Source organism: Mytilus californianus, unplaced genomic scaffold (assembly GCF_021869535.1).
Source record: "Mytilus californianus isolate M0D057914Y unplaced genomic scaffold, xbMytCali1.0.p SCAF_7, whole genome shotgun sequence".
Taxonomy (NCBI): domain Eukaryota; kingdom Metazoa; phylum Mollusca; class Bivalvia; order Mytilida; family Mytilidae; genus Mytilus; species Mytilus californianus.
The window spans coordinates 79119786-79245801 of record NW_026262723.1 but is presented as its reverse complement, the minus strand read 5'-3'; the positions used below and the strand labels follow the sequence as shown (position 1 = coordinate 79245801).

The following is a 126016-nucleotide window of genomic DNA, read 5'->3' as shown; positions in this document are numbered from 1 at the left end:
CATGTGCTAATTTTCTGGAAATCAGATATAGTATCATGCTACTATTTGATTGACATGTTGAAAAGTACAATAAAGTTTTATTGGTCAGCATTTACCTTTGACATGTGTCATAGTCCATTACTGTTACAAATCATATATAGCCACGCCTTACTCATTAACATATTCGTGAATTAAATACGTTAATTCGTAAAAGGCGTGCTATATATATAACATGTAGGACTCTGAACTTCGATGGTCACGCTGAAGTGCTATTGTTTGGCGCTGAAATGCGATGGTGGAATTGTGACGCTATCTTAATGATAGCTAAGCCGAAGTGCGATGGATTACATACATTATATTTTCAATTTGTTCATATTCACAAGTCGATATAGACATCAATTTGTTTGTTATAGCAAATTTCAGGTTTTTAAGTACTAGTAAACCATCAAGAGATGGCAGCAAAATTGAATAGGACAATCATCATTTAGTATAAAATCAAGGACATACACAATATAAAATATACTCTTTTATTTCAAATGTTGCAAACACCGTTTGAAACGATGTACATTAAAAGTATAGAAGGTATAGATGAAACTATAACATTAGCAGGGTACCTACAGATGATATCCAATCGATATACTATTATCACACAATCCTGAATTGGCTTACTAGTATTGCAGAAGGATATTTTTTTTTACTGATTCTTTTCTTTCAACCATACACAAAGTTTCCATCGATACCGAAATGCCATAAATGTTTAATGGATAGTAATGAATGCCTAGTAATGAATAACTAGTAATCACTCATCATATAAACCATCTCACATCAGCGAAAGGACCATCACACTTCGGCAAAGACCATCGCACGTCAGGGTAACCATCGCACTTCAGCGTCCCCATCGCACCTCCGAGTCCTACATATATAGTTACGTTTATATCCTGAATCAATTTATTTTGTACACAGCATGGACTATAACCATTTAACAAATATAAATAACGCCAAAAATTATGGCTGATTCATATATAAACTCAAATAGACACTGATGTATAATGTAAATGTACAATGTAAGTGTAAAACATGCATGCACTAAAATTATGTAAGGTGACGACCATCTGATTTCGGGGTAGGATGGGGCTCGTGGTCAAATATTCATTATATCCTTTTGCTATGTAGGCTTATTCATTCGTGCGACTAATCATTCATTCATAAAACGGGAAATAAGCATACAATTTGAATCATTGAAATAAGGGAGTATTGGTAGAAAAAAAATTCGCTGAAACCAGTCCATTTCGACTCCATTTATATCTTTAAACAAAATGCTGATTGTCGATTGATAGTTGGCAAAATGGTCGAGAACACTAAAACAAAATTTTTTTAAAGTCAAAAAGTAGGTTTTACGAAGTTGGTTGACCCAAATGAAGGAAAGGACACTGAAGAAGATAGTATTTGAATAGGGTAGAAATCTTACCTTATACTAGTATTCATTATGAGACTGAAATTAACTTCTATCATGTCAGTTGATACGATTGAAAAAATCATAATTGATGGGACAATACAAAAAGTAATATTTTACCATCACGAAAGAAAAGATACAACTCAGCAATCTGTAGCATTGTCATCTGTTCATATGCCCTAATTAATTTCATAAAAAATAGTTTGATTGATCGGTATGAACACAGACAGCGTTTCTTACAACACTTTGCGTCAAGTTATCTTTAAATTTATGGAAATGGAATTTTATATGACAATGCAGACACACTATTCCGGTACCTACAACGAACATGCATAAGAGAAGATTGATATAGCAAAGGTAACAGGAGTGATTCAATAGTGCACAAAGGATAGCACTGAACAACGATGAAAGAGAATAAAGACTACAGCAAACTTAACTTAGAATAACCAGCTCATTGGGAATAACTTAAGGCATATGGTGATATCTTTTTTTTTTAGGGGGGGGGGGGGGGGGGGGGGGCGGAGATTTCGCACTTGATTCGCACAACATGCACTATCACTTGTTTTCTTACTTATATGAGCTTTTAACTTATCTATCTCGTTGAAAATCTGTCATTTCAATTGATGGTTAACTTATTGTATTATTTTATAGTGATAATGTTGTATAGAACGTACTAATTTATCACGGCTTCTTCATTCGTGCATCTTATAATTGAGGTTAATGTGCTTTGGTATTTAAGATCTAGTGTGACGATAGCTACGTTTACTTGTTCATCCCTTCATATCCATCTGGTATGGTTTATGCTCCTAATTTATTCAAAATATTGAAAAACAGAGTAGCTTTTAATAAAATTGTGGCCTGTCTTGGCCCAAGTTGTAATTTCATTGATTTTTTATGGTTTGAGGTCCGTTTTGACTCAATTCAAACAACGTCAAGGCTTCTTTTTCTACTTATCTTGTGTTAAAAAATCACTTTATACTGACATTATTAAATGTACCTTCCAATCCCGAAAAAAAAACCCAACTTTGTATCTCAAGTTTACTATAACCAATAACAAATTTCTGTAAATATCCTTATCTTTCTACCAACGTTCTTCCTCTCACCCTCTTTATCGTTACGGTCTATCAATTTGAAAACAATTTCAAAGGCAAGATACATAGCTTGCCCTTTTTGCATGTTTTAGGATAAAAAATTGCAAGAATTAGATGATATTGCAGTGTGTGAACATGAATTTGAATTGTTTATATTTCTAACATTCGATACTGTTTAGTAAGTCCTACCACTGACTCCAATTCCCAGTTAACTTTAAGTCCATTTATGACAAAAAGTTCCTGGATCATAATGAAAATCTTGTCAAATTGTTCTTGATTGGGTCCATATTTAAAATGAAAGTATTCAAATGAAGACATTTCTGGATAACATATTTCAAATCTCCGATCGGATCGAACGTGACTGAGTATTTATACATCCCGCAATATGTAATAGTTTCACTGAAAGTTATGAATAATTTGCATTATGACTTCCGTCACTTTTCAGCTATAAGCATGATAATTTGCAGAAGAGATGCTTGGAAATGTATTGTGAAACAATTGAAATAATAGATACCCTTATATATTTTCTTCTCAGTATACTTTTTATATTTTTTTCCTCATGATATAATTCAATTATCCAACAATTATATCTATTTAAAATTCATTATAGGGCAAAATGATACAAAACATGATGTTGCCGAACATCAATTTGTTATAGTTATAAGACGAATGATTAACAGACAGTTAAGTTGAGAGTGGTTTGTCAATACGACTAGAATTCCTTTCTGTTATGGTTTCTTTTTGTATCTAACCATATTTACGATGTTTTATACTTTGATGGGTATTCCAATTCACTATAATTTTGCTTTTAGCTCTAAATATGTTGTATTTTCCGACTTATTAGTCATCGTGATAGTTTTAATGCCTGTAGCATTATTTAATGAAACGGTCTATATTATCCACAAAGTTTTTATTTAATGGAATTACTGTGCCATCTTGTTTGGAAAGCAAAAGGTAGATTCAATTTACTGATGAAGTAAATGCTAGATTAAACGCCAATGTTGTGTTCAATTTGACGGGTTTGCTTGCTTTACCAGAAAATGTTTTACAGATGGAATTATAGCCCACAAATTTGCCAGTAATCATACATCAGATGCACGGCACATTGAACACATTTCGTCTATTGATCACGGTGCCGTTCTTTCTACATTATGATTAGTATTGGCTACCGTAAATAATGGTTTAAATGTAGAAAGGTGCATTCTAGAGCAATCATTCATCGCGTCTGTTTGATAGATGCAAGCTGGATTAACTAAAACATTTGTCATCTTTGCAAATTAAATTCATATTGCATACGTCTTTACTTAACGAACATTTTCTTAATCAATACTGTTCATTAAAAAATAAGGAAATTTTTTTCCGGCGTTATCTATAAACTTCATGTTTGGGCATTCTAAACGCGCTAATGAAGATGACCGACAAGCAAATTGAATGATTCAATCCCGACCTTATGGTCTAGCATGCGGTAAAATAGAGTGGATATAGCCAATTCAATATTTATCTTCCCGAGCTTTCTATGAGAATCTTTCAAATTGCTGATGGGAGTTTTGACTATTACACAATCAAATTAAATGAATGTGTAATTGCTTTGAAAAATTCATATGGTTATCATTAATCAAAATCTGCTAGAAACATTATTACATGTAACCTTTATGTAGAGTAAGAAGCTTTCTTTGGTGCGCTATTGATGGAGGAACAGGATGATGCTTAGCTCTTGCATAATGAAAAGACAAGTATGTTCATTTATTACATGAAGAAGGGTCAAAGATGTTTCGCATTAATCGTTATATTTCTTAACGAGAACATTTCAAGATATTAAAGAAAATATGATTAATTTATTAATTTTCAGATGTAAATGTCAATTCGATAAATAAGAGTAATTTATTACTTTGAGACCGCTAACCGCAAATCAGGATCATATCATATTGAACAAAAAAATTACCCAGCGCATAGCTGTTACATTGAAATCTTTCTAGACTGTGAAACCAGTCAAAACTTTATATATTCTACGTGTAGGCGTCTATCATAATCTACCTTTTAAACGACAATAGATTTTCTTTTGATGCAAAACGACTGATACAATTCTTTGTACCATAACACCATTAGATGCCCACAGACCAAACATATCTTCATGCTGAAAAGCTAAGTTTTTATGGCATCGCAAATTTTCCAAATGTCATTTTTGCTGTAGATGGTACCCATGTGCGTATCAAAAGTCCAACTGTTGATGATATCTTGTGCGTAAACAGAAAAAAACACAATTCGCTCAATGCAATGGGAGTTTGTGACTCAAATTTGAGGTTTTTAAACATAGTTGCAAAGTGGCCTGGTTTCAGAAAAAAATGGACTTCTTTTCTTACTCATGCTGATTCAATAATGAAATCGAATGGAATCAAGGACAAGACGAGTTTATATAGCTTAAATTGCAGCAATAAATAACAGCCTCCAAAAAAGTTTTTTTGACAATTTAGTTCAGCTGTTGTATGAAATGTATTTATCATTCTCAAAAGTATATGATAATGTATCTATTAGTATTAAGTTAAAACTTTATTTTGCGTTAATTTTTTTTTTCATAAAAGATGCGACCTCCCCTCCCCCTTTTACAAAATACATTAAAATAGATTTCATTGAATTCTCTTGATATTTTTATCAATAAAATAAATGTGTTAGGATGGTCTTATAGGATGGTCCTAGGAAAATCGTAGTTAGAACTGTCCTAAGACCATCCTAAATAATGTCACAAGACATAATCTTAGGAAAAATCCTATGATACTTTCATTGACTTGGCCCCAGATGCTTTTGAAGGAGGTGCTGAAGTTTTCCATTTATTAATGCTTATACAAAGGCGGTTGATTTATTAACGTAGAAGGAACGCGTGTTGCGCGCATACAATATGTATAGTACTGTATCTATATTGTGCATTACCTGTAAAATGAATCCGCGGAAATGTAAACAATATTGCTGACACATCGTGAACAAATGTTATATATCTATATACAATTGCACGCAAATGTTATGCTCTCTTTTATAAGAATCTTGTCTATAATTCTTCTTTTACTTTACATGTTTGCGTTATATATTATATAACACTCTGTCTTAAAATATCTGGAACTACCAGAAAACGAAAAAAAGCTGAAAACGTACGAGGTATTTTATGACAAACTATCTGCAAAATTGAAAATAGATAGCTAAAAATTTAGTACAAAAAGTAATCCTTAAAGGGAACATGCGTGAATTGAAAGATATTGTAAAGTCTATTTTAAGTATTTTTTCTTTAGTCCATTACATGTATTGTAACTCGCGATCTTTGCACAATCTATCACATGGGGTTTAACATGGATGTCAACTTTTGCTTATACAAGACATTTTCATTTATTGTCAGTTCGAAATTGAGACATTGTTTGTGCATCTCAATGATATTTCTTGAAAATAGTGAAAGCACACCTTTTTATCTTTAATTTAGTCTATTTTATTGAAAGAAAGGTTTTGACGATGAAATATGTGAATTCTATGCGACTGTCATACAAGCGAGAAGTTTAGCTAAAACCAGGTTCAGTAGTTGTCGTTTGTTGATGTGGTTCATTAGTGTTTCTCGTTTTTTATATAGATTAGACCGTTGGTTTTCCCGTTTGAATGGTTTTACACTAGTAATTTTTTGGGGCCCTTTATAGCTTACTGTTCGGGGTGAGCCAAGGTTCCGTGTTGAAGACCGTACTGTGACCTATAATGGTTTACTTTTATAAATTTTGACTTGGATGGAGAGTTGTCTCATTGGCACTCATACCACATCTTCTTATATCTATAATCAACCATTTTCTACATAAGGAAATGCCTGTACCAACTCAGGAATATGACAGTTGTTTTCCATTCGTTAGATGTGTTTGAGCTTTTAATTTTGCCATTTTATAAAGAACTTCCCGTTTTGAATTTCCCTTGGAGTTCGGTATTTTTGTTATTTTACTTTTTAAAGTTTTATTTTTAATTGGACATTGTATTTGCACTTTAAGCAAGCAACAACAAATCAATAGATATTTATTATTATTAAATTGTAGACAATTTTATAATAGATAGGATTAAAAAAAAACTTCTTGTTAAAGATAAAACTAATCAAGTTTTTATAGACAATAATAATAATAATGATAATTGTTGTTTTATTTAATTAAATTTAAGAAGAAGTAAGTACCATACTCGCTTACAAATAATGCAAAAGTCTATTCGTATTCTTGTAATTCCTATTTTATTAACCCAATACTGACAACAATCAATGTTTGTTACAGCCAATATTTCCAAAGTAAATTAAGTAAAAAATAAGGTCTTGGCCTTACCCATATTCTATAACGTCATTCCCCTATGTTTCTTATAAGAGTAGTCATTCGCAAACGTAATTTGCACTTTGGAGATTAAAAGTGTTTTTAATATGAATAGAGAATGAAATGAAACTCGACGTACAATGTCCGACTCTATCATGGGATGCCAACTAATGCATGATGTTTATAAAAAACACTGAATAGGCTGGAGACGTAATTTGATAAGCTTCATCCCTGAGAAATTTAGCAAATATTTTAAATGTTTCTCCAATGCTAATGTCTGTGTGATTATTGTGCGTTTAAATGGCCAGAATTTCATGGTTATTGGTTTCTGCATCTGACTTCTTTCAAATTTGGCAGACTGGGTGTCAGTTTCAATAACGGAATCTACACATATCATCCAAATGGTTGCATTCAATAAAGTTCAGCAATGAATTACATCGTTTTTATTGCTATGTAAATATTTTGGACGTAATGAAAAAGATTTACACTGAATATTAGTTTTAGTGATTATACATAAAATGCCTCAGTTAATAAAATAAATCATTTGCATTCCTACGAACTGATTAACTAAATGATACCAAAATTTACATAAACCATAGAAAATGTTGAAACTTTATTTTGAACACTAAACTTTATAGCGTGTTTAGTCGATTGAAATATGTACATAAAAGGCGGACCAGGAAAATTGTAAAGCGTATTGCCGTTTGGGAATTGATTCGTCCAAAATCATATTTCACCTCCCCAATTGAACAGCGATGCATCATTTTCTACTGTGGTATTTCATATGTCTATCCTTTTCTGTTCGCTGTTGTTATATTTGTATATATGTTTGGCCGAGTGGTAACGTTCGACACAATTAATTCAGATATTGCCACCTTTGTCTAACAGCTAGGTGTTGCCTGGGCTATACAATTATAAAAATATATCGTCGAATTGTTAAAAGTGCACTATAGTATTGATAACTTCTTTGGGTTGTCGTGTTTTTGTCTATAGAAAAGTATTTTATATTGGGTTATCAATTGATGTATATAAATGTTGCACAAGTCAGTTTTATAATAAAATGCATGTAAAGATTTTGAAACATACTTTTCTTTTGTTATATAAGTGGTTTGCTTGTTTTGTGCTTACGGTGCTGCTTTTAAATATATTTTGCATGCAATTGTGTTTGTGTTTTGTCAAACATATGCATGTTTTGCTTGATATCTTGTTTCATCTGATTGATTATTTTGCTTTAGTCGCATAGATTTCAAAGCTCGTTTTTCATTTAATTATACTGTATAGTATTGATATGTTTTAGTGAATTGTAAAATCAGGGATTTTGTAAGATTCTTGAAATTTCAGGAGTTTTTTAAAACCACTGATTTTGACTAGGGATTGTAGAAAATCCCTGAAATAATTAAGATTTGTTTTACAGATTTAATTCAAGGAATTTGTAAGTTTGAGGTTAATTTGTCTTATCGAATTAAAACAAGGTGAATAGTTTTCAAATTACTGAGGGAAAAGTAAAATATAAAATATGGAATCGGGAAAAATATGAAGAAAATTGCTAAAGACCATAAAAAAAGACAAAAGAAGTCCACATTACTCCCTTTTTCGAAAGTGACTTAATGTTTAGGGCTTCAGTCTTTAATTAAAGAAAAATACCTTTTTTTTTAAATCAAAATATAAAAAGTTGAACATTGAATTGATTACCTTCGTAAAAAGAGAAGAAAAAAACATGAAAGGTTTTAGAAATTGATTGGTTTAGGGCATGTCTTCCATTGGAGAGGAGTAAAAGCATATTAGGATGAGACTATATTAATGTGATGTGAATATGAGATCTGTTTTGTGCTAGACTGACACGCTGAGCCGGAACATTAACTTGCTAGTTAACATAGTAAAAGTCTACAGAAAGACATGTCACCCTACACGATCACATTATTCTGACTCAAACTCTAGTAAAAATTAAGTAAAATATTATCATGATCTTTGATTTTTCATGTTTGATCAGTAGAAAAGAAACTAAAAATAGAAATAAAATGATTGTCGACTTATGGATATGGTACACATAAAAGGTGATATCCATTCCCCAATATAGTAAAGACAACAAACAGTATGTAATAAACATACTTCGTATTAGACCTGTATTTCAATTGAAATATTCTAAACAAAAAAAGGCAAAAGTAGGTATCTTTAGTAGGTAAATTCTGATATTATGAATTATGTAGGTATGTGGAGATGTGAAAAATTTACTTACAACCTGATCAAAAGAACACTTGAATTTTCTGTGGAAAGTTAATATTGATGTATCTAAGAGCTATTCATAAACAAAGAACATACAAATCTCAACCAGAGGTGGGCAAGCGTATCAATGGAATTCAAAACAACAAAGACGCAGAAGTTATTTGTTATTTCAGATTTGATAACCTAGGTCAACCAGAAAAGTACAATGATTACGAATAGGTTGAGCTAAATTGTGGTCTCTTTTAATCGATTTACGAGATTTGAACGTTGTTAAAATACTGTCGCCTTAATTTACAACTAAACACTTGTCCCTTTTAAGCAATGACAGCAATTTTGATTTGTTTCAGAACATTTGAACCGTTAACCTTCTATGAATGATGTTCTTACGGACGACTCAAGGCACACATTGGTACACAAAAATTTATTTTGAGTGGGGAAATTGACGCATGCAAGTTGTGGGATGCCTTACCTGTCTGAAACCATATATTGAATACAGTGAAAAACTGCGTTAAAAGTACTAAGGTTTTATGATTCTTATGCAAGGGGCTTATAAAGCCAGTCATCACATTATTTAGTGGCTAAAGACAATGCAATTTTGACCACGACATGATAGTTTTCAATCTTCTCATAGGTATACAGGGAAGTTCAAAATAATATTCATGTTTCAATATCGCTAAGTAAGGAAGACACACGTTGATTGCGTCATGCTTCTGCTATTTTTAGCTACCAAAAATAATTTACAATAATGTATAGACCATTTTGTAATTTTGTGTGTATGGATGATAAGCACAACTTAAAAAGTTGGAAGGCTTAGATATCCAGTCTTAACTATGGAAAGAGGGAAGCAGGTTATTGTTGGAATGGGGAAGAAATCTGAAGTGCCGATCATGCCCTACAATCTTTACAATAAGTGGGAATTTATTTTCATACATTCCAGGTGTGCTTGAAACATCATTTTAATCTTCTTTCCCATGGCGGCGTGCAACGGAGATGTCTTTTTAATTTACAAAAAAATCATTTGTAGAAAATGAAATGATCAATTTCATTTTAATTGTTTACAGTAATGGGTGTCCTGACCACAGATTTATATATGTTTCTGTTCAAAAGTCCCGTAAGTGTCTGATTGTTATATTTGATCTTGACATGATTTGTAGTTAGAACTGTTCCACACCCAGCTGAAAGAATCGTGTCTATCTTGGGGTTTCCAGTCATTAGGTCTGATGCGTGAAAAATAGAGCACTAAGAAAGCAATAAGAGCCTGTGAATTCATAAGGAGAAATAAAAAATTAGCAAAAAATATCCTACTATTGAAGAAGAGATTTTAGACACAGTAGAGTCTGTTCGTATTTTATTATCAAATGTTATAACAAGGTTCAAATGGAAAGATTCAAACTTAAAACTTTAAGGTTTTGATCCTGCAACAGGGGGTGAATTATATGACTGCAGATGTGAAATACTGAAAATAGATCAGACGATTAAAGTTGCAGGTAGTCCTCAGCTCGATATTTAAAGAAAATTGTTTATGAATGTTCTAACCATTATATCTTTAATGTAACAACATGTAACCTCGCCTCATGTTTGCATAAAACCTCTTATGTGAAAGCCTCCAACATCTTCCAGACCTCGAGCCGCTCAGTTGTGACAAATATAGATCATCTGAACAGTTATATGGAATGCCAATATAAGAAAAGTTTCGATCATCACTGGTAGTAAGGGGAGTCAGAAGGACACAATTGGTAAACTGTTTAACAGATGTTCCGTACACTTGCGGCTTCTCATTTGATGAGTTAGATTTGAAGAAGAAATCCATGTTTTGAGAACTGTGTGTTTGTGAGAAAGAGTATTACTTGTAACTGTTCTGTAGAGTTAAGTTATTACTCTGCTGGGTTGGAAGTTTGTTTCTTTTGGGGAACTGATGTGCTTGGACTTGCTGAAACAGAAGATGAAGATGAAGCAAATAAATATTTTTCAGTATGTAGTGGTTGCAAAAAGAATGGTAAAACATTTAGAGGCAAAGGATACCTAAGGGACATTCAAACTCATAAGTCGAATGATAAACTGACAACGCCATGGCAAAAAAAAAAGAAAAAAAACAAACAAACAACAGTGCACAAAATAAAACATAGAAAACCAAAGACTGAGCAACACGAAAAAAGTAAAATTACAAAAATACCGAACTCCGAGGAAAATTCTAAACGGAAAGTCCATAAGTAAATTTAATCATAAATGACATTGTTAAAAACAACCAAGGTTATTTAGTCACGCAATAATACAAAAATGTATGAACTGTTTGTGATGATATATTCAGTTTGTTTATGTCAAATGTTGTGTTGTATTTTGTTATTAACATAATACAAGAAATTTAAGATTAATTTATACTTTTAGTATAATTCACTTTGATGTGATCAACTGTTTGCTAAATTTTCTATTTCATTATTTGTCTGAGAAAAACAATTTTAATCGTATGGTTATGTTTCTTAAATAAAAACACCATATCACTTTCTGTGAAAAAGAAAAACGCTTAATCTCTGCAAAAAAAGTTGACCAAAATAGACATCTAAAGGTAACAAAATTAGTCTTCAATATTGGAAATTGGTCATTCCATCCCATGTAATACATGTAATAAGATTAAAATTGCTTTACAACATGTCATCAGCTACGGCTTTAAGCAGATGCAACAATGAAAGTGGATTGATTTCTGATTTTAAAAAGACCTGTTGAAGTTCTTGGTGTTAATAGATATGGTACATGTATATCGCAAGTTCTGACGAAATCATTGGTATAAACATTATAACTCACATTGCAAAACAGATTCGTTAAATGATATATCATCTTCAAATCTTGCATAATACACGATATGCGCATTTCATATTAAGACTAGTTAGTATTGAAGCCAAATTATGCTGATATATCAAATATAAACTTTATGGAATTGAGAATTTCAAGTCATTAATAGTTCCATTACAAGAGCCCCCTATAAAAGACCAGAAAAAAAAATCCCCATAAATAACAGAAAATCAAAATAAAACGTAGCAGATGATTGCTTTCCATTGTTATTGGGTTATTACGAAGGCATGTACCATATCGTTCTATGATTTTTGTTCTAGTTGTTCCTCTCACACCAAAACATTAAATGCACAACGAATTTTCATGCATACTTTAATAGGCTGTTCAATAAGCATTTTGCAAGGCAAACATGGAATTAAATTATGGACTGAAAGTTGAGGAAGTACACATGACTCTACAGGTTTAAAGAGTAGTGATCTTTTTTCCCAGAATTATGGAATTAAAGGGTTATAAAAGTGTACTCTCTAGAGGATTAAGCTTTTCCAATTATGAGATGGCTCATACACAACATTTAGAGTTCACGGTATTCTAAATTTTAGTGATTTCAATTTTGGAAGCCTGTATGTTACACAATAATTGTATTTTCTCGAATGAAGACCGTGACTTCCCAAATGAAAAAAAAATATTCTGATCCCCAATTTGATGAAAAAAAATATTCTGGTTAAGAAGATGGCAAAACAAAAATATTCTGAATACAGATTTTCCCCATACCTTATAGTGTTAAATATAAAAAAAAAAATTGATTGATAGCGTTGAAAAACTAAATAAAAGTTTTCTGACTCAGAAAAAAAACATAACTCCCCTTGAAGTGAATGGTTGCTCCCTTACGACAATTAGAAAATATCCGTCGTCATCTGTGAAACAGATATTCCACAACAGTCAACCAACTCATGATGGCGTCCGTACCATTTTAAAGGGATGATTTCAACTTCACCACTTGGAACTCTTGGTTTAATAGCTTACTTGTGAGCAGCAACACTATGTACTAACATGAGCAACACGACGGTTGCTATATGTGAAGGAGGATCTGCTTACCCTTCCGGAGCACCTGAGATCACCCCCAGATTTTGGTGGCGTTCGTTTTGCTCAGTCTTCAGTTTTCCATTTTATGTTTTGTGTACTGTTGTTTGTCTGTTGGTCTTTTCTTTTTTAGCCGTGGTGTTGTCAGTTTATGTTCGACTGGTAATTTTGAATGTCCCTTTGGTATCTTTTGACTTTCTGTCATTAGCAACATGTTTTCGCAGTCATAGATCTTTAGATCACCGAAAAATAGTCTTATTTGTATTTCTAACGATCGTGTCCTATTGACGATTGTGACATTTTGACTGAGTGTGAATTCGCATTGCAGGCGATGCATGCAGTAATAGTTATCCCATGAGGACGCGGTGTGTCAGTGTAAGATCAATCCGACGGCCGTAGGCCGGAGGGTGATCTTACACTGACACACCAAGTCCGAGTGGGATAACTATTTTACATCCCAGCTCTTCTAGACTATATGAAAAAACATTTACGCTTAAAAACATCTAGTTCAGAATGCCATACAATAATTGTAATATACTTTATATATTACTATTTAGTATATACCCTTTATGATCCCCAGATACAATGTTTAAATATGTTAAATCAACAGTGAGTTAGTATCCAGTCGTCCTGGTGTAGGGGTATGAATCGTGGCTTCATATGCTTAATGTCTTGAGTTCGATTCCCCGCATAGACACTGGAAATTTAGTGGTTTTTTTCTACATAAATTTTGAAAGTTATTCTTTATTCCTCATAAATATTTCTAAGTTTTATTGTGTGTTCGACAATCCCGCCAAAATGTAACAGAACAAAAGAAAGCATGCAGAACAAAAAACTCAAGGTAGGGTGATCTGGTAGAGGTGATCCGACTCAGATCATCCCTGTTAGAACAAAGGAGTTGGGATGTAATAGCAGGAAACTCTTACCTTGTCGACGTACCCGGTTTTCGTTCCTTCATTATTTCCCTCAGCTATTGTGTGTTTCTTTAGTTTTCTTCTTAATCGATTTATGTAATTTGGATATCAGTAAAATAATGTTGCCTTAGTTATTTTCTAAGTGACTAATTATAAAAAAAAAAATGTTGTATCCCTCTTTCATTTTATCAAATTAAACTGATATAATAAAATTGAAAATTGAAAATAAAGTAAAAAGTAATTGATCCGAAGTTTACCTGAGTATGAGTTCAAGTAATGCGTTTTCAAGTTATCCCAATTTTTCAAGAGTATTTACCATCAATCTGTTTTGATTCTCTTGTATGTCATTCTACTTGTAAATGAATATAAGTCTTAAACGGCCATTTTGATCTTAACATCATCACAAAAGTCTTGTTTGTAGTTAAAATAACTTTTGAGCTCTTTTCATGTCGTAAATTCAGAACTGTTAAGTGACTTTCAGAAAATTCACTGTGGTGTTGTTTAGTTCAGGTAAGTAACTACTACTGAAAATAGACTTGAAAAATCTATACTGACTGTAAGCGAATTGGTTAAAACAGTACTAAATTTACCGCATGGGATAAGTCTAAAAATGGACTGAAAGACTGAATATGACTTTCTTTATTGTTCAGTCATAAATAGCCCTTCAGTTAATAATGCCCGTTACAGTTCAAAATTGGTTTACTAATTCATAGATATGTTAAGGTTCACAACTTTTTGTTTAGACTATTTAATCAATCCCTCATTTGGGCGAAGTCTTTTTGGTGACTATTTTTGCAGAATGTATGTAATGTGAAATGGATGTTTCGGCCGCATAATTATTTACATCAGTTCCAAGAGTCTTAAGGGGGAGGGATTATTGCAAGATCATCGTGTAAAGGAACATATTTGTTTTTATTTTGAATAAAAGGCTTCGGCGTTTTGTTGACAAATATTCCTATATGCCTTTGGTTTTTTCCTCGTCTTATCATGCCAACGATTTATTTTTCCTTTTTTCTTTTGTTATCTCGTCACAAATTCCAGTCCATAAATAATAATTAATGGAAATTGTTCAGCCTCTTGTTTTTTACCTAATACGATCAATATCAGTACTGGTGGCATGTTCATTTCAATTGTTTATGGTTGTTGTGTTAATGTCTTCTTCCTTATCATTGTACGAGATATCAACTGCGCCATCTTTTAAAATTGCTTCAGTGACTATTCTCATATTACCTTTTCAGATTCCTTTAAAATAACATCCGATATTGATAAGATCTTCTTTATAAAATCAATATTTACAGGGTCATCGGGTACCTTGTCTGGAAACACATTCGATAATTTAATTCTGACAGTTGTTATATCTAAAAGAAAGAAAAAAAAAACATATTAACTTGAACAGAAAAATGAGTGAATCATATTATTTTTATGACTTGTTCCGGTTAGATCTCTTTTAGTAATATAGATTTTCCCATATTCAGGTATTTATACATCTTTGTTTTTTTTTTGTTTGAGCGTGTCTGATGAAGGTAAATCAAGAAAACGCTTTGGAACCAAGTAATTTTTAACGTCTTAATTTCATTTTCTAGCACTGAACCTCTTTTGGTGGACTGTACGTCCCGGAGGGTATCATCAGCTCAAAAGCTTTGGTAGTAATATAATTTTGAAATACATGATAAATTCAGACATTTTTAAGAAACCATGGTATAACTCTCTCAGGCAAAGATGACCTTATATATATTTGATTTGGTTGGGTTTTTTCCCTTTTGGTCATATACCTCTTCGTGTATATATTCAAATGTTTCGGTTTGGCCATTTCTGACGAAGGTACTTCAGAAGAGCGCTTTGGACTAAATAAATCGAAATATCAGTGATAGTACATACAATCTAAGTCTTATTCATCTTGCAATAGAATAAAAGAAAAATGACTTATCTAACCTTTGCAAATGCTGAGCCGATTTTGTTTAACATGTTAGTTCGTTCACAAGGTAGCAGTTAGTAGTACTTCATGTCAGTTCCGAAGTATCAGGAAAGAACGATAAATCCAGGGACACGACAAAAATGGGCAAAGGATATAGGAGGAATACAAAGGACAACATTGAATGAAAACTCAAAATATGAAAGAAGCAAAAAACCTAACCAAAAACTTTGGATAGACTCAGGTGCGGCAAACGGCTAGTGAGTGCAGTATTATCCGATGACTATAAGTCTGTTTGTTATAAGACATTTCATACGAAACGCGCGTCTGGCGCAAATACAAAATTTCAATCCTGGTATCTATGATGAGTTTATTCATATGGTGAAATAAATAAAGCATCCTCCTTCAATCTGAAAATTTCAAAGACTATATCATCAAATGACTTGTATTAATTAAAGTTCAATGACTGTGTACATACTATTTGTGAACTCATTCATGCACCTATTGCATACAGTTTTGGATTTTTTACGCTTGTTCAGAGTCGAACATACGACACAGTCTTTCTATCGTTTTCCGGGTATCCTCTTTCAAGTAATTCATGCCTGTCTTGCATTTCATATCTTTCTTAATCCACACGATAAGGATATTTATTGTCTGTGTTAACTTGCTAGGGTTTCAATAAAAACTACTTTTACTCTATACCGTGAAATGTGTTGATTCTCGTCAGTAGTATGATTATTTAATATGTATATTTTGAGAAGCATACAGTGGAAGATGTATATATTTATATATCGGGCGTACAAAATTTTATATCTGGTAGCCTGGTATCTATGATGTGTTTATTAATAATTACTCTATTCCGCATTGTTCTCACTTCATCTACGTGAATGCTTCGCATCTTGTTGTTAGATCTACTTCATCCATTGTATGGTGTTTAATGAAAGCAATCTTTTAATTCTGGTTGTATATATATATATATCATTATAAAATATAATGAAGAAGAGTACAACCTGTCTTTTTGGTTCTCTCGGAAGACACACTCCAACAGAAGACCTCTTTTGGCAAATACATGCCGATTAGCATTAAAAGAGAGGCGAAAGATAGCAAAGGGACATTAAAGTTTTCTTGTTCAATGATCCGGCTAAAATTATATATTTGAGACTTACCAGTGAATTAGGTATTTGTACTATACAAACCAATAGTAAGTGGCAACGAAGTAACACACAAATGTCTTAAAAATAAAGAACTCTAGACTACTATCCTTTAAAGACAATATGACCTCCTTTCATTTCATTTTTAGAAACATTTTTTTCCCTGTAAGAAATTAGATAACATATTCCATGGCATAATCTACCAACATCCATGACTTAGTGCCTATACTGATCTTAGAAGGAGTCATAACAGTTATGTCCTTTACATGTCGTCCGAATGTCAGCTTCTTAGCAACACATGCTTAGCTTTCTCGCAATTATTAAAAAAACGTGATGCCCTCAGAGACGAAACTTAAAACTACTGATACCGATCCTATAAGTTTCAAATATCTGCTAAGCAATGCAAACATTAAAACAAAAGAGTGCTAAATACAGTTGTATGACAGCGGTTGTTCAGCATTGTTAAAATCTTTTTCTCTCTATTCCGAATACTTGTTCAATGACTGCATACCATAAACGACCAAGACGTTATACCTTTCGACATTAACGGTGCCTCATTTTAAAAACTAGCATCTAATTGAACAATCTATCGGATTTTTATGAATTAGTGTACGCAACTAGAATATGGGAAACTGCATCTGGCTATTGAAGAAACAGATATATTTAATGTGTATGCTACCGAGAATTAGCAAAATATCTATTACACATTACTAGAATGAACGTAAATATTGCCAAAATTTTTCAATAACTAACAGAAGCACAAATTTGTAGATAAAAGTGTCCAAAAAACGTCCATGATTTAAACTTTAGGTTACATAAATCATTTCATATTTAATGAAATCCTGTTCAATTTTTTTCTTTAAAGAATATAATATTGTCTATCTTATTGACATTGGAATTTTTGTATAATTTGTGCAAAATTGATAGCGATGACCAGATTCGTTCTGTTTTCCTTTCTTTTTTGTAAATTAACGATATGCGTAAGCAATGTGGGAAAACAAGGTCAGAAAGACCAAAAGAATAGTAATGTTGAGACGTCATCATGCATCGAAAATCTTATTTTCAATGTTTATAAAAATGACACACATACTTCAATGATTTATATATAAAAATGACACACATATTTTTAATGATTTATACAACAAAACGAGTTCGGTAGCCCCGTATAATTCCATACACATATAAAAAATATTCGTGATCAATATGATATTATTTTTACAGAAAATTGGTACTGCAGATTTTGATTTAGATATTTTGATGTAAATAAACTCATCATAGATACCAGGATGAAATTTTGTATTTGCGCCAGACGCGTGTTTGGTCCACAAAAGACTCATCAGTGATGCTCGAATCAAAAAAAAGTTAAAAAGGCCAAACAAAATACGAAGTTAAAGAGCATTTAGGACCAAAAATTCCTAAAAGTTTTGCCAAAAAAAGTGTTATTGTTTATGCTTTCTTGATATTTTAGTACAATTCGCACCTCTACTCGATTGGTTTTCAACCAAACACTTGTATATCTCAGAATAAAGTTAAATATATAAACAGTAAACGGTGCCAATTTTAGTGCATCAGATGCGTATTTTGATAAATAATAACTTCAGTAATGAACGGTGAAAAAAAACAAAATATGAAATACACGCGTCGAATAGCTTATATAATCTAATATTTTAAAAATAGCCTAACCAGGAATGGGAATCAGAGCTATGCATGATTAGGATGCATACCGTAGATCCGGAAATTTTCGATATTAAGATGCGCTTTAAAAATGCTCTTTCATATTGAATAAACTTCATAAATATATAAGATTGCTCTTTACGTACCTGTTACCTTAACATAAACTTCATAAAAATATGAGAGATTGCTCATAACGTACCTGTTACCTTAACATAAACGTGTATGCTGCCATATTATTTTTATCTTCCTTTTAGATATGGTGATTATTTAGTTACATTAAAACAAATATTGATTTAAGTTGAATTCTAAAAAAATAATTTTAAAAAAATGACTCTTTATAACTGAAAACAGAAAATGCAATCAAGTTTAGTCTTCTTCTTTACACATGCACATTAGGTAGTCGTTATATTTTTATTTTTACATTAGAAGCCTCTGGCCACTTGAACCTATAAGTGAAGACATCTAGGGGTGTTTAAAGTATCCTAATTAAATATTAAACAACGCAAATCGCATCGTGGATGCATTTTACGAATGATTTCATTAGCTTTTGCGGGTGCTTCATTTTGCGGTGGATGCGCCTGCCTATAGATAAGGAGCTATCGAAACTATTAGAGTGTTTAAGAGTAGACACCGTCCCACTGTTTGATATTATTGTAACAGCAGATGGCGACGTCGACTGCTAAACACAGGCTATTCAAATTAACAAAGTTATTCTCCCTAGGTTGACAATGCACCTTTTGTGTTTAAATCCCAGTTTTATGATTTTTAAAGAAAGACGATCTGTCCGCGATCACTATGATCTAAAAGTCAATTGTTCGAGACATATGCTCTTTAAAAAACTAGTCATTAGTTAAAATGGTAGAAAAAAGTCTTGTTACATTGATATAAAAATTCTGAACAGGTGAAAATCTGCATTTAATTGAAATTTTAAACATTTAATTAAATATTGAATGATGTGAAATTACCTGTGCACAATAGTCGTAGGTAAAGTTAAGGCTATTGCAAAACATAAAATTGTAATACTTGAATGTTGTTGTCTCTTTATTGGTCTGTAAAAAATCAATAGAGGTGTATAAATAATTCCAGTGAATAGCTGAAGAAAAGGAAAACAGTCATTATGATTATGACCAATTACAATGCGCATGTGTAAAGGATGCACTAACCATACAAAAGATGTTTCCTTTTAAGCCTATGACATATTCACTATGTTTAGACCGTATGTAACAGATTAAGAGTCAATCTCCAAATCTTTTGCAAAGGTAAGTCAATTCATAGTATTATAGTAAGGCAGGTATAGTTTTTCGAGTTTAATACCGGTTTTGTCGAATTCAATACTGAAGATTCAACAACTTAACTTACTTTGAAAGTTTTAGACGTTTTAACATTACCATGAACTTATTATTTTGGGATAAATGGAAAGCATTTACGATATGAATTGTCCATATGATTTATTTTAACAAATCAATGAACTACCAAAACGTTAAAAGTATGTTTCATAAAAAAAGTAAGACCTTTTTGATATTCCGAAAGATCTTTTTATGCATTTTATATCAATGCATAATGTTATGCCTTCAAAAATGTTCTAGACATTCGAGAAAAATTTTCTTACTAGGCTCTAGTATTTTTCTCGTTTAGATATACTTTTGACGAACACTTTACGAAATGTTTATGCACAATAACAGGCATCTGAAAATACGAGTATACTTAACAGTACATTTATTATATTTTGTTGTATCATTGTATCTTTTTTTTTAAAAGAAGTTCTAGTTTAAACAATATTTTATTTTTCAAAAGTTCACAAATAACAAATATACAACAGAAACATAGGGATTCTGAAACCAGACAAACTTATATAAATCCGTATTTATTTATGAAGTGTTATATTGAGTCTTGTGCGATTTTTATTTTCTGACTTGGCGATATGTTTCAACTTGTGTTATAACTCAACTACCATCACATCATTCAGTTTAAAGTATATATTGTACACAGATAAAGATTTAAACAGGATTAAAGCTAAATTCTAAGAAGAAGAGTCCTTTTATAATTAGAAATTGGAAGAAGTATTCAATGTTGTGTGAAAATAATTAGTTTTATATATCTGAATACAGCAAAGGTCGGAATGTTAAAATAACAAACTATGCATCAAATTTATTAGGCAGGTTATAACAAAGAAGTACCGTTTATATATGAAGTTCTTGACATGTATAAACTGCATATATAGATAAAATTACTATGTATAACAATCCGTAAAAAATAAATAAAAGATAATAACCACGGAGTACAGAGTCAAGAACGTAAAGATGTACAAGAAGCAGCATATTGGAGATTTACATGGACGTATTTATATATCAGACCTAATACTCATGCACTAGGGTTAAAGATACCCATGGAATCGACTAATCGACTTAGAAATTTAAACGTTTTAGAATAATGTTATACGAGGGGTATCCAAACGTTGTAGAAGTTGTTTAGACATTTTTATAAAAGATATTTTTCGTTGACCAATAACTTATTTTGTCCTGAAAATTAATCTTACAAATATGTTGTGCAAAGTTTAACTTCTTATCATACATACTTATTGCATATGTTAAGAACGTTTTACTGTAAGTAACTTTTATATGTTATTCCTTGATATTTATTACAAAACATTCTAGCAAATTCCACAGTATTAAAACTGAAGATACCTGATATCTGTTTTACAATTTTTTAAAGTAAAACAATACATCAATAAGAAAGTCCAAAATTGATATTTATTTACGTCGTCATACTATGTTAAGTTACCACATTATATAATTTTAAAATGAAGCATTATTTTCCATAGGATGCCATTAGCATGTAGGATGGTAAACAATAACGATAAGACAACTGATATGCAGATATTTTTATATTTTGTATAGTAAAATTCGTCTTTTTCTAAGTCAACTTGTATTATGCATTTGCACATAAGATATGCGTACTAGTAAGTACCTATACAATTTCAATAGTAAAATTATTCACAACCTCAATTCTGGGGTGGTGTTTTCGAAGCTATCTTAAGATTAGGACGTGTCCTAAGACCATCTTATGACAAGTCTTTGTCCTAAGTCGTGTTCTCGAAGCTCTCTTAACTTAGGATATATCACTTTTTTCGTCCTAACTTTGGGACACCTAATTAGGTGTCTTAAGATCATCATATCTTCATCCTAACTTTGTGCATGCTTTTTTCTCAATTTTTTACGTGAAGATGAACATGAAATGAAACGCACCATCGGTTATTAACTCGTTTAAAGAATTTGTGCATGATTTTAAACTTTGAACTTCGTGTTTTACGATACGATGACACTACGAATTCAATATTTTCATTTCAAAACAAATTGTTTTCCAGTTTAAATCACAATCCTTTTTGATGTTATTTTATAATTACATTTGAAATCATGCATTTAATTAAATACATGTAATTTTAAAATTTCGTAAACAATTTTATTAATTGGTTTCGTCTTTAATAAATGTTTTATCAAACAATTACTTTAACTATTTAAAATTTCGCACATAGGATATGTTTAGGACGTCCTAACATAAGATGCGTCTGAGATAGCTTCGAGACACAACTTAAGAGTGTCCTAAGATGATCCTAAGTCCATCCTAAAATTGGTCTTATCTATGACTTAGGACGAATCTCAGGATACTTTCGAGAACACCACCCCTGATCCTTAACCGTTTATACTACCCTAAAGTGTGTTTGAATTTGGAAAGATGAACGTACTTTAGTTATCCCTAATATTATAGTTCTTGTATACAAAATTTAAGATAGGTTCAGTTTTTTTCCAATCCCTACCCCAAAAGTGTCCACTAGAGTCACTATGAAAATATAATTTAGAATAGATTGAAATCATATTATAGAAAAGTAAGCCTCGACTCTTTGGTCAAATCCAATTATTCCTTTTTTAATTAGAAACTTCTCTTTCGAAACAAATTGGATAACATCCGTCTTTTTAGCAGACCTTTTCTGTCACAATGATGATTCCTGTTTGATTAAGAATACATTTGTATTTTCATCCCAATCAATCCGAATTTTTAAATGTCACATTATCCAAGCAAAATTGCTATAGAAATCGTTGGATTTCATTTCTGAAATAACAGGTTTTAATCATGTTAGTCTGAACGGCGAGGCTATCTTTAATGTACAAGTTATCAAATAACCTGACTAACTATGTTTATAACAGGTTTGACTACAAGGTTGCCCAAAACTTTTATACAAGTTCACATTCATAGAAAGTTCGTTTGAAAACTAAAAATATCACAATAAGCTTTCAAAGGTTTATCGGAAATCTGACCTGTTTGATTGTTTTATATGTGTAATGTTTCACACTGTGAAAATTTGTTACCGTATATGAACAAAATAAATCTTAATGTTTACAGTTAATATTAAGGGCACCTCTTTTTTGTAGTAAGACATAAGGTCTGCTTTCTGTTTAATCCTCGACGATCAAGCTATAACTATAATTTGACACAGCTATTTGGAAAAAGAATCTCTTTCATTCTCTTCTATCATAACTGTCAATATGCAAATTCTTTAATACGCTTTAAACCCTCGTTTATTTCTATTTTACAGTTTTTCATTGAAGGCTTTCACAATAAACTCTACGTTGAACATCTCCATGTTATTAAATTCTTTGTACAACAAAATGAATTGCCTTAGAAAATATGCTTCAGACACTTTACACTCCATCCGATAAAACTAGGTAAAATCAAGTTAAAACTTTATCGAAAAAGAATAAATCATGTGAGATGCATTCTAAAATAATTATAAATGAAAAATCGAATGACTGTTTTGTATGAAAACTAAGTCTACTTTGAATAAGTTGTTTTGTTTTTCTGTCCTTTTTCTTTCTTTTCTAAACTAATCTTTTTCTAAAACGTTTTGACTTTATTTTGAGTAAATCAATTTGTAGATGTTATTTTTTCAGTATGAAAAATACGAGAAGAATTAATTAAACCAATTAACATAAAAAACATTTGGCATTATGAGATTATTCGAGTCATGAGAACATACTTGTTCATGTTCATAATGTATTTTTGTACTAATAAGGAAATGTATTTTTTGCATAACGAGTGAAATATCGATATTTTTTATTCAATTTTTGTCGTAAAATGTAGTTTTTTTATAACCTTCTATTTCTTTAATGAAACATATGAAGCCAATGAATTTTTACTCAATGTATTCTAAGAAATTTCAAAGACACGTTCTAAATCCTAATTTGAAATAAATCGCTGCTCTGTTATACTGTTCACTTGAAAGTGCATTGACAATCGCACCAGAATCCTACTTCAACACAGCAGCATATGGTTTGACTATCTGAGTGTTTGGATGCCGTAAAATCATATTAATTTCTCATCGTTTAAGGCAGTTATTGAATCCCAGTTAATCTCTCGTGAATAAAACAATATTCAGTAAAAACATTGACCACCTGATCCTAAATAACTCGTTTGATATCATTTTATTCAGTGACAATGATTACAGTCAGATTCAATCCTATCGGCCAATTTAAATGAACATAGCGCTTTTTTATTACCGAAATTATTGTTCACGGCAAAATGATTAAATATGTTTATTACAATTTAAATCTTTTTTTTTTCAATTGCGTTTTGTTACAAAATCTGTTTATTATCAAACGAAAACAGAAAAACAAAGCGTAAAGACTGTTGTAATTAAAAAATATCTCCCGAAATCATTGGACTTGGGGGAATGACTTATTGATCATTTATTTTAGACTGGAGAAATTTCCGAAATAATTGAACTTGTGGGAATAACTTTTATTTATAATTAATTAAAGACAGAAGAAATGAAATATCGAAATAAATGAATTTTAAAATCTGGTTTTTATAATCTTTTCGGTGTTAGGTTTATTTACTCTGTTGTGATAATCATTGAATCACACAGCTTTTATTGTTATTTCATTTACCATGCCTTTCATAAAAAAATGTGAAGTTTATTTATATTTTTGTTACAGACAAAATTCCAAATGGGTGTGATAACAGTGGTAGATATTGATTATGGACATATTTTTGGTCCGTTTCCTATATCAAGCACGGCTATGGATCCAACGTATGCTATTGGAATGCTGACGCAAGACACACAACACCAGGGACCAATGTTAGAGGTATCTTTACCTTAAATTCTGTCAGCCGCAAATATTTCAGGTTTATATTGAATTTTGAATGTCACTGTGCATATATATTTTGCTTAACTTCAACAAGTCCGTGACGGTGACTGCATGTAGACATCAGCAACGGTACATTTAGGGTTTTGGGGATTTGAATTGGTATCTCAATTAATATGGTGGACGTGGGAGCGGGGCTATGCATATGCAAATATTGTCCTTTTTCAAAGTTTACTGATTCATATTCTACATTATTTGTTGAGACCTAGCAGTAAACAATAAACAAGATTCCGGGGTTATCTGGGGTTCGTGTTGCTCAGTCTTTGGTATTGTTGTTTGTTTGTTTGTTTATCTGTCTGTCTGTTTGGTTTTTTTTCTTTTTTAGCCATGGCGTTGTCAGTTTTATTTTCGACTTAAGAGTGTGAATGTAAATTTGGTATCCTTTGCATCTCTTATCTGAGTTTTATAAATAATATTTAACATATATCACTGTTAAGAAAAAAGAAATTTAAGTTACATATAGAGAGTAGCAAACACGGAAACGTGGGTTATAATAACATTAACGGTACCAATTTTGTTTCACCAGATACGCATTTCGACAATTGATTTCTCTTCAGGGATGCTCGAGGCCAAAACATTTTGAAAGTCCAAAATCTAATACATGTACATTATGTTGAAGAGCGAATACATACCGTATATATGTCGGGTTTTGTTTTTTTCCTTCGGTGTTTGTTCACGGTTTGGCGTTTTAGATAGGTCAGTTAAATCTTATCTGATAATCATTGTTCTCGTCTCATGAATTGGGCAATGCATTTAAAAGAAAAGTTAACTGTTCGCCTCTAGTAAATTTCGCAATAAAAGGTCTTCTGCGAAAATGTCAAATGTTACTGAATGAAAGTTTATGTTCATTGTGAAACGTATTATTACTGTTTGAAATAGATTACAAAAATTTCAACTAATTCAAAATTAACAATTTGTGGCAATGCAAACAAATAAAATAAACTTTTTAAAAATATTTTTATCTATTTTTTTCTGATGTTTCATTAATAAACATTTTAAGCTATTTCGAGATTCTTTCTCTTTTTAGCTGCATCGGTTTTAAAAGGATTCTTTATATGAAAATGCTGCAGTTGATAAGCATATAAAATATAACAAAAATACATTGGCTGTGTAATTAGAAATTAATATAACAGAAATACATGGCTGTGTAATCAGAAACTAAGTTGCCTCAAAGGAAGTATCAGACTGAGTGATAAATAAACTCCCAGGACATACTGAAAGTATGGGTACTCATCAGCCGATGCAGAGTGTCATGACTTAAAATTAAGCTTCCAATTATGAAATGGATTTAGTTTCTGCCAAATATAAGAGTTAGTTAACGTTACTATTTCATAAACATTTAATTACAAGGTCAGGCAAATGGACTAATTTTAATATAATAAATAAATCCAATATCCTCACCAACTATATGACACTTAAATGATAAAAAATTATCGTTAGTCTTTTTTTTATTTTTCCAAAACGCATGGTTCTAACTTCATCTTGAAAAGTTTACCTTGGATTGTGTCGTCCAAAGATTTTGTTCAGAACATTCCTATTGTAGATTTATCCAGACCTCAGCAAATTTTAAATATTTGACTTTGATTAACTACCATTTACTCAATACTACTGCTTGTGCTCTGATATAATCAGCATAGTTTCCTGGGCTTCACGACAGGTCATATTGTATTACTTACATTGTGTTTAAATAATTTGTTAACAAATTTATATCGTTCAAATATCAAATATAAGATTCCAAATCCCTTAAGAACAGTTGATGTGCGATTTTAAATATTCTATTAAGGTTCGTATGGTCTATATCCTTTTTCCAAGTGTCTTAAAATACACTTTGTAAATATTTTGGTCTAAGGATTTATTGATTTAGTGGTGAAGGTTAACTATGAGAACCGCTTGCTTAATACGCAACATCAAATACAAGTACAAGTTGTCTCTGTATAAACAGTTGTCTTCCTCAAAACAGTAAGCAGTATGTTGTAAGTTCTGAGTATTCTTTACAATATCTCAAGTTTTACCGTCGTTCGTTGGTCATAAGTCATTCATCATTCAGACAGAATGCATCTGTCAATAGTGACATTAAATTTCCAATCCGACCGCTTCAGCCATTAAAGATGGCGTCGTCTCCGCCCTTTAGAAATTAAAATCTCAATGTCATCTATCTAATAGCCATTTAAATAGTTTAAATGATTGTCAACATTTGTCGTTTACAGATTGACCCTTCAATAAATAATGGGTTGGCACGTGGAATGGAATGGCTGGCTTACATCAACCCAGCCAGAAATGAAGATGAACAAAATATGGAGGCGTACGTGAAGAATAAAGAAGTGTTTTATAGGGCGTTACGTATAATAAAATCGAGAGAAGAACTCTTAGTGTGGTACAGTAAAGACTTCTGTCAGTTGATTGATGTACCAGAAGTTAAAAGAATACCACTTGCAGGTAATATACTTAAATATAACCTGTCATATGAATGAATACTTTTAGAGCAACCAGCTATAAATTTTGTTTTAGTTTTCAATATTAGTCATGATTTTAAAGTTAAACAGATATATCTAAAGCACGTGTTAGTTTTATTAAGAATAAGAATTTTATTAGTTTAATATCCAAACAATAGGATTGTTACTAAAGAAAAAAAAACGCGTAAATAACAAAACGATAGACAGAAAACAATACAAACATGTAGCATTGAACAAATAAAAAGTGTTAATATTTATTACAATACTATTTTTGACAACATGCCTCCTCTATAAAGTTATCTTTTCAAATATCTTGATTATATATTATATTATAATATTAGTCATGAATCATACGCAGTTAAAATATTGACATTATAGTTGTTTCTCTCATTATATATTTCACTTATACTGTTAACAATGATAATTAATATATCACATTCTTCACAAGAAAATATAAAATCAAATTTAGTTTCATTACTCATTGAATTAAAACAGGGGACAAAATTAGAAATTTCATTAAACATTTTGATCCTAGGTTTATAAAGCTCTGTGCATGTTATGATAAAATGGAATTCATCTTCCACCTCTTTATGGCATAAGGGACATATTCTATTTTCTAAGGCTGTTTTATTGTATCGACCACGTTCAATAGCTAGCATTCTATTATTTATTCTTATTTTTGCATATTTTTGTGTAACATTTTTATCTAAATTCAATAAAAGGTACAAGTTTAAGTTCACACTTTACTTTAAATTTTCTGTAGGTTCTTTGTAATGAAGTTAAGAACAAAGTATACGGAAACCAGAAAAAGAAGAAAACTAAAAAATCGAAGCCTTGTAGTGTTTCGCTATGCCTGAAGCTAATTTACCTCTTATTTAGGAAATCATGTTTTTAATATTTATCATGGAAATCTGTAAATACGGGAAAACTCAGAATATATTATAACTTGAAACAAACACTCCAGCACATATATCTATAACATTTCAGTCTGCATGTCGCGTTTTTCTGTACACCCATGTCAAACACTTATAGTTTTGAAACAAAAGAATGTACATGTCAACTGCTAGCCATACGACAGTAAAAAGACAGCGTAAAATAAAGTTACGACATTAAATAGAACATACGAAATGGGTCCCTTTAAAACATTTGATTTTTTTTTTGCTGTCATAACACAGGTTGTCTTTGTCACTCGCGGCTTGTCTGAATGAACGCTATATTTTGGTAATGAAAACACATGCCCTGTTAAAACGGCAGAAATTGAAAATGATTATACCAACCAGTGATTTTTTTCTTTCGGAGTTTGAAATATAAAACATCACAATTAGTTTATTGCGTTTGGTACAGAAAACCAACCAAAAATATCATTCAACTACTAAATATGTTTTAGTGTTTGAGTATAGTTTAATTAAAAATATTATAATTGATAGATTAACATATTATTTTAAAAAAAATACCCTATTATTTCTTATTTGTAGAAAATGAAAAATATATTTGTTCAAGATGTGGAGAAACATTCGAATATATATTCTCACTTAAAGCACACATGAAGTTTAAATGTGAAGTTGGATCACATAAAATGCGGTTAAATAAGCAAAGTTTATCTGTGTCAACTGAATTGGAGAGTAACCATTGTCGGAAAAGAAGTTTAGAACATTCAGAGGACATCGCAAATAAAAAGTTTCTGAAAGAAAATGTCCATGGTATTGATAAAATAATGTTATCGAAAGACTATAGAGATGTAAATTCTAATGTACCAAATCATGCTCACGAAAAGTCCGATCTCTGCTCGAGTGCGTTTAGAAAAGTTGAAAAAGAAGCCATTTCTAGTCCAAAAGATGAAAATAAAGTTGATGTTTCTCAGAAAGACAAAACAAACATGAAATATGAAAATGACCGACTCTGTGTTCCTCCATATGTGTCTCTACCAGTATCAACTAAGGAGTGTTTTGTTCCTCCAGATATGTTATCCACACTCATGATACCACGTGGTATGATGAACGCTAGCATTAACACAGACATACATAATAAAGTGATGGACACTTATGGTATAGGAATGGCATATCCATTTTCTGTGCAAAATTCAATTATGGGAAACATGGAAAGTTTATCGCCGAATTCTAGAAAACAGTATTTAATGAATATGAATAGTAGTTTGACTGCTTCAATACCATTTTCCAAAAGTGCAAATCCTATGGTTGAGAAGATTCTCCAAACAAGTAATATGGCAATGTTGCATAAACCACTGCCCGCTTTGACACAATCTACAAACTGGTGCGCAAAGTGTAATACGTCATTCCGAATGACCAGTGACCTAGTTTATCACATGCGGTCCCATCATTCAAAAGAAAGTCCAACCGTTATTAAAAAAAGAGACGATAAACTTAAATGTAATATTTGTCAAGAAACATTTAAGGAACGCCATCATTTGACTCGTCATATGACATCACATCAATAAATTTTATAACTACTGCCTACCTGTACTATTTTAAGCGGCTCGACATATAGTCTCCGTTTTTGTATGTCGATCTGCTCGAAACTTATGGTTTCAGAATAGCGTACTTCAATATAGGCAACACAAGGGCAAACAACACAAATATTGGCAACACAAGGGCGTACAACACCAATATTGGCAACACAAGTGCAAACAACACCAATATTGGCAACACAATGGCAAACAGCACCACCTGCAGGATAAATAGGTGGAAGAAACAATAGTTTACAAAACACCATACAAAAAACAATAATGGCATTCCGATCCACGCCAATAAATTGGAGTTAAAGCAAGGGTTCCACAAGGTAATAAGGTTTGAATTACTTCATGGATATCTTTAGAAATGGTCATAAGTCATATTAAATTTTCAACAAATTTTATGGTTTTCAGAAAATAGTTTTAGCTCTCTGACAGAACGTGTTCATTTAATAAAATGATCGTAAACCATTAAACTTGGTTAAGTATAATTTTCAACATGGTTGATCCAACTATTCAGATGTTAATATTAGACCTTGAAAAATTAAATCATAAAAAGCAAAACAGATTTTATACTGTCGACTTTTTTAATTATCCTATCGACGCACTCGGTCTTGATGCCTTATTTCATGCGATTCTCTCAGTTTTTGTTTGTTACTTTGATTTGTATTTTCTTATTCGATTTATGAGATTTTAACATCAGTAAACTTCAGTTGCCTAAATATAGATTGTTTGAAATAGTACTTACATTTTAAATTAGTGATGATTTGGTTTCAGTTTTCGAGATGTTCCCATGAAGAAGTTCCATGCTATTGTCTAACAAGTCCTGTTTATAATCTAAATATGATTTGTTTTACTGTTCAAGAGTTATGCCTATTAATCTAATATACAAGTACTGTTGGGTATTGGTTCTAACGTCTTATATATAAATACGTTAGTAGTTAGTGATATATAAATAAAAGGAGATAATACGAATATTTCATCTGCCACTTATATAATTTTAACAGTCATTTTTTTTTTTAATAAAACATGTTTGTTTTCATTTATGTGTATCTATTATTTTGAACAAGGCATCCAAATGAAGATGCATTTATAAAGGTCACAATTTTAGATATGATGGTTATTTATATATTCGTTACTACATTTTTCTTCTTTCAATTTTACACATTGAAAAATTAAGAATCATGAGGTTCTTTGAAAAAAATATTGCATAAACATCTAAGAGGTGACATATGTATTTTTACTTTCAGATGAGATTGTTCAAAGTATTCTCTTCAAATGAACCAATTCCTTTCTTCCTATTTAAAATTCATAAAAAAACACTTGCAAGGGTACGTGACTAATTGTCTTACGAAAATCTGTTCAAATTAAAAAAGAAGACACTAATCGGTAATTCCTTTTTATCTTTATATTTTCATATATTTAGTTCATAACTGGTCATAATTTAATTTATTAATAAATTTCAAAGTCCTCTACAAAATTCAAATAAATTTACAATAATTTAAAATGTGCAATACATTTTGTGTATCTTATTAAACTGTAGATTGTTAAATGTTTTTATTAATATATAATAAAGGTTGTTACAAACTATTGTGTTCCTTAATTCTAACTACCTGTAGGTAAAATCAATGTTCATAATATAAATCTAGACAGATTTAATGTGTTACACATTTACTTATTACTAAGAGAACAATAATACAGAGGAAAAAATCATAGAAACTGTACTTAAAAAAGAAATTTCAACTTAACAGGAAAGGATCAACGAGGGTACCTCAAAATGTATCCATATTAGATAAGTTTACAAGTGTATGGTTTTGAAACCTTCAAGTAACCTTAATCTCCTGGCAGAACAAAAAGAGCGGTTTTCTCTTTTCAATTTAATTTCACACTTTTTAACGACATGGTCTTTTATAGCTTACTATAAGGTATGGAATTTGCTTTTAATAAAGTCGTACAATACCACGTAGTCTTTTACATCCTCGTTATGTGGTCTTCGGTGGATAGTTGTCTCATTGTCATTCATACCACATCGCCTTATTTTTATATTATTAGGTGACAATGTATTGATCGATTGTTTGGTTTGCATTGCGTTTGCTATCCTTATGCTGATCAGGCCTCTTGGTCTACGATCTTGGAAACTGCATCTTCGTGTTAATTTGCACTTATATCTTTTCTTTTAACATGACCTGATGTTTGAGTCTGCAGCATACAAAGACTTTGTACAAAAACACTCACCAGCATCAAACCCTAAATTGAAATAGGACTTTCCTATTTTTTTTATTGTAGAAAATGATAATTTATCCTCTTTCCATATTTATGTGTACCAACTTTTATGGATATTGGCCAAACCGTCAGTATACCAGACAAGATTATAATTATCTACAAACACGTTCCATGCTGTATCCCTAAGTTGACTGCCCATCGTCTTCATAAGACTCATCAGTGGCGCTTGAAACACAACAGTTGGAAGAACTAATCAAATACAAAGTGGAAGACCATTAATGACCGAAAATTTAGAACAGTTGTGCGAATTCCGACTAAGGCAGTCGATATCTAAGTGTAGAAAAAAACATTCGGCTGTTGTCTGCTCTATGGTCGGGTTGTTGTTTCTTTGACACATTCCCCATTTCCCTCCTCAATTTTATTAGTGTTTTTAATATTTCAACATTTTAGAAACCGTGAATTTACAGAAAATGAACATATCACTGACATTTCAAACTACTGTGACACACTCGGGGACAAAACGTACACCAGCAGTGACATCGACCTAGTGGTTGTAACAAAATCATCAAACAAAACAGGTTTTTAATTTGATCTGCGTTTTTTCGTCTACATAAGACTTATCAGTGGTGCTCGAATCAAAACAGTTGGCAAACCAAATAAAATGCAAAGTTGAAAGCATGATTTGCCGAAAATTCCGAAACGTTGTGCCAAATATGGTCTTATATGTCATGTTTGTGACAACACAAGGAACATTACAGTACTTAAGGAATTATATATATATTTATCAATAGAACTTACACAATTTTGAAGGGATTGAACCTTTTCACTGTGTGTACAACTTTTAGGGTCATAAAGTGGTTCTTCACACAGAATAACAGAAGACAGAAAATTTTTGTTTTTGTTATAAAGCTCATCAAGAGCACAAACATCGTCTCATCTAGAAACATGTGTCAAACGATTTCCTGTCCATGGCAAAGAATTATTTTGCACGATTTTGTGTTAAACCCTCCTCAAATATTAGATTTTTGGTATCTTATAAATAGAAGCGTTAGATACCAAAGGGATATTCAAACTAATAAGTAAAAAGAAATGCTGAAAAAACACAAACCCTACCCAAAACCGGGGGTGTTCTCAGAATTTGAATAAATGGTGACAAAAAGAAAGTAAAATATGTGTTAATATCATCAAGAAAGGGACAAACAGACGAAGGATGCGGATTTTATTCTAAAGCGCATGAGAGCATAGGAAAATATAAACGAGAAAACTAACAAAAAGAGGCACATAAACGTATGTTCAAGTTGCAATTCCCTCAGGCAAAGTTAACTTAAGACGCTTATTGTAATTCTGTTCATTCATTTTTTGTTTTGTTTTGACACCGCCGAGCGTTTTATTTAGTAGGCTTTCAACGTTTTGCCTTAGGTAAGTTGTTTCAGGAATAAGTGTCGTTCACACTATAGTTTGTACCATACGATTATATATACATTACTACAACTGGGTCGATACCGCTGCTGGTATAAGACTGTCAGTATTCGAGGATACCATCAACAAAGGAGTCAAAGCTTTAGATACTGGAGTGATTATGAGAACTCATTTCATGCGTAAATTATTTATTTATAGAATATATAATATAAATTGTACATGTACTAAGGAGAGGCCGCTTGAATGTACTAGATGTATAAAACGCAGCCATATCTGTTCGGAATAGGAACATTAAATCTGATGTTTGGAGGTTGTCACGCTTTCTGGCAAAGTTAAATTAAGACGCTTATTGTAATTCTGTTCATTCATTTTTAGCTCACCTGGCCCGAAGGGCCAAGTGAGCTTTTCTCATCACTTGGCGTCCGTCGGCGTCGTCGTCGTCGTCCGTCGTCGTTAGTTTTTTACAAAAATCTTCTCCTCTGAAACCACTGGGCCAAACTTGGCCACAATCATCATTAGGGTATCTAGTTTAAAAAATGTGTCCGATGACCCCGCCAACCAACCAAGATGGCCGCCATGGCTAAAAATAGAACATAGGGGGTAAAATGTAAATTTGGGCTTATATCTCTGAAACCAAAGCATTTAGAGTAAATCTGACATAGGGTTAAACTGATTATCAGGTCAAGATCTATCTGCCCTGAAATTTTCAGACAAATCTGACAACCTGTTGTTGGGTTGCTGCCCCTGAATTGGTAATTTTAAGGAAATTTTGCAGTTTTTGGTTATTATCTTGAATATTATTATAGATAGAGATAAACTGTAAACAGCAAAAATGTTCAGCAAAGTAAGATCTACAAATAAGTTCGATGACCAAAATTGTCAGTCGACCCCTTTATGAGTTATTGCCCTTAATAGTCAATTTTTAACAATTTTTTGTAAATTTTTGTAATCTTTTACAAAAATCTTCTTCTCTGAAACTACTGAGACTAATTTAACCATACTTGGCCATAATCATTATTAGGGTATCTGGTTTAAAAAATTTGTCCGATGACCCCGCCTTCCAACCATCATGGCCGACTTGGTTAAAAATAAAACATAGGGGTAAAATGAAGTTTTTGCTTTATATCTCTGAAACTAAAGCATTTAGAGCAAATCTGACAGGTGGCAAAAATGTTTATCAGATTTAGATTTATCTGCCCTGAAATTTTCAGACGAATCCAACAACCCGTTGTTGGGTTGCTGCCCCTGAGTTAGTAATTTTACAAAAATTTTGCAGTTTTTGTTATTATCTTAGATATCATTATAATATCTAATATCTTATACTATTAATTATGATTTTAACCTTATTTCACATGATTTCCAAAGCATCAGTAAATACAGGTGAGCGACACAGGCTCTTGAGAGCCTCTAGTTTGTTTTGTTTTGACACCGCCGAGCGTTTTATTTAGTAGGCTTTCAACGTTTTGCCTTAGGTAAGTTGTTTCAGGAATAAGTGTCGTTCACACTATAGTTTGTACCATACGATTATATATACATTACTACAACTGGGTCGATACCGCTGCTGGTGTCAGACTGTCAGTATTCGAGGATACCATCAACAAAGTAGTCAATGCTTTAGATACTGGAGTGATTATGAGAACTCATTTCATGCGTAAATTATTTATTTATAGAATATATAATAAGAATTGTACTAAGGAGAGGCCGCTTGAATGTACTAGATGTATAAAACGCAGCCATATCTGTTCGGAATAGGAACATTAAATCTGATGTTTGGAGGTTGTCACGCTTTCTGTACGCATAATAATCCATGATATAAGATTAACGCTACAACTCCTTATGGTATCACTATTCTTATACTACTGTTTGATCTATTCTTTCCGGGTCATTTAGCTTGATGTTTCTAACGTTTCGTGTAGATTAACAAACTTAAACATGCCAGTAATTACGTCTTATTTTGTTTGCACAATATTACAAATTATTTAATGTTCCTATTCCGAACATATATGGCTGCGTTTTATACATCTAGTACATTCAAACGGCCTTTCATTAGTACAATTCTTATTATATATTCCATAAATAATTTACGCATGTGTACTGATTGATATTTTATTCTTAGATTCATGATTTGTTTTTATTAGTTGTTATTGGCTTTGAACAAGCTGTCAGTAACTGCGAGAACTCTCAGATCTATACTTAGTGTCTTTTTGTTGTGGGGATGTACAAGTACCCTGCCACGTCCAATCTGTTTTTTTTTTTGTTATATGCATTTCTGTTTGTATCCATCTGATGAGTTAAGCCTTTTTCGACTGATTTTGATAGTTTGTTCTTATTTTGTACTGTTACACCACTGTCCCAGGTTAGGGGAGGGTTGGCGCTTTCAGACTAGTGTAACCCCGCCACATTATGTATGTGCCTGTCCCAAGTCAAGGGCCTGTATGTAATTCAGTGGTTGTCGTTTGCTGCTGTGTATCATATTTTGTTTTGTCATTATTTTGTACACAAATTAGGCCGTTAGTTTTCTCTTTTGAATTGTTTTACATTTGTCATTTCGGAACCTTTTATAGCTGACTATGTGGTATGGGTTTTGCTCATTGTTGAGGGCCGTACGGTGACCTATAGTTGGTTAATTTCTGTGTCATTTGGTCTCTTGTGGAGAGTTTGTCTCATTGGCAATCATACCACATCTTCTTACTTTTATAATTTACATCAACATGAAAATGAAACGCAAAAGTTCTAGACCTCAGCATTCCATAGTTTTTAGTGTTGAAGTTCTTTTGTTTTTGTTTTGTTATCTATTTTCGATAAACTATGATCAGCAGAAAAATTGCACATATTTTTATAAAGCCATAATATTAGTTGGGTCTTCAACTGCGTATTTATTTATTTTTTGAAAACTGTTTTGAATCGAGCGTCATTAATGTGTGTTTTGTCGGCGTCCAGTGTACAAAATTTTAATCCTGGATCGCAAAAGTCATATCTGTTAAACCCTAGCACACCACAAAACAATGCATTACATGTATTAACATATTTTGTTTCACCTGCAAATGCACATGCTTAATCTATCAAAAAAAGAATTTTTTGTAACATTATAATCACACTAAGGTTAACGTAGGGATAATATTGTTTTTTTTACAAAATTCCATCAACAAGCATTCGACATGTTTCGATGGAACTATACGACCGACCACAAAAGTTGACTTGGATACAGAAATAAAGTCACCTGGTCTCTTCAGTCCGATATAAAGACCTCAACTGAGGGCAATCCGTTTGGCTGTACTTGATGTCTATAAACGTAGCCATATGTGTTCGGAAAGGGAATATTACATATGATGCATCGTATTGGGACGATGCCTTGTTTTCTGTATGCCACGTTTTCTGTACGTAAAAAAGAACATGATACGAATTGTGTAGGTCTTTGAGGGGTCAAATGGTGACATTTCGCAAGTCAAAATGTCGACCCAATATATCTTCTTTCTTGTATTTGTAGTACAAATTTCACTCAATTTATCAATGTAGAGCACTATTTTAAAACCTGTCAAATTAATTATTGTTCTATTATTCTTTTCTGGTCTTGAATGTACATGAAATATTTGCAGCTGAGCTTTGAGAAAACAAAAATAAATTAGTTAAAAACAGTTAGATGTCACTGGTGATTTCTAGAAATTTTATGGAAGTACCCATCCACAACTCTGTAACAAATAAACCATTTTTTATTAACCAAATGAAAATTTACAGTTCATAATGTAACTCCTTCTTATCATCCTTTCCCATCAAAATGACTTTTGGTGTTTCCAACATTGAACCATATAGCCACTCCTTAGTTGAGGTTCAAAAGTGAGTAGGCGTCGCTGATCTTAAAACTTATCTTTCCCCAGTGAATCACAGGTTGTTCAGTCATGCTAGAAATAGAGGAAGAAGATTATCATGGTATCTAACAAGCCCCAAGTAGAAAAACAGACAATTCAATGGCCAAAAGGAAAACTACGAAAAGACAAAGTTTACAAACCACCATACAGAAAAATAAATCTTAAGTAGCATGAAGTCCACCAAATCGACAATATTGTTCACATTGTCTTTTATTCTTTACAAGAATATATTCAGAGTTGTCTTCAAAAGAGCAGTTGCCACCTAAATCCACAAGTCCACCTGATCTAATGAATAAATTGCTGTCTTAGTCAAACATAATATTCAGTATGTAACGACATACTGCACTTTCTATTCTATTTATTGATCAAAATATGTTAAGGGTTTTCCAACAAAAAATATGGACTTTATTTACTTTTTATGGTATCACATTTTAAAATAGGGTACACATGTATTTTACGCTAGGAGCAGGAATTCGAAGTTTGTTCACAGTACATCTTTGTTTAGTTGTTAGCATTTCAAATTATATTCTTAAATGTATTTAGTATATTTAATTTTAAACGGAAAAAACCCATCTCTATCAAGAAAGACATTACAAATTAAATCGTGTGTTAAAACTTGTTACAACAAATTACTGTTTCAGTTGTTTTAAAATTACATATTTTGTTTTCGTAATTGTCTTTGGGTGTTCTTTGATGGTTATATTACACAAATGATATCCATATTGATAAAATATATGCGAGTAAAATTCATTACATATGGGTTTTTGACGTGATGAAAGATATAACTCATACCTCGCAAATCACTTAACTTGTGAAGCATACACCAGCAGCGTCAAGTCATGAATTCTTTATTTACGATCCTGAGAAAAAGGGATCTAGATCTTGAATAACTCAATTATTTTAACAACCATCGCAGTAAAAATTGTCAGAATGAATTTCATCTTCTGTTTTATGACGAAGTTCGTGTCGTTAACATTTATGATAGATTACTTGTTCGCTTAATATTCATTTCTCAACATGGAATACTTCTGGTTAAAGATTGCACAATTTGATTTCTATTCATGTAAAACTCGCTGACGTCTGACAGAGAGTGTCAAGACTATTTAGAGATATAATGCCCATGAGGACAATTTCTTACTGAATACATTGATGTTATCAAACAATTACGACTGCCCGTTTTTGGTCACGAACATTTGTAATGGTTGTAACGCAAAAGGCAAGGAACGCTGATTTAAGACACTGTCATTAAATAAATATAACTTTCATTCTTTCCACGAAAATGTGTTTTGTTGTATTCGTTACGTTTTTATGTTCACAAGAAATGTAACATTTACATAAAGAAATTATGTTTCTAACAAATCTTCAACCTTGCGCGCAACGAAAGACATAATATCAAAATAAAAACAATCAACCTAAATCGGTAAAGTCATGTTTTGAGTGCTGATCTGTTGTATCTTGCTACTTCTAATAGGTCGGTTCGTGTACTCAAATAAATGACCAAGATCATAAATATACAAATTATCTCTATGATAATTTGATAAACTACTCAAATCGTTCCGAAATCCTGAGTTTTAAAGAATGTCACCCTTTTTTTTACTGTCTCTTTGTCATACTATTTCAATGATATTTATCGGTTTTAGAAAAAAAAACAAAAAAAAACAAAAAAAAAAAACGTCATTTTCTTCCATTTTTGTTTTGGTTTTCAAAGTAATATACAAGAGAGCGCAAACTTGCATTTTTACACTTTAATTGTAAATAGTATAAGACATTTTGGTAAAATTAAATGTAAGAACAAAAATCGGACATACAGGTGTCTTAAATATTGTAATTATAATAAAACTCAAGACAATCCCTAGTTTTCAGTAGCATAAAATGAAAAGAAATTTCTGTATAGAGAGTTGAGGAGTTGCTCAGATACCTTCACGCAATCGAAGTTTATAGTCATTGGAGTTTTTTGTTGCAGTTACAATTATTCAGAAGTCTGAATACAACATGTTTTGAGAGTAAAAAAAAACATAGAAATAAAAATATGGGAAAGTTAGGAGCAATTGAAATATATAATACCTGACATTGCAAAATAGGTAATCCTTTTCATTCCTTTTCGAATTATGTTTTTAATTAATAGATCGAATGGTATTGTCTGGTCTTTTTCATGCCATTATGTGGTCAATGAATGCTATGTCATTAATAAAATGCTATACTAGTACACATTTTTGTGTAGGGGCCAGCTGAAGCCCGCCTCCGGATGCGGGATTTTCTCACTGTGTTGAAGACCCATTGGTGGCCTTGGGCTGTTTTTCTACTCTTTGGTAGGGTTGTTGTCTCTTTGACACATTCCCCATTTCCATTCTCAGTTTTATTTATAACTGATATATTTGAAAACAAAATGGTGATTTTACTTATAGCTTTTGATAAGACTAATTATGATAAACAAACTTACATAAACAAATATTGTACTAACATTTACACCTTTGCATAAGACGCCTCGTGGGTAAGGCTGTTGTTTATATTGATTAAAATATTTCTGAAATGATTTTACCATTCGACAACTTTTATATCTTTTCCTTCTAAAAATGCTAGACAAAATAAAGATATTTTGTTATTTATATCTGGATGAAGGATGTGATAGTAGATTTATAAAATTGAGTTATTTTCGAGTTCAAGAAACCTAAAACAATTTCATTTTTCTTCTTTGTGATAATTTTAAGAAATGATGATCAAACAAGGCAGTATTTAAATTTAATTAAAAAAATATTCAAGAAGTCATGCGTTTTTAACTTCTTATACAGTATAAAACAAACTTCGATATTGCGTTTCTGAAGTGCTTCAAAATGTATTTAAAAGTTATAGTGTCACACATTTGCATAATGGCAAATAAGTCTTATTTAAATTACAGTTTTGTTTCTGTTCAGAGTCTTTAGAATTTGGAGCGGTGTCGTCTAAATTGACTGCAGGTGAAATATAAAAGTACAAAATTATCAGTTATAAAGAAAGAGGGATATAAATGTCCTTTATTTAACTTGGAGTTCTGTATTTTTGTTATACTTTTTCATGGGATAATAAGAAATGTACAAGACCAATTCTTACAGAAATTGTGACTTTTGGAAACTCATTAAGACTAGATTAAAACCAGAAAATGTATTCCCCCTCATTTAAATGCCTTGTTCAATTAGCTTGCTTAGCTACATTTATATAGGAATGTTCTTAGTGTGGCGTACAAGACCAAACCGGCTTTATACATTATGTATGATCCAAACTAGTGTAATTCGATGTACATAGGACTTGTTAACTTTCGTATCAAAGCACCTTAAATTTGATCTAAATGCTTAAAATTATATATGTTCTAAATGGCTTTATTTTTTCATTCAATACATTAAAAAGTTATCGGATAACTGAATTAGTGCATGCAAAAAAAAAAAGATCTGATCTTTCAAAGAAAAGCTTAAACAACTATCGTGTCCGTTACTTTTCGATTTCATTAAAAACATCTGTCTGTATTTTCTTAATCTGTTAATTACTAAGCATGACGATTTTTTATTGATGGCTGAGAGACCTTATACTGTTAAATTTCATTATCTATAATCATTAGAAGAAATAACGAAATAAATTATTGTTGTTCTTGTCAGTGTATAAAATATTGTTGGTAACATTGTTTTAGGCGCATGTCTGACAATGCATTTTGAGCGTGATAATCAATGTATTTGACAATAATATCCCTTTATTTAACCATCTGTCGACTCTCAGTTAAATTTGAAACAAATGAGTCGGTTGGACAAACCTTATTGTTTCTCTTTCCCCTAGGAATGCTGTCTAACGTTTTACACATCAGACGAAATGGTGGATCCCGTTGTTTAATTATTACAAATAATAACTTGAGATTTCTGATATTTCGGATGATTGAAATCAAATTAGTCTTTTATATTTCTTTTTATCGTCATATAATCTCGCATTTCAATTTGATGTCATCCCTCATGTTCTGCATGTCATATTACTCAATTATACCATCTATCATCATCGCGTATCTTTTTGTCAGAAGGAACAGAAGCTAAAATGAATTACAGATATCTTATAATATGGGAGTATACAAAACATTTAGCATGCTTTTGTTGGCCATTTAGTTTATGGTAACTTCTGTCCATAGTATCGATCATTTGTAATTTTACATGCTTATTTTCCGCCAAATCATAACAAGAAGACGTAAGAATACGAAATTGTCTTGACAACTACAGTCACTAATTAAGTCGAATCGTATTCTTAGGATATATATTTGTAATCGTTCAACAATGGTATTAATTAGACAGATATTAACACAGATCAGCTTCCATTAATTATTATGAGCAGTTTTCTCTAAAAATACTCTAAAATTTAGATGTAAAATATTGGAAAAGTATGTGAAACGATTAGGATTATAAAGTAACGTGTTCCTGGTTTTCAGTAAGTGATCGGGTTAAACTAATTTAATAAGGGGTCCTATTGATTAAATTGAACCGTTTCTTTGTACTATTTTCGTATAATGAATATAGGAAGGTGATTTATAAGTTTATCTTAATAACTTATAATATTTTATGAAAAAGTCATCCTAATTTTATTATCGAATCGCGAAGCTTTAGGATTTCAAGGAAGAAGCTATTTGCTTTGTTATTCACCGACCTATGAATTAATACATTTGTGTATGACAGAGAGAGGTAAAAATAGTAAGTTCCACGTCTATTTTTATTTATTAAAAAATCTTGATTCTTGGTCCGCAAAGAATAAAAATTTGAAAAGGCTAAATTTGGGATTTATATCTATTAATTATCAGACCATTTGTAGTATAAAAATTCAACTCTCTAACTACGGGCGCATTACACATAACATTTACGTGCACTGTTTTATTACATTTAAGCGGTTATTCATTTTACAGGTTATTGAGGTAAATATAAAGATAATTCATATTAAAGCAAATGTATATAGGATAACCAGTATTCTGTTTCTTCAGGACGGTTGTTACGGAGTGAGCCTGAAATATTCGGGTAAGCAGGAGCCAGACATACTACAAATTTTTGAAACGGCCAATTTCCTATGCATAACAAACGGACTAGTCCTTCTTGAACCTCCATTCTCGCCTCTTTTGTTTTCTTCTTAACTTATTCAAGTACTGACAACTAAAATTAACGGGTTTCTTATGGTACGGTTTGAAGTTTCTAATTCATACGTTGTTTAAAATTTTAAGATAGATTTACTACGTGTCATGTGATGTTTTGTTTTCACATTTTGTTATACTTCTGATTTATTTATAATTTTTTCGAACCACATTTGTTGTTTTTAAATCTTTTTTATCTATATTTGTAAGAATATTTTGCATTACATATTAGGGATGATATATAACATTTTTTCGCAGGGGTTTTAAGTTATAATACCAGGACAACAATTGATAATAGCAACCCTCTACCAAAACGGTAATCAGCCATACCAAAAGCGGTTGGATAATCCCAGCCTTAAAATTGCAATTTTCTAATATTTCTAGTGACAAATAAGAGGAAAGAGGGGATCGAGCAACCATAATTTATTTTTAGCAACTTAATACGAATAAGCATTTTTATAACTCTTTCATTGTATAAATAATAGAAAACTTCCTTCGACCCCATAGACCGATTAACTGCAATCAGGTACACATGTATTGTTTATTATACTATCTCAAAAGTCAGGACGAATCTTTTGATAATGGCCAAAGACCACAATTAATGATCACGAATATAGTTCCTTTTAATTAGAGTGTATTTTTTCTTAATTTTTTTTCTTTCCCTTCCTCACTCATTTCTTAGATTTTTTTGGATGGAAATGAAAGAAGAGAGGTGAAATAAACTTTTGGATGTTGTATTTTAACTGATTTTGATATGGAAAGAGTAATTAGGCCAGGTGCAAAAAGGTGATATTTACAGTTTTCGGAACATCTCTTGACTTGTCCATAGGGGTATGGATGTGTATTGGCTAAATTTGTAAGATGCTGGGGAGCGATATTTCTGAATGTTTGATATATGTTTGGACTAGTACTGTACTTTACACACACAAAATATTTGACAAAAAGAACCGGAGCATTTTTTTTAATGAAACAAAACGTTATAAAGAACTAATAGAGAATTTAATTGTGGTCTGTGGCCTAATAAACTACTACCTGTCCACCTCATTAAAATAAGAATATTTACCAAAATAAACATTGCGGACTTTCCCTCCCACTTTAAAAAAAGACGTAGATCAACCTCTGAAGTTTGATGTACAGTAAAACGAAATTATTGGCAGTATTATGTAATATATAAGCTGATATTTAAATGTAAATTGACACCATATTTCTATAGTCCATTCAAATACCTTATTATTCAGTTGCTTTTGAAGATTCGAAAAGTCAGCTGGTTACAGATACAAGGTTCTATATATATTTTTTGGGATTACACAGATTTGCACCAGTTGTTTCTCTGAATAGTGAACTAGGATGGTTACAGCCCACTTTAAGACGATGGATTTCTATGGTTAGAAGATGGAATCGGCTTGTAAAAATGGACAATGATAGACTAACGAAAAAGCTTTTTCTTTGGAAATATAATAAATCGGGCCAGTGGAGCTCTCAGATGAAGGAAATTTTTCACAAAGTGGACATGGACAGTTGCTATGAATATGTAAATGTATGCAACATTGAACTTTTTAAAACAAAGATTACGGAATACTGTGAAAACGATTAGACTGGTAAAATCGCTACTCTCCCCAAATTAAGGACTTACATTACGATTAAACAGAAGTACGAGACTGAACTTTACGTCAAAATGAACATCAAGAAGTTATGGCACAATTTCGCTGTGGTATACTACCTTTGCGCATTGAAACTGGGCGATTTAGAAATGAGGTTCCTGATTAACGATTTTGCACTTTCTGCGATGACGGATCTGCCGAAGATGAAAAACATTTCTTGTTGTACTGTAAAGCTTACCATAATTTAAGACACTTGTTATTTGAATCAGTGAACCTTGATAGTAATTTTATTGATAATAGAACATTTGCTAACTTGATTACACTCCATCAAAGACAAACTGCCAAATATTTAAATTTATTTTTCTGTAAAAGGAAGGAACTTTATAAGTAACAATCTCACATTGCGTATTGGAAATTTGAACATTAGGTTTAAAGTGACTTATAGGTCCAACGGGCCGGGTGTAAATTTATTTAACTATTGTATTCTTATTATGTAATATTATCTATGCTACACATGTCATTATAATATATTCTTATTATGTAATATTATCTATGCTACACATGTCATTATAATAAATGATATACTTACTTACTTACTTACTTACTTACTTACTTACTTACTTATATATATATATTATGTATAACGTCGGCGCTAAATTACCAACATCCCCAAACCGATCAGTTAGTAGACAATTCCGCAGTACTCTGATGAAGGAATATGCAAGGGCGATTTTTCAGTATATATAAACTGTACGTAAGCTTGGTGCACCTTGTCAGTAAAATAAAAGTCAGCAGTCTCGGAAAACTCAACTTGAACTTTATTTATTAGATGAAGCAGAGAAAATTGTCAATTAATTATAGATTATGAAATTAACGAAGCAAGTAAATATAATCCAAGATGAGAAGTATGCTCGAGATCATCCATTCAATCTACCTTATGTAGTACTTATCCGGCATCTGCACAATCATACTAGATTAAAAAGCTAGGTTATTTATTTTCCTGACTAATACACGAAATAGATCTTTTATTTCATTAACAGATATATCTCAAGATGTCTGTCACAAAGATGAAATGGATTAAGTTCCTGTTTGTAGCACATGTAATGCAAATAGAGTTAGAGCTACGGACAACTCGAACTGTCATGTATCCTTCCAACAACATGACAAGCACTAGAGAACTCAAACACAGATATCATCAGTATAACGGCTTGATTACAAGTCCTTCGCGACAAAATTACATTACTTTTAACAATCTGGGATCGGTATATTGAAATTAATCGGCTGAAATAAATTCCTACATCTGAATCTTCATCAGACGTAGTTGATATTAGCTTTTAAAAATATTAGTCTGTGTTAGATGTCACTAAATATGTCAAACAATATGGAAATTTAAAGTTACCACATCGTAGATATTATAAACCCTACATTTTTGTAGGTCCTAATATAAGATCGCATTGAGCTCAATCATCATGTTTCAATCAAACTAAATTGAACGAAAGAAAATAAAACTTAAACGTGAAAACGAGTTTGAACATGCAACGACAACAGCCAAATAAAAAGAAACACACACAAACAAATTTAAAAACGTAAAAACAAATTTTCTGTTTTTATTTTTATTCTAAAAATGACAATGTTTTCATATATTTTTTTTAGTAAAAGCTAACTGTAAACTGCAAGGCTTTTATTTGTATCATTGTATAGGACCCGGTCGTGTCACATATGACCGAAGAATAATTCACTACTCCATTGATTACTGATAAACCTTGTACTCCATTGTCAGAACCGGATTCAGTACAAATACATAGGGATACTGTAATTGTAACCACAATTTTTGGCCGTGTCTGAGGCTACTAATAATGAGAAAACTAATGACATTCGAGGACTTGTTATGTTGGATTTTGCGTACAGATAACGTATATTGTTGTTACCAGTACACTATTGTGTATATGACATAAGTTCACCTTAGTGTTTATATTGGCATGATGTCTCTATGAACAGATTTATTTTTATGCAATTAATTTTACTATAATGTCGATTTCAGCTGCTTATATTGGTTTTGCTCAATTTCGAAAGACGTACAATGACCAGTAGTTGTTTACACCCTCGGTCTTTGGTCTCAGGTCAATAGTCTCATTGGCAATAATTTCAATTCTCCTCATTTTTATATAAGTATTCATTACCTTTACTTTCTCCTATAAAGATGGCTTTCACTAAAATGTTGGGTAACTATGTATCAATATGCACTAGAAAAATATATCCTTTCTTTGATTGATTTTATTTAATCTATTCACAACGGTTTTAAACTTTGTAGAGCTTGAAGAACTTTATTGACATCTATCTTCTGTTGAGGTGTGGTGGTAGTGTCTTCGCCTCGGGTCAAACCAAAAACGTTTAAATTGGTACTTGCTGCTTCTCCGCTAAACACGCGGGATAAAGGAGATAGAACAGACTGGTCGGCTCGAAGTCAGAATAATGTGTCCGGGTAGGGTGACATGTCTTCCTGCGGACTGTTACCTTGTGAACTAGCACGTTATCAATCCGACTCAGCGTGTCGGTTTAGTACTGAGCGGGATCAATATTCATATTTCATTAACATGTTCTCGTCCTGAATATGCATTTAATTTACCAATGGACGTTAAGCAACCATCCATCCTCATCATTTAGATGTATTTCAGTATTTTTTGTTTAGTCGTTGAGTTGTTGACCCAACATCTTCTTTTGATACTACACATACAAATACATACATATGAACGAGGATGCACGTCAATGAAACAGCAACACACCATAAACAACAACAAAAAACCAAACAAACGAAAGTCATTTTCTTCCACAATACACAATATAAAAATAAGGAGATGTGGTATGATTGCCAATGAGACAACTATCCACCAAAGTTCAAAAGAAGTGTAGGCAACCCTATGGCCTTCAACAATGAGAAAAACCCATACCGTATGATCGGCTATAAAAGGCTCCGACAAGAAAACTAATGACCTAATTTATAACAAAACAATTTACGAAAAACAAATATGACAGACATGAACCAACGACAACCACTGAACTACAGGCTCATGACTTGGGACAGGCACATAAAGAATGTGGCGGGGTTAAACATGATTGTGAGCGATCAACCCTCGCCTAACCGGGGACAGTGATGTAACAGCACAACATAATAACAAACTATAAAAATCAGTTGAAAATGGCTTAACTCATCAGATCGAAACAAAGCAGAAAAAACATCTCACAAAAACACAGACCGGACGTGGCAGGGTATTTATACATCCCTAACAACAAAAGACACAACGTACAGATCTGAGAGTACTCGCAGTTACTGACAGCTAGTTCAAAGCCAATAACAACTAATAAAAGAAATCATGTATCTACGAATAATATTTCAATCAGTACACAGCCAACATCCAATGGATGTAGTGTAAAGACGTCATTAACAGTCAGAGAAAAACATGACATTGTGCAATGCCAAAATATAGGTATCGACAGATTGTAGTACCGTGAAAGTGCATATGTGTATAAAAAAAAAATTATTTAGTATGGTTTTTATTTACTGATAACAAAATCAATATTTATACCAATAAAAACAATATTCAAAGATCTAAGTATAGTGTTGAATTGGAAACCCTTTAGAATAAGTTTATTTAAAGGATTGATAAGTTTACTCGGGTCTTGTATAACGTTCAGTTGCTAATATGTCATGCATATTCTGTTACAAAAACAAGCTCAAAGTAATTCATCCGCTGGTGTAGATATGACTTTGTCTAAAAATCTTATAAACGTATTTTTATATGTATAATACTAGCATGGAATAATTAAAATTGATTAGTCGTTTTTTAAACTGTAAATGAAGGAATTTATATTTATATTGAAAAATACGTGTAATTATTATTTAAATCAACTATAAATAATATGTTGTATTTTGTGTACTATTGTTTATCTGTTGGTCATTTTCTTTTTTAGCCATGGCGTTGTCAGTTTATTTTCGACTTATGAGTTTGAATGTCCCTTTGGTATCTTTCGCATCTCTTCTAAAAGAACAACCTTTATCAGTAAGTACAAAAATAAAAAAAGAGCAATTCTTATATATATTTACCTAATAAAAAAATGAATTTTAAATATTTTGTTCTTACATTCCGGCAAGAATGGTCATATTTACAATATTGATGTTTCTTTTTATCATAACATTGGTAACAAAAAAAACTATTGTGATCTATATCCAAATTGTAGACGTTTTTAGCTACATATATACGGTGCATTGAAATCTGAGATCACTACAAACCAATGGAAACGTTTACAAACACCAACTGCACCATGCAGTCACATAGAAATCGACACTAATTCAAATATCTATAGCAACATGTCTTTTATAAGGGATGACTTTAATTGTACACATACAATTTTAGCAGCGCCTTCAACTAGAGTATATATCTCTCTGTTCTCACGATAGCTTGCGTTTTCTATAATGGTCCTACCGATAAAGTTTTAATATCTCATACGCAGCTATACAAGTCACAATAAGGGTCGATAGCTCTGTCGGTACAGATTGACTGGTAAAGGGTTGACAAGTTCTTAGATTTAATTATGTGCACTTTATTTCTACACTAGGCCAAACTTCGGTAAAAACTTGTCAAATAAAATTACAAAAAAAAAAAGGAAAAATTCCAAAATCATTTAGATTGAGTTTACTAGGCTTAATCTTTTTTTTAATCAATTGACAAATTTTACAAACAAAAAATAAAACAAATCGATGTATTTTACAATTGGTATATAATTTATATATAAAAAAATAACTATGTTAAAACATTAAGAAGCTGAAAATATTAATATCTATTTTTTTTCATAATTATTGTTCTGATATTTTATCCAGTGTTGTGATAGAATTTGAAATGTCGAAGAATTTCCCGGGGTCAAAATATCCCGATATTTTATTTACTTTAAAACTCTGGAAATAACTTTGTACACGGGATGATTATAACAAGTATTGGTAATTTGGTTTGGCATACGTTTCCTGTGTACTACCTGAATAATTGTATATAGTTGACTTTATCTACCTGTCTGTAACTTGGCAGGCTTACCTGTTGTTTTACTTTTCTCAGAGGCATACCGGTACATACACATGTAGATATACGTCTGTGCTTTTCTATATTTTAATGCAGATGTATGGACTGTAACAAAAATTATATTTTTGCATCGAAAAAAAAACACTTTTGAAATAATCATGGACAAAACATGCCACCTTCAGAAATATGCCAAATATATAATGAGAAAGGCAAATTTATCTGAAGTATGAACACGACAAAGACACAGCCGCCGTTTTGAAAAAACCCGACATCGTCAAAAAATTCATGGTTTTAAATCGATTAGGGACGTAATTTGCCAACGAATTAAACTGTTATAAATAGGATGCAGTGGATAGACGTATGTTTCAGATGTTAGAATATAGGTGCAAAGTTATACATTTGTTTTAGGAATTTGTGAAATTGATGTATAAGAAGACGAAAGTTTTTTTAGTTTTACAATACAGTCAACGGACAGAGGAGGAGAAACAGATTTGATTTATGATTTTTTGTGTTTTAACGCCATTTTTAAGCACCGCTTTTGGGCTATTTCGTGGCGGCCGGTTTTTATTGGTGGAGGAAGCCGGAGTGCCCGGAGAAAACCACCGACCTTCGATAGCAAAACTGACAATCCTAGTCAATTAAGATTGGAGTCGAGTGCACCCGCACAAGCGGGGTTCGAACTCACAACCTCAGTGTTGACTGGCTAGTGATTACAGTAGTAACTACTTAGACCACTCGGCTACCGAGGCCCCTTAGGAGAAAAAGAACAATATTTAAAAATGACCAGGGACGTAATTTCAATTAAATTTAAACTGTCAGGGTCAACATGTTAAGAAAGATTTACGTACGAAGACAAAGGATAGAGGTGCAAAAATTAGAAAACGGATCGGATTAACAGACAAATTAAAGTTTATTGAATGGCCAATGCAATTTCTATAAGACAATTTTACTAAAGATGGCAGATTTCTACGTCATCGAAATCACGCGATGTCTTATTTAGTTGGATATGAGATCCGATAATTTACGCTCTTTTTAGTAGGTTAACAGTTGAAATACCTTTTATCTCCCCTTAGTCCCAAAAAATCAGTTGATTAAAAGAAACACCTTCAATTTCTAACAAACTTTTCTAAAATTGTCCGTTTATAAATTTCGAAATTATAAAGAAACTAAGATTTCAACTCCCCCAAGAAAAAGTTGACCATAGATGGATTTTGCTAATTTTTTAGGTCCTTTTTGATCATATAGCTCTTCAACTGTTTCGGTTCTTATACATCATTGGCTTTCAAATATTCGGCTTTGAGAGTTCCTAATGAAGGCAAATCCATAAAAGCGCTTCGGACGCATAAAATTTATAACGTGTTGTTTCATTTTTTTAAAATAAGTTTGAACATGTTTAAAATAGGGTTCGTGTTCCTTAATATTAAGTTTTTTTTCTGTTTTGTGGACTATTGTTTTCTATTGGTCTAAAAGGCTTGTTTTTTTTTTTTTATTCTTCTTTAATTTATGATTTAAATATTGTTACTATATAATACCATCGGTATCAATCGCACTATAAATCATGTAACTCATTATAGGGTTCGTAATATTCGTACATTCTGTAATAAATTATTTAGGTTTTGATCTCTGTCAAAAAATAGAAGCCGTTTCTGAATGTAATGTATGTGATGTATCAATCTGAATCATGTCTCTGTAGTGAATATTTTCTTGGTCGAAGAAAAAAGTAGGTGCTTATTTTAGAATTATCTAAACAACACACACTAATACATTTTATAAATAAGAAACATCAGAATTTATTGAAGAACAATTTATTAAATAATCAGTTTAAAGATGTTTAATAATCAAAAAGCATTTATTATCGTATTCAAAACAATTCTTTACATTAGTTTTTATTTGTTGTGTCATACAGTGTAGAAAAAATACATTTTAGACGCTTGTTACCCTCGACATTAACATTTTACCACTAATCTATCAATGTTTAAACCCCTTTTGTAGCATTGTTGCAATCTGGTATTTATTACATCTGGCGCTTTTTAAAAATTAACAATCCCCTCCGCTTTGCTGTGCATTAGGTTAAAAGACTAATGATTTAAGTAATCCTTCAATCCCCTTTTCCTATGAAAAAAATAATAAGAAGGAAACGACACTTCTATGTTTCGATAGTGAAATACAAACAGTCAATTTCTAGTTTTAAACATAATCAAACAATGGCAATGGTAATCAAGATTGTTTTAAGAAATGATTGCTTCTTTTTGTAATTTTATTGAGGTGTAAAAGTGTTGACCGAAGCACATTTTGTACGAAGCGCGGAAGCGCTTCATTCTATAAATGTGTGCACGATCATTACAATTTTATGCTAAGGCCATGGAAAAAAAAGTGTTATCAAGTTTTTATTCTATTTACCTGTGCACTTTTTTGGAAGCACGTGTCATCACGAATGTAACATTTCATTTTGATATGAAGGTTAATTTTTAAATGACGCGCGATTGTTGTTAGCCAATCAAACTAACGGATTATCGTGAAACATACATGCAATGTAATTATTAAATAATGAATGCAACTTTACATATGAAAAAAAGGAAATTCAAGATAAAGGTTAACGAAAGCAATCCACGGCACACATAAAAACCCAACGGTCAAAATACAGTCTTTTACAATGAGTGGCTATCATATGATTATGTACAACAGTAGTAATGTACCATAAAAGTTACAACTTACTCTAAACTTCAAAAAGAATTATATATATAAATGGAAGTAATGATCTTGGAACTTTATCAAATATTAAATTTAGATTTTTACTTGAAATGGCAATGTTAAATATACAAAATGTAGAAATATATTTTTATTTGCATGGATGTTCGTTTATATTATATATATTTATATTATTCATTATTTATACTATTTTCGGAATCTTATTCCTATTTATCTAAATCAACGTGCTTTTTATGACTTTGTTGATAATGTAGTTCTAAATTGTTTTAAATTATAATACATTAATCCTGCCTGGAATTAAAACGACTCTAAATTGATTAATGATGAATTGCATATATCAAACAAATCTTCAGAATCACTACCATTTGTATCCGCGTCTGAATCTCCAGCGAATTCTATTAATTTCAAACATGATGCTGGAACTGTACCCACCAGTAAAACTTCCTGGTGACGTTCTGCAAATTTGTGAAATATTTCATTCGCAGCCATGTCACTTATTTCGTATTTTTTCCTCAATGACTTTGTTGTCAAATCGATTATTTCTACTTTTTCTGGTAAACCATCAACGTCGATTTCAGCAATATGTTTCATACCCCAGCTATATCCACTTTGAAGTTTTAAATTCCTGAAATATTCCGCTTTTTCGAGCGACGCACATGTTGAAATATACTGAGAATGATAATCTCTTCTACTTCCGGTTGCAACGTGAGTAGCAACATCTTTCCGCGCATTTGGTGATTTTGCTGATAATCCCTCAGTTACATTTTCATTATCATGAAGTAATCGGTACAACTTTGGAAACTTTATCTGATAATCAGAACAAAAACATCGAGTTAAAGGGGCATTAGCTACGAAATATACAAAAAATTATTTAGTTCAATTTTGTCAAAATAAGATAAATAACATTGCTAATGAATTATTCACATGCAAGTGGATAATTCGACCGCTTTGAATCCGAATTCATGTGATCTTTAATTTAACCCTTAGCCGGAGATGGGTTACGCATGTATTCAGCTATTAAAAGGAAAATAATGTCAACATTGAAAGTGAAACAAGGACGAATCATTTGGTTGACTGATTCGATTCACAAGAAAATCATTCTAACACAGGTAAAAACGATGATAAACATATTTGTTAACCTACAATATGAAATCAAACAGTCCTAGAACAATCCAATTGCACGCGGTCGATACCAGTTTATGTTTATATCTATGTTTATATCCGGTTATATGACCGTCGGCAGTTATGGAACGCCATAACTGTCTTGTTATGCCCATTTTCATTATATGATGTGCATTTACCTTTATATGATGAACACTTGTCATTATATGATGTGCAAACACCTTTATATGATGTGCAAATATCCTTATATGATGTGCAAACATATTTATATGATGTGCATATATACTAATATGAGGTGCAAATATACTTATATGATGTGCAAATGTACTTATATGATGTGCAAACATTCTTATATGATGTGCAAACATTCTTATATGATGTGCAAATATACTTATATGATGTGCAAATGTACTTATATGATGTGCAAAGATCCTTATATGATGTGCAAATATACTTATATGATGTGCAGATATCCTTATATGATGTGCATTTTCCCTTATATTATGTGAAAACATCTATATTTGATTTGGTTGTGTCATTATATTATGTGCTTGTAATCTTATATGATGTGGTTCGGTTTACTTCATTAAATGATGTCGAAACGTCATTATATGATGTGCTTTCATCGTCGTTATGGTCAATGAACATGATTACGATTAGAATGATTACTGTCTACGTCATAACTGATTCTGATCTGCTTCTGCGGAGTAACTATACACCCGGCTCAAATCTGTAGCTATCGCTAGCAAAAGTGCAATTTATGGGAAAAATGAGACAATGCAATTTAAAAAAAATCAACGTTTCAAACATTTCGGAGGAAGATTAAGATCAATTTAAACAGGAGCTAGTTGAAGAAATTTCCGGCTGCGGCGAAAATATGATAAAACAAATTTTAGGGCTCTTTATAGCTTGCTATTCGGTTTGAGCAAAGGCTCCGCGTTGAAAGTCGTACTTTAACCTATAATTGTTTACTTTTTACAAATTTTGACTTGGATGGAGAGTTGTCTCATTGGCACTTATACCACATCTTCTTATTTCTATTCATTGCAAAAGACACCGTCAGTTTTAAAAATATTTCATAACAATAGCTATTAAATTATCTAATCATGCATAATATGGCGAGATGGTTTGTTTTATAAAATGTTATTGAATTATATAAATGGTAAGCTGTATAATGTAATATTGAATATGTACAGTGATATTAAATCTAGTATATCATATAATAATTCAATTTGTAATTCGGAATACTTTGCTTGCTTGTGACAATGGTGTACGACAAGGAGAAAACTTATCACCTTTCCTATTTTCTTTACTTTTGAATGACTGTGAAAATTTCTCAGTAAAAATATTACAGGACTTAAAACTATAGCAGAAGATCTGGAAAGAGAATTAGAAATATATCTTAAGTTTTTTATTATATTGTACGCAGATGACACGGTATTGTTGGCCAAAACAGCACAGGACCTGCAGACTCAACTCAATGCCTTCTATGATTATTGTAAGGCTTGGAAATTGAAAGTAAACGTTGACAAAACCAAAGCCTTAGTGTTTGGTTTTGGACGTTTGCCAAAAAATTTCCGATTTTCTTACAATGACACTAACATTGAGACAGTAAAGCAGTATAACTACTTGGGAATTGTTTTTACTAAAACAGGGAATTTTAATATGACAAAAAACATTTTTCCGATAAGGCCTTAAAAGCCATGTACGAAGTCCTGAGAATGGGAAGGATGTATCAGCTTTCTGTAGAAACTGGTCTAACAATCTTTGCTTTATAACAGTTTTTAACCAATCTTTATTAATGAAACTTTGTGTTTCCCATATATATGAGAAACCACAATTTTGAAATATTTTTTTGACAAACAGAATCCATGTAGTCTGCATGTTATGATGACCGTTCATATGGCGAGAAAGTTAATATAATATAAACGAAAACTTTGCTTGTTTTCCGGATATCAAATTTGCCCAAAATAATACTGCTCGAACTTTTATATCTATGTCGACCGGATGGCGACCTAGTTCCCCGTAAACTATATAATTTGGTGTTGAGGATTTCAGATTTAAAAGTAATTTACAGAATTTTAAATGTATCTTTTCTAATATATCATTATTACTAAAACCCCATACTTCGCACCCATACAACAGAATGGGCTTGACTATTTTTTGTCAAAAAGATGAAGCTGACATTTTACAGAATTGGAATTCGCTAATCCAAAATTCGTCAAAAGCTATTAACTACAAAATTTTAAAGAAAAACCGGGAATTTGAGTAATATTTTAATATTTTGGACTTTAAAGATGCCGTTGTTCTCTGTCAATTTCGGACGACTAATAACAAATTGCCGATTGAAACAGGAAGGTGGCAAAACGTATTAAGAGAAAACCGTTTTTGCCATCAATGTAACAATCGACAAATTGGAGAAGAATATCACTATATATTTGAATGTACTTTTTTCGATCAAAAACGTAAAGAGTATTTATCATCCTATTTTGTACAACGACATAATACAGTTAAATTCTCTGAACTTATGCCGAGTACTCGAAAACCAGTACTGAAGATGCTTTGTTCATTTATAAAAAAAATATAAACACGTGTGTTTGTCCTCCTGGCTAGTGACTTTTGTAACCTCTCTCCCTTGTTTTGTATATATTGTAAATAGTTATTGTTGTTATCTCTGTACTGATGTCATGCATTGACTTTATGAGAATAAAGATATATATAGAAGCCATAATTATACCGGCATGGATGATTGATTGATTAATTTGTTGATTGATTGATGTTTAACGCCACTTTCAACACTATCATGCTATTTCGTGGCGGTGAGTTTAATTGGTGGAGGAAGCCGAAGTGCCCTGAGAGAACCACCGACCTTCGGTAGGAACACTGACAATTCTAGTCAATTAAGATTGGAGTCGAGCTTACCTGCCACGTGCGGGATTCGAACTCACAACCTAAGTGTTGACAGGCTAGTGATACAGTAGTTCGATTACTTAGACCTCTCGGCCACCGACCAGCCTTTGCTCTTACTCCTTAAATTCGCGTGCTTAGCAGGGAAGCAGCAAATATCAATTTGAAAGTCTTTGGTTTTGATCATGCCGGGGTTCGAACCCACGACCGCCCGCACTCGAGGCGAACATGCTACCACGAAAGCACCGCCACTAGACAGTAACCCGCAATATAAAAGGTTTCGTGGGAAGCCGCTCATATATACACCTCCAGACTCAAGTAAACAGGGCTAACGTACCAACCATTCTTTTTTTGGTGAGTGGGGGGCATGTTTTTTTGTAAATGTTTGATTCCAAATTTCTTCAAAGATATTTTATCTATTTCAAAAGGGAAGCGAAAAAGTTTGTTTCCATTTAAAATGAGGGAAAAAATAAAACAATAATGAAATTAAAAAAAAAAATAACCATGTTATTTTTTTATTAAAGTCAAAAAAATTTGTTTGTCCTGAGCACAAGGAAATACACGTGCTCCTGCCCACACTAGATGAAGAGTCGGTGCATAACCAATCTGATAAAGGTACAAATGTACAGATCATCTGTCTAAGCTTTGGTTACAAGGATCTGACAACTTCATTTTACTTTCTGTTCTGGTAAATATTACATCAGCCAATGAAATTTCAGCCTTCATATTTTTGAAGGTGTGGATTAATCAGACAAAACCAGAGAATCCCAATGGTCTTTAAAACAGAAAATAGAATGGAGCGTTTTCAGATCGGTGTAAGCAAAGCTTGAACACACAATATCTGTAATTTAATCAGACTGGTGTCTAAATGAACGTAAAAACTGCATTAAATTTTATTTATTGTTTACTGAGACCTGTTGGTCTCTTACATATAGAGAGTGGTGTTTTAAATTTTTCCAAGTGAAGATTTACGGCAGCGGCTTTTAATATTTTGCATTTATCCTGGAAACTTCAATAGATTAAAAACAAAATAGTGCAATGTGTTTGAATACACTCTATAGTAAAGATACCTTTCCTTGTAAAATGGGATAGACAAGAACAGATTTAAAAATAAATAAATTATTATTATGGTAATTTTCTTTCATTTGGGGTGGGGACGTGGGAGGAAACATGGAATTTCTCTTATTTTTTTCAAGTCTACACCTTGAAGAAGGAAAAACAATCAAGACCCCCCTTTCCAAAGACATAAGCATTTCAATCCACCCCTTCCCCCCAAAAAAAACCACCACCGAACAATCACACACAAACACACACACACACACACATTTTCAATACTTTTGTCGTAATAACAAAAAAAACAACGCATTAAGTTTCTATTGCATTATAAATTTAAAATATTGCGTCAGTAGTGGATCTAGAACTTCAAGTGTGGATGTTGTTTGCGACTTCAGGGAACTTAATTTGGATATGCCGGTTATGGTCTCATTGATATTTACCACACCTTCATTCAATATAATTTAGCTTCAGATGAAAAATAGTCTTCTAGAAGAAATTGTTGAAACTAAGGATTAAGCGGAACGAGGCGTAAAAATAGATGTCTACGGATAACGAAGACATCGCCATAACATTATACGGCGGCAAATCTATAACTATAAAAAATTGAATACCACCTTTCCATTCCAAAAATAATAAAATTAAAGGCCACCTTTATTTCTTCCTATCCCTTCTTTTTGAGGTTACAAATGACCGGTCCCTTATATGAGCCATTACCCTATCAATGTCCGATGTTTGCCCATTTTTTGTGTCTATCTTGAGAAAAGTAATATATAAAGAGAAACTTGAACAGCTAAAATGATCAGCAAGGTAAAATTTACAAAAATGAACATATTGGAAATTCATGTATTAACTTCTTATAGAAAAAAACGCTAACGCTAGGTTTAAAGATATTGACAAATATAATGCCTACCCTTGTTAAAATGAGCATAGAGCATGGCATAAAAGAATTATTTCTTAAATTTAATGATTTTAACCGTATGTTCATTATTGTAGACTCCGTATGTTCATTATTGTAGACCAATCGATTGAAACTAAACTTTGCAATTCAAATTTTGACAATTTTCCACAATATTAAATGTGATTTTTTACATCTTAAAACGAGGTACCAACATGCCAAGGTTTATCTCTTTTTAAATCTCAACCATTTTCCAAACAATAGCTGCAGATTTGAGCCGGGTTTATAGTAATTCCGCAGAAGCAGATCGGAATCATTTATGACGTAGACAGTAATCGTTCTAATCGTAATCATGTTCATTGACCATAACGATGATGAAAGCACATCATATAATGACGTTTCGACATCATATGATGAAGTAAACCAAACCACATTATATAAGGTTACAAGCACGTAACATAATGACACAACCACATCATATAAAGATGTTTGTACATAATATAATGGAAAATGCACATCATATAAGTATATTTGCACATCATATAAGTATATTTGCACATCATATAAGGATCTTTGCACATCATATAAGTACATTTGCACATCATACATGTATAAGCATATTTGCATATTATATAAGGATATTTACACATCATATAAGTATATATGCACATCATATAAGTATGTTTGCACATCATATAAGGATGTTTGGACATCATATAAGGATAATTGCACATAATATAAGGATATTTGCACATCATATAAAGGTGTTTGCACATCATATAAAGGTGTTTGCACATCATATAATGACAAGTGCACACCATATAAAGGTAAATGCACATAATATAATGAAAATGGTCATAACAAGACAGTGTTGGCGTTCCATAGGCAGTCTTCGGAGATCATCTCGATAGTTAATTAGATGACTTCTAGACAAAAATTCACACGAAATGTTGATACATATTATCGAGTCCATTCATTGTTAATTGTTTATTTTAGACTTTTGAAATTTTTATATACGTTTTAGTATGTTATAAATCAAATATGAGAATTTGAGTCAAATCGGTGAACATGAATTTGACAGCTAAAGGTCCTTTAAGTAAAATGCCTGTAAATGAATACAATTTAATTTCTAACAATGAAGAAAAGTAATTAAAAATATTTGTTTAACTTGTTAAGGAAATGGTCGTTTGAACTGTATATCTCTAGTCATAAAACACATATTAATTGAAAGTTAGAAACATAATTTAAAAATTCTTGGCTTTCAAATATTTAGTTTTGAGCGTTCCTGCTTAAAGAAATTCTAGAAAAGTGTTTCGGATGTTCCTCTTTTTCTTATTATAAAAATATGTGGAGTAGGGGTATATTATAAAGTAACATAATGTTTCTTAATCCGATATTTTTGTAAAAAATATATACATAAGTAAACAAATACCAAGTTGGACAATTAAAAACAATCTGTTGTAGAAAGAGTCGACACCATGGTCAAAAGATCAAATACGAAAAGAAGAACACCTGTCCACAAAAAACTACACGGAAAACTAAAGACTTACAAGCACCAGCCCCATCAAAAATCAGTGTGAACTCGAGTGTTTCAGAAAGGTAAGCAGTTAATACTCAACTAGACGTGACACTTATCGTATTACCATTGATAATAAAAAAAAAAAAAACCCGTGATACGTCTCATTTGGTGATGTATATGTTAGTGGCAATAAGTGAAATTAGGCATTAAGTTTAAATCCTAGGCAATAAGCTAACGCCTAGGCAGTAAATAAATAATGTTAGGCATTACTCTTAAATCCTAGGACTTAAACTTAAATCCTGAAAATTATGTCTAGGCATTAATGTTAATGCCTAAAATAAAAATGAGAGTAAAAAAAAATATTCAAAGTTGAAATACATTTGGTACATAATAAAATAATAAGAACTGAAATTTGAATGACAATTACCTGAAATAAAATCATTAGAAAAATATTGATATTAAAACTCATTGAATAAACCTCTTAAAATATATGTAAACTTGTTGGGTAGTTGTTTCATTGACAATCATACCAGATCTCCTTATTTTTATATAGATATAAAATTGTATTGAAATTTATTTGTTACTACTTGGTGTGCAGCTATGGCACTGACTATTTTATGTTTCTAGCATTTGCACCTGTTGATCGTCCAATACATTTGCGTAGAGTATAATTCTTTTGCATATGGACGAATTAGATTCCAATTGACCACTTTCTTAATAGATGATAATCCCTCATCATTTCAGTTAGCATGTCATGAATATTTCCGTTTGACCTTTCAAACTACCCTGTGTTTAGGGAGGTATTAGCTTCCTGTGAACAATAACTAGTTCTGGCCACATTAGCATTCATTCGGATATAGCCAAAGCTGAAAATTCATGACTTTTGTCACCTTGCTGTATATGTGGCACACAAAATATTGTGAAAACATCAATTAAATTAAAAGCCACCTTTGAAGCACCTTTTGACGTAAGAGCTTTAATAATTTAAAATTTTGTTAGGTGATCTTGGTACACTAAAAGACAATATAGTTTCTATCTGACTTTGATTGGAAATCCATTAAATCAACCTGTCCTCTGGATAACATGGGTTTTAGTTCTACTCCTTTCTCTGTGCACTTTTTATCAAGTTACAATTTTAAAGAAGAAATAGTACAATGGAATCATGGATAATGTTTGCAAAGCCATTTTAAGGTTGTTAAATTATACGGTCTTAAAATACATACAGTTCCTCTAGAAAAACATAAACTTTGGAATTTCCCTCATCATTCTCTTTTACTTTAGTAACCAGTCTTTCAAACCTCCAATGGGAAAAATGTTATGCCATTTTTAGTTAATATAGCCTATAACTGCCTTCTTTACTGGTGCCAAAAGTTTAATATTTGCCATTCATTGTTCATTGTACTTTTGCCTTAGGTATATGATCTTTGTTTTCCCTGAGTCAAATTTATATTCCGCAAAGATTAAAGAAATTTGTTGTCGTTTAAATGCTAATAATCCAGATTAAGAAGTGAAAAAGACAAGATGGGTATTAAAGAAAATTTATATATTCAATAAAACCAATGGAAAGGTGATGTGACTGGCAAAATTCATATCTACAGTTGTCTATTTGTGACCAGCTCAAACCGGCTCGACCAGTGAAGAGTGTTTTTTCTTAAGAAAATTTTCAGATAGAATCTTCAAATCCCCCTTTTCCAGTAGATACAATTACTTGTTTAAAACTCATTATTTTTGCATTACCACAAAGAAATATGAATAAGTTCTTCTTTGAATACGAAAAATTGAAGATCTTTTAAATGAATTTATATATCAATTTTTGGAATATAATTGTTAAAATAGTATTTCAACATGTATTTGGAAGATAAAACAAATATCCCAAACTCAACTTATTGCCTGAAATGATGTTCAGTAATAGGTTGAATATTCTTCATCAGATTTCAGGAAATTAGCTTAATGCCTGAAAATTTCAGGCAATAACTTATTGCCTAGGATTTAAGCTTAATGCCTAATTTCTCTTATTGCCGCTAACATATTTAATGAAAGGGGACGGAATTGGCTGTGGGAAATGGAAATTGTCTGGTCATTTGTCATATTTCATAACGGCAATTTACAGCATGATGGCGACCGTAAAACTTACGAAGAGATATAACTTCATACTTTCCATTAAGAACCGTTGTTTTAATATCGTCCTTGTATGCAGCAACCCTTTACCAAGGATCGTTTTATACTCGAGTTAGTCCCAATTTTGAATTCAGAAATCGATATGATTAGTGATCCTCTATCAATTTATGGTAGGGTACATCATTTTGATGATTATTTCAAAATATTAAGACGAGGAAATGAAAAAATTGGAATTCCCAAATATAAGCTGACTTGCATACTAACAATGTTTGCAAAGTTAACACATGGATTGAAGAAAAGTTCTACTTTTCACTTCAACAGTTCAAAAATTAACATGTTGAAAATTCATCATAATTTTTGTTGCAGTTTATACTATTAAATCACTAAAGTGAAAGGAAGACATTTATTATATGTAATAACATTTATTCTATATTTTATATTCATGTACAATATAAATGTAGCTATAGAGTGTAAACGTCAGTGCATTAGCGATCGAATTGGTCATAGCAAAGACTAATTTTGATAAAGTGAGAAGTGATTAAAGGTAAGATAATATATTTACAATTACTGAAATAATCAGTGAATACAGTAGGGGTCTCATCTAGCGTCGGTCACCAGTTTATAAGACCAAATTTAATGTTGTAAGTAAAGTCTATTTCAGTTCTATATATCTTCAAAAACAAATTTTCAAAAATCAAAATTTCATATGTGGTAACTGAATTTATATCCCATATTTTCCTAATTTTTATATGAGCTCTGACAACTTTTGACAGAATTTTTTGCCAATAAATAAAACAGTCGTCCATTAGGTCTATATGGTAAATATGTATTTCCCAGAGAACCTGTACACATGGAGGTGCAGTTTATTTCCATAACAGCCATTCAATTGTCATTAACAGTATCATTTGGAAGTACCCTGCAATTGACCAAGATGATCTCCATTCGTATTTAAATTATGTTGTTTAGAACCATGAATAGAAAACATGACCAGTTGCTATAACGGTCAATGCATTCACTCTACTACCCTTTATTATATCTTGTTCATTTTTAACATAAAACCTAATGGACAACTTTTTACTTACTAAAGAAGACACTCTTAAATTTATTGTCAGAGGTCTTCTACTACGTCGACAAATTTACACTGCTAATAAATGAGCATTAAAGTTAAAAATCAGATTTTTTAACAAAAAAACAAATGTTTTAAGTTCCATCTTAAACGGACTTTATTTTATACAAGTGTTTATTTGGATGTGATAAAATTACCGTTTCTTTCCTCCTTTTCACATGTTGTTGTATATTATTGTCATCGTTCTCCTCTTCAGGTACAATATTATCACAGTCAGTTTTAATTTTCTTTATGGTTTGTTCATCTGTTAGTGAGGTTAACTTTCTACGCTTTCTTATGGATACTGTCTGTACTATTTTCTGAAAATTTGATGTTGCAATTAAAGAACGATAACTCGAAATTTAAGCTTTTAAAATAATGAAGTTTTACCTCTTAAACGTGATTATTTAATAAATAAGTGTGCCTGTTTGTATTTTGCAACAGGTATTCTCGTCAGAAGTTACATGTATCTCTATATAATAAAACGAGGACATTGTAAATTTAATTACATACAAATATACTTAAGTAAGCTACTTTAACTGACTTGTGAAAGCAAAACATTACTCAGGAAAAATTTACATGGAGTTTGTGTTCACTCTATAAAATAGATTTTTGGCATTTATCGATTAGCAGGATATAATGTAAAATTACATTTCAAAATCCAAACGTACAACTAGACGTTCTGCGAATAACAGTCAATCAACCCAAACATACTTGTCTTTACGGTCAATTTAGTAATAGTAAGTGCTTAAAATGTTACCTCGGCTTGGTTTTTATGTATTTCAATATCTTCTGAGCCGATTGTTACACTACTTGCGACCATTTCCTCTAATCTGTATTGTGACTCTCTTAGTGTTGTGATCTATTTCAAATTACACCTATACAGTAAAAAATACGAAAAGATATATTTTAATTTGATATTGTGTTATTTTAGTCTTCTATAAATCGTTAAATTAACATTGCAACAATTATTACAATAAAAACTTACCTCACTAAAATTAAGGAAGTTGACACATTTATATCCTCAAATATAAAAACACACAATACAAATGTCAGTTTCCGATATTCTAAAAATAGATTTGACTGTTACTTTTTTTAACATGATGATTGCTTTTTTTACCAAAAAATATATAATACTTATTTATGGTCCGCTGAAGTCAAACAAAAACTAACACAAGTTATGATCATGATGATGATGCAGGCCACAGATGTGATAGTTCATGTTTCAAAACCAATCATATCGAAAGATACATGTATAAAATTGCATACACTACAATTATAAGTACCAATTGTGAATTTAAAGATACAATACTTTTAGTACAATCTAAACCCATAAGCATATTATGTTACAAGTGAAAAAGGCAAATGTCATCAATTATTAAAATGGAAATTTTTGAAAAGTCGATCAATTTCGAGTTATCTCCCATTGACTATAAATTTGTTAATAATAGTGTAACATCTCAACTTTTGTGAGCAGATAGTGCCACGACGTATGAAGCTCTTATGGAGCTGAAAAGGCTGCCCTACAGTTAACCTGCACCAACCATCATCCTACTAATACAAATGATAAAACTTAAAAATTTACATACTGTTAATAAAAATTTTCAATTATTGTGTCAACAATTCATCAATGTATCCAAGTTTTGCAACAAAATTATATGCTAAAGATACACAATTTACGGACATTGTGTTCAACATCTGTTTCCAATTGATTTAACAGAATTAGGTAAAATAATGACAACATTTACAGACATTGTGTCCCACAAATGTCCTTTATCCTAAAAGACACAATTTACAGATGTCCCTATATGTATCTTTTGATACAAACTAATCATATACTAAAAAGACACAATTTACAGACATTGTGTCCCCATATTTTTCTCTTGATACAAACCAAACATATACTTAAAAGACACAATTTACAAACATTGTGTCCCCATATGTATCTACTTGATACAAACCAATCATTTACTAAAAAGACACAATTTACAGACATTGTGTCCCACCAATGTATCTACTTGATACAAACCAATCATATATACTAAAAGACATAATTTACAGACATTGTGTCCCACCAATGTATCTACTTGATACAAACCAATCATATACTAAAAAGACACAATTTACTGACATTGTGTCCCAGCAATGTATCTACTTGATTCAAACCAATCATATACAGTACTAAAGACACAATTTACTGACATTGTGTTCCACCAATGTATCTACTTGATACAAACTAATCATATACTAAAAGACACAATTTACTGACATTGTGTCCCACCAATGTATCTACTTGATACAAACCAATCATATACTAAAAGACATAATTTACAGACATTGTGTCCCACCAATGTATCTACTTGATACAAACCAATCATATACTAAAAGGCACAATTTACAGACATTGTGGATAAGTGCTCTTCTATAAGTTTTTTGTGAGGAGTCAGATAATATGTTGTTAAAAATTAGATTTTAGGGTTTCTGCAGCTTGGCAAATCTGGTAGATTGGGAACTGGTTTGGGAACAGTGTCTGCCCATGGTGCTAACCGATGAAATTTCTGTACCTGTTGACGAGAAAGTGCATCTGCCAATACATTTTTTGAACCATATATGTGTTTTGCCTTAAAGTTCACATTCTTTCTCAAGCAGTGTAGAACTAGTCTCCTTATTAGAAACATAATCAACGCATCTTTAGATGTTTGTTTGTTAATTATAGACACTAAAGCTATATTGTCTGTATGAAAATTTATGCACTGGTTTTGGAATTGGTAGCCCCATATTTCGACTGCCAAGACTATGGGATAAAGCTCTAAAAAGTCAATATTTTGTTTTTGCCATTTTGTGTCCCATTTGCCTGAGAACAACTGTGAACCAAACAAAGCACCATAACCGTATGTACCAGAGGCATCTGTAAACAAATGTAACTGATCAGACGTTAACCAACGGTCTGATAAAATCAATGACTTCCCATTAAAGTTAACTGATTTTGTCATACGTATTCTTTGAAAGGATTTTTTTACCCCAATTGTTAAGTCTATTAGTCTTCTCAGGAATGCCCTTCCTGGTATGACAACCACACAAGCAAAGTTGAGTGTACCAATGATAGACTGAAGTTCCCTCAATGTAATTTTTTCTTTTTGTAACACTACATTTATAAGATCGTGACATTTCACAAGCTTATCGATGGGAAGTCTAACTTCCATCAACCTAGTGTCTATTTCAAAACTCATGACCTGCGATGGCTGGAATGTTTTTTTCCTTTGAAATTGGTATACCCATATCATTGCAAATCGCAAGAAAACGTTCTAATTTTTTCTTACATCCATCTTCAGTTTTGTCAACAACCATGAAGTCCTCTAAAATATGAACAATGTTTGGAATCACTATTTTATTTTTGGCGATCCATTCAAGTGTTGTTCTAAAAATTCTCAAAAATTTGACAACTGGAACTACAACCCATTTGCAAATTTTATCTTAATAGTAATTCCCATCCCACATGAAACCAAACCGGTTATATTGTGATTCTTTTATGTTTATGATTCTAAATGCACTGGATATATCAGTTTTTGCACAAAAAATATTTCTTCCTACGATCTTAATCAGTTATATTGCATCTTGAATGGAAGCGTACTGTACGTTGCATTTGTCTTGTGGTATGCTGTCATTGATTGATGACCCTTCAGGGAAAGATAAGTGGTGGATCATTCTTTATGTCCCTGGCAGTTTCTTTTTTGCTAGGCCAAGAGGGGATAATTGCATTTCCGTGAAAGGTTTTGAATTTGAATCAAAAGGGCCAACAAATCTATTTGCACTAATTTCATTTTGAATTTTTCGTCTTACGATATCTGGTTTAGTCTTTGCTGATAACAAGTTATCGACTGTATTATCATGAACAGAACCTCTGAATCCCACGTTAAACCCATATTTGAACCACTTAACTAAGTATTTGTACATTTTAATATTATGTCCTTTTAACCAATTTGAAAGCCTGTCAACCTTAACTGGTGTACTGCAATTAGAATTATAGTTAACTTCATTTTCTGGTGGTGACAGTCTTTTCTGTCCTTGGGGAAGAGGCATCGTCTCTGTTACTAGATAGGGAGGGTATTCTGTTTTCGACTCGAAAGGGCTGGTTTTTCCCGCCTTGTATCTTTTATGAGTTATTACTGGTTTGGTGAACTTATAAGGAAGACGAACTGGGTTTTTGCATGTAGAGAATGAGTGGTTGAAGCCACAATTGAAACATCTGTGTTGAAACTTGCATTTTTCACCAAACTTACAACCTAAACCCTTATGAAATGAAAAGCATACTCAAATTGGCCAGCGAGTATTGCCGCTTTTGTTTGTTTTGTCAGTCCCAGATTTAACATTTACTTGCAATTTTGCTATGAGATATAGCTTTAGGTGTGTACAACCCCATTGTGCTTCTCCTCTTTCTAATAATTTCCTGAATTCGATATCATAATATTGCCAGTTCCCTCCTTCTCTTGACATTTCCAGAATAATTTCCATATGGTGGGGAATGACATACCCTAATTCAGGGTTTTTTGTACATACCGCAGTAAATTTATTCTAGGCTGATGGCCACTGGTTAAGGGTTAATGTTCTCTTGTTTCTCTCTTCTGTAATTGACAATTCGGGGTTGTCAGCGCCTTGAACAAGTTGTAATTTATATTTAATGTGGGAATTTAAGTCAATGTATCTTCCCGCCCATATTTGTTATTTTATCTTATCAGGGATGTTGCCCCCTGTTTTGAGATAGCAACTGACAAATGCTTTGGTTTCTGAACTGTTGGTTGTACAGCCAGAACCTCTGGGCTCACAACTTCATTTGTAGTGTCATGATTTTGATCTTCATTACCTTGAATGTTTCTATTTAGGGAGTCAACATGATGCTGAACTTCAGCCTCCTGAACACACGATTTGCCAGTATTTCCTTGGGAAGTCATTTTATTAAATATTTCTTCAATTCTCTTTTCCATCTGGCTGGCGACTCTTTCTGTGACTCTGTTGGTCAGATCCTCCATGTCATCTGGAGACATAACTGCTGGGGTATTTGGTGGAGTGGAAGGCCTACTCAGGCTAGCTGTGTGTATTTTCCTCCTCTGGGTGGCATTCTTTATTTTTTTAATGGCGCCTGCCACTCCAGATGATGATTTTCTTTTTGCAGGCTTTGTCTGAAATATACTAACGCAAACTTTATACAATATTTTTGATAGTTCAATCATTATATCAAAAAGAAAATTTTTAAGGCCTTTTTTATTTTTATTTAATTAGTCTATTTATTTTTCTTTGGATTTAAGGTTTGATAATTCATGTTAACCTGCTTGTTTGAATAATTTAAGCTGGACGATCCTCAATCATTAATATTGTGTGTTTGTGTCCGTTTTTTTATCAATCATCTGAAAATTGCAAGGTTCCGCCATAATAATTTACCTTTCGGTGGCCATATATTATGTACCGGAAGTTTTCCAAAGATTACAAAATGTACGTGTACGGTTCGGATACGTGGTAATTTCCGTTTTCTAATTTAATTTCTTTGCAGGCATTTATAACTGGCCCTCGTATTGACTTGTACAAGTGGTATTGACCTTTCGTATTTAGATGTACTCCATCGGAAATAAATTTATCTTTGCATGAGTTTTTGTTTGTGGTGTCGAAGGAAAATCTTTTGTTATGGTCCCAAAAGATAAATTTCGATGATTTTTCAACCTCGTCTTTTATCATTTTATTTATTTCTTGTGCCTTTTCGTAAAACATATTCTTGTAAACCCTATCTCGGAAACTTATATTATCCCGATTGTATCCATATTTCTTAAATCTGAAATTAGCCCGTGGGAAGTGTGGCATGAGGGAACATATTACTACTCGTCGAACGCCATACGTGTTTGTCAGGAGCGAACAGAAACTTATCAATTGATACGCCACTTCCTCAACAGACGTGTTCTCTGCAACATCGTTACAACCAGCTAGGAGAATGACACATTCGGGTTTTTTAAGTTTAACTATGACCATGTCGAACTTTATCATTTTATGAATAGTTCTTCCTCCTATGCCATGCCACTCCACAGTTGAAGTATTTGCCAAATTGAAGTTTAATTGGTGTCTATGATCGTTTCCTGATTGCAGGTGGTTGTGAAGCCGTTGGCAAATGGAATGACCTAGTATAAGTGTGTGTAAAGACATGGCTAGATTAAATTTTTTATGAAATTGAGTGTCACCAACTTTCTGTACGTTCTTCCTTCATCAGCTATTTCAAAAAGAGACTGCATATTAAAACATGTGCTTGAAGTAGCGTTCCCATATCAATTACAAAATTCCTAAAAGTTTCATGTGAGATATATACCTATGTACAAACCTATTTTCTACATATTTCAAAAATTTACAAACATGATATCAAAAGACTGACAAATAAAAGTTACAATATTTCATTGTACCATAAAGTCACTTATGCTGCACATAAGTGTATTTATTACAGATATACATATATGGAAGTGTACAAAATTAAGATGAAATTCATGCAAACCATAGAATTGTTGGAGATTTTGCCATGGCCTAGGCCGTTATATTCGAATTTCATCCGAGCGCAAGCGTAGGATAAAATTAAGTAATATATTTGCCCAAGCCATGTGAAAATGATAACAAATCTATGACATGCATGAATTATTTCGATTCTCATTGGACATATAATTTAGAAAACTGAAGCGAAGATAAATATGTCGTGTATGTAATCCGTGTAGGAAAAAACAAAATATTTCCAATAAATATATGGCTTGCATAAATTATTTCTTAAATAACATCTAGAAAAAAGTGTTTATGCTAATAAATCTCAACCCAAACATTTGCAATTTTTTATGTACAATTTTTTTTTCGTTGGCTACTATTTACCGTAAAATCAAGTTGACAAGTCGTTACTAAGGAGTGAATATAAAAATAAGAAGATGTGGTATAATTGCCAATGAGACAACCCTCCGACACAGACCAAATGATATAGAAGTCATCAACTATAGGAGTGAGCTGTCATGTTCACTTACTGAAATCCATAAATGTGAGAATAATGCAAAAGAATCGAAAATAAAACAACTTACATCAAAACTCTATTTTGATGAAATTTCATCAGAATTTAAAGCTTAAAAGTAACGAAATAACCTTCAGCTTGAGAGTTTTATACGTATGATGTAATGTTTCGACATGCTGTTAACGTGCCAAGAGAATTTATAGAATTTCGCGAAATTTTATTTAATTTAATTTTTTTACATTTATCCATTGGCAAGCTCTAGTGCATGTTTTTTTTTCTTTCTTATTATACATTAGAATAGATAAAACAGTTCTTGCACATACATTGGCTAGCACTGTTTCTCAGTTTTTGTTTGACTTGTTTTATCCGAATCGACTTACGAGATTAATCGGTTATCTACAATCGCCCTAATTTCTAACCAAGGTAGTTTGGAGTCTAGTAAAAACGCATGTATTGCTTCAAGTCAAACACCAAGTAAACCAAGTAAACCCTGGTTACAATAGCCATTCCAAGACAGGCACAGGTGCGAAATATAATGCCGACGATAGATTCTCAACTCACAAATTTCCTTATCCGTATGGATTCTGCCTCATGTGAGTACAAACGTAGGGTGCACAATTAGTACCCATTGGAATACCGACTGTCTGTTGAAATATCAATCAAGCAAACTCAACACATATGTCGCCGATTAAAATTTCAAGCATTTTGATGACATCATCTTCGGTGTTTTTGTTGTTAAGATCAGTGTGGTTCTTTCAATTTAGAATATGATATAGTAGCGTTAAGTGTCGCAAAATAAAACGCTTTGATATAACTGCAAAATTTGTAATTTTTTTTTATTTGGAGTAGATCTTTATAATTTTAAGAATCCACATAGTCATGTTCCCGAAAACATCCCTCATATATTTAAACCAATTGAAACAGACATTCCAGTAAAAATAAAAGATGAAATTTGGCGGGTTGTGTTCATTTATTCAGGCACTTATAACGGTTAGGTTGTGTATGCATATGACGAATACTATCGACTTAAAAGAGCGCTATTTAATTAGTGTACAATTAGTACCCATTGGAATACCGACTGTCTGTTGAAATATCAATCAAGCAAACTCAACACATATGTCGCCGATTAAAATTTCAAGCATTTTGATGACATCATCTTCGGTGTTTTTGTTGTTAAGATCAGTGTGGTTCTTTCAATTTAGAATATGATATAGTAGCGTTAAGTGTCGCAAAATAAAACGCTTTGATATAACTGCAAAATTGTAATTTTTTTTTATTTGGAGTAGATCTTTATAATTTTTAAGAATACACATAGTCATGTTCCCGAAAACATCCCTCATATATTTAAACCAATTGAGACAGACATTCCAGTAAAAATAAAAGATGAAATTTGGCGGGTTGTGTTCATTTATTCAGGCACTTATAACGGTTAGGTTGTGTATGCATATGACGAATACTATCGACTTAAAAGAGCGCTATTTAACTTTTCCTGGCGTTCATAAATCAAGAGTTGTGGGATTTGTGCGGAGTTACAGATTACATCAATCAATTATCATCAGTTGTCATGAGCAATAATTTTCGTCAGAATTGAATTATCAAGATCGTATAGTTTTTGGATATTAATCCTATAAACATTCAAGTGTGATTAGTTCACCAAATCAGAGTAATTTTCGAGGTCCAAGTTGACTCGGATATCAAAATTGTCCAAAACGTTGTAGATTCAAGAAGTACCGTTGCATTTTTGTCCAAAAAATGAAATTCGAACATGAATGATAAAAATGTTACACTACACACCCATTCTCCAGATGTAGACATTATGAAACAGATTTATATAAGCTAGGAATTTTACCCATGAACGTTTGTGGGGTAGCAAAAATAGTTGTTGAATAACCCTGATAAAATGATTGCCTATGGATTTATTCAGGGCTAAGGCTTTGGATTTTGACTTGTACATGCCGAAACCAGATATCTTTCGACTGGTAGAAATTCTGAAAGTGTTTAAAAGAACCCAGGGGCGGTTAAGAAAAAGTTAGATAAAGAAATATTGAGCTTTAGTTTATTGCAGGTACCTTTCAACACCCACTTTCCCTACAATTTGCGTTTCCTTTTTGCACGTATACCTAAAAGAACCAAAGGAGAACTCCGTTCAGTTTTAAATATTTCATTCCCATCTTATACCGAATGATTTCATCTGCAGACAATTTTGCTCTGAGCGTAATGCAGCTATGACGATGCCGTCTATGCAATACAATAACGAAGATATCGCAGTTTGCCAGCAAAAACGGATGTTCATATGTACACAAGAAGATGTGGTATTATTGATAATGAAACAACTTTCCACCAGAGACCAAATGACGTAAAAGTAAGCAACTGAATGTCACCGTAAGGCCTTCAACAATAGCAAAACCAATGCCGCAAAGTAAGCCATCAAAGGCACCGACCTGATAAATGAAAAACAATTCAATCAAGAAAACTAGCAGTCTGATCTGCTACTAAAGATGCGCAAATGCCCATAGGAATACCTACAACATGTCGATACACTTTATTGTCGAAATGTATATAGATCTTGTCTAGGAGAAAATGTACAGTTTTAATAAGCTGGTTCAAGACGCACAATTCATTTCAGGTAGGCGCTAAGTGTAGCCTTTTCCTCAATTCTTCTGCCTACATATAGTATACTCCGATATGCATGTTTCGCAGCTGAGACTTTTTCACATATGTAGTTATATTTTCGGGATACGAAGTGAGATTAATTTTTACGTAATTAAGCATATTCTGCAATCTCCTTTGTAATGCGGTTTCTCGGGGGGTAAACATACCCCTTTTCACACAATAAGTAATTTGCATACATGTAATACCTCTATCGTTTTTACGCCTTTATTCCATGGTCCTCTGCTTATCAAATCAGCACAAATGGTTGAGCTCAGTCACTTTCTAGAAATTAAACATGTCCAATATCACTGCACAGAGATTTTTGTTTACGTGCTATAATATCCTTTTGCGTGGCTCGTTATTTACACACCCCGCCATTGTGTTATTGTGTTATGGTCATTTTTGGTACTCTTATTTTTCATTTTTGCTTATGTGCTTTGTCTATAGAGTGTCTACATATCATTTTGTTTTTCTTTGTTGAAAATATTTGTTTGTTTTTATAGTGATTAAGATTATAACACAATGTTGGCTGCTGTACCCCAATTTTTGACATTTTTATCTATTATGTCTTGTTTCGATTTGCTCACACATTGTTGTCAATATAATTAAATTTTATGCGACTGTAATACAAGTGAGAGGTTTAGCTAGCGATAAAACCAGGTTTATTCCACCATTTTCCATATAAGGAAATGCCGGTACCAAGTCAGGAATATGACAGTTGTTTTCCATTCGTTTGGTGTGTTAATTTTTTGATTTTGCCATTTGCTATGGGACTTTCCGTTTTGAATTTTCATTGGAGTTCGGTATTTTTGTTATTTTACTTTTTTGAGTACCTTAATTTGAGGTACATTAGGGATATTGACCCATATTGAAATCCATAGTTCTGATTTTTCAAGATATTCTTGTGTTATCTTCTTCGGTATGACTTTCAGAATAAATCTGGGTATTTTTGTCCAAATCTGAAAAAAATTAGGCTGTTTCAGCACTATAAGGCATCGTTCCTTATATCGCTATATTTATTAATTCTGAAAACAGTGTGCAAGTATATTTGATTTCTTCGAGTATACCTTCACAGTTCACAACATGGATGAAACATATGATGATAACCTTTAATTACAATATGCAGACACCGTTAAAGCATTTAATAAAATTTTCTGATGTCTAAAAGTACATTTTAACTGAGAAGTTATGCAAACTCTAGATTTATTTCAAAACTCTTAAAATACTTACTTAATGTTAGCACTAGAAATCTAGTATATTCAACCTTAGAAACCACGATAATCTGGTGTGAACGTCATTGTTATCATGTAATTAAAAGCGCAATAAAGTGCAAATATTAAAAACTGTGCATTCACATAATTTAAATTAATTATTTTTTTTAAATGTATTGCAGTGAAAACCTTTTATTGGTTTTTAAGTAAACATTATGCTATTGACATCACACTAATTATGATGTCATTACATAACGACTGATTAAATTCATGCTTAGCACAGTTTGCAGTGTTGCATAACCAACATTTCTCTGAGGTTTTAACTCAAGAGGTCGAGCAGAAAAGACCATTAACTATGTATTTTTATATAATATCAAGACCATAGCAACAGTTGTCATATCGACATATTTTCAGCATCCTGACTGTAATGCCAATTGCATACATACCATAGTTATCAAAGGTACCAGGCTTATAATTTAATACGCCAGACGCGCGTTTCGTCTACATGAGACTCATCAGTGACGGTCAGATCAAAATAGTAATAAAGCCAAACAAGTAAATAGTTGAAGAGCATTGAGGACCCAAAATTCCAAAAAGTTGTGCCAAATACGGCTAAGGTAATCTATGCGTGGGATAAGAAAATCCTTAGTATTTCGAATAATTCATACTTTTGCAAACAGTTATTTTATAAAAATGACCATATAAGTGATATTCATGTCACCGAAGTGCTGACTACTGGGCTGGTGATAGTTTAGTTTAAACATGTTTTATTTGTTCAAGTACAAATTGGACAAGACACAAGTCAAACAGACTTATGAAGTCTTCTCCATTTAACATTTAACATTTATAGCAATATAATACAAAATATATGTATGAGCATGCATGTATAGAATGGTATATCTATTTAATATATCTATATATGGATTTATGTCAAAAGACAGAAAAGTGAAGACAGAAAGAATACAATAATACAGAAAAAATAAATATATAAAAATAAATAAATGAATATTTAGAAAACAAAAACAAAAAATAAAATACAAATTAAACAAACAAAAATACCAAAAAAAAGGAAAACTTTTACTTAGATGATGATGTGTGTGCGATCATGGTTTGCTATCTAGACAAATCTAGAATCTAGAAATCTTTCCGAACTTTTAATAAACTCGAAGACATTTTTGAAAATGGTTTGGTTTTGCTCTAGAGAAAGAAGATAACTACCCGAGGTTAGTAGTTCTATGTTGATTTTACAATCTTTTGGAAGCCAGCGCAGACTTTCAAACATTTTATTTCGTATGTCTGAATATAATATACATTTAAAAAAGAAATGATAGGAATCTTCACGATTAACACCACAGCGGCAAGAAGGGTCAGAAATAATATTGACCCTATATAGATCATAGTTTAAGGATGATGCAAAACATCGAAGTTTGGTTAGAATAATATTCAGTTTTCGAATTCCAAACTCATATTGCTTCGGTACAAATATGTTACTCTGAGGGTAAAGATTTTTTAGTTCAGTTTTAAATTTATTTATTGATTCCGCATCACGAGTTGAATCATCAAGATTATTCCAAAGACGTATGGTTGATGGAATAAATGAATCAGTCAATGCTAGTCTGCAGAATGGAATAATGATGTCATTTCCATTGCGTAGAGGATAGACCGTCATATTTTGGATTTTTGGGGGAATTAAATTTGTCAAATATTCTGGAACATTATTTTTTTTGAATATTATAAAACATTTGAATTTTTCTTCTCTCTCTTCTTTCAGCTAATGTTTCCCATCCAAGTTCTTCATAAATAACCCTTGAGCTTGTGAATATAGGTAACCCCGTAACTATTCTAGCAGCTTGGAGCTGGTATTGCTCCAGTTTATTGATATAACCTACCCCAATATTATCCCAAACTTCACTGGCATACTCAAATAAAGGTCTTATAAAAACTAAATAGAGTTTTTCTAAATTTTTTCTGCTCAGTTTATATTTCAACTTCCTTAGCATATTTATATGCTTAGATGTGCTTAAGATAATATTATCAACGTGGACATTCCATTTAGCATCATTGCTAAATGTAACCCCTAAATGTTTATGAATATTTGTAATAGGTATATTTTTATCATTGAATATAAAGTTCATTTCTGGGATTTCAACATTAGAAAATAACATAATTTCTGTTTTATCTGGATTAAAAGACATTAACCATTTTTTGGACCATTCGTTCAGCTTTTCCAGATCATGGTTTATCACAGTTTCTATCTGCAATGCATCACGATCCGCACAGCTGAACGACGTGTCATCTATAAAGAGTCTGCACAGAGAAATAAGTCTTTCTGCAATATCATTAATATATATTATAAAAAGTAATGGTCCAAGGACCGACCCTTGAGGGACTCCAGCTGAAATACTGCAAAGTTTTGAAGAAGATTGCTTGATAACCACTCTTTGTTTTCTATCATTTAGGTAGCTTCTAAACCATTTTAACAGATTTCCATTTATACCATAAGCCTTCATTTTATGTAATAAACCATCATGCCAAACTTTATCAAAGGCTTTGGAGAAATCGCAAAAAACAAAACAACTTATCTCTTTCTTTTCAAGTGAGTTCAATATGCAATTATATATTTCTAACAGTTGGTGAACCATTGAACATTTAGGAAGAAAACCCGATTGATACTCATAAATTAACTTATTTCTTTGTAAGTGGTTGTAAACATATTTATATATAACACGTTCCATGACTTTGCCTATGCAACTAATGAGTGATATAGGTCTATAATTGGAAGGTAATGAACTATCCCCCTTTTTAAATAAGGCTAAAACATTTGCAATATTCCAGCTGGATGGATACTTGCACTGCTGCAAGGATTTATTAAATATTATACATAATGGAATTGCAATTTTTTCGGGACAAATTTTAAGCATCTTATGACTAATGACATCCGGGCCTGACGCTTTTTTTAGGATTTATAGTTTTTATAATGTCAACAATTTCACTAGTACTAATCACTGTATCATTCAATAAATTGTTAGTTTTTTTGTCGAAATCGGGTAATTGAGCATCAACTTCTGCTAGCGATGAAATAAAACAAAAATACTTATTAAGAATGTCGCATTTCTCGTCGTCTCCATCGGCGAACTCCTCGAAACGTTCATCATTAAGAATATTTTTTAATGGGGGTATGTTACTAGAACCTCTATTTGGCTTAATCAGCATCTTCATAATTTTCCAATAAGTCTTAGAATCGGAAGCGTTATCTAGTATAATATTTTCTAAGTTTTTCTCAAAATTTTCTTTCGCTTCTTTCTTCATATTATTCACTTTATTCCTTTGTTTCTTATATTTATTAATATCCGTTTCTTTTTTTTAGATTTAATTGATTTTTTTCGTAATCTATCCCTTATTCGAATTGCTTTTCTGATATTACTGTTAAACCAGTGTTTGTCATTGCCACGTATAGTTACTGTTTTGGTTGGAATGCTCTCTCTTGCAATGTTGAGGATTTTTTCAGTGAATATAGTGACCATTTCGTCTACTTCCTCAACATTGGAAAAGAGTTCATTCCATTCAACTGCATTCAACATATTTGAAAACTTATCAACATCTGTTTTTTTTCATACAACCATATTTCCCGTTTAAACGACTTTGTTACGGACTTTGGACATTGTAAAAAAATAACAGAGGCATCGTGATCACTGATATCAGCAGGTACATTCAGTACATCAGAAAAAGAAAATTGTATAGCATCACTTAATATGATCGGATCAAGCAAAGTACTACTGTGATCAGTTACTCTTGTAGGTTTATTAATTACGTTTTTTAAATTAAATTGATGAATCGTATCATATAACTTATTATTATTATAAGAAAATAAATCGGAATTCAAGTCTCCAGAAATCACAATGTTTTCTGTAAACTGATAACCAAGTTCAATAGCATGATTTAGTCGTGTCCAATATTCAACACCTGACCATTCCGGTCGATAAGTACAACATAATAAAAAAGTTAGATCTTTACCTCTGATCTCCACCCAGATAGTTTCGTCAATGTGGTTTTCGAGTACACCTTTTCTGATGACTGATATATCATCTTTTGTATAAATGAGTAAGCCTCCTCCGGCATTATTACGATCTTTACGGAATATATTTTGTGAAAATGAATCTATCATTAATTCTTCGTTATTTATATTTGGATCTAAGTGTGTTTCAGTGACTGTTACAATATCAAACTCTTCTGCAAAATTTTGAATGAACTCAATCTTATTTCGTAAACTACGAATGTTAATATTGCATATTGATATGGAGTTATCAGTTTCACAAGAAAAAACGTTTTCATGTTCTTTTGGACCGGGATTTTGTTCAACGCTTCCAATTATAAGGATGAAGTGTAACACAAATAGAAGGAATAAAACATTTATATTTGAATCAAGGCTCTGAAGAAGCGACAAGGAGACGACGAGAAATAAACAACGACAATTGGTAAGTAGAATTTCCGTAAAAGGTTCTCTTTTGTAACAAAAATTATCTGATCCGGAAAAATTAAATTTACATGAGTTGAATAACCCTATGGCTACCCTTATTGTTCAATACAATTACCCATTAGGTTAAAGTACAACAAACAAAAAAAATTTATAAGACAGGTTGCCATTCAGGTTACACAAACATAGTAGATCACAACTGTTCACTACTTTGTTATTATCTGTAGCAAATCTTTTTTGATGTAGCTTTTGATTTTGGATTTTTGGTCAAAGCTTTTAAATATATAAGCAGAGGTGTTCCGTAGCTGCACATGTATGAAATATACATATAACATCTGATAGCATGACTTGAAATTGATTTCTTACAACTATGATAAACTCAATTGTAATTTTTGAAAGCAGTAAATTTTATACTTGTAACATGAGTTTATGAACTTTTCAGATGTTTTAATTGTTTTAAACTTTTTGATACAATTAAATTATACCAGATTTATTTGCTAGCAATATTAATAACACATGAAGCAATTTTAATGTACATAAGAGATATTTAAAGAAACAAGTAACAACTGTCATAGACACATATTTACACTATCTTAATATCTTTTTTTTTTTTTTTTCCAATATGCGCCATTATTTTGGTTCTCATCACTGTTCTTGATGGTGGTACCTTGGGATGGATCTGGAAATTGTTGTTGATTGTCACCGTCTGTGGCTGTCTCAAGAGCTGTTATGTCGTCATAGTTTGTGATACGTTTTTTGGTGCTTTTCTCTGTTGTTTTGGAAAATATGCGACCATCGGATGTCCAGTATGCGAAAATTTTATGGTTGTTCTTGAGGTCGGCTAGCTTTTGTGTAAGACTAGTTCTATACTGTGTTAAGTTCTCAGATATGAATATGCCATCTGCATCACCCTTTAAGGCTTTTTTGTTGGTATAAACCCTGCTTCTTGTGCGATATGACAAGAATCTTGCAATAACCTGCGATTTACCGTTTTTTACATTCCCCATAACATGACTACGCCCAATATCGATAATAGTTAGATCCAGGCCTAGTTTGGAATTGCAGACATGTAGTATCAAAACATCAGTGTTAATAGGGTGAGGGATTTTACCATTTTGGTCGAAAGGCACGCGGATGTTATGAAAACGCTAACTTGTTCGGCGTGAATATTGTTCTTGGTTTTCTAATCTGGTTTCCAGTTCTACAATTCTTTTGAAGAGAGAGCCAACTTCTGTATCAAGTTCATTAACTATGGTGGTGTTACTTTTTACATCCTCGTTAACTTTTTCGACATAAGAATACAGTCTACTAATCCGTATATTGTCAGTGTCAAGCCTTTTGCCATGATGTTCGACTAATTCAGCTATCGGTTTTACTTGCTGATCAACACATTTTTTAACCTCCTCTTCAATCATTGAGGAAAAAGATTCACCTATTTTTTTCAGCAAGAATGGGTACAATTTTATTAATTACATCAGGACTAGACAGGGCCTCTAAAACTTTATCTGAAATACTTTTCCTGGATTCAGGTACTTTTTTGTCTAAATCCCGAAGATCACCAACTGAGTTTCGACGCCTTATTTGTCGTGTTGTTTGTTTTTGTGTTCCTGGAAGAAGCTCCGGACTTAAGAGCTCTTTTCGTTTATTGATGGTTTAGTTTCTGGAGTGCTAAGAGAGATTGCAGGTTGTGAACTACAAATCATAGGTTCAGAATTAAGTTCATTGTTTTGGTCCGTGGGGGCAGCCATGTTGTTTGTTCTTGAATGTTGACAAAAGAATGTCTCAATAAAGTTAACAAATAATTAGTCTGTAGATTGTTTTGTTTAAATCATGCAGGATTCACTCTGTTGTTAGTGTATTCAGTTTTGACCCGTTATATTTTAGTTATCCATCGTATTTTCCCATTTGACAAGAGAGATCTTTTACACGTCCATCTGTATAAGCGCATGCCCATGAAAAATGGTGATACCCTCGGGGACGAAACATCCACCAGCATTGGCATCGACCCAGTGGTGTAAATAGTTATCAAAGGTACCAGGCTTATAATTTAATACGCCAGACGCGCGTTTCGTCTACATAAGACTCATCAGTGACGCTAAGATCAAAATAGTAATAAAGCCAAACAAGTATAAAGTTGAAAAGCATTTAGAATCCTAAATTCCAAAAGGTGTGCCAAATAAGGCTAAAGTAATCTATACCTGGGATAAGAAAATTCTTAGTATTTCGAATAATTCATACTTTTGCAAACAGTTAATTTATAAAAATGACCATATAATTGATATTCATGTCAAAACCGAAGTTCTGACTACTGGGTTGGTGATACCCGCGGGAACGAAACGTCCACCAGCAGTGGTATCGACCCATAAATATACATTTAAGAGCTTGCTTGATAAAATAAAATGCTTACCAGTAATTTAGAACTTTTTAAAGTTAAAAATGTAATGAAACGTCTGAAACTGTAATAAGACAAAAAATGATTCATGTTTTGTTATAATTTCATTTAAATACAAACTGTATGACTGAGAGAAAAAAATCAAATTCTTGAAAGTATCACAAAAACAAAAGAGAGATGCTTCCCCCTTTTGGATTCACAACATGCATGTGAACCTTTTATATTGGGAACAATCAGCAGTGCCTTAATAGCTGAATAATTCAAGCACTGTGTTTAAACGTTTTAACCATCCCAAGTTCACTGAGAACAGACACTATCTTGGGATTTGAATCTGTTCTTTAAAACACAGCAATTCATGCATTTCTTGAAATATTTTTGTCTGTTTATATTGTTGTGACGAGATGCTAATTAATGATCAAATAATTGGTGTACAACACATGTATCAAAAACTAGTACGAAGTGTGTTATTTCCCTTGCAATATCAGCGATTTCTGTAGATTTGAATGATGATGGCATGAATACTAGTATGTCTTTAAGTGTCATGTTGACTACATTTCAACAAAATTGAGGCCACTCATGGGGGTGTCAAAGTAATCACATAATCACAAATTTTTTGCCAATATAATCACATAATCATTAATTATTTTTTTGAACAAGATAATCAAATAATCAAAAATACAGTCCTAGATTATTAAATAATCAAATAATCATGAAATATTTGGTCTGGTAATCAAATAATCACTATAAAAACGGCCAAGTAATCACATAATCAAAAACCCCATGAGGAGGCTCAAAATTAAATGTTTCCATAAGAAGTAAGGGTAGTTAATGGCTTCTCAAGTAAATGCCATGTGCCTTTTCAGCATCTCATGTAATCAAAGATACTAATTGTGCTTAAAAGAAATGCTCCAGTCCCGTGCCAGTAATACATTTCAAAACCAAAAATGTTGCTGATTTTTTAACATAATCTGAAACCAACGGTGATAACTAGATATTTATAAAAGACAACGAACCTTCATTTTCATAATTTGCTCTTGTGTTCAAGATGCATGCATCCATAAATCACCAGTCTGACAACTTCTGAAATAAGGTTCATAAATTGGTTCGAGATGCGCTATACATTCAGGTATACGCTAATGGTAGCTTTTTCCTCAATTCCTCTATCTATACCGTAAATTTGGATATGTATGATGGATTCTTTCGAAGCTAAGACATTTTCACATATATGGTAAAATTTTCGGGGTACGAAGTGAGATTAATTTTTCCGTAATTAAGCATTCCCTGAAAAACCCTATGTGATACGGCTTCTCGAGATGAAAAAAAAACGTTTTTTTCCACACACAAAAAGTTCTTAGAATATTTAGTTCTTTGCATACATTTAATACCTCCATAGGATTTACACCTTTATTCTATGGTCCACTGCTCTTCAAATCATCATAAATGGTTAAGCTCAGTTACTTGTTAAAACCCGAAACATGACAAATATCACATAACAGAGATTTTGTTTATGTATTGATCTATCTCATCATTTAGCAACCTTTTACCCTTATCAAAACAGTTTTGGAAACTTGATTTTCTTTCATACATTGTGCCTGATATTCATATGATGAAAACATAATCTTTAAATCAGTTTAATTGAGGTCTGGAGCTGGCATGTCAGTAACTGCTAGTAGTCTGTTGTTATTTATGTATTAATGTCATTTTGTTTATTTTCTTTTGTTTCCTATTCTGACATCGGACTCGGACTTCTCTTATACTGAGTTTTACTGTACGTACTGTTGTGCGTTTGTTTTTTCTACATTTAAAGGGGGAGGGTTGAGATCTCAAAAAATATGTTTAACCCCGCCGCATTTTTGCGCCTGTCCCAAGTCAGGAGCCTCTGGCCTTTGTTAGTCTTGTATCATTTTTAATTTTAGTTTCCTGTGTATAATTTGGAGTTTAGTATGACGTCCATTATCACTGAACTAGTATACATATTTGTTTAGGGGCCAGCTGAAGGACGCCTTCGGGTGCGGGAGTTTCTCGCTACATTGAAGACCCATTGGTGGCCTTCGGCTGTTGTCTGCTCTATGGTCGGGTTGTTGTCTCTTTGACACATTCCCCATTTCCATTCTCAATTTTATGTATACATCTAAAATAGACAAAACCAAACGAACTGCAAAGTTAATTAAAGGATGATGTCCATAAAAACTGAAAAAAATCAAATGTAAAATTAGACTATATCAACTAATAGAACGTCTGGAAAACAATTGTCATATTTCTGGCTTGGTACAGACATTTTTCGAAGAAAATTATGGATTAACCTAGTTAAATAGCTAGCTAAACCTCCCACTTGTATGACAGTTGTCTATAAATGTAGATTTGTTTCATTTTCATGAGTTACATGACAAAATAAAGTACAAAGATCGACATATAACTTTTAACTATTTTACTTTTATTATATGTAACCACTCGTATTACAATCATTGCATCTAGTACACAAATGAACAATATGTAACGGTTCTAAGATAATACTGAATAAGAGATAAACAAACAAAAAAAATAGCATAAACATCATTAGAATATGTCCTAACCAAGACTGCCCGGGATGTATAAATAGGCAGCCAGATCAAATCAGAATGGGAACAATAATTGTGATGCCTCTTGAAGGAGGGTGTTGCGCTATCTGCATGTTCAAGAACCCTTACAACAACTCTTTGAGGGGTTCGTAGGTAGTTGGTTGCAAGATAAAGTGTTTACCCTTGAAACTATATGTTTTAAAGCAACAACAATCAAGCAAGCTTCATACTTCCAAACACTCCGATATCAATCAATGCAATATGTTAATGGTTTTTACATCAAGAGGATAGGTATTATGAATTCGGCCTGAAAAATTTAAACAAATTTGATGAAAAAAAAATTTAGCCTTTAATCTTTCCTTTTGGTTTTTAAACTTAATGGTAAAGGTTAAAACATACCGTTGTTATTCAATCATTGTTTTTTTTCATTTTTGGGACAAACACCAATTAGGAAATTATAAGTTCAGCGCATGACAAAAAAGTTTTTATTTTCTTTCTGTGACTGAAACCTTGTACATATTTATTCTGGGAATTTGCACGCGATCTTGTCTTTCTGTATGATTTTTGATATTGCTGCATGATATCTACTCTGAAGTCCAACCACCGATATTAAAGTGTAGAAAGACATTAGTTTAGTTTAAACATATTTTATTTGCTCAAAGCAAAAAGGATTAGACACAAGTAAAACATACTTTCCACAATAAAATATATATAACAATACAAATTGAATATGAGCATGCATTATATGATATAAACAACATAAATATTATTAACCTATACTGAAAAAAGGAAAGGGAATAAAGAAGGAACGACAGAGATTAGGATTATGATGATAATGATGATGATGTGCGTTTTACCTATGTTGATAGTATACTACGAGGAATCTTTTTGATCTCTTTATAAAATTTAAAACTTGTTAAACAATTTGCACATTTTGATCATAGAAAAGAGTTTCTTTTCCACAAACCAATAGTTTTATTTCCAAATTGCAGCCTTGGGGAAGCCAGCTGAGACTATTAAACAGAATAGCCCGTTTATTTAAATAGAAAGGACAATCAAAGAAAAAAATGGTTCATGTCCTCAATATCCAATCCTTATTTACATGTTGGATCAGATATAATGTTAGCTCAAAACAAGTCACAATTTAAGAAAGACGCCGAACATCTAAATTGGGTTTTTAAGATTATATTCAATTTTCAAGGACCATATAAATAATGTTGAGATTGATTCTTATTTTTTGAAATCTATTTTGAATTTTGATAATGAGTCTACATTTCGAACAGACATGTTCAGATTTTTCCAAAGTTTAATTGATGAGGGGATAAATGAGTTGGAAGTCAGTGTCAGCCTGCAAAATGGTAAAATGATATCTTGTCCATTTCGCAAGGGATATTGTGTTTTACTTTGAATTTTAGGGGGGGGGGGGGGGGACAAGACTACATAAATATTCAGGGGCATTATTATTCTGAATTTTATAAAACAATTGTAGTTTTCTTCATTTTCTGAATTCTTCTAAAGTTTCCCAACCAAAATCTTTTAGGACAGTCTCAGAACCTGTTACAATTCTTGCAGCTTCAAGTTGAAGTTCTAATTTAATTGAATACCCTTAACCACAATTGTCCCATACTTCAGTTGCATATTCAAAAATTGGTCTAACAAGTACAAGATTTAATTTTTCCAAATTGGGTCAGCTAAGTTGATATTTAAGTTTTCGCAGTACATTCAGATGCTTTTTGACACTATTTAATGTATTTTCAATATGATTGTTTCATTTTGCGTCACTTCTAAATGTAACCCCTTGATGTTTATGAGATCGCATTATTGGTATTTTATCATTGTTCAAAGTAAAATTAAGATATTATTGGTATTTTATCATTGTTCAAAGTAAAATTAAGATATTATTGGTATTTTATCATTGTTCAAAGTAAAATTAAGATCTTGTGTCTCATTATTTGAGAAAATCATTATCTTTGTTTTTTTCAGGATTGAAAGACAAAAGCCACTTTAATGACCATTCATCCAGCTGTCTCAGGTCACGACTAACAACTAGAGAAAGACATTCTGAGTACTTTGAGCTTGCGTTTACTAATTGGCCTCCGAATCTTGCATAACTCTGCCTCACGTCCATAAGCCTGTCCATAGTCAGGTACATCGGCAGTGGTTGACTTTTGAAATACCTTAAGGATTTTTTGTTATCTAAATAATTTGATGTTGGTGGTAAACCTTTTGTAGTAGCTGTGAAATTCATTCAAAATATTTTAGGACCAGGGGTGATTAAGAGTTTGGTATGTTACTAAGGATTTCCTACCTTGGAATAGATTACCTTAGCTGTATTTGGCAAAAATGTTCGTAATTTTTGGACAAAAATGCTCTTCAACTGCGTTCTTTATTTGGCCTTTTAAAATTTTTATTCGAGCGTCACTTAGAGTCTTTTGTAGACGAATCGCGCGTCTCCCGTACAATATTATAAGCCTGGTATCTTTGACGAGTTTTTGTATAGACATCTGCCTATTTTTGAAGATCCTACATGTATATTGACTTCTAAATGATGTCTTTTGTCGTTGTGTTACTGTCTCAATGATGTATATAAGTTTACTCAAAGTTTCTATAATTTATAATTAATGATTTGCGATCCACTTTTCAATACAGGACTTGTGGAAAGCCAAAAATCGGTTAAATAATATAAATCGGAAACGGTCGCAAAGCTTTTCCAGCTTTTTGGTGGCAAGAAACTTTGGAAAGACAACATTTCGTCTCCTCAATATCAACTAACGTCATCTTCCTAGCAAAGCTTTTCTTTCGCTAACCGTGATAGACAATCGTCATGTTTGGATGAAAAAAAAGTATATAGTCCTGGATATGCAGGAAAAATTTTCTACAAAACAAAGCAATTAAGAATAAATTTATCAATTATTGAAGCATACTCATTATATTAGAAAAGTAAATACTTTTACACTGATCTTTGAAACAAAATAACTTGTGGTTTTGACTGTACCTTATACCATCCGAAGAGTTAACTGTGTTAATGAAAAGGACAGTATTTTTAGCAATGGTTTGGCGGTTAAATGTTTTGTAATTCATGTCACTTTAATTTTAGGATTTTTATTAATACTATCTAATCTTTTTCATTAAACCACTATTATAAGGCAACCACTTTATAACTTATCACTCCTGAAAATATGCAGTTCAAATATGAAAAAGATTGCACTGTGTTGGAGACAGGATCGTTTCCTTTAGGCCGCTTTATGGTGCTATATATTCCTTCTGGCTGATAGTTTTCAGAGTTTTGTCGTATTTTCCATGCATAGCTGTCTTTGTTTTTTTTGTGGTGTACACTTTTTGTCGTTTCCGTCATACCACAACTTCTTGACATCTAGGATTGGTTTTTTATTCTTCTTACTCTACATTTAAAGTTTTACTCCATTCAAATTTATTTCCTGAGATCATGAGTATGAAAATGTAAATTTTCACTAGTAATCAATAGATTACTTAACTCTCATGTTAAAGACCAGAAACAAACGACCTACAGAGTAACGCTCAATTCAGAATATCTGTTCCCAGTCCATATCATTCGTTAATCGCATATCGTTTCAAAATTTCCTACAGGATTTTTTTTATAATTAAGCCAAATAATATCAACCGCTTTTTAAAATTTTGATTTTAAGGGATTTAACTAAAATGCGCATTTCTTTTGTTCCAATACGTTAAATCTGTTTTTCCAGTAAAGCTTACTTTAATATTAATCTGTTTCAGAAATAATAACAAGTTTGGTTTGATTTGACAAAATGAAATTCAAGAGGGATGGTAAAATATTTGGACCTATAGTAGCTATCCCGTTGGCTATTTGCCAATTGAAATTTGTTTTTCAAATTTTGAATATTTAACCTTGCAAATGCAGTATAAGTGAATCATTTTACAACTTGGACAATCAGACTCATTTTCAAGTATGAATTCATCTCTTTTCATTTTAATTTAATATAAACAAATATTTGCAGAGGCCCTGTATTAGTAAAAAAAAACCCATGATGAGAGCTAAAACTTTGGCTGTTCGACTGTTTGAAAACGAATCAACGTCTAGTCGGCACGTTGTAAGTTGCCCCGCGCAGGAAGAGTGTCACGATCAATGTAAGTTAATAAACTCTTGAAACTGTTACAAGAGTTCTTTATCGTGGTCCATTATGAGTGATCTATTACAAGGCAAAAATTGCGCATATCAAACATAATCATGCGTTCCAGTAGCGGTTCAGGTTTCCCATTCGACCCACCTTGCAGGACATAGCTTTTTGATTTATTATTAATGAAGTATCTTTCTTGGTCCGATGAACTATTTGCCATTCAACTTTTAGCAATAATCAGTCAATCTAATTGATTAATAATCAGAAAACCATTTTCCGGATTTTGATTAAAGTAAAGAAATGATCCAGATGAAATCCGCAACAGGCAAAAATACTTCAAAGCTACATAGCCCGGATTCGAACATCATAAAATTTTCTGTTTAGTCAAACTGATAGTAAAAAATGGTTCTTTATCAAAATATATGTGAAAAGAGGGATAATATATAATTTATAAATAACGATTTCAAATGGGTTTCTAAACAAAAGGACAATCACAGTATGAATTATATGTTAGTAGATGATACAAAAAATACTATCATTATTAATTGTAAGACATTTAATGTAGATACATTTGCATTATTAGGTATTGTTTATATATAACCAAAGTACATGTAAAACATCTATAGTTTCCCTGTGTGTATAGACAGGAATGTTACAGAAAGAGGGAATAGAAATAAATACATATTATTTAATTAAAACTTTATGGGAAAGGAATTATAATTTGCGTAAATCTTCGGCAGCCATAAGTTTTATTTACGTTTCCTTGAAATTTCAATCAAAAATTAAAACCTGGATCGTTCTTTGCACTACTGGATACCCGAATTGAATAACTGTCCTTATTTTATTACTGGGTCTTGCAAATGTTCACAGAAATCTCTTTGCAAATTATCAACAAACAATCAAAACTGGACAACACAGATCAGTTATTTTTTTTTTGTATCAGCTTTAAGCACTTACAAGAAATATTACAGTTCATGTCACTTTTTAAGATATCTTCTAGGGGATTTTCTTTCAAATGTTTTAGTTTGATTTGGAAGAATTGTAATGAAGATGAAGCTCACATCCGTTATATTTTTGTTTTATAAAAGTTCATATTATTAAACATTATTCCTTATCGAAATGAATACCAACGCAAATTATATGTTTCAAATTAATTATAATCACTATCCGATGATGGAACATCGCCATCGAATTCTAGTAACTTCCAACATTCTTTTGGTACTGTACCAACCAATAAAACTTCCTGGTGACTTCGTGCATATTTGTGGAATTTTTCATTTGTCTCAATGTCACTTATTTCGTATTTTCTTCTCAACATTTTTGTTCGCAAATCAATTATTTCTACATCATCTGATAAACTACCAACGTCGATTTCAGCAATGTGCTTCATACCCCATTAAAGTCCACTTTTAAGCTTTAAATTTCTTATTTTTTCTGCGTTCGCAAGTGACGCACATGTTGAAATATACCTAGAGTATCTTCCTTTTTGACTTCCGGTTGCAACATAGGTAGCGACGTCAGTCGTCGCATCCGGTGATCTTGCTGTTAATTCCTCGGTTACATCTTCATCCTCATGAAGTAATCGGTACAACTTTGGAAGCTTTACCTGATAATCAGAACAAATAATACCAAATTAAATCAATTAACTATAAATATTCAATTGTTTCACATTTTTATGTCTTGGCATTTTAAAGCTGACTATACGAAATGAGATTTTCTCGTTGTTTGAAGGTCGTACGGTGACAATAATTGCTTACATCCACGTCATTTGAACTCTTGTTGATAGTTGTCTCATTGGCAATCATCCTCACGAAGTAAACACATCTGCTTATTTTTTTACAGAGTTAATATCAGATCAAGAAAACTTAAATCTTTAATTGAAAATTTATTGATTGGTTGGTGTTTAATGCCATTTTCAGCATTGTAGACTATTTTGTGGCGGTAAGTTTTAATTGTTGGAGGAAGCCGGAAAAAACCACCGACCCAGGGCAGGAAAACTGACAATCCTAGCAATTAAGATTGGATTCGAGCGCACCTGACACGTTGAGGGTGCGAAATTCAAGCTAGGATGATCATAAATTAAATAAATTGTAAACATTTTCATTGTTTTACTCATTGTGTCTACTTGGTTCTTTTATTAGAAGCGCAAAACCACCTTCTCTCCATATCTACGATTGATCATCTTTATATAAATAATCATGTGATTTGATATTTGCTAAGATTTGAAACAAATGCACCCTAAGGCCATTTTATATACTACAAAAATTCATTATTTTTTTAGTAAAATACCAGGCGAGACAATAAAAATAGAAATTGAAGAAAGGATCTCAACACCGTGGTCAAAAGATGAATTACTTAAAGACAAACAACGGTCCACAAAAAGCTGCAAATAAAACTATAAATGAGCAACACCAAGCCCATAAAAATTAGGGGTGAGTACATACAATTTAGTGTTTAGGAACATTAAACAGTTTTTGCTCCAAATATAGCACCCGTCATATTGCTAATGAAAACTAATAACTCCTCTAATAAGTTCACATTTTGTTATGTCATACAAGAGGAAATGAAAACGGAATTTTGGCAAATGGAACATAGCTGTGGTTGTTTTTGACGCTGAGATGCCATGAAGGCGTCCGTAAACGTTCGAATGAATGATTTAACTTTTATAATTAAGAGTCATTGGTTCAGTAGATTCGTTGCAAGCAGGAAACATAAGTCTAGAAACTTAATCCCGATAGAAAATATAAGCAGAAAATCCTTCTTAACCGTTTTATACTCAAGCTTGTCTAAATTCAGCAATCAAACATGAATCGTGACCGCCTGTACATCATAATTATTTCGTGGGGAAAATTACTGACATGTTTTAAATTCTTAAACATAAACTGACTAGAATACTGATAATACTTGCAATTGAATAAATGCACTTTCTGCTTCATCAGTTTCAGAGTAAAAGTATTGACTAATTAAAAGTTCAGCGAATGTAATCCCTTAAAGTGCTACGAAACATTTACTTTTATCTATTTTACATCGATGTACATTATTCATGTATCTAAATATGAAAAAGGAAGATATGGTGCTGGTGATGCCGATAGTGAAAGAAAAAAAAACCAATTGGTCATATTTGATATAATACAAATTATTATTTACTATGGATCATTATGTTGAATTTTTAATTTGGATACAGTAGGTTTCTCATCTAAAACAACTTTTATTATATGAAAGCAACAGTAATTGTAATGAGTATTAAGTAGTTTTGATGTGTGGTCAACATTTACCGCTTCTTTTCTCCTTTTCACAGGTTGTGTTATATTTTCCTCGTTGTTCTCTTCAGCAGCCTCAGATTTATCACAATCAGTTTTGATTTTCTTTATAACTGGTTCATCTGTCAGTGACGGTGATCGTGAATTTCTCCGCTTATTTGAGGTAATCGTCTCTCCCTTATCCTGAAAGTTTAATGTTGCAATTAATGAACGATAAGTCAAAATTTTATGTGTTAAATTGTTGCAGTTTTTACTCTCAATATGCAGTAATTATTTTAGTAAAGAAGTATGGCTATTTTTGTTTACGTAGCTATTATCCTCGTCTGAAGTAAAATGCTATGGAATTAATATAAAGTTATCCTAAATATAAAACAATATTAAAATATGGAGATGTTGTATGATTGCCAATGAGACAACTACCCATCAAAGACCAAAGGATAAATTTGTGTAAAATTACAGGTCACCATACGGCCTTCAACAATTAGTAAACCCATTCCGTATAGTGATCTCCACGTTATGATAAAGGGTGAAATAATTCGAAAGACAAAGCCAATAATATACTTTGAATTATACTACAACAATAAACAGAAACAATATTGCAAACAGCAACCGACGGCATGTTTGTGAGCGCTCAACCTTTCCTTAACCTGGGATAGTTGTGGGACAACACAAAATAAGAAGAAACTGTAAAAATCAGTTGGAAATGGCTTGAATCATCAGCTCGCTATTAAGCACAAAAAATTAGAAAAAGAAAAGACATCGATCTAAGTCTTTGCTAAATAGTTGTTAAATTTCAATCATACCACGTCTCCTGATTTCATATTTTTGCTTAATACACTTTTTTAATGTATGTTCATGTACTGTAGGTTATATTTAGTAATTTAAAACCGAAGGAATATTTCTTTTTTTTTCTCACAATTACAGTGCTGCAACGTTGACTTGCTTCACTTAAGTAGGTTACACATGAAATGTCAGGAAAATGAAATACTACTATTTTTCCTTTAGATAAGCAATTGTAATTAGCCCTTGAAAACAAATTATTATTTCCAAACATATTTTCTATGGAGCCTCTTCCTGTATTCTGACTTTTTTTTTTAATCAATCTATTTTTTTTTATATTTCCTTAAAAGCATGTTCAATTTAAAGAACAAAGTAATTACTATCAATCAGTACTTCTACTTTAATAAGCCTAGTATCTTTGATAAGTTTTTACCTCAGATTGGGTTTTCTGTATTTCGCTATCTTCAGAGCCGCTTATTACATTGCTTGTATCCATTCCCTCTAATATGCATGCAAGTGTTTTTAGTGTGGTGTTCTATTTTGTATTACAACTATAAAGTAAAAATAAAGAAACAGAAAAAAAGAGGTGGAAGGTCGAAAAGAAACCGCCAAAAGCATAGCAAAAAAATCCCAAGAAATTGGATAAGTTTTGTTCTCAACTGACCCTCGTTTTGTTAATTTCTAGATGCAAGTCAATATATGAGGCAGATTCAACTGTATCTGTGGTATCCTTTACATCAAAGTCGACGTGAAAGATGCATTTTACATAGTAACCAATCTTTGAATAGTTTAGTGAGATAGCGAAACGTGTTAAAGGCCACACCTGTATATATGAAAAGAAACAATTCGACGTATCAAAACTTTAATAATATATCGAAAAATATTTAAATCAATGGATTTCGTGAAATGTTTGTCTTCTTCAAATCTTTATATTAACAAAAATTATTACGAATAACGTTCTTACCTCATTACAATTAAAACTATAGAAGTATTACACAGTTATTAAGCGGATCACTGACTTTGGGAAAAACAATTAAATAATATAGACTCGACTGAAAACAAATTATTCATTACCAATAATTAATACAACTAATATATATATAGTGTTCGATATATATTAATTATATAATTACATAATCAGGCATGAAATGGAAAGATTTCGACTCTACTTTTCGAATGTGAAAGAAAAACTACGCCAATACATATTTTGTATGTGTACAGCTTACTGGAATTAAATAGAATACAATGGAGAACAAAAAAATGTTCCTTGTAGGAATAAAGTTTGTGACAACTGACATCAAATTACGTTGGCTAGAAAGGTAGCTAAGGCCCTATTGGTATGGTACATTATCTCCTATTATAAATGACAATTCTGAAAAAATAAGGGGATCAACATGATCAATTTATTTTAGATCTTTTCCTTTTAAAGCCCTAGAGTGTAACGTATCAGACGAGAGGGCTACATTTGTAACCAGTCGGGATTGGTATCTTCTTTGAAAGCATTCAAACAGCACTGGGACATTCATTCGATGGAACCTTGTAAGTATGAATGATCCTGTGTTGTTAATATGTAATTTAGATGTCACCAATTGTATGTCTAATTACTGGGAAATATATAAAAGGTTGTGATTTTCCTATGAAGTATAAAAATGGGTAGGGATTTTGGCATGCATCAATATATGAATTGGATTTGGTTTTTAAACCATAGACGGATGTTTGTGGCAAATGCATATAATGAGCACCTCATATATTTGTTTTGTTATATGCTCAAAATCTCCTGACTTTTTTTGTATCTCGAACCTTCTGCAGGTGCTGATCTAGAGTTCGAGGAAGGGGTTAGGCACATGTGTCAATTATTGTACTTATAATGCAAACCATAGCGAAGCGAAACATTTTAACGATTTTATGCTAAATTATATTTTTACACTTTTTGCTTGTCACATCAATTTAATTTTTCATCAGATATCTAAAACATTCTTCTTTTTAATACTTTCTGAATATTAGGTACAAATATGGTTTGTGTACAGAGAATATATCCTCTAAATATCTGCAGGTACTTTTTATACATTTCTGTCAAGTGGTGTGTCGTTAGGTCTAAATAAACTCATCAGAGGTACCAGGATTAGGATTTTGAACGCCAGACGCGAGTTTCGTTTACAATGGACTCATCACTGACACTGAATCAAAAGAGTTTAAAAGGCAAAATAACTACAAAGTTGAATAGCAGCCATAAACTATGACTCATAACAGTAAGGGAATAAATATCCAATAAGAGGAGCACAACCTATCGGAATGTATATCACTTGACGGAATACTTTATCTTCAAAACAACCATAAATATTTTTAAGCAAAATTCCGAAGTCCTTAAGCATTTTTGTTCATTTTTCAATTATTGTATTTTTGTTAGTTTCATTACTGAAAAGGGATTGTAACCACTTCAAAAGATATAACTAAATCTGAATTTATCGGAAAACATTTTTTGATAAATAGAAAATTTCTGTTTTGATAAGATTATTAGGTAGTGCATTATACGGAGTAGACAAGTTTTAACTGTCCACAGAGACGGACTGACATTCAAAGGTACGTATCTTATGAAGACCTTCAAAGAGGTCTTAAAATCAATTCAGAATAGTTAATACTAATATTACATTATGTATAAGACGTTTGTCATATTTGTTACATGTATGTTAACTTGTGCAATGTCTCCAAGAACACGTATATTTCCTTACAGAGATTGTTACTATAAAGTCGATTTAAACAGCTCATTACAGCTTGTTTTTTTTTTTGTGTTTATGAATATTTGACTAAACTGAGAAGAGGTAACTCTAGTTTATTTTAGATAGGCCCTATAATGAAATAAAGACATTCTAAGCTACTATAGAAAGATATGCTACAACATCCTTTAAAAATCAAAATTATAGTCAAAATAAGGATATAAATTCTTTACGCAAGTTTAAAAAATAGGTGCTGATTGGGAAGGAGGGCGGGAAAATCGAAAACGCAAAAATATCTTTTTGATTACAAATAATATCGATCCTCTTTCTGTCTGAATAATGTTTTAGAAAATATCTTAATATAACTGACCATTCAAAACACTTAGCTTGTATTTACATCAGAGGCCCATTAAAGGGTATCGAAAAATGTAGAAGAATTTATATGTTATTCTAATATATAAAAGGATTTCAATCGTCAACATAAAAATACTTATTAAAATAACTTGCCTATAAATGCCCGTACCAAATCAAGTATATTGTAGTTGATTTTCAATTGTTCCATTGATTGATAGCGTTAGATTTTGTCAGTTTTTATGGACTTCCCCTTTTTGAATTCGCCTTGGAGTGCAGTATTTTCGTTATATTTTTTCATGTCCTTGTATGTGTTTTTTAATGTCCAGCTTGCATGTCTATAAGAGAAACACGGCCTCCTCCTCTCACCAATTTGTTTCTTATTCGTATGAAAAAGATTTCCTAAAGTGAGATTCTCAAGAAACATTATATTTATATGAACTAGTTGAATTGGACCTTTGAATAGCTTTCTGTAATTGAGAGCACGCTTAGATCAGTACTTGGTTTGTGTTTTATCACTCTGTTATTTTGGTCTTATGTGCTTAGTACCGAATTGATGAATCGAACCGTTTTCAATAGTTTGTTTACATTGTATTCTACTGTTGTACTGTCTCTTTCACATCTAAAAATGGGGGGGGGGGGGGGAGTGAACATTCACAAATATGTTTAACTCCACCAAATGTTGTATTTGCCTGCCTTAATCCAAGTTCCTTCAGCCAGTAGAGTTGTTGTCGTTTATTATTGTCTGCATACATGTTTATGTTTATTGAATTTAGAAAAAAATCAGGTCGTTGGTTTTGTCTTATAAATTGTTTCGCATTTTGGGATCCCGTTGCCTTTTATATACTTTGCTATACAATATTTGTTTTGCTCATTTTAAAGGACGTACCTGTAGTTGTTTATATCCTCGTCCTTTGGTATCAGGTGAATAGTTGTCTCATTGACAATCATTCCACAGCTCCTTATTTTTATATTAGTATCCATTACCTTCACTTTCTGCTATAAAGATGGCTTTCACTAAAATGTTGGGTAACTATGACCCTCTATGCACTAGAAAATATATAATTTCTTTTATTGTTTCTGTTTAATTATTTCACAACTTTTTTACACCTTTTTAAGACATTAGTAAATTTAGAGCTGGACATGTTGTATTAACACATTCTAATGTTGATTTCTGTTAGCTTCCCTCTATAGGTGTCTTTCAGTAATTTTTGTCGTTGAGTTGTTGTTTCATTGACGTATTTACAACATCTTCTTTTATTGAAACATATGTATCAATCTTAATCATGTCTCTTTAAGGAATATTTTCATGGTTGAACACAAACGTAAGTGCTTACAATGTATGTCCATGTTTTCATTGTTTATTTTATTTATTTTCACACATTTGATGTTACCTTTATAAAAAATATTCTAAATCACACACAAAAGCACTCACACACTATATACATACGAGGCAATAGTAGTTAAAACATCAAATAGTGATGCCATTATACTTGATGATTACAATTTATCAAATTATAGGTTAAAACATTTTAGTCACCCAAAGGCTTTATCATATTCAAAAAATTTTTGTTTTTGTTTCCATTATTTTTATTTGATGTGTAAATGCAAAAGAGATAAATTTTGGACTCTTGTTATCCTTGACACTAATAGTCTACCACAAATTTATCCATGTTTAAACCGTCAATTTTGCATTGTTGCAATCGGGTGTTTCTTCTGGTGCTTCTTTTTTTCTACGAAAATATATTCACACTCTCCACGTCGTTAAGCACTAGGTAAACAAATGTCTACTCACGATTTTTGTTATCCCATTATCACTTTTCCTCTCACAAAATGAAAAGAAAACGACACTTTTATGTGTCTTTAATTAAGGGAGAGCAAAAAAAGAACAGTCAAATTTAAGTTTTAAAGAATGGTTTACTTTCTGTTGACTGTATACAAGTTGTCTCTTTAATGAATATGTGGAAATTGATTTATCGAAAATATAATATGATATGATAAAGTTCACACAAAAAACCACTACCAAAAATGGCAATGAAAATCAGAATGCATATTTTATAATAATGTTATACTCATAAAATCAGCTTCAAATGTGAATAACGGAAAATCAGTGAATATGTCAAAAATAAAAGTATAAATACATTAACACTTCCTATTAATCCAAATATTTTAAGAAGTTAATTTATGAAGAGAGATACATTTTGTTTAATTCAGATTGAACTTAAATTTGTTCCCTAGCATGAAAATTTAGAATGGTGACCAAATTCCATCTTTTTTTTCAAAATTGTGGAAGCATGTTATGTAATGTTCATTGTATCTACTTATTTTTATTTCAGAATTCTTTCATCTCTTTCTGCTCACATAATAAGTTTTACCCTGTAGAAAACTTAACAAATAAAACTTTGCACCACCAGTAGTTTGAAACAAGCTCAGAAATATAAATTATATTCTTTTTATCATAAGTTTGAATAATTTCAAACTGTTTTTTTTTTAAAGTGTTATATAATAAATTAGGAAATAAGAATTATCTTGATAGTTTAATGTCATATGAAGAAGTGTATAAGGTTCTGTTATCTTCGAAAAATGATAAATCGCCAGGTTGTGATGAAAATACAGTTGAACTTTATGAGAACCAAACTGCATTCTTAGTGTTAACTCGAATTTTTAATATTTGCCTTAACTCTGGTAAGATACCTGCTATATGGTCAAAAGGTATCACTACTCTGATTTAAAAAAGCTCTATTGCAGATCCTAGAGACCCTATGGCATATCGAGGAATAACTTTGGCTCCTGTATCTTATAAACTGAACTGTGGTGTACTTAATTCACGCCTAACTGTTAAACTTGATGAACTATATTGATGAGCAAAATGGTTTAAGAAAGGGACGAATAATATAAATCATATTTCTACTTAAACTACTGTAATAGAAACACATACACTACGTAAATTATTAACATATGTAGCTGATTTTAAAAAGCATATGACTGGATAAATAGAAAATTGCTATTTGGTAAACTGGAAGATTAAGGAATAAGCATTAAAATGCTAAATGCTAATTATTTACTGTATACAAATGTATATTCGTGTGTTAAATTAAATGGTAATTTTACTGATTGGTTTGAGGTTAAATGTGGTTTAAAGCTAAATGTAACGCTAATAGAGGTTTTCAATTTGATACATTTACAAAACATTTTGATACACTTGTTATGATAGTGCCTCAATTTGGGGTCACCAGGAATTTTCTTGCAGTAATGCTGTAAAAAATTAGAGCAATGAGATTTCTTATGAGTGTTGGAAAATATACCCCTAACTTGGCTTTATGGAGATATAGGTTGGATGCACTGTGTAATATCTCCGTGGACATGCATTTTAAGAATATGGTCTAGATTTACTGAAATGTCTCATTGTAGAGTAAATAAAAAGGTTTTCATATGGGGAAATACATTGTTGTAATAGTAGATTTAAAAATTGGAACCATAGAGTCCATTTGAAATTTAAAGAACCGCATATGGAGTTTTTATGTAATACTGATACTTTTACTGATAAAACATAAAATTAAACAGAATGAAAATGATAATATTTGTAGATATAGAGACAATTTTTTTTCTGACTTAATGAGCAATGAACGTAGTAAACTACGACCATACAGATTATTTAAAAAAGAATATAATACAGAAAAATATTTATGTATGAATATGTCTGGTAAATATGAAGATACATATGCAAAATTTATGTGTGGTGTTGCGCCTCTGATAATAGAAACTGGTCGTTATGAAGGTATTGTGATTGAACATATATTTTTTTTTATGAACAATGTAATGAAGATAATATTATTGAAGATAAGAAACATGTTCTACTGAATTGCTCAGTATATGCATATTTGCGTGCTATTTTATTTAGCCATACTAGCTCTAATTTTGTGAATTTGTCTGATGATGATAAATTCTGGTTTTTATTCCCTGATGAAAGTGTATGTTATTTTTTAGCCAAAATCTGCTATGAAGTGTTATTAAAAACAAAAGGTATTTTATATAATTGTAGATAATTGTGTGTTTTGTAGAAATGATTTCATAGTCTCTCAAAAATCTTTTTATAGTGTCTCATTGTTTTAAATGATATTGTGATTTTATATATATGTGTATGAATATAAGTCAATATGGAGGATGAGACTTTTATAAAGTATTTGTCTTGTCTTGTCTTGTAAATTTTGATTGCAAATTGAACACGTTCCATTATTTTCCATTCACTAAAACATCAAACTTGTTGTATACACAGAATATTATCAAATAAGTATTAAACGAATAATCCGATTAAAAGTGAAACTTTTGACAAAGAAAAGTTATGGTTAGTATAATAATTGTTGTCGCCATGATTAAAGAACTGCATATCTTTACTGATTTTGTTTATTTGTTTTTAATAATAATAATAATTGTTATTAAAAACTAAAACACAATAAGTAAAGATTTGATAACCCAAATGTAATATAAGTTTTTTTAGACAATATTAACAGCATTGTCTAGAAAACATGCATCAGTTTGGTTGTATCCAAATAAAGTTACCTCCATTATTTGTTTTTGTTTTATAAAGGTTTGCAATTGTTTTACATCATACATTATTTCTAGTTGGAACCTTTACCAGTCTGAATCTGAATTTGAATTATTGAAATCAAACCCACCAAACTCCAAATTATCAGAAAGCAGTTCATCAGAATCACTACAACTTGTGTATGATTCTGGAACAACTCCAGTGAATTTAATTAATTTTAAACATGATACTGGCACTGTACCCACCAGTAAAACTTCCTGGTGACTTTCTGCAAATTTGTGGAATTTTTCATTTATCTCGCTGTCCCCTATTTTATAATTATCTCTCAATGCTCTTGTTCTCAAATCAAAGATTTTTACATTGTCTGGTAAACTTCCAACGTCGATTTCAGCAATGTCCTTCATACCCCATTTATATCCACTGTTAAGTTTTAAATTCCTAAAAGATTCCGCTTTGTAAATTGATGAACATGTTGAAATGTACTGAGAAGAATAACCTCTTTTGCTTCCGGTTGCAACATGAGTAGCTACATTTTCCTCTGCATCTGGTGATTTTGCTGATAATCCCTTTGTTGTATCTTCATTCTCATGTAGTAATCGGTACAAATTTGGAAATTTTACCTGATAATCATAGCAAAATATACTGAGTTATTAAAATACATGCAAGCCGACAAAATTAAATCTCGACTAAATAACAAAAAAATGATAAAGTAGGTTTGTTTTAACTTGTTAAGGAAATTGCTCTTTAAACAATATATAAATACAATTACATTTCATACATTAGACGTTTCGAACGATTCCGAAATTTTGATTTACCGAGCCATTTCAAAAGTTACATTTTATTTCCTGATAAAATGCAACATCTATGACTGCCAGTGCTATCCGTGACAACGTTAAAACAATGCATTGCATCATAGAAAAACAAACAACAGGCTTAATTTAACTCGTAATTTCATGGTAATAATTATGAAATGTAATTCCGCGCTTTATAAAAAATGTGATTCGATCAACGCTTTAACATTCCAATAAAAGTGAAAAAGAAGCATTCAATTCTTAAAATAACACTTTCACACTTTTTCTCAGAAACAAACGGACTCAGAGTACACTGAATTATTTTGTTAGACATTAAACATATATCTATCTTCCCTATACAATCGACCATTTCCATATTAATAATTATTTGTTTAAAAAAAGCATATTTGGTATGATTTCCAAAGAGACAACTATCCATAGATCAAATACGGATGTGAACAATAACATGTCATTGAATATCCATTTAGACATGAAAACAACATCAACTATTGGTCAAGTAGCTCGTCAAGTCTTTGGTTTTGAACGTTCCATATGACGATAAATTAACACAACAGTCCACAAAACGCTACACAAAAAATCTAAAGATTGACCAGCACCAACCCCATTAAAATGTGATTTATTCCCTGTCGTGGGAGTATGAGCATAGTTTCCGTCCGTCTGAAATACTTTGTTAACGCAACTGTTCTGAGACCATTTGATATAAAACTTCTCTCATATTTTGATTGTTTGCCGTCATGTTCAATTGACCATTTTGTACCTCAGATACTATCAGTGCTCACCGCACACGTTACAACTTATCACTTTCAAACAGCTGACTAAATATGAAGTTATTCTGTTAAGTAGCACTTGAGAAAATTATGACAGAAATATGTGTTTGGCGTTCGGACGAGCCGACGGACGAGGGGATGCAATATAGACCCCACACCTAGAATGGGAATATTATAAATGAAAACGGTGGTGCTCTCATCTAGATTCGACCACTTACACGACTAAAGGTAGATATGATTCAATGCTAATATTTAAATATGCGTGTTTATTTGGATGTGGTAAAAATTACCGCATCTTTTCTCATTTCCACAGGTTGTGGTATATTTTCCTCGTCGTTCTCTTCTTCATTTTCAGGATTATCACAGTCAGTTTTGATTTTCTTTGGGACTGGTTCATCTGTCACTGGTGGCGATGTTGAATTTCTACGCTTTCTGAATGTATTCGTCTCTACTATTTTCTGAAAATATAATATTGATTAAAGAACGATAACTCGAAATTTAAAATGTGAAGTTAATGCGGTTTTGACTTTGTAACGTTATTTTTATTTAAAGTGTTATTGTTTGTAACGTGCATCCTGTATCCTCGCCAGAAGTAACATTGCTATAAAATATCTTTTTATTATAGAACGAGTATATTATGAAATTAAATCAACCCATCACTAGCTACGTTAACTGCCCTGTGAAGGCAAACCTGACTCGATCTGAAAAAAATTACATGGTCTTTTTTTTATTTGTTCATTCCTTTTGGATTAATCGATTTCTTTTTTATTTCCCTAAATAACCAGGTGGAAATTTAAAATTTCCTTAAATGTCCCCACCTTGAGGAAGCAAAATTAATTTAAGACCCTCCCCTCTTTCCAAAGACATTAAATATTCACCCCCCCCCCCCCCCCCCCCAAAAAAAAAAAACCAAACATTTCTCGACACTTTTATTCTTTAAAACAATAATACATGCATACAATTTCCATTTTAACTATTATCGTACAACAAAATATTGCATCGGTAGTGGATCTAGAGCTTACAGTGAGAGAAGTTGTTTGTGACTTCAGTGAACTTTATTTGGATATACATGTATACAAAAATAAGGAGATGTGGTATAATTTCCAATGAGACAGCAATCCAACAATGTGAAATGAAGTGATAGTGAGCAATAATAGGCCATCGTATGACCTTCAACTGAGTTAAAATGAAGTGGTAGTAAGGAATTATAGGCCACCGTACGGCCTTCGACAATGAGAAAACTCATATTGTATAGTCAGTTATAAAAGGGCTGACATGAAAAATGTTAAAACAATTTAAACGAGAAAACTAACGGCCTAATTTGTAACAAAACAATTTACGAAAAACAAATACATGTATGACAGACCTGAACCAACGACAACCACTGTACTACAAACTCCTGACTTGGGACAGGCACATAAAGAATGTGGCAGGGTTAAACATGTTTGTGAGCGCTCAATCCTCCCTTAACCTGGCAAAGCGGTGTTACAGCACAACAAAGAACAAACTGTAAAATTCAGATGCAGTTTGCAACTCAAAAGATTGGAGATCGGTAATAGGCACTAAAACAAAAGACACAAAGCACCGAAAAAAATAGTACTCGTGGTGGAAAGAGCATTCGTGTGAATTTTTGCATCTCGTTCCATAAAATTGTATGAATTTCATGATTATATGTACGTCACAAAATACGTCACTGTTTGTGGTGTTGATCCATTCATGTGACGAGCAGTTTGTGATGTCCTGTGCTGTCGTTAATGGGAGATGTCCGTTGTTATTCTGTGTTTTACATGTTGTAATGTACTATTTTATTATTTATTTATGCATTTCTCTGTGCTGATTGTTTTGCGTTTGTTTATATTATATTCCTGTCACGTAGTGTACTCATTTTAGCGATATTTTTTACATTGCCATATAAGCGGGAGGTTTGGCTAGCCATAAAACAAGGTTCAACCCACCATTTTTTTCTTAAAATGTCCTGTACCACGTCAGGAATATGGCAGTTGTTATCAAATAGTCCGTTTCTATGTATGTTGGCGTTTGTTTTTGTTGCAGTTCAGTGTTTCTGTTGTTCAATTGTTTTCCTCATACAGTTGATGTGTTTCCCTCGGTTTTAGTTTGTAATCCGGATTTGTTTTCTCTTAATCGATTTGTGACTTTTGAACAGCGGTATACTACTGTTGCCTTTATTTACTGAAAGCAAGTTCAATGCCAATTACAACTAATTTTATGCGACTGTCATACAAGTGAGAGGTTTAGCTAGCTATAAAACCAGGTTTAATCCACCATTTTCTACATAAGGAAATGCCTGTACCAAGTCAGGAATATGACAGTTGTTTGATGTGTTTGAGCTTTTCATTTTTACCATTCGATAAGGGACTTCCCGATTTGAATTTTCCTTGGAGCTCGGTGTTTTTGTTATTTTACATTGTAATAGGAATTCTACAGGTGCGGCCATACTTTTTAACCAAATCATTATATATATGGAAGAATTTGGTAAAGGTTTTAATTAATTTGTGGTAACGAAATCCTTGCCTTTTAATTTACCAGTTATACATACATTATGTTCATTGAAATCTAAAACCAACTACAGACACGGGCATAGCGGGCAAGTTGAGAAATATATTGTCACACCGTCAGAAGGGCCTAATGGAATAAGCCTGTTGTGTTCTCATTGACATTTACCACACCTGCATTCAATTTTAGCACATTGTTCATTTATAATATCCTTTATAAAAGAAGTTGGCAAATTAGCTTAAGATGAAAATACATTCGTGGGAGAAGATGTTGGATTGAATCATAACAATTAAGTCGAGTGGAGCGATGCAAAAAAACAATTGATGTCCTTTGTGCCAAAATATTATATTTTTTATTGTATGGGGAAAAGGTGGGTGTGGGTCGCCAAAATTTTTCGATGCCCCCTCGTCTATCTGAAGTGTTGAAAAATTGGACACCCCCTTTCCATGCCCAAAAAATATCAAGGCCAATCCTAATTTTCCTCCTACCCCTCCACTTCAGGTTACAAATGACCAATCCCTTACATTCAAAAATAAAAAAATAAAACTGGATGTTCAGCTAACAACATACAATCAATCCAATCATACGGGTAACCGACAACAAAGTAATAACTTTCAATAAGCGCTTCAAATGTTACCTCATCTTGGTTCTTCTGTATTTCGATATCTTCAGAGCAAATTGCTGGATTTCTTGCGTCCATTCCCTCTAGGTTTTATATGATTTCCTTGGTGTTGTTGTCTGTTTTAAATTACAACAGTCAATTAAAAGTATGAACAGATGTTTTCAGTCTGACTAATTTTCTACTTTTACTTTAATGTTTGGATATTTCTGTCTTTCATAAATCTTTATATGAACAATGGTTGGTACAAACAAGTTCTTACCTCATTTCAATTAAGGAAGGGATATAACAATTTTAGCAACATGAGATAAACATTTCCTTTTGCAATTTTCTGAAAATAGAATGCACTTTCGCTTTCATTTTTGACATCATGAAAGTTCATAGGATATTTTTGTCAACACAGGCTTGCCCTGTTTGATGGGATGAATGAATGACAAACAAACACATGTATGAATTGAAAACTGTCATTTATTATCAAAATGACGAAGAAGCAACAAAATGATAAACATGTATAATTAAATCAATAAATCATATTTATAAACAACATATATGTTTATAATGACAAAACCTTATTGACTCATCCCATCAAAGATGGTGTTACATTCGCCTATCAAGGATGGGATTACATTCGAATATAACACCTACATCTTGTAAAACCTATTAAAAATATGTATGTGCCTAAATAATTAAAATGTGTCAATTTCATAATAATTTCAAAATAATTCATTATTGAAATCAGTTATCCAGGGAGGGATTGAAGTATAATTTCAGTTCCCAAATTTGTCTGCCACTTTCAATCTGCAACTGAAGCGCCTTCTAAAATCAGATAACAACAGGGGAAGGAACTAACTATGTATTAAACATTTCTCCAGCATAAATTCAAAGAGTTATGCCGCTTTCTTTAGTACCGCCTAGTTTGACAAAAAAAAACTATTTAATAAAAATTAGCATATGATATGCACTAATCATTAAGGCACAACAAATAAAAAAAAAATGAAGTTTGGCAGTATTTGGCCACAGCTTTATCTTAACAAAATATAACATAAATGTATTTAGTTGTCAATCTATGTATGATCTGAAATATATTTATAGATGTCTGTATATATATAGATGTTAAAGATATTGCACATTTTAAGGTTTTTCTTGCCGTATAACACACCGATAGGTGTCAGAATTGATCAAATGAAAGACCAATCGTAGGTCCTAGATAAGGTGGGCGATCTTTAATAATATTTGTTATTAGTTGTACTGGACACACTTTTTTTATTTTTTTGACTAGAAATGCAAATTGTTGTTTCAAATTGATTGTCTGTAACGGTAAATTGTATTCAAGTTATCAATAAAATGAAATTCAGACAGATCTTTACTGAGTTTGGCCATATACTGTGATTCATAAAGTACAGGAAATAATTTTTCCTTGAACATCATACTTTAACCCTTCGTGTTATTTGCAAGTTTGACTCAATTAAATTAGCTTTATGTCATTTCAGTATCGTTTCCTAAACTCGTGACGGTGGCAATACGACCTACACATTTGGTAGGACCTTGAAAGAGGACATAATGTCATAACCCTATAATCCTTCATTTGACCATATGCTACAACATTTTCCTTTAGTGCTAGTTTCTATCGTCTTGTCAGACCCCATTTACTGTTTTACCTGCGATCGAGTATCTTCTTTACAACATTTTTTGAATTATTTAAATATTTGATTGATAATTTGAATTGGTTTACCGGTAAAATTAACTTGTAGTGAGCAAGTTCACATAACCTAAGCCCCAGTATACTGGGAAAAGCTTATAGTGACCTGATGGCATAGTTGTTTTACTGTTTATTCTTAAGTATATAATATGAAAAGATGTATTTAGTCTGAATAATTTTTAGGGGATATATTTGTCTTTTATGAATCTTTGATTGTTACAAAAAGTTTCTGATATTCTGAAAATAGATTTGAGCTCACTTTTTTAACATGATGATAGTTTATTTTTATTAAAAGACATATATTCTTATTTATTTCAGATATGTATATGCAAGTATACAAAATTAAGAAATAATTCATGGAAGCTATTGATTTGTTTTACATTTTGTTATGGTCTTTGCCTTTATTTTTGAATTTCCCTATGCGTTATAAAATTAACTAACTAATCGGCCCAACATTTCAAATCTCTTAAATCGAGTAAGACGATACAAATTAAGGCAACACACAAAAACTAAGGGAATCGCATGAACGCAAGCGTCGACAGGATACGGATCTCTTGTCGTGCGAATCTACACGCAGCCAAATGTCACAATCGGTACATTACAGATCCGACGAGTATTCAGCTACCTGAAGATCTGTTACCGCGAAAACATGAATCTAGTGAGTTGAAAGACAAACATATCGTATCGGTCAATTAACTCGTGGTGGTGACTGTAAAACTTGTATATATATATATATATATATATATATGTTTTGTATATGAAGTGTCGATTTCAGTCGTTCTTCGTTATAACTCTGTTCGATAAGTTTTTGTGTAAGAAACACACCATCCTTAATGCAGTATAGTGCAAACATCCACGAGCGTTACGTATTTATTGAGATACGCAAACGCCATACGATGAACAAACTTGTTACAGCTTTGAATTGGGAAAGAGAGGGTAAAGATACCTAAGGGACATTCAAAATCATAAGTCTAAAATAAACTGACAACATCATGGAAAAAAACAGATGAACAGTAAACAAAACACAACATAGAAAACTAAAGACTAAGCAACACGAAACCCACCAAATACGGGGTGATCTCAGCTGCTCCGGAAGGGTATAAAGATCCTGCGCCACATGTTGCACCCGTCGAGTTGCACATGTAAGTACAAACCCGGTGATAAATCTAATTCGGTAGGTTACATTCGGGGAAAAGAAGGACGGGATTGTGATTACGACGATTGGAACATATCCGTCGTCATCTGTGAAATAGATATTCCACAACGGTCAACAAACTTGTGATGGCGTCCGTAAAATTTTCGAAGATATGATTTCAATTTCACCACATGGAACTCTTGGCTTAATAGCTTTCTTATAAGCAGCAACTCTCTATCAAGAAAATCATGATAGGAAACGCAAGCCCTGGAATATTGTTTCAACTGAGAGATATATACTCCATATGCAGGCGTTCGATGGGATAGATGAAGTCAACAGTCATCAAACTTTGAATTATTTAGTGAGAGGACATCATCTATATAGCGGAAAGTGAAGGAAGGGGATAATGCTAGTATATTTTCATTCTCTTTAAGAAAAAATGAAAATAGCAAAAATACCGAACTCCAAGGAAAATTCAAAACGGAAAGTCCTTTATCAAATGGCTAGATCAAAAGCTCTAACACATCAAACGAATGGAAAACAACTGTCATATTCCTGACTTGGTACAGGTATTCTTTATGTAAAAAATTTAAGAAGATCCTATATGAAGACAGCCTCATATGAATAAAGGAACAAATCGACAAGAGGAGGAGCACAGTTGGTTCCCATGGGAATGCTGATTGTTTGTTGAAAAACATGTCCTCCAAACGTAAGAAATATGTTGTCAATCAAGAAATCTAGCATCTTGATAATATCAGTTTCAGAGAATGTTTTGTTTGAATCAGAGTGATTTTTTACAAAGTATGATTTATCCCTTTCTAAGACAAGATACTTGTATCTTGCGAAGTTCACAATTGAAAAGTTGAAATCAGCACGTTAATCATAGTTCTAGTTTCATGCCGTCCATCTGTACAAACACCGAGGAAAAGATTAGATATGATACAGACCTTACAGTTCCAATATTATCTTTAATACTAGTAACAAAAAAGTAAAACAAAATCGCCGAACTCTAAGGTAAATTCAAAAAAGGGAAGTCAATTAAAACTGACAAAATCAAACGTTATCAATCAACGGAACGAGTGAAAAACAATTGTCATATTTCGGACTTGGTACAGGCATTTTCCGAAGAAATTGGTCGGTTAAATGATAGCTAGCTAAACCTCTCACTTGTATGAAAGTTGTTTATTGTTCCGTTATATTGACAAAATTGGGTGAGCAACCCCAACAGACAATTTTAATTGTAGAATATATATAATTTATAATCTATCAATTGACATACTGGGGTATATGTGATGCAAGCACTCACTGAAATGTGGGTTATTGAGTGATATGACATCAGCATTATATCTGAAAGTGAAATTCAACAACTTCTTTTTTTTGCGAAGGTTCTATATGAATTCTACTTCATATAAGGGTGCACAATTAATACACTTTGGAACTATTTTTAAAGTATATGCAGAGAATTTGATTGCTGGTTTATATAGGTACTTATAATGATTGGGTTGTTTATGCATTTGATGACCATTCAATTCTTCCTGGTTTTCATAGATTAAGAGTTGTTGATTTTGTGCAGAGTAACAGGGTCTTCAATCAGTCAGCCAGTTGTCATGAGCAATAATTTTTGCACCTCCTTGAATTATCAACATCGCAATTTTTTTTATATGAAACCTAGTTACGTTCTGGTGAGATTAGTACCCCAAATCAGAGTAATTCCGAGGTCAAAGTTGACTATAATATCAATTTGGTCCAAAATATTGTAGATTCAGTAGATTCAAGAAGCACCAATGCATGTTTGTCCAATCAATTCAAAGTTCGAACATTAATGCTCAAAATGTGATAGTGCACACCCATCTTCCAGATATAAACATTAAAAACAGAATCATATAAGCTAGAAACTTTGTCTATAAACGTTTCTGAGGCATAAAAAAATATTTGTTGAATAATGCATGCCGAGACCAGATATCCTTTGACTAGTAGACATTCTGAAAGTGATTAAAAGAATCCAAAGGCGGTTACGAAAAGATTAATTAAAAAAATATTGAGCTTTGGCTTACTTCAACACCTACCTTCCCTAGAGTTTGCTGTTCCTCCCTTGCATTAATACACAAAGACCTAAAGGGGAATTCCGATCAGCTTAAAATCTATCATCCCCATCTCATACCCAATGATTTCATCTGCAGACAATTTGCTCTGTGCGTTATGCAGGTATAACGATGCCGTCTTTTTGATAGAAAAACTAGAAAGTCGGGGTTCGCATGCATAAGCTGATGTGAATATAAACATCAGAAGATTTGATACGATTGCTATTGAGACAACATTCCACCATAGAAGTAAGCAACTACAGATCACCGTGAGGCCTTCAATATTGAGCAAAACCCAAACAACATAGTAAGCTATTAAAGGCCCTGATATGAAAAATTTAAAACAATTCAAACGAGAAAACTAGCGGCATGATCTACTACTGAGAGGCGCAAATAGTGCGTACCCTTAGGAATACCTTCAACCTGTCGAAAAACCTATATTAACTAAGTATGTTTAGCAACCATTTATCCATATGAACACAGTTTTGGAAACTTAATTTTCTTTCATTCTTGTAAAAAAGCTTTAACAAAAATACCGAACTCCAAAGTAAATTTAAAAAAGGAGAAGGCAATAATTACTAACAAAATCAAACGTTAGACTTTATGAAACAACGGAATGAATGGAAAACAACTGTGAAATTCCTGAATTGGTACAGACATTTTCAGAAGAAAATGGTGACTTAAGCCTTGTTTTCTAGCTAGCCTAACCTCCCACTTGTATAACAATTGCCTATAGTTATATTGACAAAATGTGGTGAGGAATCCAAACAGACATAAATGATAATTTGGCTTTCCTAAACGTGACCCTAATGTGAAGTAGTTCCAATATACTGATGTGCTCGCTGCTTTTCTTGTTTCAGCTTTCCCGTCACTTGTGATTTTTGGTCTCGAAATATTGTCATTTGAGAAATATATGTATGTATCGTTCAGCAAATTAATCTTGAGTAATTATTTTTGCATTGAAAATTTACACGAGCAACATTATTAGAAAAATAAAGCACAAAGGTCGTTAAGATCGACGCGACATATAACTTTCATCTTTTTAACTTTTTTTTATATGTAGCCACTCTGGCACAAAAATAAACTATATGTACCGGAAGTTTTAAGATAAAAGGTATTTTATGTACCTTTTGTCAGTTCACTGATCGAGATTGATAAAAGGTGAAAGTTGTAGATCCTCCAAAACTTACATAACTCCACCACACGTCAACATGCCTGTCCAAAGTCAGGTACATAGTCAGTGGTTAAATTTGCGATACCTTTATGGATTTATTTTTGTCATCTAAATAATTTAATGTTGGTGTCAAATCTTTCATAATCTTCTTGAAATTTATTCAAATCTTTTTAGACCAGGGGTTATTAAGAGTTTGGTATGTTGTATCACCAGCACATAACGTAGCACTTCTGTGTTGACATGAACTATCATTCATATTGTCATATTTATAAATTAATAGCTTTCAGTACTTTGACGTATTTTCCATGAAAGGCTGTCTATGTTTTATTCTGTGGTGTACACTTTATGTTGTTTCCGTCATGCCACAACTACTGGATTTCTAGGGTTTTTATTCTTCTTATTCTACATTTAATGTCCAACTCCCTTCAAATATATTACATGTAGATCGTGAGTATGAAAATATAAATTTTCTCCAGTAATCAATAAACCACTTAACGCTCATGTTAAAGACCAGAAACATACGACCACCAAAGTAACACTCAATTCAGAACATGTGTTCCCAGTCAATATTGTTCGTTAATCGCATATCGTTTCATATTTTTCTTATTGTTTTTTATAAATTAGCCAAATAATATCAACTGCCTTTTTAAATTTTGATTTTAAGTGATGTAATTAAAATGAGAAAATGTTTTTGTTCCAATAAGCCCAATCTGTTTTCCTGTAAAGCTTTGTTTAATATTAATCTGTTTCAGAAATAATAACAACAAGTTTGGTTTGATTTGACAAAATAAATTTCAGGAGGGAAGGTAAAATATAAGGACCTTCATTAGTTATCCATTTGGCTATTTACCAAAGTTGATTTTCAAATTTAAAATATTTAATCTTGTACATGCAGTTTCAGTCAATTATTTTACAACTTGGACAATCAGACTCATTTTCAAGTATGAGCTCTTCTTTTCATTTTGTTTCAATATAAAAAAAATATTTGCAGAGGCCCTTTAGGGCTGATATGGGTAAACAAAATATTGTAACTTTGACCTACCTAGTCAGTAGTAAAAAAACCATAATGAGAGATAAAAGTTTGGCTGTGTGACTGTTTGAAAATGAATCAACGTCTAGTCGGGATGTTGTAAGATGCCCCGCGCAGGAAGAGTGTCACGCGCAATGCTTGTTAATGAACTCGTGCAACTGTTACAAGAGTTATATTTAGTGATCCATTATGGATGACCTGTTGCAAGGCAAAATTTGCACATATCAAACATAATCATGCGTTCCAGTAGCGGTTCAGGTTTCCAATTCGACTCACCTTGCAGGACATAGCTCTTTGATTTATTATAAATGAAGTCTTTTTCTTGGTATGCATGAACTATTTGCCGTTCAACTTTTAGCAATTAACAGTCAATCTAATCGATTAATAATGAGAGGACTATGTTCCCGAATTTGATTAAAGTGAAGAAACGATCCAGATGAACTCCGTAACAGACAAATGTACTTCACAGCTTCATATAAATAAGAAGATGTGGTATGAGTGCCAATGGGACTACTATCCATCCAAGTCACAATGTGTAAAAAGTAAACAATTATAGGTCAAAGTACGGCCTTCAACACGGAGCTTTGGCTCACACCGAACAGCAAGCTATAAAGGGACCCAAAATGACTAGTGTAAAACAATTCAAACAGGAAAACCAACGGTCTAATTTATATAAAAAACGAGAAACGAGAAACACTTATCAACCAGACCAACAAACGACAACCACTGAACAACAGGCTCCTGACTTAGGACAGGTGCATAAAAATGCAGCGGGTTCTCGGATTCGAACATCATAAAATTTCCTGTTTAGTCAAACAGATAGCAAAAAACGGTTCTTTATTAAAATATATATATATTGAGGGATAATATATGATTTATAAATAGAAATTTAAAATGCCTTGCTAAATAAAAGGACAAACACAGTATGAATTATATGTTATATAAGTAGTAGATGATTCTACAAAAATACAGTACGAATTATATGTTAGTAGATGATTCTACAAAAATACAGTACGAATTATATGTTAGTAGATGATTCTACAAAAAAAATATCATTAATACACGAAAGGCATTAAATGTAGATACATTTGCATTATTAAGTATTGTTCATTTATAACAAAAGTACATGTAAAACATCTATAGTTTCCCTGTATGTATAGACAGGAAGGTTACAGAAAGAGGGAATAGAAATAAATACACATTATTTACTTAAAACTTTATGGTAAAGGAATTATAATTTGCGAGATCATTGAGAACCATACGTCTTATTTACGTTTCCTTGAAATTTCAATCAAAACATTAAAACCTGGATCACCCTTTGCACTACTGGATACTCGAATTGAATAACTGTCCTTATTCTATTACTTGCATAGAGTCTTGCAAATATTCATAGAGATCTCTTTGCAAATTATCACCAACAATCAAAACTGGAAAACACAGATCAGTTACTTTTGTTCTAGCTTTCATCACTTACAAGAAATATTACAGTTCATGTCACTTTTTAAGATAGCATCTACTAGTAGGGGATTTTTCTTAAAATGTTTTAGATTAGAATTGTTATTAAGATGAAGCTCACATCCGTTACATTTTTGTATCATAAAAGTTCCACATTATTAAACATTATATATTATTACTTCTTGGAATGAATACCAACGCAAATTTTACGATTCAAATTAATAATAATCACTATCCGATGATGGAAATTCTCCATCGTGTTCTAGTAACTTCCAACATTCTTTTGGTACTGTACCAACCAATAAAACTTCCTGGTGACTTCGTGCATATTTGTGAAATTTTTCATTTATCTCCATGTCACTTATTTCGTAGTTTTTTCTCAACATCCTTGTTCGCAAATCAATTATTTCTACATCATCTGGTAAACTACCAACGTCGATTTCAGCAATATTATTCATACCCCATTTACGTCCACTTTTAAGCTTTAAACTTCTGAATTTTTCTGCGTTCGCAAGTGACGCACATGTTGAAATATACCGAGAGTAACTTCCTTTTTGACTTCCGGTTGCAACATGGGTAGCAACGTCAGTCGTCGCATCCGGTGATATTGCTGTTAATTCCTCGGTTTCATCTTCGTCCTCGTGAAGTAAACGGTACAACTTTGGAAGCTTTACCTGATAATCAGAACAAATAATACCAAATTAAGTCAATTACCTAAATTATAAATGAGCAACACCAATCTCATACAAATTAGGGTGAGTACATACACTTTAGTGTCTAGGAACATTAAACAGTTTTTGTTCCAAATATAGCATCCGTCGTATTGCTCGTGACAACTAATAACTGACATTTGATAAGTTCACGTTTTGTTATGTTATACAAAAGGAAAAGAGATCGGGATTTTGGCAAATGGAACATAGCTGTGGTTGATTTTGAAGCTGATATGCCATGACTGCGTCCATAAACGTTCGAATGAATGATTTAACTTTTATAATAAAGAGCCATTAGTTCAGTAGGTTTGTTGCAAGCAGGAAACCTAAGTCTTGCAACATAATCATGATAGAAAATATAAGCAGAAAAAACTCCTTAACCGTTTTATACTCAAGCTTGTCTAAAAGAAAACAAGCATGAATCGTGACCGCCTGTACATCATAATTATTTGGTGGTATTATCAAGGGGAAAATTAATGACAAGTTTTTAATTCTTAAATATAGACTGACTAAAATACTTATAATACTTGCAATTGGATAAATGCACTTTCTGCTCCATCAGTTTCAGAGTAAAAGTAAAAGTTCAACGAATGTAATCCCTTAAAGTGCTACGAAACATTTACTTTTATCTCTTTTGCATTGATGTACATTATTCATGTCTCTAAATATGAAAAAAGAAGATATGGTGCTGGTGATGCCGATAGTGAGAGAAAAAAAAACAATTGGTCATATTTGATACAATACAAATTATTATTTACTATGGATCATTATGTTGAACTTTTAATTTGGATACAGTAGGTTTCTCATCTAAAACCACTTTATTTTTTGAAAGCAACAGTAACTGTAATGACTATTAAGTAGTTTTGATGTGTGGTTAACATTTACCGCTTCTTTTCTGCTTTTCACAGGTTGTGTTATATTTTCCTCGTTGCTCTCTTCAGTGGTTTCAGATTTATCACAATCAGTTTTGGTTTTCTTTATAACTGGTTCATCTATCAGTGACGGTGATCGTGAATTTCTCCGCTTATTTGAGGTAATCATCTCTCCCTTATCCTGAAAGTTTAATGTTGCAATTAAAGAACGATAAGTCAAAATTTTATGTGTTAAATTGTTGCAGTTTGTGCTCTGAATATGCAGTAATTATTTTAGTAAACAAGTATGGCTGTTCATTTTACGAAGCTATTATCCTCGTCTGAAGTAAAATGCTATGGAATTAATATAAAGTTATCCTAAATATAAAACAATATTAAAATATGGAGATGTTGTATGATTGCCAATGAGACAACTATCCTTCAAAGACCAAAGGAAAAATTTGTGTAAAATTACAGGTCACCATACGGCTTTCATTAATTAGTAAACCCATTCCGTATAGTGGGCTCCACGTAATGATAAAGTGTGAAATAATTCGAAAGACAAAGCCAATAATATACTTTGAATTATACTACAACAATAAACAAAAAACAATATGGCAAACAGCAACCGACGACATGTTTGGTGAGCGCTCAACCTTTCTTTAACCTGGGATAGTTGTTAACAACACAAAATAAGAAGAAACTGTAAAAATCAGTTGGAAATGGCTTGAATCATCAGCTCGCTATAAAGCACAAAAAAACGAGAAAAAGAAAAGACATACGTCTTTGTAAAAAAGTTGTTCAATTTCAATCATACCACGTCTCCTGATTTTATATTATTGCATAATACACTTTTGTGTAGTATGTAAATGTACTGTAGTTTATATTTAGTAATTTAAAACTGACGGAATCTTTTCTTGTTTTTTCTCATACATCCAATTACAGTGCTGCAACGTTGACTTGCTTCACTTAATTAGGTTACACATGATATGTCAGGAAAATGAAATACTACTATTTTTCCCTAGATAAGCAATTGTAATTAGCTCTTGAAAACAAACTATTATTTCTAAAAATATATTCTATGGAGTCTCGCCCTGTATTCTGACTATTTTTTATCATTTTTTTTTATATTTCCTTAATAGCATGTTCAATTTATAAAACAAAGTAATTGCTATCAATCAGCACTTCAACTTTAGTAAGCCTAGTATCTTTTGATAATTTTTTACCTCAGCTTGGTTTTCCTGTATTTTGCTATCTTCAGAGCCGCTTGTTACATTACTTGTATCCATTCCCTCTAATCTGTATGCAACTGTTTTAGTGTGGTGTTCTATTTTGTATTACACCTATAAAGCTGTTTAGTGAGATAGCGAAACGTGTTAAAGGCCACACCTGTATATATGAAAAGAAAAATTCAGTGTAATAAAACTTTTAAATAATATATCGAAAGATTTAAATCAATAGATTTTGTGATATGTTTGTCTTCTTCCAATCTTTATATTAACAAAAATTATTACGAATAACGTTCTTACCTCATTACAATTAAATATATAGAAAAATACCACAATTATCAAGCGGATCACAGACGTTGGGAAAAACAATTAAATAACATAGACTCGACTAAAACACAGTACTAGTCATTACTAATAATTAATACAACTAATATATATAGTTGTCGATATATCAATTATATTATTACATAATCAAACATGAAATGGAAAGATTTCGACTCTACTTTTTGAACGTGAAAGAAGAACTACGCCATTACATATTTTGGTATGTGTATAGCTTAATGGAATTACTAAAATACAATTGAGAACAAAAATGTTTTCCTTTTTAGGAATCAAGATTGTGACACCTGACATCAAATTAATTTGGCCAGAAAGGTAACCAAGGCATTATTGGTATGGTACATTAACTCATATTATAAATGCCATTTCTAGAAAAAGAGCCGGTTACAGAATAATGTTTTTTATAAAAAAAAAAAACCCAAAAAAACAAGGGGATCAATAAAGCCCCAGATTGTAATGTGTTCAGGCAAGACGGCTACGTTTCTAACCAGTCGGGATTGGTATCTTCCTTGAAAGCATTCAAACAGCACCTTATGAGGACCTTATGAGTATGAATGATCCTTTGTCGTTAAAATATAATTTAGATGTCACAAATTGTATGTCTGATAGCTGGGAAATATATAAAAGGGTTATGAATTTCCTATGAAGTATAAAAATGGATAGGAATTTTGGCATTAATCAATATATAAATTGGATGTGGTTTTTAAACCCAATACGGACGTCTGTTTCAAAATGTGTATGATGAGCACTTCATGTATTTGTTTTGTTATCTGCTCAAAAACTTTTGATTTTTTTCCCCAACCTTTTGCAGGTGCTGATCTATAGTTCGAGGAAGGGGTGAATCACATGTGTCTATCATTGTACTCATAATGCCGAGCATAGCGAAGCGAAATATGTTTGACAATTTTATTCTAAATTATATTTTTTAATTTTTTGGTTGTCTCATCACTTCAACTTTTCCTAAGATATCTAAAACTTGTCTATACCCCAACCGAAGTCAACGGGGGAGTTAAGGGTTACCCTGGACTGTCCGTCCGTCCTTCCTTCCTTTATATTTGACGATTTTAAGCTAAATTATATTTTTACACTTTTTGCTTGTCACATAAATTTAATTTTTCGTCACATATCTTAAACATTCTTCTTTTTAATTTTTTGTTTTTCATTTTTCAAAGTAAACACATCAAACCCTACTTATTTTATGGGTCGCAGGTATAGTCGAGATGTTTCGTTTTCATTCACGATTTGGTAATACAGTAAAGTGTTTTCAGAATAATAAGTAATTCGTAATAAGAGTCAGCAGAGGAAGTTGAATTTCATTTGTATATTAGGAAAAAACTATGGTTTGTGTACAGAGAATTTATTGTCCTAATATCTGCAGGTATTGTTTAAAATATCTGTCAAGTGGTGTATCGTAAGGTCTATATAAAGTTCAGCCATAAACTACGACTCATAACAGTAAAGGAATAAAAGGAGCACAGTTGGTCCCCATCGGAATGCATATCACTTGAAGGAACATTTTATCTTCAAAACAACCATAAATATTATCAAGCATAATTCCGAAGACATTAAGAATTTCTGTGCATTTTTCAGTTTAACTTGGTGTATTTTTGTAAGTTTCATCACTGAAAAAGAATTGTAACCGTTACAAAAGTATGCATTATACGGTGTAGAGAAATTTCAAATGTCAACGGAGACGAACTGGCATCAAAGGTACGTTACTTCTCAAGACCTTCGTAGAGGTCTTAAAAACAATTCAGATAGTTAATGCCAATAGTATATTATTTACAAGACATTTGTCTTGTCATAATTGTTTGTTAAATTTTGCCATGTCTCCATGAACAGGTATATTTCCTAATAGAGAATGCTACTATAAAGTCGATTTAAACAGTTCATTACAGCTTGTCTCTATATGTTCATTTATATTTGAGTCTAGACCGAGAAGGAAAGATCTTGTTATAGGAAAAAAAACCACTCTGTATCTAGCAAATGGTTTCGTCTAAACTAATGTCAGCAATATTCTTTTTAAGATTATAGTTTATGTCGTTGTATGTGTTTTTTAAATGGACAGCTTGCATTTCTATTAGACAAACACGGCTTCCTCCTCTCACCAACTTGTTTCTTATTCGTATGAAACAGATTTCCTAAAGTGAGATTCTCAAGATAAATTTGACATTTATGTTAATTAGTTGAAATGGACTAACTTTCTGTAACCGAGAGCACGCTTAGATCAGCAATTGGTTTGTGTTTTGTCACTTAGTTATTTGGGTTTTTGATGCTAAGTACCCAATATATGAATGGAGTCGTTTTCAATAGTTTGTTTACATTGTATTCAACTGTTGTACTGTCTCTTTACAATATAAGGGGAGGGTTGAACATTCACAAATATGTTTAACTCCGTCAAATTGTGTATGTGCCTGCCTTAATCCAAGTTCCTCCGTCGTTTATAAATGTCTGCATAAATGTTTATGTTTATTGTATTTAGAAAAAATCAGGTCGTTGCAATTGGTTTTGTCTTTTGAATTGTTTCACATTTTGGGATCCCGTTGCCATCTATATAGTTTGTTATACGATATTAGATTTGCTCATTTTAAATGACGAACGATTACCAGTAGTTGTTTATATCCTCGTCCTTAGGTATCAAGTGAATAGTTGTCTGATTGGCAACCATTCCAAGTTTCCTTATTTTTATATTAGTATCTATTACCTTCATTTTCTGCTATACTTGATCTAAAATGTTTGGTAACTATGTATCACTTTGCACTTGAGAGTATATTATACTTTCTTTTATTGTTTCTGTTTAAATATTTCAAAACTTTTTACCAGATATTTTAGACATTGGACAAGTAAGAGCTTGACCTATTGCATTGACATCTATCTATTGTTGAGTTCTGTATGTTTCCCTCTATAGATGTCTTTCAGTAATTTTCATCGTTGCGTTGGTGTTTCATTGACGTATACCCAACATCTTCTTTTATTGAAACATATGTATCAATCTTAGTCATGTATTTATAAGGAATATTTTCATGGGCGAACGAAACAGTAAGTGCTTACAATCTATATCCATGTTTTCTCTGTTCTATTCGTGTGTAAGTGTAAAGATAATATATCACCCAGTTCTTTTATAAGATTTTAGTTTGGGTCAACTAAACTTACACTATGTATTTGGTTTTCAGTTTGATTTAGAAGAGAGACCGACATGGCTAGATAAAACAATTAGTTATCTAATTACTAACACAATTTTATATTGATGAATATTGTAATTTTCATTGTTATTAAATACATGTAATATCAGTATTACAAACCTAATCTTGAACTCTATCCTATTTTTTGGAAATTTTTAGAGATTTACCTGTTACGTAACTTTTGTGCGTCGATCTATTCGGCTGACATACAATGCGTTGTTCGGCTGTGCTGTTTTTATGTGCTGATCTAGGTTGTTTAACGTATTCGTTTTTTTTCTGTAGTTAGTCACCACTTCGGTCTTAACATGTTGCAAAAATATGAATTATTCTAAATACTAAATATTTTCTTATCGCAGGCAGATAACCTAGCCGTATTTGGCACAACTTTTTGGAATTTTGGGTCATCAATTCTCTTCATCTTTAGGCCTGGCACCTTTGATAACTATTAGCTTGTCGTAATGTTCTATTGTATTGTTTATTTGTGTGTTTCTCTGTTCTGTATGTTCTTCCATTTATTTGTATTGTAGTCCTGTCATGTAATGCTGTCATTTTAGTGTTATATTTAACATTGCCATTAAAGCGGGAGGTTTGGCTAGCCACAAAACCAGGTTCAACCCACCATTTTTCTTCAAATGTCCTGTACCAAGTCAGGAAAATGGCTATTGTTATCTTATAGTTCGTTTCTGTCTGTGTTGCATTTTAGTGTTTCTGTTGTGTCTTTGTTCTCCTCTTATATTTGATGTGTTTCCGTCAGTTTTAGTTTGTAACCCGGATTTGTTTTTTCTCAATCGATTTATGAATTTCGAACAGTATACTACTGTTACCTTTATTTTTCATTGTTTTATATTTTCACATATACAGAAATTACACACACATACAATCTAACGCTATATACATACGAGGTAATAGTAGTTAAAGCAGTAAATAATAATGCAAATAATTTTGAGAATTACTAAAATTTATTAAATTATAAGTTCCAAAGGATTTATTATTATCAAAACAATTCTTTACATTACTTTTATTTGTTGTGTCAATGTAAAAGAGATTAAATTTGGACGCTAGTTATCCTTGACACTAACATTATCAATTTACCAATTTATTCATGTTTAAACCGTTATTTTTGTACTGTTGCAATCGGGTTTTTCTTCTGGCGCTTTTTTTCTACGAAAATGTATTCACCCTCTCTGCGTCGCTGAATACCAGGTTAACAAACGGCTTCTCACGATTCGCGATTTTTGCGATCCCACTATCTTTTTTTCTCTCACAAAATACTTAAAAAAAGACATTTTTATGTGTCTTTAATTAAAGAAGAGCAACAATACAAGTAGTCAAATTCAAGTTTTCAAGAATGGCTTCCCTTCTGTTGACTGTATACAATTCGTCTCATTATTGAAAATATAGTAATTGATTTATCGAAAATATGATATGATATGATAAAGCTCACACAAAAAAACACTACCAAAAAATGGCAATGAAAATCAGAATGCATATTTTATAATTATATTATACTCATAAATTAAGCTTAAATGTGAATAAAGGAAAATCGGTGAATATGTCAAAAATAAAAGTATAAATACATTAACATTTCATATTTATCCAAATATTTTAAGAAGTCAATTTATGAAGAGAGATACATTTTGTTGAATTCAGATTGAACTTTAATTTGTTCCGTAGCGTGAAAATTTAGAATGGTGACCCAAATTATTTTTTTTCAAAATTGTGGAAGCATGTTATGTAATGTACATTGTATCTACTTATTTTTATTTCAGAAGTCTTTCTTCTCTTTCTGCTCACATAATGAGTTTTATCCTGTAGAAAACTTAACAAATAAAATGTCTTTGCACCACCAGTAGTTTGAAACAAGCTCAGAAATATAAAGTATGTTCTTTTTATCATAAATTGAATATTTTCAAACTTTTTTTTTTTAAAGTGTTATATAATAAATTAGGAAATAAGAAATATCTTGATAGTATAATATCATATGAAGAAGTGTATAAGGTTATGTTATCTTCGAAAAATGGGAAATCGCCAGGTTGTGATGAAATTGCAGTTGAACTTTATAAAAACCAAACTGCATTGTTAGCGTTAACTCAAATATTTAATATTTGCCTAAACTCTGGTAAGATACCTGCAATATGCAGAAAAAGGTATCATTACTCCGACTCCAAAAAGCCCTACTGCAGATCCAAGAGCCCCTATGGCATACTGTGGAATAACTTTGGCTCCTGTATCTTATAAACTTTACTATGGTGTACTTAATTCGCGCATAACTGTCAAACTTGATGGACTAGCTTTTCTTCATGATGAACAAAATGGTTTTAAAAAGGGACGAAATATTACAGATCATTTTTCTACTTTAACTACTGTAATAGAAACACGTAAACTACGTAAATTATCAACATATGTAGCATTTATTGATTTTAAAAAAGCATATGACTGGATAAATAGAGAATTGCTATTTGGTAAACTGGAAAATTTAGGAATAAGCAGTTAAATGTTCAATGCTATTTTTTCACTGTATAAAAATGTATATTCATGTGTTAAATTAAATAGTAATTTTACTGATTGGTTTAAGGTTAAATGTGGTTTAAAACAAGGGTGTATACTTTCTTCAATTTTGTTAAATATTTTTATAAATTACCTTCTCGATGAAGTTAAAAAAAATGGATATTTGAGTAAAAATTAATGATGAAAAAATGTATGTATTACTTTATGCAGATGATCTTGTATTTTTAACTAAAAATGAGAAAGACCTTCAAAAAGTGTTAGACACTTTAGATATGTGGTGCTGTAAACATTATTTAGTCGTTAATCTAGAGAAATCCAAAATTGTACATTTCAGAACTCAATCTTCACCAAAATCAAATTTACATTTGTATTTAATAATAATGATATGGAAATTGTTCCTTGTTACACTTATCTAGGTTTACTATTAACAGAATTTTTCGACTACAATTGTATGGCAAAGGCAGTAGCTAACTCTGCAAGTAGGCCATTAGGTTTGTTTATAGCTAAATGTAAATCTATTAGAGGTTTTCAATTTGATACATTTACAAAACATTTTAATACACTTGTTATGTCTGTAACTGAATATGGTGCCTCAATTTAGGGTCACCAGGAATTTTCTTGCATTCATGCTGTAAAAAATAGAGCAATGAGATTTCTTATGAGTGTTGGAAAAATACCCCTAACTTGGCTTTATATTGAGATAAAGGTTGGATGCACTGTGTTATATCTCAGTGGAGATGCATTTTTAGAATATGGTCTAGACTTACTAAATGTCTCATTGTAGAGTAAATAAAAAGGTATTCATATGGGGAAATAAATGTTGTAATAGTAGATTTATAAATTGGAACCATAGAGTCCATTGAAATTTAAAGAAATTCATATGGAGTTTTTATGTAATACTGATATTACTATTGATAAAACATAAAATAAAACAGAATGAAAATGATAATTTTTGTAGATATAGAGACAATGGTTATCTGACTTAATGATCAATGATCGTAGTAAACAGATTATTTAAACAAGAATATAATAGAGAAAAATATATATGTATGAATATGCCTGGTAAATATGAAGATATATATGCAAAATTTAGGTGTGGTGTTGCGCCTCTGATAATAGAAACTGGTCGTTATGAAGGTATTGGGATTGAAAATAGATTATGTTTTTATGAACAATGTAATGAAAATAGTATTATTGAAGATGAGAAACATGTTCTACTGAACTGCCCAGTATATGCAGATTTGCGTGCTACTTTATTTAGCCATGCTAGCTCTTATAATTGTAATTTTGTGAATTTGTCCGATGATGATAAATTCAGGTTTTTATTCACTGATGAAAGTGTATGTTATTTTGTAGCCAAGCTATGTTGTGTTATTAAGAACAAAAACAAAATTATATAATTGTAGATAATTGTGTGTTTTGTAGAAATGATATCATAGTCTCTCAAAACTCGTTTTAGAGTGTCTCATTGTTCTAAATGATATTGTGATTTTATATATATGTGTATGAATATATGTCAATATTGAGGTGATACTTTAATATAGTATTTGTCTTGTCTTGTAAAATTTGATTGCAAATTAAACACGTACCATTATTTTCCTTGCACTAAAACATCAAACTATTCTTGTTTCATACACAGAATATTATCAAATTAGTATTAAACGAATAATCCAATTACAAGTGAAATAACAAACAAAAAAATGATAAAGTAGATTTTTTTTACTTTTTAAGGAAATTGCTCTTTAAACTATATATTGATATAATTACATTACACACATTAGACGTGTCGTACGATTCCGTAATTTTGATTGACCGAGCTATTCCAAAAGTTATATTTCATTTCCAAATAAAATGCAACATATATGACTGCCCGTGCTCTCCGTGACAATGTTGAAACAATGTATCGCACCAAAGAAAAACAAACGACAGGCTTAGTTTAACTCGTAATTTCATGGTAATAATTATGAAATGTAATTCCGCGCTTCATAAACTAGAGGCTCTAAAGAGCCCGTGTCGCTCACCTAGGTCCATGAGCATCACCAACAATGGACTCTCCCCAACAATGTGGACTAGAATAGAACTACTTGTTTGTAGATCTTGTCTTGCTGATCATTTTTGCTAATTTAAGTTTCTATCTATCTATAATAGTTTTTCAGATATTCGGCAAAAACGCAAGAAATTAATAAAAACCGTCATTAAAGGGCATTCACTCCAATAAGGAGTCATCTAAAGATTTCGTCGAGTGGATTTATTTGTAGATCTTGTCTTATTGGTCATTTTTGGTATATAAAGTTTCTCTCTATATATTACAGTTTTTCAAGTATTAGGCAAGCATGAAAAAAATCGTTAAAATTCGTCATTTAAGGGCAATAACTCCTATAAGAAATTGTCTGACAGTTTAAAAAAAAAGACAATATGTAGATCTCATTGTTGTGAACATTTCTGCCTCAGACAGATTTTCTCCATTCATAGCTTTTTTCAAGATAATAGACCAAACTTGCATTTTACCCCTATGTTATATTTTTAGCCATGTCGGCCATGTTGGTCGAAAAGCGGGGTCATCGGACACATTTTTTAAACTTCATATCATAATGATGATTGTGGCCAAGTTTGGTTAAATTTGGCCCATTAGTTTTAGAGTAAAAGATCTTCGTAATAGTAAACGACGACGACGACGGGCGATGAACGCCAATTGATGAGAAAAGCTCGCTTGGCTTTTTAAGCCAGGTGAGCTAAAAATGTGATTCGACCAACGCTTTTACACCCCAATAAAATTGCAAAAAGAAGCATTCAATTCTTAAATAAAAAACTTTCACACCTTTTCTCAGAAACAAACGGACGCAGATTACACTGAATTATTTTGTTAGAAATTAAACATATAGCTATCTTCGCTATACAATCGACCATTTCCATATCAATAATTATTTGTTTTAAAAAAATATATTTGGTATGATTGACAATGAGACAACTATCCATAGATCAAATAACAAAGATGTGAACAATTACATGTCACCGAATATTCATTTAGATATGGAAAAAAACATCACCTATTGGTCATGTAGTTCTTCAAATCTTTGATTTTCATCGACCCTTATGGCGATTAATCCACACAACAGTCCACAAACGCTACACAGAAAATCTAAAGATTGACCAGCACCAACACCATAAAAAAATGTTATTAACTCAGGTGTTTGAAAAGGTTAAGCGGTAAAACTTTCGAAAAGATAGAATCTTTAATAATTTATTTCATACAGAATTCAGAAGTAAATGATTCATATTTGTATAAGTTTGTTATGGTACTTTACACTATACTTATTTCGAAATATTATCACGAGGAAATGACAAATTTGGGATTCCTAAATATGAACTGACCGGAATACTAAAAATTAAAAAAAAAAACCAAACAAACGTAAAAACATGGATTGAAGAAAGCTCTTCAACTTCAACAGTTTCTACCGATAGAATTCACATGTTGAAAAATCATCATAAATTTATGAAATTTATACTTTTATCTGCCTCAAGTGCTAGGAAGGCACATGTTTTAATGTCCCCTGCCATAGGGGTATGAGCATAGTTTCCGTCCTTCTGAAATACTTTGTTTACGCAACTGTTTGATAGAAAACTTCTCTCATATTTAGTATGATTGTTTGCCGTCATGTTTAATTGACCATTTTGTACCTCAGATACTATCAGTCCTTACCTCACACGTTACAACTTATCACTTTTAAACTGCTGACTAAATATGAAGTTATTCTATTGAGTAGCACTAGAGAAAATTATGACGGAAATATGTGTTTGACGTTCGGACGAACAGACGGACAAGGTGAATTCAATATAGCCTCCACTCCTAGAGTGGGAATATAATAAATGAAAACGGTGGTGCTCTCATCTAGATTCGACTACTTACGCGACTTAAGGCAGATAAGACATTATGTTAGTATTCAAATATAAGTGTTTATTTGGATGTGGTAAAAAATTACCGCTTCTTTTCTCCTTTTCACAGGTTGTGGTATATTTTCCTCGTCGTTCCCTTCTTCTTTTTCAGGTTTATCAAAGTCAGTTTTGATTTTATTTGTGACTGGTTCATCTGCCGGTGATAGTGATGTTGACTTTCTACGTTTTTTTAATGTATTCGTCTCTACTATTTTCTAAAAAAATTTAATATTGATTAAAGAACGATAACTCGAAATTTAAAATTTGAAGTTAATGCGGTTTTCACTTTGTAACGTTATTTTTTTAAAAGTGTTATTGTTTGTATTGTGCATCCTGTATCCTCGCCAGAAGTAACATTGCTATAACATGTATTTTTATTATAAAACGTGTATATTATGAAATTAAATCAACCCATCATAAGCTACGTTAACTGTCTTGTGAAGGCATATGACTCGATCTTCAAAACTTTACTTGGCCTCTTTTTTCTTTTTTCTTTGTTCATTCCTTTTGTATTAATCGATTTTGTTCATATTTTCCGAATAACCAGGTGGGCCTGAATATTACATTAAAAAATCCAAACATTAAACTGGACGTTCAGCAAACAACATTCAATCAATCCAATCATATGGGTTACCGACATCAAAGTAATAGCTCTCAACAAGCGCTTCAAATGTCACCTCATAATGGTTTACTTTTATAAATTGTAACTTGGATGGAGAGTTGTCTCATTGGCACTCATACCACATCTTCCTATATCTATCAGCTTGGTTCCTCTGTATTTCGATATCTTCAGAGCAAATTGTTGCATTACTTGCGTCCATTCCCTCTAGTCTTTATGTAATTTCCTTGGTGTTGTGGTCTGTTTTAAATTACACCAGTCAATTAAAAATTTAACAGATGTTTTCAATCTGACTTATTTTTTACTTTTACTTTAATGTTTGGATATTTTTGTCTTTCATAAATCTTTATATAAACAATGATTGGTATAAGAAAAGTACTTACCTCAATACAATTAAGGAAGTGTTAACCCAGGGGTGTTAACACAATTTTGTCGTATCTTATTACAATATAGAATACAAATTTCCTTTTGTGATATAAAAAATAAAATGCACTTTCACTTTCATTTCGACATTATGGTGGTTTTTATTTATTTAAGATATATATACAAATTGTTCATAGAACAATTGAATGTCTTTCCACGTGATATTAGACTAAGTGTTATTGATATGAAAGATAAAAAAGGTAAAAATAAACATTAAAGGTTACGTATGAGAAAACAGGTAGACTAATTATTTATTTTGTAAAAATTATTTCCGTATTCCATGTATACCTTACAAACAAAATATTTTTATTTACCGGTGTACGTTATTTTATTTGGCGGCATTTTGTCCAAGGTTATGGTTGTCTTTCTGATATTGTTTTACATCTTACCCCCATGTTTTATTAATTTTGTATTTACATTGTGTCATAGATCTTATTTAT

General features: G+C 31.9%; 3 protein-coding genes and 1 long non-coding RNA gene across 10 annotated transcripts; 1 reads left to right on the top strand and 3 right to left on the bottom strand.

Moving 5' to 3' along the window:
• The first annotated feature begins 19777 nt into the window (after positions 1–19777).
• LOC127709533 (PR domain zinc finger protein 8-like) lies at positions 19778–30693 on the top strand. Its single transcript, XM_052215137.1, has 4 exons — positions 19778–19833; positions 24565–24714; positions 26982–27210; positions 28703–30693. Exons 2-4 carry the CDS (start codon positions 24577–24579, stop codon positions 29680–29682), a joined length of 1347 nt encoding a protein of 448 aa, XP_052071097.1. The 5' UTR covers positions 19778–19833; positions 24565–24576; the 3' UTR covers positions 29683–30693.
• A 21025-nt stretch (positions 30694–51718) lies between these two features.
• Positions 51719–67490, bottom strand: LOC127708381 (uncharacterized). Of its 2 annotated transcripts, none has more exons than XR_007985256.1 (4): positions 67287–67490; positions 63186–63303; positions 62584–62745; positions 51719–52510 (listed from the first exon to the last, which is right to left on the bottom strand). It is a non-coding gene; the product is annotated as an uncharacterized LOC127708381 (long non-coding RNA). The 2 variants fall into 2 exon arrangements; XR_007985257.1 differs by lacking the exon at positions 67287–67490 and adding an exon at positions 63414–63528.
• A 19893-nt stretch (positions 67491–87383) lies between these two features.
• On the bottom strand, positions 87384–125756 carry LOC127707496 (uncharacterized). Of its 6 annotated transcripts, none has more exons than XR_007984939.1 (5): positions 125537–125756; positions 124582–124749; positions 91319–91708; positions 90121–90288; positions 87384–88451 (listed from the first exon to the last, which is right to left on the bottom strand). XR_007984939.1 is itself a non-coding variant. In XM_052212071.1 (5 exons), the coding sequence occupies exons 3-5, from the start codon at positions 114630–114632 to the stop codon at positions 112001–112003; spliced, it is 687 nt and encodes a 228-aa protein (XP_052068031.1). In that variant the 5' UTR covers positions 114633–114732; positions 124582–124749; positions 125537–125748; the 3' UTR covers positions 111254–112000. The 6 variants fall into 6 exon arrangements, 2 of the variants coding, with proteins under 2 accessions (XP_052068031.1, XP_052068032.1); XR_007984941.1 differs by lacking the exon at positions 91319–91708 and adding an exon at positions 114570–114732 and having other exon boundaries at positions 125537–125754; XR_007984942.1 differs by lacking the exons at positions 90121–90288; positions 91319–91708 and adding exons at positions 113378–113545; positions 114570–114732 and having other exon boundaries at positions 125537–125752.
• On the bottom strand, positions 95294–103547 carry LOC127707495 (uncharacterized). Its single transcript, XM_052212070.1, has 4 exons — positions 103471–103547; positions 103227–103327; positions 100366–100533; positions 95294–99116 (listed from the first exon to the last, which is right to left on the bottom strand). The coding sequence occupies exons 2-4, from the start codon at positions 103287–103289 to the stop codon at positions 98583–98585; spliced, it is 765 nt and encodes a 254-aa protein (XP_052068030.1). The 5' UTR covers positions 103290–103327; positions 103471–103547; the 3' UTR covers positions 95294–98582.
• Positions 125757–126016: the final 260 nt, after the last annotated feature.

Excerpts from the sequence above, each read along its gene's own strand:
- LOC127709533 (XM_052215137.1), top strand. The coding sequence starts at position 24,577 with ATGGGTGTGATAACAGTGGTAGATATTGATTATGGACATATTTTTGGT. Across the intron at positions 24,715-26,981 it reads ACCAGGGACCAATGTTAGAG|ATTGACCCTTCAATAAATAA; the intron begins GTATCTTTACCT and ends TGTCGTTTACAG. Across the intron at positions 27,211-28,702 it reads TAAAAGAATACCACTTGCAG|AAAATGAAAAATATATTTGT; the intron begins GTAATATACTTA and ends TCTTATTTGTAG.
- LOC127707495 (XM_052212070.1), bottom strand. The coding sequence starts at position 103,289 with ATGGACGCAAGAAATCCAGCAATTTGCTCTGAAGATATCGAAATACAG. Across the intron at positions 100,534-103,226 it reads TACAGAAGAACCAAGATGAG|AAAATAGTAGAGACGAATAC; the intron begins GTAACATTTGAA and ends TTATATTTTCAG. Across the intron at positions 99,117-100,365 it reads TGGAAATGAGAAAAGATGCG|GTAAAATTTCCAAATTTGTA; the intron begins GTAATTTTTACC and ends TATGATTATCAG.
- LOC127707496 (XM_052212071.1), bottom strand. The coding sequence starts at position 114,632 with ATGGATACAAGTAATGTAACAAGCGGCTCTGAAGATAGCAAAATACAG. Across the intron at positions 113,546-114,569 it reads TACAGGAAAACCAAGCTGAG|GATAAGGGAGAGATGATTAC; the intron begins GTAAAAAATTAT and ends TTAAACTTTCAG. Across the intron at positions 112,457-113,377 it reads TGAAAAGCAGAAAAGAAGCG|GTAAAGCTTCCAAAGTTGTA; the intron begins GTAAATGTTAAC and ends TCTGATTATCAG.